The sequence below is a fragment of the Anas platyrhynchos genome, chromosome 3, assembly GCF_047663525.1.
Source record: "Anas platyrhynchos isolate ZD024472 breed Pekin duck chromosome 3, IASCAAS_PekinDuck_T2T, whole genome shotgun sequence".
Classification (NCBI taxonomy): Eukaryota; Metazoa; Chordata; class Aves; order Anseriformes; family Anatidae; genus Anas; species Anas platyrhynchos.
The window spans coordinates 11,022,168-11,134,686 of record NC_092589.1 but is presented as its reverse complement, the minus strand read 5'-3'; the positions used below and the strand labels follow the sequence as shown (position 1 = coordinate 11,134,686).

General features: G+C 37.8%; 4 protein-coding genes across 22 annotated transcripts; 1 reads left to right on the top strand and 3 right to left on the bottom strand.

Annotated features, from left to right (window-relative positions):
• Window positions 1-25,402: 25,402 nt before the first annotated feature.
• On the bottom strand, window positions 25,403-30,379 carry MKKS (MKKS centrosomal shuttling protein). Its single transcript, XM_072035290.1, has 4 exons — window positions 29,389-30,379; window positions 28,730-28,905; window positions 27,915-28,025; window positions 25,403-27,465 (listed from the first exon to the last, which is right to left on the bottom strand). Exons 1-4 carry the CDS (start codon window positions 30,377-30,379, stop codon window positions 27,028-27,030), a joined length of 1,716 nt encoding a protein of 571 aa, XP_071891391.1. The 3' UTR covers window positions 25,403-27,027.
• LOC140002084 (uncharacterized) lies at window positions 30,007-31,954 on the bottom strand. Its single transcript, XM_072035297.1, has 2 exons — window positions 31,742-31,954; window positions 30,007-30,821 (listed from the first exon to the last, which is right to left on the bottom strand). Exon 1 carries the CDS (start codon window positions 31,952-31,954, stop codon window positions 31,763-31,765), a length of 192 nt encoding a protein of 63 aa, XP_071891398.1. The 3' UTR covers window positions 30,007-30,821; window positions 31,742-31,762.
• Window positions 30,462-30,767, bottom strand: LOC140002085 (uncharacterized). The gene has a single exon (XM_072035298.1). The coding sequence runs from the start codon at window positions 30,765-30,767 to the stop codon at window positions 30,615-30,617; it is 153 nt and encodes a 50-aa protein (XP_071891399.1). The 3' UTR covers window positions 30,462-30,614.
• A 570-nt stretch (window positions 31,955-32,524) lies between the features above and the next one.
• Window positions 32,525-109,900, top strand: SLX4IP (SLX4 interacting protein). 19 transcript variants are annotated; one of them, XM_072035295.1, is made up of 13 exons: window positions 32,529-32,934; window positions 33,860-33,901; window positions 34,004-34,038; window positions 38,455-38,512; window positions 70,054-70,087; window positions 70,527-70,616; window positions 72,026-72,053; window positions 74,154-74,277; window positions 84,704-84,760; window positions 91,134-91,211; window positions 93,840-93,928; window positions 106,459-106,568; window positions 108,087-109,900. In XM_072035295.1, the coding sequence occupies exons 6-13, from the start codon at window positions 70,552-70,554 to the stop codon at window positions 108,904-108,906; spliced, it is 1,371 nt and encodes a 456-aa protein (XP_071891396.1). In that variant the 5' UTR covers window positions 32,529-32,934; window positions 33,860-33,901; window positions 34,004-34,038; window positions 38,455-38,512; window positions 70,054-70,087; window positions 70,527-70,551; the 3' UTR covers window positions 108,907-109,900. The 19 variants fall into 19 exon arrangements, with proteins under 19 accessions (XP_038032647.2, XP_038032644.2, XP_038032648.2 ...); XM_027453371.3 differs by lacking the exon at window positions 70,054-70,087 and adding an exon at window positions 43,668-44,009 and having other exon boundaries at window positions 33,860-34,038; XM_027453370.3 differs by lacking the exon at window positions 70,054-70,087 and having other exon boundaries at window positions 32,531-32,934.
• Window positions 109,901-112,519: the final 2,619 nt, after the last annotated feature.

The window sequence follows — 112,519 nt, the reverse complement described above, 5'->3', positions numbered from 1 at the left end:
CCCTGCTGAGAAGTTAGGGCACTCTGATGGTTTGATGGGGCGGGAGGTTATATTTATTTTAGCTATTTATTTTTCAAAGCACTTACCAAACAATGTTGGATCCTCTGTGTAAGAGGATTCAGAGAGATTATGTTTGTGTTGTAAAATACTAAGCATTTTTATTTGTTTAGTTTTGAGCAGTACTTCATAATTAAAAAAGTAACGATGGCAAGATGAGGGAAATAAAAAGAAATTAAGTGGGACCACTCTGATTTGCAGCCACCGGGGCTGTATGCTGAGATCACTGCTGCCTGTGCCAACGCTGCATATAATGGGGTGAATGGTTTACCCTTCTAGGGGCCAAGGAGTCAGTAGCATATGGAGGGTGTGCACATTTTTGCTTGGTAGGCTCCACAGCTGCTTGCTGAAAATGAAAAGTAGCAACAAGGGCATAAGGGTTGCTGCTGCCTTGGTATAAACAATGAAATAAATGTTGTGGGAATCTTTCATGGGAGAGTCCCAGCCTCAAACTGCCTTTTCCTTCCCCTGGACCAGCCTCCAGCTCCCTCCACACTGCTTCTGCTCTGGCCTCCAGCGCATCCTGCACCTTTGTCCCACCGCTTGTTTCTCCTGTCCCTTTCTCCCCGGCTTCTGTCAGCTCTGCTCCCTCCCTCCTATACCACCCAGCACCTATCCTATTGCTTTTTCCTTCTTTTTTTTTCAGCTGTGCTCAATTAGCCTTCCTTCAGCCTTCTCCCTCATTTCACTTGCTTCATGTCCATCCACTTGCATGTTTGTCACCCTGGGCTTTCAAGTCAAGCTGTCTCTTCCATGATCTCAGCAGGAGGAGCACCAAAGGAACAAGCAGCCTCTTGCTTTCCACTCCACAGCTGAGCACCACACCACTCCACCACCACTCAGAGGGACACCTGTAAGAAAGTCTTGCTCAGCCCTGTCAGTCCCAGCAGGCAGCATGCAAGTTGCCAGGAAATTTTTTTGGATAGTCTATCCAAAAGGATGCAGAAAGTGTCTGCAGGTCGATGCAAGCGAAGATGCTGGGACAGCTGCGGACAGAAGGCAAAGCACAGACACACAAGTGCAGGCAGATATTACACGGGAAGGCAACAGCTGAGGCTGCTAAATGTTGTGTCTGTGGCCCACAGTCCTAGTGGATACCAGTGCTCCTCTGTGAGACAGCTGGGTGAGCTTTTTTAACACAGGCAGAACAACTCCTCCACTTGCCCAAATTTCATAAATCAAAAAATAATTTTATTTTAAGCTGAAGCTTTCAAAACTGTGTTTTTAAAAGGCAGGCAGAGGAAGTAGGTTTTCCTCATCCCACCTGGGACAGATCCCCAGTGCTGGGGTATTTCATCCAAAATCCATAACAGCTCAAGCTGGCGTAAGAAGGTTAAAATGAAACAGTATAGCAGAAATGATTTAGCTAACTTCACTATAGGAAGTCCTAAGCTAATTTGCTAAGTGTTAGCTTAAATATAGGCAGCTGGAAGTTCCACTTACAGCACAGTAGGTTTTCCATCTAAATACTGATCAAAAGTTCATTAAAAGGAATAAAATAGTTCTTATCCACATTAGTGGGGGGTTGATTGGAGCTCCAAAGCATAAATATGCATAAATCCCATTGTACTAAAGGTTTTCTTGGGTAACAAAACCAACAGTATACAAGCGTGAGCAAAATACCTTTAAGTAAACATACCTATTTTGACTTTACCGTATAGTACTCCCAGGCTTGACAATATTAACAATAAGCCCAGCTGATGACAGCATTTTACAAACTGTTTTTTGCTATGTGTAGGACCCCTGAAAGCCTAGGTGGCCCTTCAAACAGCTGGGTGACAATATAAACCCCATGAAAACATATGCTTAAAAGTTTGTTTGGAGAAAACAGCATCTATAATTCTGATATTCAGCCTTAAGCCCTTACCTTAAAACATATTTTCAGTGCCCACTGCACATTTTGGTTTCTTAGATTAAATTAGAGCATGAGGAGAAACTAAGCAGAAACAGAAGATTTAATGAACTGCTGCTCCTCCCAGGCTATCCTTACAGCCTTACCCTCAGAGGCCAGCCCATATTCACTGACATGCTGGGTCTTGAGGTGAAAAAGAGAAAGCCTATTTAACCCCTCCCCCCGCCCCCCAAACATGCAAGAGAAGCACTGGTCAGACAGCAGGAGGACAGGAAAGCGCTGGAAGCCTTAGGAAGCTGCAGAGGATGAGAATCAAAGCTGAAAGCAGACACACTAAAACATGCTGAGAAGCAGAGCTGCTGCGGTGGGTGGGAAGATGCAGCAAGAGCTGGAGCAGCAGCCTTGCAGTGCTGCCCTTCTCCGAGGTGATCCGACTGAAAGACAGACCACTGCACACACACAGTTACCTGCATGAGTGAAAACTGGACTAAGAGATGAGGGGCTCGGTTGAAACCAAGTTGGAAAGCTGTGGAAACCTATAGACTAAATATATTACTGTATTATGAAATTAATCTAGAATAGTTCTTGTTATGCTTAGTAGCAAAAGTTAAATCAGAAAAAGCAATCTGGGGAAGAGAGAAAAGTTACCAAAGCATTAGGGTAACAATCAGAATTTAAAATACTTCTATTTAGAGGCAATCAGAAGATGGGGCGCAAACAGCCCTAATTCAGGTGAAGACAGGAGCAATGCGCTGCAGGAAAGGGTCTGGCTTGTTACTCACTAGATGCCAGCCAGATGTTCTCCTCTGCACCAACAGCACTGGTGTCACAGCAGCACCTCGAGGGACGCAAAGTCCCTTTGGTGCACGCAGCCCAACCCTGCCCCAACAAGCCAACAGCCTAAGCAGACAAGGAAGGCCAACGTGGTTACAGAAAGGGAATTGTATCTTGGTTGAGTTTGGCTGGCAAATTTGTTGACAGTGCCAAAGTCTGAGTGAGCACAGTTCATTTTTCCATGGCTATCTAGAGAGTCTGCAATGGTCTAAGTCATTTTACACTAATCAAAACCCACCTACTATTCAGTCCAAAACATCCAGCGTGCTTCTGCAGAGCTTTAAAAGTGAAAATGGCTGCTGAGATTTAACTTATATTTTTTATTTTTATTTTTAGTATTACTCCTTTAACCATTGCCATGCACTGACTTTGATTTTCATCCCTTATTTGACAGTACAAAACAACTAAGCATATTAGTAGTCATTTTGATTTCCAGTCTGACAAAATAGTAAGGAGAACTTGTGAAATGATGAGTGGAGTTGCAGCCACCACTGATGTCTTTAAGCTTTATCTTTAGCCTTTGTATTTTATGCCTTGGTGGACCCTGTTCAGTCCTCCCTGGAAATGCTCTGGTCAATAATTCTTGCTTAATACAAACTTCTGAAGCTCTGAATAACATGAAAGGTAGAAAATACTTTAACAATTTCAAAACAATTTCTGGAAAGCCTTTGAAATGCAGAAAAATCTTTTGAATGGAGACAAATTGTAAGATGAGGGCGACAGGGCTAGAGATTTTACAGTTTCTATGAAAACCTGACAGCTAACTAAGCAGAACACTTGTTCTGCTTTATTTCCCGTCTCCTGACAGCAACTGCTAGCTACGTGCTCAGTCCTGAGCCAGTGCAGCAAACTGGCCAGTTTCATTGTTGAGTCTGAAATTGGATTCCTCAATCCTATTTTATTTAAATGGGAACTAATTAGGACACGTGACTTCAGTCAATGAAGTGACATTGGCCACTAAAATTAACCTGGAAAATAAAACGGTGCAGGCCCGTAACAGCTCTGTAACACATGCATCATCTCCTCAAACAAAGGTACTCAGAACTATTGTCACTATTCCATGAATACTCCGCAGGATTAAAAATTAATTGTAAGTATTACACAACGCTGTGATACAGTCAGCTTTTTATGAAGTTAGTGATTCACAAACCACCCAAATCAACGAATCATAGAAGTTGGAGGAATTAAATCTGATGGAAATATACAAGTCAATGGCTGCATGATACACGTGGACACTGACTTACTGCCAGTGAGTCACAGGAACAAAAAAAGTTAACAACTGAGGCAATAAATTAAAAAAAAAAAAAGCAGAAAGCAAGCTGAGGAAGGGAAGGCTCTCAGCAGCCCTGGCCATCCTTTCACAAAGCAGTGGCTGGCAGAACTTCAGAGAACACAACAGCCCCAAATGCCTTGGGCTCTGCCCATCTCTTACAGAATGTCCCTATAGATATTTTTTGCCCCTCATCCATGGTACTTTCTAACATCTCATGCTATTTACTTGAGTGACCTGCCACATTAGACCTATTTTTACACTAAAGAAATTAAGTTTCGTATTTTTTTCCTCCTAAACAGTGTTTTCCAAGGAATAATTTCCATTTTTCGATTATAAATCACCATGTTGTTTAGGCAAGCTAAAAGAAAGTCTAGTGGTTTCAAAACTTGACCATACTATCTCTGGTTCTTGTCTTGTCTGAGCTGGGTTTCAGTTCTGATGTGGGATATAACACAGTGTTAATGCAAGCACGTGTTAATAGGGAGCACTGTCAGACAAGGAGGGTTATCCTGGGAGTAACTGGGGAGTAAAAAACAAAATTAGAAAGTGCACAAAATACCCGGACAGCAACTTCCATGGAACAAAATGGCAGAATTTCTGGACCAAGTATTTCTTTTTTTTTTTTTTCCCTTCAAATTTTATCTTTGTTTCTAGGTTATGTGTGAAAAATCTGGTTATTTTCCCCTTTTAAATTAAAATATTTGGATTTTTTGGCATTAAAAAGTCTCTTTTGTCAAAGTGCCCCTGCATTTTTCAACCACCTCTGCCTCTTTCAAGAAATGCCTGACACCTGCAAAGGTATATACCAAGGCATCTGATTTTCACAGCTGAAAGTAACTTTGGCAGAAAGGTTATTTTGCAGCTCCAAGGGTAAAGAAAATAATGCTGTCAAGACAAACTACAGCTGTTTAAATCATTCCTCTGTGAAGCAATGGCTTCCCACAGGGAGAACTCCCAGAAGTGTATTTTTACATCTGCAAATGCCTTAGCTGCTCTTCTGCCCAGCACAGCATGGAGAAAACTGAGAAGATGAAGTCATGCTTCCTCTGCTTGGGGTTTGGTTGTCTGTTGTTGCTGTTATTTGAGCAAATACTTGAGAAAGGGACAAAGCATTTCCCCTAAATCAGCACGGCTGTACAAGTGACAGAGCTTGAAACACAGCACACACGCTGTGGCTGTCAGAGGAGCTCTGATGTTGATATCCACATGCTACAGCACGTCACAACCACGTAAATGCAAGGAGAAAAATTGAGAAAACACTAATATTCCATCTAGCTTTGCTCTGAGGGACTTGGATGCCTAGATAGGGGACACCTCCAGGAGATCGCTGGTGCTCTGTGCCAAATACTAGTTAAAAATGCACCAAATTTAACCCGGAGTTACTCCTGACTGCAGACAGTGTACGGTGATGATTGTCTTTGTTCCAGCAACAGATTTACCTGGGCAAGTTGGGCAGCGGATGTGTTTTCTTGCCAGTAGGCACGCTGTGGAAATGCAGTCTGTACAATGGGTGGATCACCACCTTGCCATCCCTCCCAAGGTGCACACCCAGAGCTGTGGCACTGCTTTATACCAGGCTGTGCTCTCTGGCCTCTGGAGACAAAGTTGTGCCATCATCTCCATTAGAGCAGTCACAGAATAAAATAAGGTCTAAACATCTATATTAGCCAAAATGAGAAAGTCAAAAAAAAGCCTTTTTTTTTTTTTTTTTCCAGATAGGGCCAAGATATACAGAGCCTTTATCAGTAAAGTAGGGCTGTATTAATAGGTATATAGGAAAAAAATTCACTGAGAAATGAGTTAAGGTTAAATGAAAAGAAAAACCATCGTTGAGTCTGCTGTTATTTTCAATGATCCTCAGGTCACTCATGGAAACAAACCAGGTCTCTGGATAGGCGATGGATTTGGCCATGCAGGATGCAAGGACACACCGCAGACCACAATCTGCTCTCTCCCAGAGGTGTGCTTGTCAGTATTGCTTTTAAAAGTCACTGATGCAGACCGGAGGCCATGCCTGTCCTGGCACATCAGCTCTTTGTTTTCAGTGCTGGCTCTCCCAGACACTGCATCTCCTTCTGTTGCTGTAGCTTCTGATGACAGAGGTCTGAGGAGCAAGAACAGCAAGCAACACAGCCCACGGCTTTGTGCTGCAGCCCTGACACGGAGGGCTCTGGTCATCGGGGATGATTGGAGACTGGTGGCCTTGCACACCCCGGCTGACCTCCTCTGAGCACCACATGCCATATGAAGGACCGCTAGCCATCAAGGGCTGAGCTGCAAAGGCTGAAGCAAGATTCGTTAATGCAGCTCTTCAGGGAAGTGCTGGATTAGCCTGGATTAGCAGCTGACATCGCAGTTGCACATAATGAATTATGTAAAATGGTCCTGTTCATGTAAAGCAGATGTACGACCACATGACTTCAGCTGCAGGCAGTCAGGAATAAAATAGAGTGGATTCAGCTAGGGGGAGGGGAAAAAGGGATTTTGTATACCTCCCAGCATGCACTGTTTCATATTGCTTATTGCAGTGACGTCTGAAAGCAACAGTACAGCGATTTCAGCATGGGAGGCAAGAGAGTTCATCACTTACATTTAGGGGAAATCATTTTCCTTTGCCTCTCTGTTTGGAATTACGTGACTCAGGAAGCAGCATACAAGCCTCCAGGAACAGCAATCACCTGTAGCCACTCTTGAAAAGGTACTGAGGATGCAGTCTCATCATTTCTCATTGAAACAAAAATGCTTTCACCTAATAAGATTAGTCTATACATTTCGATAACATGCTTGCCTTCAGAGTTATGTCTTCTATTAACTTAAAGGAACACAACTGCCAATTAAACAACCAGCACAGAGACATTCATTGGCCAGCAAGAATAAATATGGGAGAGTGAACTATTGGGAAGAAGGAAAGACAGGACAGTTAATGTTTTCAAAACAAACATGCATATGCATGAGATTAATTTAGATTGAAATGTGGTCAATAACCCCACATTACACATGGAAAACATAGCAAATGCAACTCCTCGACTCCAATGACACCAGACATTTCTTACCATGGGCAATCTTCACACAAGCAAGTGCTAACCGATGCAAAAATACATGAGGAATAATTTCTCCACAGTGACTAAATAAGGCAGCTAGAAAGAACTGTCAGTGGAGGTAAAATCATGTGATTGAAGTATTGCTTGAGAGAACAGCCCTTCCCCTCTGTTTTGCTAGGCTGATGAGTCAGAGCTCCCCAGTTACTGACCACTGTCAGAGTTTCCTTTTCTGCGCAGCCTCACAAGGGTTTCTCCAACCCACAGCCACCAGTTTCTCTAAAGCTTATGCTGTGGGTCTGCCACTGGGTGGGCTTAAGTTGAGATGCAGAACTGAAAATACCTTAGCATCACTGACGCATGGTATGATGTCAAGAATCACAGAATCACCTAGGTTGGAAGAGCCCTCCAAGATCACCGAGTCCAACCTCTGACCTAGCACTAACCTGTCCTCCACTAAACCATATCCCTGAGCTCTACATCTAAACATCTTTTAAAGACCTCCAGGGATGGTGACTCCACCACTTCTGTGGGCAGCCCATCCCAATGCCTCACAACCCTCTCAGTAAAGAAATTCTTCCTAATATCTGACCTAAACCTCCCCTGGCACAACTTTAGCCTGTTCCCCCTCGTCCTGTCACCAGGCACCTAGGAGAACAGACCAACCCCCATCTCGCTACAGCCTCCTTTAAGGTACTTATAGAGAGCAATAAGGTCGCCCCTGAGCCTCCTCTTCTCCAGGCTGAACAAGCCCAGCTCCCTCAGCTGCTCCTTGTAGGACTTGTTCTCCAGACCGCTCACCAGCTTCGTTGCCTTTAAGGGATGAATGTCAAAGGAGAGGAGACAGACGCCTGCCTTCTTCTGCGCCATCCAGCAGCAGGAAATGTCAAGTCACAGAAGGGTCTGGGTTGAAAGGGACCTTAAAGCCCACCCAGTTCCACCCCCCTGCCATGGGCAGAGACCCCTCCCACCAGCCCAGGCTGCCCAAAGCCCCATCCAGCCTGGCCTTGGGCACTCCCAGGGACGGGGCATCCGGGGATGGCAATTCTGCTCTGCATTTCCCAGACGTGAGCAGCAGGGCTTTAGGGGAATGCACTAAATGGTTCTGGCCCTTCAGGAGACAGATGTCCCTGTGAAAAGGGATGCACGCCCTCCACTGGGAAATTAATCTCCTGATCACACAAGAATCATTTATTTCTCTTCCTGCTTCCAGCACTTACACTCAGCGACTGGGTGAGATATTCAGACTAAGACTTCACTGCCAGCCATACACACTCATTACTCTTCTGCTCCCTCATATACAATTTGCTACTAATGCTAGCCATTTAGACAAGATTACTTTGCCAAAGTAGCTGAGGCTGGTGGGAGGAATACAGGAATAAAAAATCTTTGGTGCTTGCTTTGTCAGTCTGCTCTGCACGCCAGTGAGATATCAGTGGAGAATCCAAGAGAAGCTTTAGAGATTTCATCCCAGCCTGGCTGACTTCGACTTGATCACGCGTACCTTGCAATATGTTTGTACACATTATCTAGCACAGCCCTACAACTGCAGCATAATGTGGCAGAAAGGAGCCAATGGGTAGCTGGCATCACTGTGGCAGTATTTTATGTGGTCAAGAGGCTGGCTGAATGGCAGCAATCCTGTATCACTATGTCATATCTGTGATGCTTTGGGCATGTGTGAAGCACTATGACAAACAGAAATGAATCAAACAGAAAAGAGAATGCTCAGCAGTTTGACAAAGCCTTTTTACCTGTCTCTTAGAACAAACTCTTGCAAGAAGCTTCACTAAGAGTTCTTTCCCCTCCTTCAAAACCACAAGTTTTGGATGCTTATTTTTGCCTTTTAAATTGACCGTTTTCACAAGAATGTATTTTATCTTTTCAAAGTAACTATCATCCTCTGCATGTGCATGGAAGAGGAAATAGAGAGTGTTATAAATGCTGCTCAATTCAGAGTCTAGATATTAGTCTGAAAAAAATAATGGTACTTTGATTGAGAAAAGATTTATGAACAAGCAAATGTAATGGCACGGAAGTTGCCCAGAAGTGTGTGCTGCAGTATTTTATATTGCAGCACTCTGAGCTGCCTGGGAGATCTGTACATTTGGGGGATTTTCATTGAAATTCAGCACAGTACATTGCAGGAAGGGAAGCCTGCCAATGATTTTATTTTTAAGATGCAGCAGCTACATGACCCATTTATGCCTTCAATAACAAGAAACTTCTCCCTCAATAGAAAAAGAGAAAAAGCAGTGCAGGTTTCAGTACCTGCCCTGTGTTTTGATTTCTACCATTGCCACACAGATGATGTGGAAAAGCAGCAAGGATTGACAGGCGACAGCTACAGAGATCTGCCTGTTTTCCTGCTTCATCTTTCAATTTTTAATCTCCTCATGTCCAGAAAAAAAAAAAAAAAAAGTGAAAGACTGAGTCAACCCACTTCTTAAATTGCCAAATAAATTAGCATGTGGCTATCACTTGATGAGGCCCTGACAAAAATGAAGATCTTTTCTGACAGCATCAGCAAAACGAGAATTTATCATCCTCTCCAAAATGGCAGTGTCCTCTGCCACCCCGTACCTCTCAGCTGACGCTTTGGCTGCACAGCAGTCAGCTGGTCCTCTCACTGCCGAGATGGCCGCGGTCTCCGGAGTCCTTTACTTATGTAACACTACAGTGGAAGGGAACAGACTGTTCCTTAGGTTTCCTGTGGCTCACTCTTCCAGGAAAAGCTGCACTCCCTGCCCACTGGAAAGAATAAAGGTTGCTTGCCCAGTTCCTCAAGCCGGGTTGGATGTTGCAAAGTCAGAAAACGAGACCTGGGGAAAGCGAGAGGGGTGGCAAGAAGGAAAAGCACACAGACGGCAGCTATGGAGCTAACAAACGACCAGCTGTGCCATGGGCAAGTATGTCTCACTGTGCACGTCAGTGGGAAAGGAAATGTGCTCCTTACACATCTCTGGGACAAAATACCTGTATGGGGCAGGCTGACTCATCGTGACTCCCCGCTGGAGTCCTCCAGCATGTACACTAATCTAACCCACATTTGTACTGCCAGTATCAGCCACGTCAAGCCTTGCAGCCCCCTCCACCCCCACCCACCCTTTATAAGATAGATCAAAAGATTGTCTTTATAGTTGTGGTCTCTACCTGCTTGGAAACTCTCTGATTCAGATTTTCAAGCTTCTCTGCAGATAGTATAGTTTTCATTTTATTAAAAAGATAAAAAAAAAAAAAGAAAAAAAAAAAGAAGGGGGACTCCAAGTGCTTGTATGTGCAAGAAGAAGCCAAGCTCACAAGAATTTCTATGTAAACTGCAGGCATGCCTACATCTACTGCCTCAATACAGAAGCCTCAAGAGTTAAGTTTTGTGTCTGCCAACATAAATCACTGTAACTGATTATTTAACACTGCAGTAGAGAAGCATTCTGGTGTTCCTAGACAGAGTGGACGCTTGCACTGTGATTTACAAGGAATTAACCAGACAGTAAGGCTCCTACTGCCTAAGGGTGGAACTGTTGTGGCTGTTTATGCATGCTCTAAAACCCCAGGGGACACTCAAGATCAGTAAACAGTCACGAATGCAAGAGTACCATGGCAGAAATTAAGGTTACAGATTACCCCAAACTAGCAATCTGGGACAGATTTCTTGCTGTATCCCATCTGCCTTTGTCTCGTTGCACACACAAGAACCTCACTGGATTTTTATTAGCTGCAGAAACATGTGAAGGAAGAGCTGGGTCTTATTTACAGTCCAAATTGTCAAAAATATCACAGTTTTGAGTAAATGAAAGGAGTATTTATTTGATTTTCCCCCGTACTTCTGCAAAGCTGATTTAGACTCATTTGAGATTAACACTTCATGATGGCCTCTCTCTAAAGCTCTAAGCAAAAACCCCACTAATTTACATACATGCATATACACAAAACATTAAAGCAAAAATTAGTCATCCATTGCAGTGGATGACTTCCCAGGAATGCATCTTGCTGACACTGTGAACAACCGACAGAACTACTGTAAAAAGGAAATAAGGCTGAAGAGAAGCAGTGACCTGAAATGAAGGGAACCCTTTTTATTACTGAGAGAATCTGAATCAGTTCTTGTTATTCCTGTGACATTAATTTGGCTCTTTACCATAAGTTCCTATTATCAAAGCTACCAGCCTTCTTTGACCTCAGAATAAGGCAACTACTGCTTTTTTTTTTTCTTTTGACTCCAAAAAGGAATTTTCTTAAAGAATTTCACTTCATTTCCCAGCACAAGTATAGTACCTCAACCAAACTCCCAAATCTTTCAAATTTCCTGATACAGATCTCAGTGACACTGTGCCCACCCTCTATCCCAGCTCTCACTTTCTAGAGTCACCAGTGTGAGAAGTTGTTTACAGCCCCAGATGTTGCTGTGTATAAAATGAAAGCCATCTGCATGCTATTTCCCTTTCTATCAGACCTTCTACCGTGTTTGCTACTGCGACAGTTCATCAGAGACCTTCCTGGGAGCAACAATATACACGTACAATGGGCATCTGAGAATCCACAGAGACTGAACATCACTTGAAGCAATTCCCCGAAAAGATCAAGGGACATAAAGATCAGTGCACCAAGGCTGGGACTAATAATAGCCAATCCACTACTGGGATGAAGTGAATCAGATCTTCACAGAGCTCTATTTTTTTTAATCTTTGTCTACTGCTGAGCATCTTTCATAAAGTCAGAACAACTTATGGAGGAAAAAGAGGACACAGTCTTTGGATTTGACATAGGAATTACCAAAACCACAAAATATAGAAAAAGTAGCTTTGTTGCTTTAGAGAAGGAACCGTAGGATTTCAAAATACGTGCCTAAATTCACAAGGTCACTGAAAAAGAGGAGCACTTTGGAAATTTTAATCATGCTTGTCTTTATTGTGCTGGTGGAGCAGGAGGCATGATGCCACCAGAGGACTGCAACCCAGACACAGTTAAGAAAATTTTGGGATTGTTCTCCAGAATCTGTTGTAGCTACCAACAAATCTCATACAACCTTTGTGTAAAGGCTTTTTGCTTTTCAGTAAAGATAGCAGTCATCAGTTCTGCATATTATCTGATAATAAACCATGAAGCTATATGTAATCTACAGTTCAAAGTTTTTACGGTTTTTGAAGTGCTATCTTAAACACTCACATCCACTGCACAAAAATATTTTCTTAGATACAGTGGGGAAAAAAATCTTATTATTTGAAAAGTTTAATCTGGATAGAAAGCAGAAGCAGCATAGATAACCAGTTTTAAGAAACAAAGATTCAAGAATACTCAACAGCCATTTCCCCAGTAAATCATCGGTCAAAAATAGTAGAAATTTATTCCATGATTGTCTGCGAGTTTGTATTCCTGGGGATGCAAGCCAAGAAATTTTAGGGTCTCTGTGCACAGAACACAGCAGCCAGAACACAGAATCCCTGGACCAAGCACACCAAGAAGTCACAAAACAAAGGCAATTCTATGTCCTGAAATCTCTGGCTATTCCTTTTATTCCTTTTAATTCTGTTTCCCACAAATTTCTTCATTGACTTTTAAACAGGATTATGCCAGAATTTTTCATTAATTTTGAATGTACCTATGAAAACTTTTTTTTCCCCTCAAAAAACCCTTCTAATTTTTGTATGTTAACATAAGGCAGACACTTAATATTCACCCTTACTGAGTAACCTTTAATTTAATGAGGCCCTGTCAAACGTGTCTAAATACTCAAATTACAGAGCACCAGCTCTTTGCCTCCAAAAAAACTGTAGTAATGCTATTTTCATCATATCCTTGGGTGATCAAGACATGTTTCATTGCATTTCAGCCTAAAACACCAACTGAAAAGGGAAGATATCACAAAGCACTAGTCTCAAATGGATTCAATCAAGTTCCTGCAGTGAAACAAGTTTAGTTAATGATTACTTTACTCCTATCTCTATTGCCCCTCACATTAAACATCAATTTGCACTACTACAACAGAAAAAAGGGTTTCTGGTATTTTATTTTACTTTGTCTTCTCCATGTGCAAAACCGATATTTTCAGGAGAAGTCCTCTTCAGTAACAAAACTGCATTTCATTGCTGAGGATTCTTTCCTTTACCAAGCAGATTATAAACCATAGCATCAAATTCTGAAAGCTGGCTGAATAGTTCACCTCTATCAATTTTGCCTTGCAAAAGTCCTTGCAAGATTCCCATATTCAATTAACCAAGCAAGTAGAATGAGATATTTAGGTAAAAGGTGAAGACTTTTTTTTTTTGTGTGTGGTAAAAAAATCCTGCTGATGCAATACCCTGATACTGATGACACCTAACTGCTGAACCACCTACAAAGATGAGACACATTGGAACCACTGGAAAACTAGAAGTCCACACAGAAAACATGCAAGAAAGTGGAGAGTAAGGGTGCTTGTATTTTTTCAGGGGAGATTATCTGCTGTCTGGGCCAGCCAGCTGTAAGAGAACTGAGAAAAAGCAGGCAGGGGAGAGTCTGTCAGCAAGCACAGAGGCTGGGAATGCAGAGGGATTCTTCTGCAGGAGACCAAGCAGTGCAGAAAGCAGAGCCAAATGTAAGCTCCCAAGTCAGCACCAATGTAGCCCCATCTCGTTTGAAGGCTGTGCTAAGCGACCCACTTAGCAGCCTCCACCTCCCAGCATGTGGTCAGCTCAGGCCAAGCCTGTGCAGCGCTTCCCCAGCTCGCCTGACTCTGAGCTCACACCGAGCCGCCAAAATATATGAAGGCCAAGAGGACTGCCTGGCTGTGAATTGACGAAAATACAATGACCAGCGTAGCCCTAGGCCAGCCACAGGAGTGCAGAAGCACTCCTGCTGTTGAGTCACGGCAGCACGGAGTAGGTGCGAAGGAGCTTGAGAACCGCAGACCTACCACAGGATGACAATTTTCAGTGATGCCTGGCGATTTTCCCCATGAAAAGTCTGCACACGATTAGTGTAAAGACCTGAATGCTGTCTTTTCTTTGCGAAGAAGACGCCTGGCACCCTTTGGGGCTGCAGTCCCTAAAGTATGGCTTGTACTAAGTACGCGAACTTACGTGTCAAGCCACAGCAACAAGCACCTGCTGAAGTCACCCCGGACATTTTCAAATAGGAAATGAGCCATTTAAGAATAGAGAACAAATCATGGGTTACATAAGGAGGATTTCCCTGAGCCATGACAATGCCATGTAGTAAGATGCTCCTCAATGCATGCTATATGGCAACACCCCAAAACTATGTTTATCCTTCGCATGATAGAAGCATTGTACACCCATGTGGCTCGGTCTTCTGAATGTCACGACATTCCTGGCTGTGCAATTCAAATAAGTACCAACAGGCAAGTGTGCAAAAAAAAGTAGTTTCTCATTTTTTTTCCAAGTGCACAGGCTGCACCCTTTGCTGCTGGAAATTATTCCCATCAGCCAAAATTAGAACAGACCAACAGGTGAATCCAGCAAATATATCAGATAATGAAGTAACCGGGTCAGGACATTTTCAGACACAATTCACTATGTCTTTGCTTGGATAAAGAAAGGAAAGTTAAAACTTCATCTTAAAAATAGAAATCCTGAGACACAGCCAGACAGAGGGAAAACTGATGTTTTGGAAGATGCTTCATTCAGGTTAGCTGCTGAAATCCTCCTTTTATAGCACAGCACTGCTTGAGTGCCAGTCACCACCGATCTGCATTAAGAAGCAGAGGGCTAAATGCTGCAGTGCAGCAACACAAGCAGACAGGCAGGCCAGACCTCTGCGGGTTTTGACCTCTGTGCTCCTACTGCTCCCACTCACTAGCCAGAACCAGAAACAAAACATTTAGGGAATACAAGTTCATGTTATGCCATGGGTGCCAGCTATTTCACCTCCCAGTTTCGTGAACCACCTTAAGCAACACTGCAGTGTTTCACTGGTGTACAGGGGGTAGAAGAAGAACACTGCTAAGGCCTGAGCTGCTCTGACAATGCTGTGTCCAACACCAAGACAAGTGTAAACTGTACACTTGCAGCCCAACTCGATCATCATCCCATATTTCACATGCATTTAGTGTAAACTAAACCAAAGGATTAGCAGTAAGGTTTGTCTGCCTCACCAGAGCAGCCTGAGAGCAGTCCCATGACAGTGCTGCAGCAAGCCAGAGTAACCGATGACTTTGCCTTTTCATAGCAACCCATTTGTATTATTATTTTGCTAAAATGGTCTTGGAAGGATTGGACATGTGCCATTTTCTGTCCTTCACTTACTGCCATCTGCAGCTGACAAAAGTGTTAAAGTATACAAAGAGCAGACGGAAGAAAAGATGCAGAAGCAGAGAAGCAGAGTCTTATCTTTGATTTGCATAGCTATGCCAAACAAATTCAGCAAAAGGCACAGATTTTATCTGAGGTTGTTTCCCTAGTCTAACAACTTGCCAAAAACCTACTGGAAGAGCAGACTCTCTAGTCCATGGTATTAAGGGCATCTCAAAGGTTTCAGCCTTTAATGCAACATGAACTTCAGTATTAATTTGTTATGCAGGTGTAGGAGAACTGTGGTATCAAGCAGCAAAATCCCAAATGTCCACATCAAACAATCCCCTACTTTTTAATTTACTAGAATGTAAAACAGAAAACCTCGGGCCCTCTATAGATAAGACATTAATTTAGGACTCATGGGACAAAAGATCAAATCCCATCTCTTCCCACCTAGGGAGTGACCTACAGCATCTTAACCTGGGCTTCCTCTTTGCATCTGTAAGAAGCTGCATCTCTTTTTTTTTTTTTTTTTTTTTTTAGACAGGTCTTTAAAAAGTGACTCTGAATAAGGACATACCTAAAGAAATGCCATTTAGGCATAACTGAGAAGTAGTTCTAACAGTGTCTATTAGAAGTGCAATCAATGCAGCCCAGCCATGAAGCCCTTAAACTGCTGATTGCTGAAAGCTAAGAGAACAGTTCAGGTGACTTCTTGCTACCCCAAGTACCTGTAGGCCACCATAAAGAATAAAGATAACTGTCAACATGGACTTGTATCTCATCTTCAGTCCCTTTTGAGGACAAGGACCATCTCTCCTTTGTCTGGTCCTTGCTTTCTGCCTTCTTTACTCAAATAGCATCAAGGAACTGATCAAAATCTCAGTGTACTGGTGGGGAAGTGACAGACTTTTCCACACTGCCAAGACAACCAACAGACAAAAGCCTCCTTTACAATCATGAAATGACCCAAATTTTGAATGTTTACCTTTAAAAAGTAAAAGGAATAAAATCAGTTTTACAGATTTTCTTACCATACAAGTCACTGTAATTACCCCCATTAAATAAAAGCAACCCCCCCCCTTTTTGACTATCAGAACATCTGACAATCAAAAGTAGACATGCCAGTGTTTTTCAGTTCAGAAGGCCTCCTGGATCTTAGCAACTCAAGCTGCTGTAAGCTAGCCTGGCTCCACAGCATGACATCATCCTCCCCAGCATGATGTTTAAGGCTAGAAGAAACCAGTAAGAGCACATAAGAGCCCTCGGAACAGTTCCTGCACCTACCTGCAGGCTGAAGCTGACCGTCCCCTTGGAAGAAAACCCCCTCTTCGCATAAAATCTCCGAGTTCCCCCATCAAAGTCCACACACAGCGCACAGCCTGCCCTACTGACAATAGCCAGAACCACACAGAAATATGACTGTCTTCAAATTCATCACATGAAAAACATTCTGTTAAGATAATTTCTAAAACTCGATTTATTATCAGCCTGCTCCTGAGGAGTCTGCCGGGAAGAGGCTGAAGCAGAGAGTTTTGCCTTCTGAATGACCCCTTATCGCTAAAAGTTCTTATCTAAGTGACTTATCTGCAACAAAGATAAATATCATTTTCAGCTCAGCTTCTACTGACAGATTCCTGGGTAGTACAAATTCCTTTTTCCTATTATAGCTATAAAGAAAATACGTCTTTGATAGGAATTTAGACTAATTCTTGATGAAACGTTGCTGAATGAAAGTGACAAGCGCAGCGTATGCAGTTTGGCGATCTCTACCAAATAAAGTTGAAGCTTACTGTATTAGATAAGCAATGTAGTGATTTTCTGTTAAGGTTTTCTCTCCACTAAATGCACAGGGAAAGCCCATCGTGTACTTGCTATACAAGCTATTTTATGTTTTTATTACCTGGAAATATCAATCCAATTCCCTATTCAGGGAGCCCTTCTACACAATTATGATAAAATTGAGTGCTTTTTTCTCCTCCATGTACAGAAATAATCTTTTGGCCTGTGGCTCCAAATCCACTCAGTCCTCTGCATTTCTTGGCTGTTTCTAAAATTGTATTCATTACAGCTATGGAATTGATTTTGTGCCTTACAATTACTTCTGGGTTTGCCACTCACCATGCCTAGCCATCATTTAGACAGGCAAATATTCTCCATCTGGAGACAGAAATATAAATACAGGAAAGAAAGGAAGACTTGCAGTTAGCAAAGCGACAGTAAGCCAGTGATGAAATGAAGGCAAAACTCTGCAAGCCAGGCAGCCTTGCCACAAGGTCTCACAGCAGAACAAAGAAGTATCTGACTTCCAGAGCAGGTTTGCACATTTATTTTGAATCCTTTAATACCATCTGCCTGGCATCGTGCAACAACTGCTACATTCGACCAAATCATCACAGCAAATAAAGAGGCAAATACTGCTATTTCCTAATAATACAAGTATTCCGTCTAAAGTTGGAAGGCACATTCAAGAGAGGCTAGTCTTAACCTGCTTTAAGAGTTTAAGAGTATCTGCAACAGCCTTCCCCATGCAAAGCTTCAGGCAAAATGTCTGTCAGCAAAATGTAAACTCATCTCTGCTTCATCTCAGAGGTGGAACTACTCCTAGCAAAGCCTGATGAAATGTTAAGCCTTGGTTTCTGTTCAGTTCACAGGGGGGCTTTGCTCAAAATATGCCATTCAGAGTCAATTATGTCCCCGAAATTTTCAGGTTCTGCTCACAGCACTTTAAGGAACAGTAAAGAACCATTCAATGAATTTTCCTCCAAAAAGTATCAAATTGCCCCAAAGTCATTTCTTTACAATCACTTCTTTTTTTTTTTTTTTTTTTTTCAACTGGGAAGTATGTCTCTTGAATCACTTAATGTTGCTGGGGGTTTAAAAAATAAAACAGAAAAGGGAAAAGAATAAGTTCTTTCCTCCTCCTCCCTCCCAAAATAATAACGAGATTCAAAAAAATGTGGGTTTATGGGTGGGTAGGAAAAATCAATTACGTAAAATATCAAAACCTAGTAGCAGAATTCAGATTCTGCATTTACTGGAGCTGAGGACATGCATGCTTGCAAAGCTTTTAAAACAGCAGAACTTTAACTAATATCTAAAAAAAATAACAATTGAGGACTGAACATTTTTTACAAAAAAAAGTGTAATATTTTGTAAATGCAAAGAAGTGTAAAAATATAAAATGTGAAAAAATGTAAAAATTGTAAATTTTTTAATTTTTTTTTGTGATGCCAAAGATATCTACAATTCTTAAGCTTTTGCCTCTAACAACACATGATCATTAAGTGCAATTTTATTAAAATAGAATGACATGGAGCTATATTGTTATTTTTATTTTTAAAAATCACAGTTATTTTCCTAAAAAGTACATTTTAATACTGTAAAAGTTTTTTTTTAAACTTTTTTTTTTTTTTTTTTTTTTTTTTTTTTACTTTTTTTTGTTTGTTTGTTTAAGAACAACTCAGGAACTAGATTTAATAGGTGTAATCCTGGATGTCTTTCTCCCCAAAAGTAAGAGTTTTAAGCAATGAAAATTCACCTATAAAACAAATATCTTGCTTTCTACTCCAGTGTCTTTATAACCCATAGCAAAGTAGGTTTTAGATCCCTACCAGTGTGCATAACCAAATCAAAATAAAGAAGTCACGCACTGAAAACCATACTCCCAGAATTACATTCAGAACTTGCAGTAACTGCTCTGGAATTTGTGGATGCTTATGATTCTCTGTGAGGCAGGAATTTAGTTTTGGCCACCTTGCTATGACAATTTTGGCCTATCTTTTGTAGCACAAGCTTCATATAAAGTCATACAAGATGTGTACACTAAAATCAGCACCATTCCAAGAAACATAAGACTGATTCTGGGCTCCCATACAAAGGAATATATGATAAAGTTAGCTGAACTAAAACCAAACAAGAACAGGTGTATAAATAGCTCAAACTATTTGCTATAGTTTGCTTAAAATGTTAACTTCATCATGAACATAAGAAACCTAATGACAGTCCTAAAAAACTGTTTAGAACAATTCAGCCATACAACTGTATCTTTTTCCTCAGTTAACACCATTGTCTTAAAACATAAGCCATACATTAGAGAAAGGTATGTGTTACTACTCAGTGCCCAGATCTCTTTATAAATTGGTTCCACACCATGCCAATATACACAGATCCAAATGGAGACAATCCAGACACTGCGTGTCTCTTTAGTACATAAAACAGCAATCCATGGTTAACCTCAGAAACTCTGTAATGCATGGTACCTATTTCTTAACATACACTTTATTAAATATAAACAGTAATGTTGTGTGTAAGTATTCTTGTGCAGGAGGAAATTCTTCTCTGGCCCACATACAGAAAGACTGGAGTGACATCTGCTGTTTTGCGTGCAGTTTTAGGAATGAGGTTTTTCATTTAGCAGCCATTTTGATTAGGCAGATGCAATGGATCTTCACAACTCCTAAAAACAGGATGCAAATGCACTCATTTTGGTTCCTCTCAAAAAGCTGCTAGTCCATTGAATGCTGATATAATGAAGTCCTTGAAGAGATTTTACATTCAGAACGACATCAAATGCATACAGCTTTTCTTATTTGACCCTACAGTATTTCAACACTCAAAGGAAGATTTTACACAGCAATTTTCATTATTAAAAATCTAAACTAATTTATCCACTGTTTTACTTTAGACGTGAATATGTTATTTGGAGACCCTCGCTGTACCACTAAAGTGCATGGGATTACTCAACATGGGGTTTGGCTATTCCACTTTCACAGCATTTTGTATTATGTACTTCTAATTACTGACACACACAAAATAGTTTATTTTCAAAGAAAAGAGACAGCAGGGACATCTTTCTCTGTCTTAGTTATTGCCTGATTAATCATGTTTCAGCTGAACGCAACTTTCAATTAGAAATGTTCCCAGCTGGGGAACAAAAGCACATGTGACTGGCCAGACCAAACGTTTCTTCAGTGCTTGTATACAAAACTGAAAAAAGCATGGTTTATGGTCAAATTCATGCCTACATGTAAAGCATCATGATGGGACAGATCAATACCTGATTTAATAAACACATCTAGGCCAAATATAAAGACTGGAAATAACTGCAGCATTGCTCACAGAAATGCATGATGTTGAAGTAACACAAGGAGGGGCAGTTCCAGGACACTGTCTAGGAGCAGGATTTTAAACACCTGAAAATAATTTAGTTATAATTTAAATATAATTTTCTCATCCCAGCTGAACCCCAACAAGGATGAAAAACAGGAGGCCATGGTTATGGCACAAAAAACAAGTGAAGAATTTATCTCACCTTTGTTTGTTACATTGTTTGCTTAAAATGGAAGTAATGAGACAGAAAGCAGAAAGAGAAATAAGGCTGGCATAGACAGACGCCCACACGACACATAGCACTAGTTAGTAGGCAAAAAAATATATAAAAAACTCACTTTTCTGAGTCACCTCCTGGATTGCAACGCTCACTGCTCTGCTGTGAGTTATCCCTTCACTGCAGTAACAGCAGAGCTGTGGATCCTCCCGTTTTATCTTGTATGCTCTTGGATCTATGGACCACACTTAAACAGGCTCTCATGGGTGGCTTTCCCATCAAAACAACGTCCAGGGATCTCCACATGAAGTGGATCTTGGTCCATTCCCAGCTCACAGGAGCCGGTGGGATTCCCCTCCTCGGGGATGTTCCCTGCTTCCAGCAGGCTCCTTGTTCAGGGAGCTCCTCAGCACGCTTCCAGTCCTCCTTTCAACACAGGCAGCTCCCAGTGCCCTGTCACATCTGCCCTAGGCAGCAGTCATCAGGAAACATGTCTCTGTGTTCTCCAAACCCTGCAAAAATTGATTTATTTTTTTTTTTTTGCTCCTTGCTGTCTTTTTAGGGGTCAGCCCTGTCATCTAGTCCATCTCCAGGACCAGCCCGCGTGCCTCATGACACGCTCGCTGCACAATTTGCTAACATCGCCTTTCTTTTTTCCACACAAATTTCTTTAAAGTCGACAATTTGTCCACGTTCTCCAATAACGTGCAAGGAAAGGCTCACAGAACGGCAGTTTATGAGGTATTTCAGAAGGGCTGCAGCAGGGGAGCTGCGGGGCCTCTGTGAGGGAGCCGGGGCTGCCCCACGCCGCTTCCAGAAGGTTCCAGCGGGCCCGGGGCAGGGCTCAGCCCCTCAGCAGGGTCTCTGGGGAGGCAGGGGGAAGAAAGGGCAGCGTGGTGCTGGGCAGCATAGGGTGAGGGGAAAAGGGTGAGGAACCGCCCTGAGGGGAGAGGAGGAGGAGGCTGGTCTTGCCCCAGGAGCTGTTCCACCTTATTTTCCCACTCTATCCTGTCAGGAGATGGGTGAGAGGGCAGCTGGCTGGGCAGCAGACCAGGGCCTCCCCACAGAGGTTTGCCTTCAAAAGCGCACAAAATCCCATCAAATGCAGTCTTTAGAGTCCCTCTTTTTACCTTACAGGGCATTTAATGTGACCAAACCCTCACATTTCATACATAATAGGTGGTAGTATGCAGTTGATACGAGCCCCCAGGTCCAGCTGAACCACCTGCACGAGACCTGCTCCTCCTCAGTGCTAGTCCTGGAAACCCACACCTGTGCTGCATGTCTCCTGCCTCCACCTCCGGCCCTATCCCACCTCCGCAGATCCACATGCACACTAGTAAAGAGTAATAAATTAGAATATAATGCTAATTTTGCTCCCGCCTCTCAAAGTCATCGAGTCTTTCAAGAGCTGGAACTACGATAGTCCCTACAATTCCCTGAAAATCCCTCCGTCAGAGCCCTCGAGTATGCTATTTATCAGCAGAGGATCCTACTTAGCCTCACACAGAAGTGATGACTCAGAGCCAAGCTGAGTCACAGCTACGGACTGTGAAACTAATTTCTCCCCAACCATCTATTTTCTTTACCCACTACTAGATGAGACTAACAGTATCATAAGCCTGAAGGGAAAAGATACCACAGATGGTTTTTAAAGATGAAAAAAAGGTGGTCTAGCTTCTCTACTTGTAAAAGAATTAACAGTTAATATAAACTAAGAAAGCTACCGATAAGGAATAGCTGTTGATATCGCGGGATGCTGCCAAACAAATGCTTGGTGAACACTTATTAGTCATAATAGTAGGAAGCCATTTGCTGGGTACCTGGAGAGAACTGATGTTGTCAGATCAGAAAACAAAGCACCAGCAATCTGCAGAAGCCAGACTATACACAGCTGTGGCCTTCAGGACGCATGATGAAAGCTTGAATAAAAGCTTCTCATGAGTGAGTAAATTTGAAAGTTCAACTTTGTAAAGATGCTCATAGTAAGGTAAAAATAAAAGTCTGCAGGAGGAATGCCTACAAGACATTTCTATATATATATAAATTATATATATAAATATATATATATTTAATAGAAAACTAGGTCAAAACTAATGGAAGTCAGTACAGTTAATGACATAATGCACAGCTCAATGCTGGAACCTATTCTGCCATAATTTTATTAGTTTCTTGACTAAAGATACGTGGATCTACTTACATATACCGTGACAACATTTCTGCTTCCAGCATAAAGAATAAATCTGTATATATAGATCTTTTGAGCTTATACTAATTTATACAGGACAAAGTAAACAGACAAAAAGCAAAGATATTTCTTAACTGAGAATTTAAGAATACAGTCATACTGGCCAGAAACTTATTTATCAGTACTGTGCAACTTGCCTTTGCTGGAAAAAATTATATTAACATTTGCAAATAAAAAGTACTAAACACCTTGAAAAAATCATTATAAAATGGCTAGCAACTGCATTCTCAAAAAGCCTGTCTACACAGATTATAAGCGTGTTGGATGCAGTCTCTTTGCAATAAAAGGACTATTTCTGCATCTTCAGAATGGTAGTAAATGCAAATCCAGTTAAAAAAAAAAGTTCTTGCTATGACATTGACTTGTGGATATTGACTTTTCTGAGATTGAACAGTGTAGTACTTACATGACTCACTTCACGTGGCACTGCTGAAAATGTAACAAATACTACATTTTGCTATTCCGAGCAGCAAACTAAGAGCACTAGTAAAATTTAAAAAGTTCAGTTTTGGAGCAAGAAAAACAGTTTGCACATATTCTGCTGTGCTTGTGACAGTCCAAGCAGTATTTTTCTTACAAAGTTGGGCAACAATAGATACTCTTCCTTTATAGGTAAAGATAAAAAGCGGTAATGGTTAATTAGCCAGAAATGCCTAAACACTTCTGAAATATCCGTGTTGTGCTATTGGTAGAGGAAGGTTAAGTTTTCTGAACTCATAAATTTATTTTTATCCCATCTTCAAGGATCTACACGACTTAGTATCACATGAAGATCTAGTCTAAAACAAGTGTAGAGCCTATATTCTTTTAGTAAGGATCTACGTTTGCTTTGAAAAACCTGTTTTTTTGTTCCTCTTAATCAAATAGTTCCTTACATTTTTACTTAAAACTCTTCACCCACAAGTCTCCACGCCTTAAAAAGCATCATCTCTGATTCCATTTTACAGATAGGAAAATCAACAGGAAAAAAAATGAGATAAGGACCAGTAACTACTCTAAAAATTTGCGAATAGTAGCAGAATCAGTGAAGTACAGGTTTTCTATATTCTTAACCAAAGTAAAAATGTCAATGTTTAATGGTATCTACTTGAAATAGGATGCAGTAATAGAAATACTAAAGATCCATAAATTACTCAGCATTTCAGGTCTTACTCACTTTGAAGTTTTCAATACCAAACAAACTGAAATACCGAATTGAGAAGCAACTACATTAAACTGGTATCTTAAACATGCTGACCTGAGTGGTTATATCATCAGCACTTTTAGCTCGTGCTAGGCCATGAGCAGTAGCACAGCTGAGAAGGCTGAAGATGAATGTACCTCCTTGCGCATTATCAGCAGAATTATTAAAATTAAAAACCTCAGAGCACTCTGCAGAAGTCAACAGAAAAAATAAATGAGGTCACAATCAGAAAACACTAGCCTTCTAATAATACCTGTATAAATGCTAATTTCTCCCACTGAACAAACTGTAAATTCCAAGGAGAGCAGGAATAAAACTGTAGTGTCTTCTCAAAAGACATTAAACTGGTGATATTACATTTTGTCAACCCCAAAACATGGTGGGAGAGTTAGGAAATGCCATTTTTGCATCTACGTTTCATCAAGAAACATTGGAGTTCAGCAAAGTTAATTTTATGCTGCTCTTGGTTTGAGAATCAAATTTCAATTTACTTAAATTTTAAACAATATCTGAAGTTGTATTCCTTGTATATTACCTGTTAAAAGTAGGCTAACCAACCTTCTGAAGGTACACAAAGAATCTAGCACAACTGAGAACTGAGCATGCAATGCCCATAAAAAACAGCACCAGGTACTTACTTGTTTGTCACATAGGGAGAAAAAAATTTTATTAAGACTATATTAATATATAAAACATTCTTTGGTTCAGGTATAAATGAATTTTTATCTAGTCATCAAAAATAAAATTTAACTTAAGATTTTCACTATGAAGTTTACACTTTCTTATGCTTTTATTAAAGTATTTTAGCCAATGACGTACCACATTTTAGGTTTTCCTAGTGCTTTCACAGTTTTCTAACGTGCTTTCTAAATTGATGCAGAATAGAATCATAGCTAACAACTGTCTGATAGGGGCTCTGAACTTATCTTCAGATACCAAGGCAAAAGGATACCAGGAACTACTTCTACTTAAATATTTTAATTTTCACTTCTCAGCTGCAGTCAGCATTTTGCAGTACATAACAAGGTGCTGTTAAAGTAAAATACTCTAATTCAATACTGAGATAGACACTCAACTGGATAAAGCAACAACAAGATTCTTCTGTGCTTTCAGGCATAGATCATCATTTACCTTCATTATTTGTAATTTTTCTGTATTTTTCATAGCATATTAGAGAATTGAGATATGGATATCCCTTGTAACATTCTTCCACACATTTCCAGGTGCCTTATAAGTGTCTTATAGCACTGAAACAATCCTTTCAGGACATAAAAAGATACAGAAATTTAAATAACATTTTTTCCCAGTGATAAAGTGATTCATGTTCCTAGAAATAAAAAGGACTTTGTACAAGAGGTCTGGAAATACCTGTATTTAATTACACCTTTCAAAACTGACTTACACAAGACAATTTCACTGTTTGTACTCAGTACATACATTAAAAACTTAGGAGATGAGGAAACATAAGCAGACTATGTAACTCTGTTTTCAGGAAAAGCATGTCATGTATAATTTGCCCCTTGCGATGGAAAACGAGGGAGGAGAAAGGGACCAAAAAAAATGAATTTAAGAAACTATAACACCTCTTTTGATCTTGCATGCACGCTGAAAATGGGAAAGTTTCAATCATTCAGTCTAAGCCTTATTTAAAGATCAAAACATGTCTGTGCAGCTTAAATCCTTAGTTCATTAAAAAAAAAAAAAACCTATATGCAAAGAGTTAAGTGAATGGTAACTGGGACATTCTTGCATCTTTACTTATATAATAGAAACATTTATAAGCTTTCCTGTATTCCAGAGAAGGCAATCATGGTCCACTGTACAAAAAAAAAAAGCTTCCCCACCCCCAAGTCAGTTAGTCTGCCATTTCTTTTTAAATTTTCCATTACCTGCTACCTTAAGATCTTCAGGTTGATTTTTAACTCGCTAAATAAATTATATATGAATTGAAAATCTTCCAGCAATTTAGAAACAAAGTACAGGAAAAGGTAATAGAACTTCAGAGCAGAATTTGACAGTAAGTTGCTCAAGGTATTCGCTAAGGAAACCCTTCTCTTTTTATTTAGAATATTAAAAATTCTAGTGATAATGTCTTGCTGCAGTACAAAAATCTATATAAAGCTTTTGCTGAGACTACATAAATTCTAATCCATAACATGTTTTCCTCAGCAAGTAAATCCATTTTCCCCATTCCTTTGAAGAGGCCATAGAGTTTACAGAAACATCCAACACTGCATAATACAGGAGGAACATCAGACAGCCTCCTTCAATTCAGCATTTTATTTACTGAAGCAGAACATTCAAATCTCCTAGAAGGACACGAGAAACACAATTTTTGAAGTGTAGTTCGCTCTTTTGAATATACCAATTTGAATACTTGTAAGTCATGTTGCTGTGACTCGCTGAATATTTGGCTTATCATTTCGCAATTTCTACCATGTTAAACATTTGAAAATGCTGTATGTCAGTAGCTTAACAATCAGAAGAGTATTTAATAGCTGACAGACTTAATTTCTGTCTATTGTCCATACTCTAACCACTTCTAAGTACCGTAACATGTTGTATATTACTCTGCTTTCAATTATAATTACTTTGTAGACCCTAATAGTGACTTCCCAATACCCAAGACGGGCCTCCAGGAAAGCGGGAGAGGGACTCTTTGTCAGGGAGTGTAGTGATAGGACAAGGGCGAATGGCTTTAAACTAAAAAAGGGTAGATTTACATTAGACATTAAGAAGGCCTTTACTATGAAGGTGGAGAGGCACTGCAACAGGTAGCTGAGAAAGTTGTGGGTGCCCCATCCCCAGCAGTGTTCAAGGCCAGGCTGGATGGGGCTTTGGGCAACCTGCTCTAGTGGGAGGTGTCCCCGCCCGTGGCAGTGAGCTGGAATTAGATGGACTTTAAAGTTCCCTTCCAACCCAAACCATTCGGTGATTCTATGATTAAGTATCTCACTGTGCAACACAATTCATGTCACAGAGCTAATTTTGATCTTCAATTATGCATTTGAGATCCAAAATCAGATTGGCTGTCTCCACAGCTACTTGTAGGCCACTGTACTTTGCAGCAAAACAGTCCAGTGTCAGCAAGTCAGCAGCCTTTATTGAAGGCTCTTCTGGGCAGCTCTGTAGAGTTGGAGAGCCAAAATGGGGTCGCAAAAGCCTCCAGTTGAGATTCTGAGTATTACTGTTAATTCCGCAGCCACATTTTGAGAGTAAATCTGACCAATTAGAGACAGAGGGAAAACCTGACGGGACAAGCCAACAGTGTCCATAAACCGTGTCTGTGAGAATTTCATCATCATGACTCAGAGAGCAAGCTACAGACTCCAGGGAGCAGCAAAAAGCATCAGCAATCAACTGGTATTGTGTCTGAGAATAATCTGCATCTTTAAAGCTGCTAGTGGACAGACTACAAGTCTAAAAAAAAAACAAAAGCAAGAAAAAATTAGAACAGTTTTACAGAAATAGCTTTAGTCAAACATTTGAAGTGCTGTTATTTTTAAAGATGGTTCAGCCTTAACAGAAAAACTGTTAGATTTTTCTGATAGAAAAAAATTCTAGAGATGTCAAAGCTGAGTTATGCAGATTATCATTCAATAAAAAACCCTCAATTTTTATTTTAACACTTAAACACTATTATAGATACCTAAAGAAACACTAGCAGATACAAATACAGTATTAAATTCTGAAAAAGATGCCCCTAGCAGAGGGCTTCAAAAACACCTTTGTTTTGAGGTTATACAGAAGTGCAACATTAACCTAAAAATGACAAGTGCAAACTGTAACAATAATTCTATTAAAAGTTTTGCTTCCTACGTATATTAACCAGCTTAAAAAAAAAAAAAAAAAACTCGTCTTAAACATACCTTGTATCTTATATATGAAGCCAAATGACTTTCTGTACAGCCACCTCCTAACAAAGCCAAGGGTTCCTTAATTGTTAACTGTAACACATGCTCTGCAGTTTCACATGCACGCTGAAAACCATATGAATTTTTTGTTACACATACCATAATATATAAGATTTCACACACACACTTAAAACAAACAAAAGAAAAAAAAAAACACCTACTGGAATAAAGATTTTTAGTAATTCCTGGGAGAGACTTCATAAATTTGAATGGTGTGAATATAAACTTGGCACGTCACTTCCAAAACCATGTTTAATAACTGAAGAATAGTCTTTGTCTACGCTCCATATGGAAGAACAGAAAAAATGCTGTATTTTATTCCTTTTTGCAAAGCTGATTTACAAAGTCAACCAATATCACCACCATTTTTAGAGTAACTACTCAATGAAGAACTATGCCTGACTAGCCTTGCAGGCATTGCTGGTGACTTTTGATGGGCAACTTTTTTTGTGCTCCTATTAACCAAGGATGAGAATGAAAACATTTACCTAGCACTGGCTTTAAGAACAGGTGAAAAATTTCTCTCTGAAGAACTTCCAGCATTAAAATAGAGGTGTTAAAGGAACAGAAGCACTCCAAAGATTTTGAAAGTCTGTAAACAATAGAATTTCTAAATCACTTTTTTGGAGCTATTTCCTTAAATCTAACTAAGTTTCACTTGGGAACCAAATATTTTTTAAACTCACTGTATTTATGTTTTCCTTTACTCTTTCTTTTTTCCACTAAAAGCATGATTTTTTTCAAGAAATATTTCAAGAAAACGTGCCCACCTTCAGTTCATCCCACGTCGTTTCATTTCTGTTACAGAGTACCAAGCTGCAGACAACTGTGTCATTAGGAATTAGATGGACAAAATGTTTTGAGCCAAAACTCTTAGTGCACACATCCTTCAAACTTCCATAACAACTGGGAGAAAACGAATGTATGGAAGCTATAGACTTGGAACCTGCCCAATTAAGAAAAGTAGAGAACAGCATGTATGAACGTCCTCAGAACAGATGCCTGTTGCGTTTCATAAAGCATGAACATTTTTTGCCCCTCTTGGCTTTTTAAATTACATTCTTCAATATCTAACATTTGTGACCACAGAAGAAATTACAAGCAGAAACCAGCACATTTTCACAGTGCAAGATTTAGTTTTACTTTAAGGTAATAGGTAACCTTATGACTCTCATTAGAAAGGAGTTTGAAAATAATCTACATCTGCTAGAATGGTTGCTAGAATTAGATACTCCTCAAGGAGCAACCAGTGATCATCTGGGTAGTATGTCATCATTACAGCTAGCCAGTCACTTAAAATTGCTTTCAGACAAGGAAGGAGCACCTTCTGGTTTGAAACACTTGCTCTGCTGCTAAGCAATGACAGTAGGTTTCCACTTCAAGACTAACATCGAGGGTAACAACTTAGTGCAGAAAACTTGCTCGTTACCTGTCATTTGACTCAGGGGTTCCATCACAGATAGCCCAGCTCTGTCCACAACCATGACTTGGTTCTCTTTCAGATACTGTTTCAACGACGGGTGGATAACTTTCTGGCACACTACAAGGCCCACCTCATCATTAACCAGCTGCTTTCCTACATTAAGCAACTGATTCAGCTCTGACGTTTCTAGAGAAATTCCATGATGGACTGTTATCATTCCTTCTTCAGGGTTGAAGAGGTCTCCTGACATGGACACACAGAAAAGCGCTATCTTGATAGTGTCAGAAGAAATTCTTTTGACAGAAGGTAGTTTTGCAAATTGAATTTCTGGTGTTTCTATCAGTAGTCCAGGAAGAACTGTAGAATCCAGAACTCTTCTACCTTTCACAGGTACTGTTACACACTTTCCTAAAACAGCCTTAGTTTCAACATGACACGGAATAGTAAACATGAAAGCCTTTACTATCAGCATGGTGAGATGATCAACTTCTGTTGCATTAAGCATGCAAGCGGGTTTGCTTGTTAATACGCTGCGTACCAAACAAAGAAGAGTCTTGAGATTGCTAAAATCCACAGATACTCGGCAACCACAGGCCTCAGATTTGAGGTAGTCAGTACACAAACTCAAAAGATCTTTGCTTATTTTAATTACAGTGCAAGATGGAACATGTAGGCTTCTAAAGTTTTCAATCAAGCTACAGCAAAGAATAGCAGTAAATAAGCCACAGTCACTGAAGCGGGCTACGTGGTTCTGTACAGAGGCTGTTAAAACCTTTAACACAGGATGGCTGACAGAAAGACGGCCAAGTATGGCTGAAGATTGTGAAGTTACACATACATAGCCTCCCACACCGTTGTGGAGTTGCTTAAGTCTACCAGCAGGACCATAGCAAGATTTTAATATCCTATTTAACAGAGACAGTGACTGGCTAACTGTATCTTTAGTTAAAGGGTCGCTAATAAATAATGAAGGCTTTTTAGCTTCAAGACGAGACATTTTCAAATTAACATTTTTGTTTTTACTTGGATCTAGAATTCACAGCACTTTAAACTCAAAATTTAATTCACAGTACATTAAATTCAAATTACTACATTTTATTCTTTGTAGCCAACGATTACTATTTCCAATGTGCAACAGTATGATAAGTACATTTGGTTATCTGCTCAGGATCCATCTCTTAAAATGAGGCTCAAATTATGAAATTATATATAAATGACAACAATAAGCTATTTCATTCAAAACGATCATCTTTTTTAGTTTCCGAATGTGATCGAACAGATTTTTTTGCAACAAAGTTTACAAGCATGGTTCCAAAATGGACACCTATAAATGCCAGTCCTGCCACAAGTAGAAGATTCTTTCTACTCCAGCTAGCTTTCCTCATCTCTTCTTCTGGCAACACTCACAGGTGAAAAAAAATCTTCAAAGCTATTTATATCTACAACAAAAAACAGAAAGGCATTAGCATAATCTTCTGACAATATCACATAGCTTGAACTTCTACTTTTTGCCACGCAACATCATGTAAGGACAAATACCAATCTATAATGCTATTTGAGAATACACATTATTACACGCGAGCATGCAGTACAGAAACTACATTTTTGTTATTATCTTCAATTCTGACCTCCAGATTGATACTGTTTTACTTATAGGTCAATAAATAGCAGGCTACTATAAACTGTACTGGAGTGTATGAAAGTATCATAGAGTATCACATGGTATTGTATCAGCATCGTAGCGATGTTAAGCTGTTTTTACACAAGAAAAAAAGAACTGAAATACTCAGCATTGCTTCCCAAGCAACTACTTCAGAAACAAAAGCTCTTAATGTTGAGCCAAGTTTTAAGAAGCCTCTGAAAGACATCTTGCATACATTTTTTTTTTTAGCTCTTAAACACTTCAGAAATTAAATATGTATTTGTTTACGTTTATACACAATCTCTAAAGTATTTAGACTTCTCTCATACTTAACCATTCTTTTGTATTATAATCAGCATTGCTATAAAGGACACAATATATTACTCTATGTAAAGTCACAATTATTTCTGAGCAGCTTCGAACCTGAAAAGATGCTGTTATAGATCACGTCAGTCACAGGAATTTGACTATTGCCTTTAAAAGTGATGGGGCTGGTTTCTCAAATAAATTTAAGTCCCGTAGTAGCATAACTCAATTCATCTTATTACACAGGATTTAACAGCAGTTTGCAAGTATACACGATGCAATTTTGGGGTGCATGTAACTACCAGGTTAACTCAGCTGCAAAAGAATAAAAACTCTGGAAGACCACATCTGTTAGAAAACTCATTTGACTCATCTCCTGCCTCAACACAGATAACTAACTAGGAAACTTACCTACAACAGATAGCACTACAGCTATTTTTCTTTATTTTTGTTATCTTTCTGCATCACATATGCCACAATCGCAGGTTCTGGCACAAAGTCCTCTGTCTTCACTTGGAAGATGGGGCTGGACTTGATGTGAAACCACCCCCAGTGCACCAGCCCAAGGCCGGTTCCCATAACAATCAGGACTTTGTAGCTCTTCCAGAAGGTTTTAAGGCCCATTGTAAAGTGGCATCTACCTAGGTAAAGACAGTTTATTTTAAAGATATTCCACAAATCCTGTCTCTTCTAACAGCACGGAACAGATACGCCTGAATGCTCATAACTTTAATTACAGCGCAGCACACGACTAAAACGAAACGACACAAGAAAGCCTTATTTTGTGACCTTCAGGAAAAAAAAAATAAAAAAAGCTTTAAAAAACACCTCATTCAGACATCTTGAAACGTTAACTGGTGTTTCTGCTTCCAGTTTCAGCACGCTAAAGTTTAATAAAGCTCTGTCAATTTGTTATATTGACCTAATTACACACGCTACCGCTTCAAACAGCGAATATCTGAAGAGAAAGCTAACCTCAAAGCAGTTTTAAAACGCGCTATCCCCCCAGCTAATAAAAATAAGAGTGCCCGCCGCAGCGCAGCCCGGCGGCCCTCCACTCCCCTCAGCCCCTTCCCAGCACCTCAGGCTCCCGGGGCCGCGCGTCTGTGCCCCCACCGGCCGGCAACGGCGCCCTCCTCCTCGCCTGCCATTGGCCAGCCCCTCACCACGTGACTAGCCTTCCCCCGAGCCCCATCCGGCCGCTGCCCCCCCCAGGCGCCATTTTGCGTTCGGGCAACGCTGGGCGGGCGGTGGCTTCACCTGGCGGCCATTTTGGATAGGGGAGAAGAAGCTCGCGGGCGGCGGCCATCTTGCTTGGGGGCAGAGGAGCCGTTAAAACCGTTAGGGGCCGGCGGCGGGGTGCCCGCACGGCTCGGCACCGTTGTCCTGCCGGTTACCCCTTTTCTTAGTTGTTCTCCAAAAATCAAGATGCCGGGCGGTGGTTTGAGGAGGAGCGGCGGCCGGCTGTCCCCCCGCGTGTCCCTGAGGCGCCGCCCCGTGAAGCATCGCCCCGGCTTTTAAAAAAAAACACCTCAGCTTTGCCCCGCTCCGGCTGCAGCCGCTCTGCATCACTGCTTCGCTCACCTGGCTGAGCCCTCGTGCAGGTAGACGCTGGTATCCTCACCACAACACGTTCACGAAATCTTCCTTGCCTCAGTTTCCTGGCTGCTCCTCCAAACACCGCGGCTGGTGTCTTCTGCGCTGTCCTGTGCTCACGCTGCTCTGCTTGCCCTGCACGCCTGCTGTCACTTTCACTCTGTCATGTCGCTATCTTCTATCGTGCTTGTCTTTTTATTATGATTATTTTGCTTGTGCAGAACTGTGGAGCTTATAATTGCAGCCAAAAGTGCAGGTTTTTAAAAATCGTTTTTAAATTGAGACAAATTTAAGTTTTAATCTCTACACAGAAAGGAGTGTGACGCTTCATAAAAAATAAATAAATAAAATCGAGTAGCTGGTGCTTCACTCAGCTATGCAAAAGCGTAACAACCAGCACCTGCCTGTAATTGGACGCTCTCACGTTTCTTTCATTTCCCTTAAATCACAACACTTGTTTAGTGAAAGTGTAACACTATTGCAATGTATTGTTGCGCTCTGAAAGTGCACTGGCTATTTGTGAAGGCAAATGTTTAGATAACAATGGGCTAAAATAAACTTTTTGGAAGAGCATTTTCCAATGCTTAAGTGGAAAAAAGGCTGCGGTGAGCCTGAAATTCCTGAGACAACAAAACCTAAAGATGCTGCAGTGTTCCTCCACGTGTAGAAATGCTTTACTAAATATGTGTATTGCTTAGGGTCACCACTCAATGACCTGAGGTGTAGGATCGGAGCTCAGAAACTGACTAAAAAGAGCCTTGAGTATGCACTGGACAGCACTCACCGTCTGATATCCAAGCTCTGGAGAGTTCAGAATATATATATATATATATATATATATCATGAAGGTTAATTTTGATTCTTTCATAAAAAAAACAGTTATTATTGACTACTCTTAGAGAGGTCCTCAATTAGTGTTTTTGTCTTTTTCAGGTACCTGCTTCTCCCCACGCGTGGTAAAGGCACCCAAAGATGGTCAGTGTGAACAGTTTGCAGCTGTTGTGTTAGAAGCTGCTGTATTTTCAAATGGGCATGTGTGGCAGGAATTTTCAGTTCCTTATCTCTACTGAATTCCAGGTTGCTTCAGCATTGGCAGTCCCTTCTTTGCTAAGGTAAGATGCTGTGCATCAGCTGACTGAAAATACTTTAGCTTGCTTTCTGGGAAGCCCTGTTTCCTCAGTTTTCCTGGGTGTCTACCAATCCACTTAACCTCAAATTTCAGAAAGAAAGATATTCTGCTACGTCACTTTTGAAATATGCCTCGCTCTTGTTACCAGGAACCTATATGTTTAATTCTAGGGCTTTTTTTTTTTTTTTCACTTTTCAGGCTGTCCATTAAAAATTTAGGTGTTAAAATACTACCAACAGTATATGAAAACTTGTTGGCTTTGTTTTTAAGACTATAATTTCTGAGAGTAGCTTTTTTGTCTTATGGTTGTCTTCATGTTTCCTTATGCATAGTTTCATTTTCAGGCTTGCATTAGTTTGTGAAAAATCTGATATTCCATTAAACAGATTTTGTTGCCAAATAGCAGTAGATCTTGATCTCGTGTTTTGCAACATGGAAAATAATAATGTATTTTGAGGAGCATTGGCATCTTTTCTTGTAGAACTGACTCTTTTTTTTCCCCCTGATTTCTGAATATTAGTGTTTTGGTTTTGTTTCTTCTATTGCTTTGTAAATTAGTTTTGGAAACGGTTTCTTTCTTGTAATGGTCCTTGTCACAGTAGCATTGTTGATGGGTGGCAAATTCTTACGTAAAAGAGGGGGCTGATGCCAGGTGATATAATTTAGGTGATTTAAATTTAATAATTTAGGTGATAAGCACCCATCTCTAATTTGTTTTCAAGCAAGACATGAACATTTGGGGAGGAGATGATACTCTGGCATATTATGTTTCAACTCTTCTTCGTATCATTGCTACTATAAAGATTAATGATAAAACACCAGTCAAGATATAGTTCTTGAGTTCACAAACCTACAGCACCATTGTGAAATTTGTGCCGCATGCAGCTCAGAAATGATGTACCACCTAGGTAGATTAGGGAATGTACCTTGTGTTCTATCATTATTAGCCTTTGGGTTGCCATAACCCAAGGCATAGTTAATTCCATGTCAATGTTAGGTTTGCTAATATTATCTTTGCTGTTGTAGGAGCTCTTTGTTGATAGCGTGCTCCACAGCAAATTGTAATTCTAAATTTCCTAATTTAAGATTGTGGTTCTTGAGGTTTGGATAAGAAACTATCTATATCAATTATCACTTTTCTGTTTTTGGTATTTTTTGCCTACTGTTTTTCTATTTCTTTTCTTTTTGATTGGGGAAACAAGGTGGAGGGATTGTTAACAACTCTATAGATACACACCTGTCACTAAAATAAAAAAAAAAAAAGAAATCAGAGATGCTGCTTCAAATTTGGACACCAGATTTTTTTATTATTATTATTTTATTTTTTCACAGAGAAGCTGATAAGCTGTAAATGTCCAGGTTTTGTGCTGTTCGGAAAGGGCTGTGACGTATCTTATTACCTGCTTTTCATTTTTCTGTGTGGGGGGTAGTCCTTCCTTGGAACTTCCTAGAACTTCCTTGGAGTTCTTGAACACCAAGAGTATAATGTTGTATACCATTAGAAGACATTGAGAAACACCTATGTTTTTTGCTCTGGAGGATGCCATTTCCTAGTAGCTTCAATCTGTCCTAGTTCTAGCAGCTGCTGTTTCAAGAATTACTAGATTTTATCTCCTGCTAAGATTCTTACAATAGTTCTGTTACATTTACTTCCAAAGTGAAGTAACATCTTACTACCTGACTGAATTGAAAAATATGATATTGTAAGTGATCAAGGGCACTGTTCTCTATGCTGTTTCTGAAACTTGCTCTCGGTAATATTGACAGAATTTACTTGATAAGGTAGTAAAGATTTTAGGGCTGTTTTGTGCAAGGGAGGATGATAGTCTTGCGTTTCATGGCGTGGTATTCCAGGTTCTGTCTGTGTGAGCATTATTTGAAAATTCACCGTGCTCTTTATTACTTGCTATTTAGTAATACTGTGGAGCTGATGAGTTGCAGTAGATACAATTCCTCTAACTTTGAGCTTTTGCAGAACATAGTAAAAATGTCTTATTAGCTATATTGAAGTTTATTTTCAGTAGTTACTTGTGGAATGGCTCTTAGTTCAAACTCATTCTTAAACTGGTTGTTACTGTAACTGAGTTATTTCTTACTGTTTATGATGCATTTACTATTTCTGTTTCTTACTGCTTGGATATTGACATGATGTATAAACAAATTATTGAAGTCACTGGAAGTTTTCATTGAGCCAGTATATGGAATTGAACCTTGCAGCTTTAGCTTTTTCATGTAATTGTTCTGAGATGTCAGGTCTCAGCATTTGGATATTTGGAATGAAAGCACTGCAGAGAAGTGATTATCTATTTCAAAATTACTGTGGTTGGATCTTAAGATCAAAATTATCTGTGCTATGCTATGTTGTTCTTAAGTTGGTCTTTATATTGTTTTGCCTTTTTTAAAGCTAAATAAGGATAGTGTCTGCATTTTTAAATATGTAAGTGTAGTGCCTGACAGAGAAAGATATCACCAACCTGACTTGTGTCCTGAAGTTTTGACAGCTCTGTCGCAATGTTTTACAGTAACTGGAACTAGACAGTGGGAAGTGGGTACATATTCATGCATTCTTGCTCTTTTTCTGTACTATCTCTTAAAAAAAGATCAGATTCCTCTAGCATGTTAAGAGACTACTCCTTTAGGAAACTTTAGAATGTAAAAGTCAGCTCTGTTCTCAGTGTAATTTCTGTTGCAGTTTGTTTATTGCAGGTGCCAGATACAGACACTTGCTTTTTTTTTTTTCTTGATTTTGAAGCTTGAGCTGTCTTACTGGTTCTTATTTTCCTCCAATACAGATATACTCTCGTTCACTTGGTTTTCTGTCCAATCCCCATCTCTCTCTTGTCTGATACCTTTGGTCCTATCCTACGTGAAAAAGAATATATCTTAATTTTTTATTCTCTGGTGTTTGTAGCTATTAATTTGGTACCATTGGGCTTATCCCATGTCTGTTCTGAATTCCAGCATTGTGGGGCTAGCTGGAAAGGCTTTCACCGATTTCACATAATTTGCTGCCTTCTGACAAGTGAATGTTTAGCTCCCGTTTATGTGGGAGTGGTGAACTTCTCCAGTATTTTCAGTGTAGTGACCGTAATGTTGTCAGGTAGGAAAAAGGCAGTTAAAAAAATGAAATGAATTTGACAGGTGACAAGAGCTGTGACTTGCAAGTCTGCTTGAAGGCTGTAGTCATTTGAGTGAGTTACAGTGTTCTTCTAAGGAAAAAAAAAGTCTTAGTGATTAACTAGAGCTTTCCTTTTGTACCCAAGGGAGGATAGTGGGTTTAACTTCCAACATGAATTAACACTTCCTAAGTTATTTGCAATGGCCCTAGTCAGGGTCAAGATCTGTGCAGATACTTTCAAAAAATCCTGTTTGGGATAAGCAAGAGGATGCCTGAAATTCACTTTACATTTGTGCAGCCAGAATAATGCTCAGGTCGCATTGCTTTATGCATGTAATGAAAAGTTTAAAATTTTAAATGAATGTACAAACATGCATAGTAAACCACAAGCCATAACTTCTTTAATCCAAAAACAAAACCCCAAACAAACAAACAAAATAAAATAAAAGTGTGCTCTGTTCTTCCACTGGTTTAAACTCGGAAACCCCTGAGTACCAGAACTTTACACAGCAAATAGGTGTCTCAATTCTGAAATTTGCTTTCTGCAGTTTGGCCTTGCTGAACTCCTGTTAAATATAATATGTCGTCGTGCTCTTGAGAGAGATGTTATTCCTATAGGAGCATTGGCGTATGCAGCCTGTCATGGGCTCCCTAGCTACACTGGAGTGGAGTATCCACAAGATAGGAGGGGATGAACTTCACTTAGACTCTGACAAGTGCTGGTATTATTTCATGTATTAAGGTTTTGGATTTGCTATTTTTCCCCCTTGAAAACAAGTCCTTTTTTTCAACTGTGTGTGTGTGTTTCTTCTCTCTCTTATTATTTCTTTGAGCTATGCAAATGGATTTTATGTGAAGGTATTTTTCTGGAAGAGAAGTTAGACCAGGGGGCCAGCGGTTGAGACAGTAGTAAAGGAACATTCCGAGTTTACTATGCTGCTGTCTGAAAGGTTGTTTAGGATAATTAACGTCATTTTGTCTCTACCTTGGTACTGGTCTGAAAAATAGTTCTAATTTTGTATTTCAGGTGTTTGTTGCTTAGTGTCCAAATGGTAATAAAGTTCTTTAAAGAAACTGAGACAAGCAGTGAAGTAATTCTCCTGTAAAGAAGAGTTTTCCTTGGGTTTCTTAAAGCAGAGAATATAGTACGAAGAGCAGCAATAATGGGGAAAAAGAGTAATAGATTTAAAAACATTCCCTGTTGAATAATATCCTCTCTTTTCTGGTATAGAGATATGAGTTTTTCCTAGTGCTGATCATTTTTAATTGTTATTTTTATAGGACCAGTTTACATTGAACAGTCATAACAGTCATGGCATCCAACAAATTTGTCATTAAGGTAAGTGGGATGTTATAGCTTTCACTTAACAAGAAAAGGAAAAGATACTTCGTGATACTGCTTAGAATGTTTGTATGGTGTTTTAAAAAGCTGATGATGAAGAGGTGCATCCTTCAGGCCTATGGTCGTGGTAGCATATTTTGTATCAATGTTTCTACCTTTGGAAGCAAATTTCTTGGATTGCTGGCACAGTGCGTCTGAGGTCAGCTGAATATTAGAGTCATGTAACTAAAAGTGATTAGTTGTGTAGCTGGAAACTGCGTGAATTCTTGATAAAACAGTATTTGCTACCAGACTTAAAATTTAGCATTGATTCTTCTTGTACTGTAGGCTTGCAATATTATTTGTATAATTCCCAGATAATCTAGGAATTCGTGGTTTAAGGGCTGTATTTTTCTTAAACGTTTTTTATCACATTTGACTCTTCGTTTTCATCTTTTCTTGCCTCTCTTTCCATTCTCAGGGATTAGTTATTTTATATCTGGCAAAATGCTGTTATGGTTTTATTTGCAAACAATCAAATTTAGTTATACATCTGAAGTATGACGCTTCTCAAAACATTCTGTAATAACTATGCTAAAAGAATTACAAAGTGCTATAACTGTATCAGTTTATTAATAGCTAAACTAATTGCTTAGTAAAAATTGTGAAGCCTTCTCTTTTGGACCATCTTTCTTACTTCTGTTTGCACATGTACATCTGGGGTAGTGCATTTCTGAATGGTTAGAGCAGTTTTCTTAACAGAAGAGACTTTTTTTTTTTTTTTTTGGATTACAGCTACAAATATCTTCCTGGCTGATCTGGCTGTGGAAGCTGTTGAATCTTTTTTTTTTTTTTTTTTTTTTTTGTGGGTAACAAGCAGACAAATTTTAAAATTATATATATATATTTGCTATGGAGTACAGTCTGTTCTTTTCTGTGGAGAAGTTACCTTATTTAGTGGGACACTTACTTAAATCTTTTTAATGTTTTAATGTGTTTGTAAACCTTAAATTGATATTATCATGTCTTTTTTTTTTTCCGTGTTCTCCTTTATTGACATACTGTTCAGTACTTCTCAATTAGGGTAGGAGTTAGGAGGAGTATCTTTGATTTTGAGCTCATTTTATTTGATATGCTGACTTCATATGCTGCTGGTGTATTGACAGGAGAACAAAAGGAGCTGGGGGTAAAGCTATTGTTTTTCTCAGCTGCTATCTCTTGATATCATTAATAGTAATGCAAGTGGTATGAGTTGAAGTATCTTTGCTAGATAAAAAGGCCTAAGATGATTGGTTGCTGACCTGCGTTATTACAGTTTGCTGATTCAGCATAGGCACTTCAGTGTTACTCAGTATGTACCCTGGTAATCACTAAGTACTTTAATATCACCACCTGAGCAGATGGATTCATTTCACATTGAGCTTGAATTTGTAGGTAAGCAATATGATAGGTACAGCTTTTGAGATACAACTTAATTTTCTTCCCACTAACCTTTAAGAAATGAAGATTAATTTTTGCATGCACAGAATGTTGAAAATTAACTCATATTGACTTTACATTGCATATTTGATACATTTTATTCAAGGCAAATATGTAAAAAGCTAATGGGAATTCATTTTGGGCAGAGAGATGCATATCATTGTATTTTAGACCAGGGATCTTGTGTGTGAATTTTTGCTTTTTTATATTCATTGGTTGTACAATATATCCTTTTTAAAAGAATAAATCCATTTTTAAAGATAACCCAATTTTCACATGATTTTATTTTTTCAAAAAAGGTCCCTGTGCAGAAGACACTTCCAATGAAGGGCAGAACATGTTACCACTCCTCTCCACAGGGAGAGTATGGAACATAGTTATGTTTTTATTTTTAGGTTCCTGGTGTTTGAAATCGATGGGGATATTTTATGGAATCTGAAAGTCTGTTTCATGTATGCCGTGTCTTCTCTGTTCTCTATTTTAGATTTTTACGTTTTATAAGTATCCGTACATTAATCTTTTTGGTAAGAGACTGAAATGTGCAGCTTATTTGTCTTTTGAGTCTTGGCTAACTCGAACATAATTTAGGAGGAAAACACCTGTCATGTTTTTAATGGCTTTGCTTCTTAAAGTACAAGTTAAATCAGGATCTCAGTACCTCCAGTGTAATGGTCAGATGTTTCCAGTAGAGGGAGGGTTTGGCTTATTTTTGAAAGGTGTTCCTAAGCCTGCTTTTATGGGCAATTAAAAGCGAATGGAATAAAATAATTGATGCTGTAAAATTGCTTTAAACCTTAATACAAAAACAGTCCTAAACACACATTCTTTTCTTGCCAAATGGCTGGATGCCATAGTGCTGTGATGTGCAATAGATAATATTTTATACAGGTTAATTTCATCAGCCATTTTCAATTTTAAGTAATATTGATACTTCATAAAGCACTATATGGTAAAATACTCCTAAATATGTAAAATCAGACATATGAATTAAATTAAGCTTTTTATGTTGCTAAAGTATTTTACTGCTGTTCTGAGAAATAAATCTTAACTTTAATTGGTGAGGCTTAAAGCAAAATCATGAACTCTATACAGACTTGAAAAATAATATCACTAGGGCCTTGTTTAAAACTTTGGACAAACTAGAAAGAATTACTCTTCTGAAATTATGTAAATTGAGTTTATCCATGTGAAACTGCAAATCTAAATACAGAAAATTTTATAGCTGTAATAGAAAAATTTCATTTACTGTTTTCTGCAGTTTGTTCATTTGCCAAACACTGAAGACTTTTCAAGTTGTTACTACACTTCAATAGCTCAATGCAAAAGGAAGCTTATTTTACTTTGGCATTTCCTACTTTCAGAAGTTAAGAGCCTCTGTTCTATCTCAGAGTTGCAGGCCTTTGCTAGCATATATCTTAGATTTAATATAATTATAGTTTGTGTTCCCTCTGGTCATCCAGCACATTCTGCAATTGATTTTTCCGTAGTGTTCCTTGTTATCAGTTGAAATTATTGTATGCTGGGAGTGTATATGAAACCCCACTTGGTCCTTCCTACTTAAATATTTTTTTTTTCTTTGTATTGTGAGCTCCTTTGAAGCAGCAAGCATTTTTCTTTCTTTCTTGAGAGTAAAGCTAGAGGTATCGAATGGGACTGGATAGGAAAATAAAAGCATGACTGGAATGTAGTCAATCTTCCCCTTTGTTTTGCTTCTTTATGTATCTGTTACTTAATTATCCATAATATAATGAAATCATTTCTATGTTGCTTTATAAGAAAACACATCATAACATTTGTCTGTGGAATATCTTAAAGTGCCCCATGAAAGAAAGTGTGCGTACAAATTATGTTGATTGTAGGCTGTAAGGGGTAGGCAAAGAGAAATGGAAAGATACATTCTGTTTTTAGGGTCTTTAGCACAGAACTGCTCATGGTACTGTTTTGTTTGGTCTGGAATAAGAAAATGAATTATTTAATTCAGAGGGGCCATTATGACTTCATTTTTTGTTTTTTCCATGCATCTGTTAATAGATGTCTAATGCTAAAGCTTCTTACTGTATCTCTGCTCTTTCCAGTGTGCTTTAATTTTCTTGCTACCAGCTGAAATATTATACAATGACGGTGTGTTGACAAAGATTTCTGTATCACGTATGCCTTTCATTCTGATTCTTAGATGACATTGAAGTGGTCAAGCAGAATAAGGCTCATATTTCTGTGTAGTGTGTCCAGTGAATTAGCTGATTGATATTTCTGTAAATATTGATCAAATCAAATATCTGTAAGTTAAAAATGCCCCCTGTGAGAAGGAGGGGCATATTTGCTTCCTCTTGAAAATTATTGGGGGGGGGGGGGGGGGGGGGAAACAGATTTTTTTTATCTAATTCTCTAATTCTATAGTCTGTTTCCCTCTAATGAATAATGGAGAATAGTAAAAGTGTTTTACTGCTATATTAAGTTCATAGATACATGAAAGCAGTGCTTTTGAGTGGAGAATAAGAATCAAGAATACTGCTTGTGTTTAAATACTTTTTTCATCTGTTGTGACTGTTCAAAGTTACTAGACTGGTACTAGGGATTTTTTTACATAAATAGTTTTGAAAAGTGTAACAATGTTTTCTAGTTCAAGTTGTGCTTTTTCGAGAGCACTCAGTTGAAATAAGTAACACATGCGGTATCTCTGTCCTTTTCCATGTTGCAAAGCTTAGAAACGTGTGTGAAATTGTTGTAGTTGGAATACTTGCAAACGTTTTAGTAAAAATATGCTAAGATTCAATTTTCTAAGAATAAACAGAATTTGCAAAAGTATTTTGAATCTTAGAAGTATGGTAGCAGAGGCCTCACAACTGATTAAACGTTGTTGAATTTTGCATTTGATGTGTATTGTGCGTTCTTATGCTTCCTTTATGGATCTTTACAATTTCAGGAATAGCTAAGTTAACCATTTAGTGGTGGTTTTCTAGGAATGTAGTTCTCCTAAAGTGATATTGCTTAGAACAATTATAAATACAAGTAGGTGGAATTAAGTATACTTCTGTGATGTTTGTGTTAATTTCTACATGCATGCATAAAATATGACACTTGTCTTAAAGAAGATACTAAGGAACCTGTGGGTAAATGCGAATTAAATTGGGAATTATTAAGCAACAATAGAGGATGGAGAAACATCTATTTTGTTTTCTTTCTTACTGTGCATTTCAGTCCCAGTTTTATGGGACTAGATATGGAATGACCACGGTGATGAGTAAATAAGTTCCAGAAGAAAGAAAAGAGAAAGTTGGGAGGTAGAAGGGGGAGGAAAATTGAATGCATGTTCTAATTCTAAGCCTCCTGGAGTCAATGGAAGTTTCCTGACTGACCTCGGAGGATTAATTTTCAAGCTTAAGGAAGTGATGAGCGGACGGAGAACTGAGACATTGAAGTGTTAGCAGAAAGGAAAAGGAATGGGAAGCCAGAGGAATAAACATCAGTAGGGGAAACACTGCTTTCACAGGGATCATTTTGAATGAGGAGTAAAAGGATGGTTCAGCTTCTATTACTCTTTTGGCTTTGGAAATAAATTAATCTGATTAGTATAAAAGTACTAGTTGTGCCAGAAATTGAGAATTTGGCTAATTGTGAATGCTATGCTACTGTGATGTATCATTCTAAACATACATCATACCAGGTGATCTGATTTTTTTTTTCTTTCTTTTAGGCATAGTAAATTTGAAGATGTTATCTCCATGACAGTTGACTTATTTCTGACCCAATTGGCCTTATTTCTGACCACCACCAACATATTTTTCACTTCTACTGTTCTGCTTGTCTGCTTGGTGGTACTGCCAGCATGACCCCTTAGTCCAGCAATGAAGGAAGAAGGAATGGGGAACTTAGAACCAAACTTAATGTCTCTCAGTCCAGCAAAACTTCAGGACTTAGCAGGAGTTACTGCATGGGGCTGGTGATTGTCTTTATGTCCTGGGATAGGCTTCTGCTTGTGTTGCAGGTGAAATTCTTCAGTTTCTTCCAGTGAGTTCAGATGGGGTTAGACTGGAAGGTAAGGGGATCTCTGTTTCACACAATACCTTTATGCAGTAGTGAGTAATGTCATGTCCAAACAGTTTGATTGTAGTGATGCGGTTTTTGCTGTTGGTGTTAGAATCATAAAATTGAAATTGAAAGATTCTGCATGGTTTCACATGGCCTCCCTCCTGGGTAATGTCAATAGATTCTGATGTGTGGATGTTATGTGGGTATTTGGGTTTTGAGTGTTCTGACTGGACTATGAAATAAAATGAAGAAGAGAGGCTGACAACACATTTGAATTATTTCCTTATGTTTCATCCATGTAGTTCAGTACTTCCTTAAATGGAACTTATTTTTAAAAGCAAAATTATTGCTTGGTTTCAATTCCCAGCTAAAAGCTTAGTTTCTGAACATTTTATATACTGCAATAGTTACCATTGAACTATGACTTTGCAGTATTTTTCTTGACTCAGTAGCCAAACTTTTCCTTAAATAATGGTACCACAGGATGTGGCACCCTATTTCAGTATTCTGCTGCAGTCATTGCTAAGCATGAGCACTGACGATGCTTGACTATTGTGAAAACCCTTTAAACTGCTGATAAAATGATGACTCACGGTCACCTGATGAAAACAGATTCATTACCATGACTCCAGAAACTTTAGATCCCATGTAAGTGTTTCACTTCCCACACTAGTTCTTCTAAAAGGGATGATGATGCGGTTATTTTCTAACAGTTGACAGCTGCTCATTTAAGCTGTGACAATGTGGTTGGCAAAAACTATAAATTCCAGACATTTTTTTTAAACAATTTAAGGAACTAAAATCCGTATGAGCTGTGAAGAAATCACCAACATTATCAGCAGCGTTACTTGGAGTGTTTTCTAATCAAATTATACGTCTTAGATTTCATTTACCACTGCTAAATTAAGTTCGTATTATGGTGGATCTGACCCAAGCCTCAAAGTCTGTGGGCTTTAGATCAGAGCCTTTAGGAGTATACTGGCAGCACACTGTATCTTAACTAAGGACATAACTACTTTAACTTATCAACAATCTTCACTTTAATTTATCCATCTTTTTTTAAGCTCAGTCTGTTTGTCTGTAATGTTGATGTCAAAAGAAGTAGGCTGGAAAAATAGTGAAACAGACAAAATAAAATCTAAATCAGTATTATTTTCATTAGGAAAAGAGTAAAAAGCCAACCTAACAAACTGTTTTGACAGTTTGTGATTACTCAAGCATTGTGAAAAGATAAAGCAAAAAAAAAAAAAGTGAAAAACATGAAATGAAAGTTTATGATTCTGTTACAAAGTAGACAAAGGTAAGACTTAATTGCTGGAATTTAATAGTGCTCGACAAGTAATTGAATGTGGGGTAGCATGGCATGGCTAATTCATTTGTAAATGATCAGGAGTTCCACTAGTGACTTTTATCTTAAACTAGTTTTCTTCTTTTGACTGGAAACATTTTTATTTTTAAGTGCTATGAGCTACCATACTTAAGGAAATAAAAGTATCAAGTGATTTCAAATTTATGTGATTAAAACTTGTGCTAAAATGGATAATGGTCAGTTTGTGTATGGGACCAATACAAAAATGTTTGTTTTTAAACAGATACTAAGTAAAATTCATGATTTAAAAGTTGACATGTAGGATCCTATGGTATTGTAGTTACATCTCCATTTCTGTTCTTTTTTTTTTTCTTCTGTTGTCTCATTTCAAACTTAGGTGGTGGACATGATCTATCTGTTTGGTGCTAAAATCTGGTACCCATCTAATTTGAAAATAATTATCAGATCAGAACTGAATATTCAGTTCAGATATTAAGGAAAATACTAGAAACAATATAACTTTCTAATATGTTGTAATATCAGTCGTACAAATGCTGTTAAGAAGTCACATAGGGGACAATCATGGCTTTTTCTTTTTAGTCCCTGAAAACTCTCTTCTCCATTTTTATTACCACAGATAAAATGGTAATGAAGAGCAAACATTTGCAGATTTAATAATGACAGTTAAAAATAATGACAGAAATGCATTTGAAAAACTGTATAATATGGTGTGAAGTGGTATCTTAATCAACAGACAAGAACTCTTACTGCAGAAGTTCTGCAGTTTGTCTGTATTAGAGCCCTTGTATATTTTTATCCCTAGGTTTTTTTTAATAGGATAGAATCTGTCAACTTTTGCATTTGTGTGATTTTACTTGGGCAAATCAAGAGAGAATAAATGCCTTCATATAATAAATAAAAATCCCAGTAGCTGTATAGGTGCATTTAGTCATGGAAATAAATGTTTAATGAAGGTAGCTTTTGGAAGCTTACTCCGTCTGCTGTACCTTTGCATATCAAACTAATCTGTTTTGTTTCCTCGCTTCCTAGAACACAATATTTTTAACAGGGCCTCCGTGAACACAAACTCTGCTTACTACGAAAGTGTCTGTAGTTGAGAAATTTTCCCTTGCGGAAGTGGGAAGAGAACAGTTTGTAGTTCAGATCACGTGCAGATAATTTGAAACCAAAAACTTAACTGCAGTGACTTGAGTGCTTTAAGATCATCTTTTCCTGTTGCTGTGTACACTTTGCTAGGGAAGTATGGTCCTTTTATGAAACCTTAAGGCCAAGTGCTGTCTGTCTTGTTTTGTACTTTCTTGTCTTTGCCTCATCTTTCTTTGAGGCCTCTGCTATTTCAGCTATCTGTACTTTTTACAGACAGATCCTCTTGCTTGAAATCCTGAGTCTACAACCTTCAGCTTTTACCTAGATTTTTTTTCCTTTTACTATGTAACTTGCCATGTATGTCTGAAAGAGCATTCAAGTGGGGAATCACTGTTCAAATGCTGTATCAAATATTCTTTGAAGTATAGGTAGTTGTTAGTATGAGGGGGAGTGAGGAAGAGATCAGAGGAGGGGAAGATTGACATAATATCACTGATTTCCACACGAGAAACAGACAGAACATTTTGATGTGACCACAGAACATTTTCTTGGCATTTTAATGTTGCCTCTGACAGGAGTTTGAGGGTGTCTGTGGAAGTGTGTTCAGAACTCTATCATCACTTTGCTCTGAAAACCTGTGCAGTAACAAAACTAAGCTAAACTCAAACCCAAGTGCAAGGTCCTCTTTGGAAGGCCCTGCTTAGTTTCCAGGAAGTAGTGAGGTGTCTGGCATATCTGACATCACTCAGCTGATGAAACAATAGTTTATATAAGATGCAGTTAAATCCCACCTTTCAAGTTCAAGCCAATATTCTCCTAGTTTAAACTCAGAGAATCATCTTTGTTCATTGAATATACCAGTGATTTAATAGCACTCATAATTAACCAAATATACGTGATTGTGGTTTATCCTGCTTTGTATCATACAGATTAAGATTGATAGAAGCATATAGCTCTGAACATAAAATATTTGCTGAACTAAAGAGTTGGGAAAGGGCTAAGTCTTGGGCCATTAAGGATGTTCTGTTCAATGCCAAGATCTGAGGATTTGACAGTTAGTAGGGTCATGCAGTGTATAACTTTCCCTTCTTTATTTTTACATTCCTATAGTAGAAATAAAATAAGAAGGTGAGTAATATAAGTAGCACTACCACAGTGCATTGCCTTGCAATAATATGGTAATCTCCAGTAATGGAAAGGAAGCTTATAAAGAGATTCAGTACTGGCCATAAGTCTTTGGCTCTTACTTTGCTGGGTATTAAATTGTCATGTAGTTGCAATTTGTATCTCAGATTTTACAAACAATTTAGATGGTAGGAGTAAGTCTGGTAAGTCTAAAGTTGAATATGAAGCCCACAATTAAAAAGCTCTTGCCTCCAGTAAGTGTCTAGTAGCAATTGTACTGTAATATGAAATAGACTCAACAGCTGTGATTGGTGGTTAAAATATTTCTTAATACTTATAATCAATAAATACATTAATAGATATCCAGAGAGATGGTAGTACTGAGGATGAGAAGGAGTTTTTCTCTAATGGACTGTTGCTAATGTAAAGTTCAATTTTTCTTTTACTCCAAAAGCTTTTGAACGTTAGCAGGAATTAAGTAGTTCTGGTAGTCTGGTTCTGCCTTATTTAGCACAGTTTGCGCTGAGCCCAGGTCTAGCTGTTACAAGTTTATCCAAGTTGTTTTGGATATTAAATGAAAATTATAATTTGACAGTTATCATTTAAAAAAAAAAAAAAAAAAAAAAAACACAAAATTTGTTTTTGGGCTAGTCTCCAAAATGGTTTTGTGGCTTAGCAGCTGGACTATATGCTGGCAAGCTCTTGGACTGTGGGCATTGTTAGGAAGCTCAGGAAGGCAGTAAGGCATTTGTGAAGTTTGACTTTCAGATTGGGTGTCCTGACCATTTTCAGGCCAGGACAAAACAGAATGAACTGGGAAGGTTGATGCATTACTGTAAATATATTATCTTCACATTGGAATAATGTGTGTGGGTTTTAAGTATTTGGATAAATAAAATTTCTAAAAGAAAAAGAAGTAACAATTGTGGTGGAGGCAGCTCACAAGAGTGTATCATTTGGCAATAGGTTGGAAACCACCCCCCACCCCCAAATGTTTTCCTTTGTTTCCCTTGTCACTAAATTTCCTCAGGCAATAGATCTTGTTTTGGAGCTGTGATACTGTAAATGAGGTACATATGGAAGGAGTCTAGAACATAACAACAGAGACACTTTGGCTATACCCAAATAGCATTGTAAGTCTATGTATTCGTCAGGTTGTCATAGCAACAGAAAATCGTGTCTCCATTTGTAGCTAGGGATAAGTCTCAACTACAAAACTGCAGAAAACTTTCTCAGTTGAGAATATGGATTCAGACAGTTTGCTGATGGGATGGATTGGGGCTGTATTCTGTTGGTTTTACTGTGCAAGGAGAGACAACATATAAAATTGCAACATGAACTTCAGCTTTTTATTATTAAGAGCTGAGAAACTGAGAACTTCAGCATCATCACTAGCTGTGGGCTCTGTTGTATGGAGCTTCCTGGAACTGTGCCTGAACAGTAGTAAAGAGTTGTGCCTACTGCTCAGACAGTATAGAGGCTCCTGGGATAGTTTAAACTTTTGTCCTCCTTCTTAGTCTTCTCTGTAAGAACTGTCTGTCCCTTCACACCAGTCTTCTGCTATGTAGATACTAGTGTTTTGAAATCAATGCTAAAGATAGTTTTAGAATTGGCAATGTAATGCTATGTAAGGGGGTAAGCTGTATGAACATCAATTTTATAGCAATGCCCAAATCAAAATCTTTACTGCTGCTGACTGTTGTCATACAGGTACTTTATTTTTGAAATACTTAATTTTTCTTTAGATTCCAACACTATTCTAGGGTGCTCAGATATTAGGCCAGTTTTGTTTAAAATGTAGTGTCATTTAAACATAATGCTCTTCATTATCTTACTAATGTGGTGAAAAACAGCAAGTTTGTTTTCCCTGTTTTTTGTTGGGATTATTTGTTTTATGGCAATTCCATTGTGGACTGTACAATGAAGTCTCCCATTTACTTGAGATGAGGACTTTTTTTCCATGATGTGAAGAGACCCTCTGAAAATTCTTTTCTGAGAGATCATTCTCAGCAGTGAAGATCTGCTGTGGTTTTACTTTCATGTTTGCAACATTGCTGTAGAGAGACTATTTTAAGTCTTCCCCTGGTTCTGCTAGAAAGTAAAATGAAAAGGGTCAGGACTGTGGAACAGCATGCAGAAGGTCAGTACCTAGTGGGGAGAGCAACTTTGAGATAAGCTTTCACTTGTTTAGCTGTTTTTGAAGATCAGGGGGTATGTTTAACTTCTTGAATTGTAGATAATCTGCAGGTTATAAGCATGAAAATGCAATAAGGTATCATTAGTATTAAAAGGAACAGATTGCATATAAACAAGTAATGGGATTGTGACAGTTATGCTGCTAGCTAAATGGAAAGAGAATCTGTCACGGAGTACTTGGGTATGCTGGAGTTTCCCTCTGTGATTTCCACAGGAAGCATCTGCAGTCTGATTTTATACAGAATAAATTCCCAGTTAGGTCTGTCTTTGTTGCTTGCAGCTGTCTTGAGCCAATCCATTAATGTTTCTGGACTAGAGCAGAAGCTGAATGTTTACAAGTTATTCCATGATGAAGAAATGAGTATCATAAAGCTTTATTTAGCTCATGGAATTGTTAAAGAGCCCAGTCATGGTGAGATACAGTTCTTGCATTCCTTCTTTGATGCAAGATAAAGTTTATAGTGAGGGAAAAAGTGTGTAAACTGTTTTCATTCATGCTTTTCCAGTGCCTTTAAGGCATTGCTTTATTTTTTATTTTTTCCCTCTTTACTTTGGTCATTCTGAGTGTGTAAGAAATACTTCTGTATTCAAATAACGACGGGTAACAGCGCGATGAAACGGGAGAGAAAATTTGCAGGCTTTTGATGCCTCATTGCCGGCGGGAAGAAAACACCCATGGCAAGCCGGGGCCATGCAGCGACGGGGTCCAGAGGCAGGCGAGCAGCCGCCGCCGGGGCGCAGCGCTTCAGCACCACGCGGCCGCGGACAGCGCCTGCGGCGGGCCCGGGCGGGCGGAGGCACCGCGGCAGAGGCTGGGAAGAGGGCACCTGGGGAGGGGAGGCCTCCTTCGGGCACCTCGGAAAGAACCCTTTCAAGGATCATTCGCTCCTTGCCGAGTGAATTAGTCTTCGTAGGTGTGGTGGTTTTTTATTTATTTATTTGGTTTGTTGTTTTTTGTTTTTTTTTTGTTTTTTTTTTTTCCTGCTAACTTAATTTCTCGCATTTAGGAGCCATGCTGTTAAAGTCCTAGGGTAAGATGTTTCATAAATGCTTCCGGAGCACAAGCACAACCTCATTGAGACATGAGTGTCCAATTTTTAAATTTATGATTTTTTTCTCATCAATTTTTAACCCAATAATTTTAGAGAATAAACTATTTTGAAGAAAATATCTTTTTTTAGTACACATTAAAAATATCAGTGGGGTATAAACAAATGGAAACCTTAATAGACAAATTTTCCTTCCCTCTTTACTTTTCTATATACACAAATGAACATTTAATAAAAATAAAGGCAGATTGAAACAGGTTTCTGGTTACTTATCCTTTTAACCTTTTTATACCCACATTCTTGATGCAATCTTGTATGTTCACTCTGTCTTTTTTATGTTTTTTCTCCAATGAGTTTTTAGAAATTTCAGCTGTTCAGTGGGGTTCATAAATACATGCTGGAAAGATTATGATCTCTGCTTTTTATTGTTGATCGTGGCAGGAGAAAACTTCAACTAGTGTGGAAACTATTGATAATCCCTGTATTGAATGATTGAAGAAAATGTATTATTCATGTTGTGTACCTGCTTTTCAAAATTGTAGGTATCTTATGCTTCATTGCAACATTTAGGATTGGAAGATGGGACAGTTTCATACACGTGACCTATGCCATTTTTTAAATGTTTATATAAGTGTATGACTGGTAAACCTACTAGTTGGTCCCTATGTGTTGCACATAGCTTGCATCTTCTATACCCGGATGGACTCACAGTGCTCTCCTTAGTAAACTGAGAGCAGAAAATCTCTGTTTTATTTAAAGAGAATAATAATAATAATAAAAATACCAGTTGTTGCAGAAGACTTTTTAGTGGTTTCCAAGTAAGGCAACAGCAAATTAGATACTTAAGACTTTCTTGTAATGTAGCTGTGATATAATATTTAAACCTGTAATGAAAAAATATATCCTATATGGTAAGAGGATACAAGCAAAGTTACCATAGTTTCAGAATGTGTTGTTTTTTAATGACTGTATTTGTTATTTTTAATTTCCTGATTTCTTTTCCACGATTCTTTCCCTTTCTAAACAATGTAAAGGGAAGAAAAATTAGCTTCCTTTTGTGATATATAAGTATTCTGTTTACTTTTGAAAAACCTTTGTTTAAATTTAATATTTTTTTTAAAGGGGGGGTAAACATGTGGATATGTGTATGTTTTAACGCTCATTTTGAGACACTTTAATCTCAACACTTCTAATATTGGCAGTCTGGCATTCATTGTAACTATAATAGGTTATTTCATGCTGCTTCTCTTTATATTCATGGTTATGATACTGAAATGTTAAGACCACACACAGACAGCAAAGTCTCTAGCCACTTACGCATGTAAACAGTCTGGCTTTTTACAAAGTGGAAAAATATTTCTTGTGCACCATTTTAACATGATCAGCATGTTAAGGCTCAAACTGCAACTGTGTCAACATTTCTTTGGCTGTAACCATTAATTCTGTAGCCTCTTGATAATATGTAAAATGTGAAACTGGTTTGTTTACTACTGGGACTTGTCAGCAATTACTGTCTGCATTTAGCTTAGTACTTTCAAATAGATAATAGATCAAAGAATTATTTTGCATCATTGTTCTGGTTTTAGAAAAACAAAGGTTTTCTTGGTTTTAGTTTTCAGCTGGCTTTGGGCTCTTTAGAGAGATGTTTGAGCCATAAATTTCATAAATATTTTTCTTATGTACGTTGGTAGGCAAAGGCACAATGTATTGAACAAGATTCTGTATCTACCGTTTTATATGAAATTGTCAGAGAGAGGAGACAGGAATGTAGATCTCTTTCACGTCACAGTTATCTGAAGACCCAGCATGACTTTACCCCAGCTAGGATTTTTTCTTTTATTTATTTTTGTATTTGATGTAAGTTTTCAGCATTCTTACCATTATGAACTGCAAGTGTAGTGGTCACACATTTAATATTAATGCCCATATCATCTTAATCACAAAAAATCGTGAAGACTACGAACTAATAGACTGTTCTTCATTTCTTTATAGTATGAACCTGATAAGGTTAAGGATATCTGTAAAAGATGTTATATATACGTATAAATATAATTTCTAGACATAGCATATTTTCTTGGGTTTAAGCATCCAACTAGATTTGCAAATGTTGTGCAAAGTATCTGTTTAGTACAGCAATGGGAACACAAACTTTTTCTCCAGACTCAGTAGATCTTCTAGCTGTATGTTATGGCATAGTAAAGGCCTTTGAAAAACTGCTCTTAACTGTTTTTTTCCACCCAAGTTGAACTGATAACATGCTTGGCCTCGTCAACAGATGCACATAATGCATTTAGTTTATATATGTTATGTATACTAATACCTATGTTTTTTTTAAAAGTTAATTTTTTACTTATTGCTCCCTGCAAATGGTTTGGGGAAGAAAAAAAGTACCTACCAGCTATGTATTATTGTATTTTTTATGATACCAAACCACAAGCGTTAGGAAGTGACAAATTGCAGGTTGAGTTTTGTGATGAACCCTTTGCCACTACTTTGAAAAACATGCTCTCCAAGTTATACACATCTGGAAAAAAATTAGTTTACATTTGTTGGTAGAAAAGCTTTCAATACCTAGTTCAGAAATTCCTCTGAGAAAAAAATCTCAGTAGAGGACCCTGAATCTCAGTATTGCCCCCTGTATTACTGCAGACAATCCTGAATAAAGATGGAATCTGATTTGAAAGCAAAGAGGAGAAACTCTAGGGCACTAAGGGATGTGGCTTAGTGGCGAGACTTGCTAGGTCATGTTGATGGTTGGACTTGACAGTCTTGAAGGTCTTTTCCAACCTACGTGGTTCTGTGATTCTACATGGTGGGGTGGCTTATTTAAGGGAGCAGGAACAAGGAGGAGAATGATGTACATGATCAGTGGAGCAGAGATGTGTAGCTAGAGTCAAACTGAAAGCTGAATAATAAAAGGTGTAATGGCAGAGTAACAGATCTCCTGGTCGCCCTTTCTTTTTCCAAAGTATGGAGGAGGGGGAGTAAAACAGGAATGAGTATAGTAGTTTGATCATGAGCTAAGGATTAGGAGTAATAAGGGAGATCCAAACTGATGGAAAGTCTTGAGTGACGGGATTTTTTGGGGGTGGGGGTGAAGGGGGGCACAAGATTGCATTTGCCAACTGGGAATAGGGATGAGATTAGGAAAGTCTAGATGTTAGAAAGCATCGCTTTTGGGAGATGATGGTGGAAGTCATCTGCTTTATACATGTAGTATGTGCTCTACTTTGCACCATAGAAGGAAAACTTGAGGTTCCTGGAGTCAGTCAAAATATGTTTTATCCTTCTCTAGTGCTAATCTAAAGTAAGGATAATGTTTTAAGGTAGGTTAATTGTATTGATTCAGTTGGCAGAGACTTCTGTGGTGCTTCCCATTCTGCTAATTTCCCTGTGGGAGTCAACATGTCACCATATGGTAGGTTTTACTTAATCAGTTTTCTGCCTGTCCTTACCAAGGTTGTAGAGAGAAACTGTTAAATGTAACTCATTTACCTGCAGTTATTGGTCTTTTTGGTTGTTTCTCTGTAGCATATTGTGATTGTGTTTTAAATATATCACTGACTCGCTGTAAGCATTTTTCTTACAAAGAGATGAATAATATCTGTGTAAGGCAGTTTGAGCTGCAAAAGGTAAAGTTCACTTCACGGTGGTGTTCTTAGAGGAGTAAGTCTTTAAAGGTGTACTTAACTAGAATATAGGTAAATTGTCCTAGGAGTCCATTTTCCAAGACTTTATTAGAAAGGTCAGGCCTGTTCTCGAATGTCATCTTCTAGCTATTGCTATTCTTAATCAGTTAATGGAGGATGAAATAAATCCCCATCCCTCAGCCCCACAAAAAAAAAAGTAAAAGCCTCTTATAACACAGGAAGTCTGTAAGAATAGATTTAAAAAAAAAAATCTCATCTACATTTATATCAGGCCTAATATTTTATCTAAAAGTGTGTACACCTCCCTTGATGTCTTTTAAATACTTGTGTGTTTGTCCAAATGTTTCAAAAGATGCTCAGCTGATGAAATTGCAGGGATATTTGAAAGTTATCATTTTTCATTTAAATTTTCTGAAGCATTTTTTATGAAATTGTTTTATGAGAAGCTATTTACCAAATACTACCAATGACTATTTTTTTTTTGCTAGTCATGCATATTCAGCCATTCATCATTAGTGTATGGGTTCAAGAAGATGTAACTTTTGCTAAGCTCAGGATGACTGTTACCTATTAATTTTTTAGATCTATTACTTCCGAACATCTTCAGCCTAATAAAGGAAGGTTGAAGGCTGTATTGAAAAACTTTAAAGCCTGCAAGATTTGGAGCATATAGCAGTTTTATCATGTGGTAATCGTTAATATTAATGAATGTAAATGTTTCCACACCCTGGTCTCTAGTGTTCTCTTTGATGTTAATTACTTTGCAGTAGATCGCATAAATCCAGTCTTTGTGTCTGACAAGTAAGGGAATATGTCCTCTTAAATTAACTATGTCCCTTAGCAACATAGTAGGCCTTATTAGTTGATTAGTAACACACTTTTTTTTTTTGCTGTGTCTTCTACAAATATTTGTCCTTCTGTGTTTTTCTTAAAACTCTGAATTTGTTAATAAATTCAAGCAAAAATATATATACATACATGGGTATATTTCAGACACGTTAAAGTGGTATTTTTTTCTTCTTCTTACTAATGTGACACAGATAAAATGGACAGTATGTTCATTTGTTCCTGTCTCTGTTGTTCTCCATGATCCTGACATCCAGGAACTGTAATCTATCCTGAGCTGTCATCTGTTTTTTCATTCCTTTTAACAAAGACAGGCTAGCACACTATCCCCTTTTTAATTAAAAAAAAAAAAAAAAAAGCTATTGCTTTCTAAATAGTAATTTCCTTTAAATGTTTTTTTTTTTTTCCTGTTGAAATATAAGGAAAAACACACACACAAACACGTGTGTGTGTGTGTGTATATATATATATATATATATATAGTGTTTTTTTTTACTTTGCAAAAGTGTCCTCTTTCCTTTGTTGGCTCATTAAATAGATGCAGACGTATAGGAACTGAAAACTCAGCCGTAACAGTCTAGCTTTGCAGATATTGTTGAAGACCCTTAGTTGTCATGGTATTACCCACTGTTATTTTCCATAGGTGATAACTGGACCAAGTGCAAAGGTTCATCTTTGCCTTTTCCTCCTGTGATTTTCACTCTTGGAATTGTGCAATGGCTATAGCTCTTTTAACACTGAAGGTGTTATTATATTAATTGCATCAATCTTCATGTATTTCAGTATATTTCTGACTGCTGAGGCATCACCTAAGCTCTATCAGAAATATTTTGCAGAATATTAAAAGGACTTTCCATCTTGCCAACCTGTCTTTTTGAACTTTATGGGTTTCTAATAAGATGGGTGCAGGTGAATATTGTTAAGGAAGAAAAGAAACTTTCAGACCTGTAACATGATCTATCTGTTGGAAGAATGTTTCATGGATCTCTTTATCTCTGCCCACAGAGGGCAAAACCTTTACAAAGGAAGCTACTGTTGCACTGCTTTTCTTCCAAAGGGGAAGTGTGTTCCCCCCAAAATGACCCTGAAATTCATGGCTGAATGTCTTGAGGAAAACGCAAATGGATTTATTCCATTGAAGCTGATTGCAAACCTTTCAAATGTTGGAGCTGCGTATTTATTTTTTTTTTGAAACTTTTGTTCATCTTATTCAGAAATGTGAAACCTGTAAAGGATCTACTTGTTTTTACAGATCAACAAGTTTAAGATCCTAAAGGATGGATTTTGTTCTTGAGTACAGCAAGTCATCTCTAAGTTTCTGTAAGCCTTTTTTACACCTATGCATAAATGTTATGATGGCAGAATTTGATGCTGTCTTGTTTTGCTTTGTTTTTAAAGTCTATTCATTTTTATTGCTGGTACTATTGTTGGTATGATTTGCTTCTGTAGCTGAGATCAATTTTGCATGACAGTCATTAAAAAAAATTACATATAGGAAACTCTGTTAAAAGTAATGGTGAAAACAAGTTGATTAAATATAACACACTGCTGTAAAAACAGTAGTCTTTAAAAAAAAACAACAAAAATCACGGCTTCTGTTTATGCCGTATTGATCTGTGGTCCTGCTCTTTATGTAGGAGTAAAAGCGCTATTGGCAGATATGGTTAATGTATGTAGATTCTTGGCAGATTTTATTCTAAAACCTCCAAAGCTTTCTTGTAATACTAAGCTGTAAAGAATAGCTGCTTGAAATATCCTTCATATCCCATGCATACTGAGTGCAAGTGCTTTTTAAAAATCCCTGCAAAATAATATTTTTTTTTTTAAAAAAAAGTCTTGCAATGTTAAAGCTTCAGTGGAAAAAAAATCTGACAAGTTACATTTCTTATATACTTTTGTGCTTCCTCTGAAAGAAAAACTTTCCCAAATGGTCAAAGCAGCGTACTGAATGTGACCAGTAATTTCATGTAAGCACTTAAGTTCATAGCCCCCATCAGAATTCCTTGCTTGGGTATCGGATTCTTTGCAAAGGTATTTTCATTTCTGGCCACTATCTTTACGCTATTAAATGAATGTAAGTTGAGGGTGAGTTTATCTGCAAGGTCATAGTGAAACTTAAAACTTGATGTACAAAGTATACTTACCAAGGTTGGAACTAGAAGTAAACTGACAAAGAAAAGTATATGGCCATGCTGATAGTTATAAATTAAGTGTCAAGGTTTCAAATCTGGGAAAGTATCATTAGAATTTATAAAGTTCTAGCTAAATAGTCCATTCTCCTCACTTCAGACATCTGTTATTGGTTATTGTTTGAGTGACCACCGTGTACATTATACAAAAAGGAATGTGTTTTTTGTAAGATCTCTGCTAATGTGGTAGATAAAATCCCAGCGTTTGATAGCAGTGCCAAAGGGCAAAGAGGTGCTGAACAATATTCCTCATCTTTACCATAACTTTCCTTCCTGGAAAAACAGGCTTTGACAGTGGGAAAATGAAGACAGAGATAAGGAGAGGCGGAAAGAAGCTTGGGAACTGAGAATGATATAGACCAGAACTGTGCTTCAGTGAGCAGGGGAAAAAAAAAGTTTTTTCTTACACTGATGGCACAAAAATATTTTTTGTTGTTGTTGATTACAAATCTGAGTTATACATCCTTGATATGGTAATAAATTAAAAGGACTTGCAAGTTAAGAAACAGTTGTCTTTCTTGGCATGTAATGTAGGCTGGCCCTGGTTTTCACTTCTCTGTCAACTGATCATTGTTTAAAGAAACATGCACTGTTCTTATTAAAGCAGAATGCTATGTTGCTCTTGATTTTTAAGGTCTTTAAGTTTTGAGAACGTTTTTCAGAGAGGCAAAATTGGAACTGATGAAAACAATGCCTCTTGCAGGATATGAAGCAGCTGGCAGTGGTAGCTATCTTGTTTTTACTGTTTGTGGGCATTAAATTGCAATGCAGCAGGTAGCAATGCTTGTTGCTTGTAAATCATGTTTGTTTTACCCTTACAGAGCTAAGCAGATAGGTGCATGTTATGGACAATTAGTTGCACTGAGGATATAAGTCAGTCAGTTTTATTTTACAGTTTTAATAAGTTGCTGGATTGACGTAGCCATGGCAGTTAACCAAGATTTAGTTCAGTTGACATCTTAGGTACTCTTTATTAGCATATCTTAATTTACTGAGCTGCCTTCTTCTGTAAGTTTTTCTATAGCCTCCATCCATTTAGAAGATGCATTAAGGAGGGAGGTATTGTGACCTTGGTAGGCATGAAGAAAGTCTTAAATGAAGAATTTAAAGTAATGGGAAATACCATGAAGCATTAGAAGACCTATGGCACGTCTTTATAATGTGCTTAATAATAGAGCAAAGCGAAAAATAATCGGTTATATGTAGAAATATGTATCTTTAACTAGAAAGTGATTAAAATAAAAAAGGGACCATTTTATGTGAGAATATTGTCTTAGAGACAGGAGATTTTTTTTTTCCAGTTGTTTCGTTTAACTGTAGGGGGAATCTGGGAGCTGAGTGAAGCAGAATCAGTATGAGAGAGGAGAAAGAGAGAGGGAATCGTGCACAGCAGGAGAGAGTACTAAGACATTTGTAGAGTTTTGCTATTTACTAAGATGTCATTAAAAGCTGAAATTTTTGAAGCAGAGACATTTACTTTTGAAAATTCAGCTGTAAAAGAATCCATGGGTTTTAATATAGTTTAGCAGATCTCATTCTTTAGTTGAACTTCCTCAGTTCCATGTTTTAGGCAATGCCTCATATGATAGGACTAGTAAATCTCTTAGAACAATGACTAACCCTTACAGTACACAGATTAGCATAAGCCCCATTAAGGTAGAATTAATGAATATGTATTTTTGTGTAGTACATTGGGGAAAAAAAATCGAAACACAGTTCGTAGAGTAAAGTCATGCATCACAGCCTACTGGCTTCTTTACAGGATCCAGTGAATGTAATGAACAGGGAAATCTGGTTGCTGTAACCCACTTATTTTCCCTGAATATGGTTGGCAAGGTGCTTCACTGAAGTTGCTAAAAGTGAGCTAAAAAAGGTGGTCCTTAAATAGATTACCTGGCTAGCAGATAAAGGGAGAAGGAGCCGAACAGGGAACTCTGGGGCAGATGCTGTTTGTAGATCATCTGAAAAGGGAGCTGAATAGCAAAGACTTGCAATGAAGTGTTTGGAAAAAAAAATCTCAGTATTTAGTGGCTGTACTATAAAATGACAGATGAATAAGTAAAGATGATGTCTTGGGGTGAGGGAGAACAATTTTGCACATGGATGCTGGGTCCTGAACAACTTATCACCACACGGGAGTGAGTTCTTAAAGCTTATAATTTCTGAAATCATCAGCTTAATTCACTGCAGTGTTTTAAAACACGAAGTAAGTTTTTGGAATTATTAGGAACAGAATGAAGGAAATGTAAGTTATACCATCACCGAGCTGTGGTGCAAACTGAGGGCATGTCTACTTATACACTGTGTATGTTTATAGCTCTCCTTAGTGAAACTAAGAATTCCTAAGAGGTGTGGAACTTCTTCAATATAAGGAACAATTTATTACACTTCAGCCTGGAAGAGAGACAGCTGGAGGTGAGAATAATAGTGGTCTGTTAAGTTATGATGGCACCATGCATGGCGTTGTGTTCTAATTTAACAACTGAGGGCGTTAAATGAAACCATGGTAATTTTGAAATGAGCTAGGAGATATGGTTCCTTATGCATGTGAGATTGGTTTGTGGGACTATGTGCCCAAGAATGTTGTGGATGCAAAAAATTGAGTTTTACAAACTAGTTTGATAGATTCTGGGAGAAAACAATCACTGAGGACTTCTAAATACAAATACAGGCTGAAGAACCCTGCAACCTCATGTTACTGAGCATCTAATACATCTACTGAGGAAAGCGTTATTATTTGCTTATTTCTTTTATATCTGTAGACATATGCTAGCCACTGTCAAACACAGGATATGGTTCACTGTGGACCTCTGGATTGACCCAGTATAACTTTTTATATATTTAAAATATACGTTTTGCTACATAAAATCAACACTATTTATCATTTTAAGTGATTTTAATGTTTTCCTTCTGTGTTAGGATTGCTGCTAATTAACACTGGAACTTGACTTTTATAAACAGAATTGTGGGAAATATTTCCCACATATTTCCAATTAGTAACATAATCCATGGGACATTTGAAAAAAAATGCTTTGAAATTTAAAACTTCAACTTTTAAAAAATGCGTTTCTAAATATCCTTTTTAAAAATGCATTTCCAGATACTGGTTGATATCCTAGGTACTGATAGCATTTTTAATATTACTAAGTTATGTCCTTTTTCTTTTTTGAAGCTACATATTTTTTTAAGCTCAACAAAATAGAGAAGTTTTGAGACTAAATCAGTCTTCCTCCTCTCCCCCCCTCCAAAAAAAAAAAAAAAAAGACTTGTCTGAAATCCTGGGAGCATGTTGTTTCTATTATACTTCATAATAGGTGAAAATGAGCAATGTGTTACCCAGATTCTCTGTACATTGTATTAAAATCAGTGTTTTCTCTTGTGTGTTCATTACCTAATTGACCACATGTGAATGAAATACCTATCAATGCGTTTAGTGTAAAAAAGAATTACAGAAACTGACAAAAACAGTTATAGATTATGCTATGCTCCTGGAAAGTACTGCGTTTCTTTATTTCTGTGTTTATTCAGTGTTTGTTTTCTTATTAAAAACATTCACACAGAGTTTAGATAATCTTTCCCCTAGTGGAGGAGACTCAAGTAGATTAACGAGTTTTTACAGACTTTTCAAAAAGTGGTAGGCACTCCTCCCAGCCCCAGCCGGAGAAACTGAGTTGTAGAAAGATAATTTTCAGGAGTCTTTGTTGTTGTTGTTTCAAATTCTTGATGTGCCTGTTAGGTGCATGTAAATACCCATGAATATATGTGTATCGCTAATGCAGTGCACACCTGCCTTCAGGTGATGCGTTACTGAGCCCCTCCTGAAGGCCTAATGGCAGAGCACAGATGTACTTTGTCAGCTGCATCTGATTTAAGCTAAGACATAGTCACCTGCCACCTGCTTTTCATTGCTCTGCTCTCCTACCTGAGGTTGACACTTGGGTGTGCGAGGATCGATGTGTGAATAGACATTCCCTATTTGTTTCTATCAAAAGGTTCTGATTTAACTTAACCCTTTAAAACAGGTGTTGTATCAGAAGCAGTTTAGTTAGGGGTCAGCTGTGCTCATTCTGTCCCGAAATAGTAACTTAGGGCAGAAGCAAGGTGGAAGAAGCATGGGCAAGGAGGGGACAAATTGGGAAATGAGCCTGGTGACAGCATGTCTGACAGGAATCTGGGGACCTTCCACCGCTCATTCTTACTCATCAGTAACTCTTCAGTGTTCAATTATGGTAACGTTTTCGATGTTTTTATAAACCAGGCATTGCTACTTTTCTTTTTTCGTCATTTTTGGTTTTATTTATGCATGAAGTCTATTTATTATATGGTATATTCAGTGGCAGATGAAAGCCTTTTTTACTGGAACGCTCAGGAAAGAAAAATACATATTCCTTTGCTTCATAGCTGGTAATTTCTTGCAGTTTTTGCTGTTCTGTTTCCATTTAGAGATACTGTGTATCCTCCATCCATTTGATTCTGCTTTTTCAGGGTAAGAGGTAGTGTCCCTTGTTTACTGTATGTTTGCAGATAGTGTTGATTATTTTGTTGACCTTTCCTATATTTCATGGTGACTAAATATGCTACCACTTGATTTAAGGGTTTTGTCCAAAGGAGGTGTCTTTTGTAATGTGCCATTTTCAGAAGTGAATCACTTCTTATTTGTTACATTATTTCTGGAAAAGCTTTCATGCAGTTCTGAAACTTTCTTGGCTTAGTTTTATTTGAAAGACAAATTATTTTAAAATGCAGTTAAAAAAAAATAAAAAAAAAATTATGCACTTGGAAAATGTAATATTTCAACTACTTAAGCAAATTTAACAACATGAAGAAATCCTTTTAATTTGGCTTGCTAGTCCTTTTTGCAAATAAAAAATACTTTGGCTTTATGTATTTGTCTTAAAGCCTGAGCATGTGTAATCAATGTATCTTTAATCTGGTAAGTTATTTTGGCATCAGGATTTAACATCTGCAAATATTTTATATTGAAACATGGACTGCAGATGTTTGGTTTTCTGTTGCCTCCTGCTTCCCCCTCAAGTAGTTGCCTGCTGCGGTAGGTAACATCTTCATAAGAGGGAGGGAAGGAAGTAAGTTTTAGTGCAGGTGAGACCTTGTCTCTTAGTATAAAAAGGAATCAGAGGCTTTGTGAAATAGTTGCAAAGTTAGGGAACGTGGAATGATTTCCTGCTTGGGTCCTGCCCTCGCTTCCCTGTTCTGTTTTTATGAGAAGGAAGTCAGCCCATCCCTGCAGCTGTTGTACAATGTGCTCGAGAAATATCTTACGGGATGCATCATGTGCTTGGGAGCTGCTGCTCCCTTCATCTTAGTAACGTGTGTGCTACCTTCCCAAACAAACATTGGACTTTTGCTCTTTTATCTCCTGTTCACTTTACAAGAATTATGTAAGTAGTGTTTTACATGGTACCCAGTGTCTGGATTGATCTCGCACAGTTTACATCAAAAGATATTTGAGATGGTGTCTTTTTACTTTAATTTTTATTGTACTTAATTTTCTTGTCATGACTAGAATATGCAGAAACATGAAATCAGCTGGCAAATTACTAAGCTCCTTAGCCATCCTGCATGGCATATACTTAACAAATGCATTAGTAGCTTGCCAATACATATGTGAAAATCTTTTGTTATACTTCAAAGCTTGGCTTGTTATTATTAAAATACAGCATGTAAAGTGTATATTTAGAAAAGCTGTGAAAAATATTTAACAAGTTAAATGTCTGAAACAGGCACTTAGGTATTTTTAATTGCTGGCTGTAATTTCTCTAGAAAATTATACGGTCACTGTACCGTTCACAATTTCTAGGTTAGTCACCCTCCTGTTTCTTAGCAGGCTTCTAATAAGCAAACCCTTTAATATGTTGTGAAACTCCAATCATTCTAGTTATTTTAACCAATCACTAGACCTGTGTTGGTTAGAAATAGCTAATTTGAAATTCAATTTAGTTACTATGTTGAAGTGTGGTAGAAGTTGGTAATGAACTACATGTATCTATGATCTACAGTGCTGAAATCAGAGGAAACAATGGTCGTTGTGTTACGTCAATGCTTAATATGATGATACCTTCTACTGTTTTATCTGATCATCAATACAAAGTGAATGAATTCAACTATGCAGAGCTCTTCGTATAGGGTACTTGCTAGATTCTTTATCTTTTCCTGAGTAAGAACCTAAATCCTGGCATTGACTTTGTAGAACCACAAAGGATGTGCCAAATTCTAGTTCGGTACTGCAGTGACACAGCCATTCTCATCGTGAGTTGCTTTCATAACACCAAACTTGTGTAGTCAATAATACCTTAGGGTGAGAGCTGGTAAGGTAGCTCTCACCTTATCTGCACTCGCTTACCAAAGATCAACTGATACACAGTGATGTGCTATCCTGTGTCACCCTATTGATTTGTCCAAGCCCCATACAAAATCCTTAATATTTACAGATAAAAAATAATTTCACGTAGATTAACTGTGAACTTGTTCAGCTATCCAGTTACCAAGGGGTCCCATGCCCCCCTCCCAGTAAAGCAGTGTCAGAAATGCAGGTTGCTGCAGAGACAAGTACTTTGTCGTGGCCTGCTAGCTATGATTCTAAAGATGCCGGAGTATTTATAATACTATTTCACGACAAAAGGGTGAAAGCAGCTTGTTGGAATCTCAAATTATCTTTCTATTATCTTGAACAAATACTATGCTGCTATTTCTGTTTTTCTGGATCAGTTCTGCCACAGGCAGGGACATGGTATATATTCTTTCAAAACAATGTTGAGATTGCGCTGTTACTTGGAGACTTTGCCCTGAGGAAAAACTCACTTTTTGCAATTGTTTGAGCTCCAGCTACATGACTCCTTTCAATATGTGGGCTACAAAACCTCCTACAGAATTGGGACCAGACCAGCATAGATTGACAACCTAAATTAACCTTAATTCTCTCATGCAATTTAGGCCCCTTTTTCAACATTGTACCTGATAGAGCAGTTCTCCAATAATGACTGCTTAGCCTGACTTCGGATAATGAACTGAAGGGCTCTGTTTGCACTGAAATGTTTTTGCATTGCTTTAATATATATATATATATATATGCAAATGCTGTTGTTTTACCATTGCAAATACTTAGGGTGTTCTTGAAGGAGTTGTGCTGATTTACTCTTCTGATTTGGGTTGATCTCTCATAATTATGTGCTTTAACAACAATATGTTAGTCCTTAATTTGAAAATCACCATTATAATATACAACTCTATTATAATACACAGCTCCATCGGATTTGAAACTACTTAGATTTCTTTATGCTTTTCTAGCAGGCCACTGCTCCCAAAAGCTTGATTTAAAGGCTTGTTCTCTGCTTACACCTCCATGGTGGCATGGGAACCCCTACACGTGGTCTCAGTACTCCTATTATAGCTCGTTGATTGAGTTTTCAGGTGCTTGTTTTTCCTTCACTAAAACACCAGCAGATTGAATCTTTGAGGATAGATCTTCAAGTTAGAAGAATGCACTGAAATGCACGGTCATTGCTGTTGATTTGTTTTTTCGCTTTTTGGTGCAGAGTGATCCCACAGATTTTGAAAGCAAGGGATGAAGGAGATGTATGTGTTAGCTGGTCACCAGAATCCATCTTTAATCAATCTTTGTCAAAACTTTTTAAAACTCTTGGAAATATGGTCCCATTTGAGATTTACAAAGAGCAGTCTGGTTGTTTGCTGGACAGTCAGGAGACTGCAGTTAGCACACAGCCCAAGTGCCATAAAGTTTTCTGATTCACAGCAGAGCACACTCTGTGGGCACAGGTTTCTAGTTGCTCTTTTAGTTGTGCAGGTCTTCCATCTCTTCCCCTTTTTGTGATCCAGGATCCTGTTCTGCAAGCAGTACAAGCAGCTGTGGATCCCCCTAGAATATAGCGAATAGAGCGGCTTTGAGCACATTTTGGGTTAGAACTCTTCTCAGAAGCATGAAGTATTTCCTAAAAACAACCAAAAAACAACCTCACAAGCTTTGCAAAATTTCCAGAACCAATAGATCATTATTTAGAAAAGAGAAAAGATCAAAAGCAGATGAATATTTACTTAATGGTTTCATTTATTAATTCTCAATCATTCCAAAGAATGGCCTTGCAATTTCTGATGTCAGGTGTCCCCAGATCTCCTCTGTTCCCATACAGGTGTCAGCAGCAGTGATGGCATACACAGCTGTCCTAAGCCATGTGTTTGTGCAGGTTGAGGCATTTGCTTGGAAAGTATATCCTATGCTTTGGGAAACTCTTTATATTGGTTTGAATCATAGTACCCCATTGATATACTTACAAAATTAATTCATCTTCCATTTATATAATGACAAATACAAAAACATGCCTGTGCTGTACTCTCACTTACTTAAATGATTTTTGTCTGTTGCTCTTGTTCCAGAAGAGAAAAAGTGTCAAAATACTGAAAATCATTTTCGGTGATGTGTAAACAAAAGTAAAACTTGTCACTTCCTTTGGAGTCAGAAAAGTAAAGGAGGAAAACAACTTTTTCTTCTAAGAAAAAATGGAAAAGGTGAAAATACCATCCATATATTGCCGTGATATATTTGGCAGAGACCAGTACAATACTTAATTATACTTAACACAGTAGATTTTAGAACTGATGTAATTGAACTTGAAACATTTGATTCTAGAAAGAATTTGGAAAGAATGGAATACATTAAGAATATTCTTCTGGTTATTATAAGAGAAGATTATAATCTCAAGCTTTTTACCATTTATTTTCACAATATCTCTTAGCCATGCTTTTGCCACCTAGAGACTGTTGATAGGCTCTGTCTGTGATGTCCTTGGTAGCCATTTCCAGCCTTGCGATGTGTTTTGGTGGTCATCAGGGTCTAGTCTAATTATTTTTTAAACTACTGACGTAATCTGAATATGAAATAAAATTATCTCTGTATCCAGATACCTCAACTTTCTGGGAAGTTAAAAAGATGAGGAAGACTCCCTGTATGCTTAGCCTGGAGAATTCGAAGTTTTACTGCGTAGGGCATGCTTCTCTACAAGTGGAACTGAGAAATGCGCTTCAAAATCGTTATTAATTAAAATTGATAATAAACAAAGCAAGGCTTTTAGGGAATGATACTGTCTTGCTCTAGACCAATTAATGTAACAAATTCCTTGAGCTTCTGGGACTACAAAAACCACTCTGATGTGAAGCAGAGGCACAAAGCACAGGCTAACTGCTAGCCTTAGGCTGATGGTGTCACCTATGTTTGCAGCTGTCCTGGAAAGGGGAAGCATGTGTGACAGTTGCAGCCAGGCTCCCTCCCTCTCGCTCCCAAAGGCTAGCCAAAGACCGTATGTTTGCTTTTTAACCAGGCGTCAATTAATCCTGACCTCTGGCCCACATCTGTAAAATAATTACAGAAATGGGAAATGCTAATGTGTCTTGGGAGGCTGGCTCTCTGTTCCTGTCTGGACTAATACGATAGAGTACATTTGGAATGATGTAGCTGAGCATAAAATCAGCATGCATCCCAAATATTTTGTTTATAATGACTGTTTTTAGATTATTAAAACAATCCAATTTCAAGAAATAAGAGCCCTGATGTAGGGAGCAGTCTTACTGTGAAGATGAGCGTGGCAATGAGTATCTGCTTGGGTTTATCTACTTGTAATCCATCTAATATCTGATTATCCCAGGCCATGGTTTTAACAGGTTATGAGAAGATGGCTTTCCTTGACAGAGTTACCACTTTGCATTGGTATTCATTCAGTTTACATTACGTGCCTGGTTATCTTTTCCATTTGCAGAATCTATGAAGTGTTTGATGTATTTGTATAAACAGTTTGATTCCAGAAAATATGTTCTAAATTAAATGCCATTGCTGTGCAACAGTACACTGACAACATTCTGAGACAATTTAAAACCCTATGTTTAATAACAATGAATGATATTAGACTGTTATGGTGAGTACATTAACATCAGCAAAATCAGCTTGTGAAAATGAAGAGTCTTGAATTCCAGAATTATAGAGGATATCAAATTGACACATCTGTTTCTGTCTTTAATTTTACAGTAAAATGTTATTCTAGTGATTCTTGACATAAGTGTATCTCAAAAAATCAGGTGTTCAGGCCTCAGTTTTGAGAACTGCATCTCAAAATCATTTCCACTACAAATTTTGAGATACGTTGAAAATATAATTAAAAAAAATGTTTTTATTTAATTTTTAGTTTGCCTTTGAGTTTACATGACATAAGGGTAGTGAGTTGCTTCTTGCAGCCACAATGACTGGAAATGCTGCATTTTCTCCAAAATAAAAGCTAGTATTTTCAGGGAATTATGTCTTCAGAGTAAAAATAAAAATTGCTTAGAAAGTTTTATAAGAACACCAGATCTATTAACGTAAACACTGTACATCTTTCTTCCCATTTTCTCCATTCTCCAGTTATTTTGTATTGAAATTTAAACTGTACAGGGAACTCTTCCTTTTTGCTGGAGCAGCCAAAACTGTATTGAGCTGCTTGTAAATATCATCTGTAAAGCTGTATCACATGGAGAAGTGTTGAGTATAAATAAAGGTGTAGGGTACAAAGTGCTTTGTATAAAGTCAGCGTGCAAAGGCGTCTGCATAGGAGCTTTGTATCATATTCAGGGCTTAGGAGAAATAGCAGTTAACAAGACCCGGCAAGATCTGTGCTTATACTTTTACTCCCCTTACTCCTTTTTGGCTGGGGCAGTTATGATTCCTTGTGTCTAAAGCTCCTCTACCTGAGTGGGGAAACAGTTGGGTTTTTGATGTTGACATAGTTCCAGATATGGTGTCCACAAGAAGAGTACTCCAAAACTCCAAGGGATAGAAGTCTTCCATTAAGAAAACTCATCTATTCCAAAATTTACACACTACTCTCGCATATTTGGTTTTCTTTGAAGTATTACAAATGTTTGGTCAGTTTCTAATGTTTTAAGATAACTTGGAACTGTTTCAGCATATTGTTTGAAATATGATTATTTTCTGTTTTCAAGTAGTTTCAAGATTGGCAAATGAAACAAATATTGCGATTCAAAGGAAAAATGACAAACATTCTCACTGAAAACGTGTCTTTGCTGGCATGTGTATGCGTATATATCTACATACATCAGTATCTGTATCTATTGGGTAAATAAAATTTCTGCAGTCAATACCAAATCATGTAAGTTAACATCTAGCATTAGATAACGGAATTTTTCTTGATGTATCAAGTACTTGTTTGTTGGAGTAAGTTCCAAACCATGAATATCGTACTGCCCTTCTCTTCCTATAATATGCAGTAGCTGTTAACTTTGATGTTCAGTAGTCAACTCAAAAGTTTGCTGGAGCTGACTAATGATTCACCAGAGATTTTTGAGAGAGATTTTGCCATCAATTTAAAGCTGGGAGAGGTCTGCTATTGCAGCCATCTGGTAATTCTTGGGTCTCTGGAGAAAAGAGAAGCCTTTTGATAAAACAGATCAAAGCATTCTGGTCTTTCAGTGCCTGATACCTATAAGTAACTTAGAACTGATTTCAAAATGCCAGCCTCATTTGCTAAACTCTTGCATTCTAGTTATGACACAATATTGATCAAGCATTATATTTTTAAAAATATTTGAATAATTATTTACATTATTCTGTTCATAGATAATTAAGTGAATTTAGTTACCTAAGTGTTTTGTAATCTCAGAAATATCTAATTTACTGGCTGTGCTGTCATGATTAGTAAGGATCATGCTTCAATCCTGTTGCTTTTTGTCTGTACTAACCACACAGGTAAGGAGACTCCCAAAGGCTGTTCTTTTGCTATACCACCAGCCCAAGATGTACACGTGCCTTTCGGATTGTAGGTCATGTTCAACTGTCCTGTAAGAATAAGTACCACATTATTTCTAGAAATAGTTGTGTTAGCACTTGGAGTTCTAGCACGGTCTATGCAGATGTTTGGCAGTGTAGAGCAAATACAGAGACTTAGGACAGGAATGAATGCCGCGACCTCCCTTTGAAATGAGACCGGTCTCACTCTGGATTGTACATACACATTTGAGACTTGTCTGGTATCTGGATGCTGTTTCTATTCCATGAGACATTCCAGATGTGCAGTTGCCATGACCACATATGTCCGGTCTTCTCAAAGACAGTTTGTTGCAGCACGACAGTGGCACAAGCAGCCAAAAGAGAATGGTGATGTTGGCTCTTACCTTGCAAGTTGTTTACTTCAAGGACGAATGAGATTTGGTGCTGTAGTACAGTAGAAGAAAGGGAATGCTTTTGCTTACAACGTACTGTACTTCTGCATGTGAAATGAAGCATTATTCTTTTGGTAGGGTACAGTAGGTCTAAGGAGATGTGTTTGCACCCGATACACTGACAACCGGAAATAATTAAGTCTTGTATGTTGCTGTCCTCAATTAAGGCCTATTAAGGAATTTTAGAAATAATTAACATGACTTGGGTATAGCCTGCATCATCCTAGCAATTTCATATCACAGTAATTAACAAGTTAGTCTTGTTATCATTTAACCATTCAAAGTATTGGCTAAATGACAGATGCCAATGAATATTCTTCAAACATGCTGTTCCTTTTATTAGGTAACTTGGAAAGAGGAAAAGACTTCTAAAGAGGGTGAGGTTTTAAAGAATTACTGATTTTATGATAGCTAATATAGTACTAAATTATCAGAAAATATAATGATGGGGATGTGGTGAGGAAATAATTTATTTTTCATGTGGTAAATTTTGCCTGAACTCAGATTTTGAAGTGGCCTATAGGTTGAAGAAAGTTCAGTGTGCTTGTGCTTGCTCTTATTGTTTAAATGTTTTAGTTAACTACCCATGGTATGTGTCTGGCACCATTATTTCTCATTAAATCCACAGACAATGATGGTAAATTTTTGATTCTGTATTTTATAACCTTCCATGAGCTTTTATATGATGCCTGCTGTATTGCTGAATCAGATGCATATGCTTACCTGATTGTTTACTTCCTTCTCTGCTTGATATTTGCTTCCTAGCAGCTACAGTTGAACCTTTTTTTTTCTCTTTTTTTTTTTTTTCTCCTCCAGTGTGGGAACTTTGCTGTTTTGGTGGATGTTCATATTTTGCCTCAAGGCTCCAGTAAAGACACCAGCTGGTTTTCAGATCACGAGAAAGAGGTACAATAAATATCAAGTCTACTTCAAAGGCATGTGGTTGCAGGGAAAAACTTGGATCACATAGAACTGTTCAGACTTTTTCAGTGTTATGTTGAGAATATTGCTAGTTATACCTAACTGTGAACGGTTGCTGTGGGACCCCTAAGTGTGCTTTTTGGGTCACTAATGACCACTTTCTATTTACCTTTTAATTTTTAAACTCTGTGTGTGTGTGCGCATGTGGTTTTGATTTTTCTGTCTTAAATAACTTCATTTTTAAAAACATACCTTTCATGGTGTGTTTCTCTTTTGTAAACTATCCTGAGTGATGAAAAATGGATTTTGACAGGTATCGTTTCTGCAGGGCTTGTTAGTGAAATATCTGTTAATTGCTTTGCCTCATTTTGAGAAGTGTTTTTTTTTATTTAGAGAGCAAGTGCTTGAGGTTTTTTTTTTTTTTATTTAGAGAGCAAGTGCAAGAAAATACAATGAATATGCATGATAAAGTGCTGTAGAACCACTGTGTCTTCTTAAAAGAGATTGCCAATCTTTATTTTTAAATGTATTGTTTAAAAATCCAGAAAGCAGCTGAAATCTTGGAAAATCAGAGCATCAGTGACCAGCAAAATTAGGAGTGTAGCTTTCATCAGACTCTGTGATTTCTGTTAGAATCTTGTGATGAGTTCCTGGCTGGAGTTTTCCCCTATTTCAGGCTGTGTGGGAACTTGAGAAGTTCCCTATTGAAAATGAATGCAAGGCATGTTTCAAATGCCTGTGGACTTTCCCGCAAGTCTCTGTTACGGTAATTTTCAGCAGATAGCTTTCCTAATAATAGCATAATTAACTTGTCACTACAGAACATCCCTGTATGTCTTAAAGTAATGTGTTCAAATAAAAATAAAAGAAACAATAAATTAGTATCCCAAGGGAGTGAAAGCAGAATACTTAATGGTATGTGGTCTGTCTGATTTGTGCTTTAATAACCAGAAAAAGAAGAAAATAGGGGAAATCTTTTATATTTCTTTCTTTTGACTACATTAATACTCATTACTGCTTCTATTTATAACCAGTTTTACTATCTTGGTTATGACTTTTATGTGTTTTCAAAACGTATTCTGTATGATTGCCAAAACAAAAGATATGAATTTCAGGAAATTAGGTCATGATTGATTTAATAAAGAGGCATGACAGGGCAGCATTCATTACATTTCTGCGACTGCATATTTTGAGCAAAGTATGAAGGCTGCATATTTTCAGCAACCAAGAGGTGTGATTCCAATAGCTTCACAGTTTGCTCACTGAAAGTCTTATATTGAGTGTTTGTTAGACTGGGAAGGAAAAGGTCAGATTATGTCTATATAGGCTTTTTTTTGTTTTTGAGATCTTTCAAATTCTCATGTCAATGTTTATTTTTATTTTTTAATTTCCAGACTTTGGAAACAACAAAGCCCACTAAAGGTAGTACAGCCTGGTTTGGCTGCCTGTCTGATGAACTGTGGGGAAAACGAGGCAAACTGTGCCTCTTAGGCCCCCTGTAACACAAACACGACTTCTGACGGCTGCCCTTTACGGGATACGGGGCTGGGTGGAAGGATGTAACTTGGGTGCTGCAGAAAAGGGCTGGGCATGCCTCTGCCAGCCCTGTGATTTGGGCTGGAGGGAGGGAGCGGTGCTGGCCTCTCATGCCAGCTCCTGCTGGAGCAGGACTTGAGTAGAGCAGCCTGGGAACTGCGGGAGGGCCTGTATGCGCGAGGGTGGTGTAAGAAGACGTGGTGCACGCTGTCTGGCTGGGCGTTCCACAGACCACAGCCTGCACGCTGCTGTCACGCATGGTGTTTGTGGAGTCACTCTGGGACTGCCAAGTGCAAACACTGCTGGGTGCAAATCGATAATCTGAGGTGCTTGCAGAGCTTTTCTGTCTCTCTGTTCTCCTGCCCTTTCTAATTTCCCTGCCCTTTATGTCCTCCTTCTTTTCCTGTGGAATATCAGTCAAAGTTTTAGCTTTGTACTTCAAGAAACGTTTCTTTTTTTTAGACAGATTTCCCTTCACATCACTGCTATGATCTCTCCATATGCATGCAGAAGGTCTAAGTCACGAGTTCTTTTTAGCGGTGGAAAATAACCAAGAGAGGATTGTCTTGAAAACTGCTCCTGTTTATACTTCTTAAAATATAAGTCAATGTAGTTCCTTGTGGAGAGCCATTTAAGTAATATTTCCAGAAGCATAACTAGAATAAATGTTTTTCATGTAAATTAAGGAAGCGCATGCTCATCTTTTTGTTGCAGAAGGAACCAAATACAAACTATTTCCGCTGCTTTCTAGACTTTTTCATTCTGACCTGAATGCATAGTCCTGCTTAAGGAATGTGTAATGAGATCGCTTTAATGAGTTAAACAGAAGAATAAGTAGATACTGTATTTTATAATTGTATTTTTCAAGCAGAAAGGAAAAAGTATTTCAAACTGTAAGGAGAAAATACTGTTTGTGGTTGACCAATATATGAATGTTGCTTTCATTTAGAGCAGTATGTTAAAAATGCTGTTGCTCTGCATACTTTCTAGATTAATCAAAAATAAATTTCAAGCCAACATATTTTATTTTAGATGGTACTAATATAATTTTGTCTGTTTTCCAAACACTATAAAAAGGTAAAATATCTTTGTATGCCACAAAGTACAATTTCTTTGAGCACGTAGTTGCACACAAATAAAAATGAGAACACTGAAGAAAAAGGCTCAACTGTGTGGATGTCTAAATCTGTTTTTTTTGTTGTTGTTGTTGTTTTTTCCTAGTATTTGAGAGAGTAATTTTTTGCTTTTATTTCAAGGTGTGGTTTTTTTTTTTTCTATGGTTTTTCTGGGTGAAGAGTAACTTGGGTGAAAGATTTCTTCTTTCTGAGTTGTATATGTTTTTTTGTTTTCCTTTGCTGAAGGAAGCATGAAAGATATGAATGATTGTGGTTAGGAAGAGAAAAATCAAAATGTATTGGAGAAATTACATTACTGTGACCAAGTTAGCTCTAGGTCTTTCCTTCCAAATTTACACTGAATTGAACTGAAATATCTGTTGTGGTTTATAAGGATTCTCACAGTCTATGCTAACAATTGGTGGCAGTATTTTTAGTAATATTTTTCTTAGATTTCTAATGTTATCATACACTTATGTATTTTTTCCTACTTCACATGCAAGTGAATTTAATTTGCTGTTCAAAAATGAATATTATTTTACCGTCATAATGTATTTCATCTGCCTAGTAAGAACATTAACAGCTTTCTATAAATAATTGACATTGTATCATGTGCTCTTATCTGAATAAAAATGTATTTCCTCTCTTATTATTCAGAATATATAGCAAGATTGTTTGATTATTTTTTTTTCTTTCATTCCAATGCATTTCCTTAATTATCTGCTTCTCAACTCTATTTAATACCTCAGTATCTGACTGCAGATAATGTTTTTAGGTTTTGTATTTGAGTGATTTCATACTGATTTCTGTTATGTGTCTGTGGGCATTTTTGGAAGCTTAGATGTGACTAGGCAAATGGTTACTCTTTCAGGAGGTCTGCACGCTCCTGGAAGAGGTTGTTGCTTCAAGGGTCAAGCACTACCTGGAAGCGCCTAAACAACGTGGTCAGTGGAAATCAATGGAACATGCATCATCTGCTCCTTTGTTTATTACAGGTAAAATCAGTGATATATTTTATAGTAAAATACGGTGGAAACTGTTGTTCATTATTTTTTTCATGAAAAACTTGCAATCAGGAAATATAATAAAGCCAAAATATCTTTTTTTGGGGGGTGTAAAGTAACTTCGACTATGTTAAAACTCAGTAGGTTTTAATTTTTCTATACATCATTTAAAAAATAACATACCACTTGTACTATTAGTATGAAGGGCTGTCATTAAGCAGAATAAATGGTATAATCCTGGGTCTTGTAAAACTAATGGAAATCTGTTTTGTGAAGTTGGGCATTTACTTGAACACTTCTTATTTTAGAAATAATATTTTTCCTTCTCTTTCCTCTTGCAATATATTAGTTCATAAAAAGTTGCTATGATGTGATAAACGGCATTTGTCAATTTATCTGTGTTCCTGCAGATTTATGTGACCTTGGAATGCTTTGGAGGGAATGATTACTGTGCAGGAAAAAAAAAAACAACAAACAGTTGTAAGAACATTCACCCAACTGCAAGAATGTTGTTGGATTTGTGTGTGTAAGGGTGGTGAGACTAAAACATGCAATTTCAGTACATACATTTCACATCTAAAAATAGTGATTACTCTAACTTGTGTTCTTATGTTAGGACCTAATGCCTTGCCAGTGTTTGTTTTATGTTATTTTGCTAGCTGTTTTTGTCATTGTGGTGGGTTTTACAGATGATAGGCTTACCTAGTGTTACACCTCAAAATCAATCTTTTTTTTAAACACTTCTTAGGAAATAATGACTTTTGTTTATTACCAGTCTGGAGCATATTATAAACTTGTGACAGTAAAGAGTCCCTGTGTGTTTTTAGTTCCAAATGAACAAATAGAATTTTCTTATAGTGAAAGCAGGCCATTACAAAGGGTGAGATCGGAAGTTCTGAGAAGATTTTTTGAGGTTTTCTGTATTTTCTTTTACTGAGTGATATTTCATTGTTTATTTTTTAAGTTTCCTGTCTCAGTAAAAAGTATGTTTTCAAAAACAATGATTTTGTAAGATAAAACTGCCAGACAGGCTGATTGTTTTTATATATGCAGACATATGCACTAATTTGAGGGAGTTCTTGAGATTTTAAGGTTCTGTATTTTCTTGTATAGCACGAACTTTTCAGTCAAAATACTTGTATACTGTCCCACAGTTGTGAACTGATCTTCTGCCTGATTCTTTTCCTTATTTCCTGAAAATGAAGAGCTTAAGGTCATCAGTAATATCTGTGACAGTTTTAGATTAAAGAATATTTACTTTGGATGAGGCAGAATTACTGTTCCCTGAGTTTTCTGCAGTTAATCTTGCCATCATTAATTAACGCTAAAAAAAAAAAAAAAGGAAAAATAAAGAAAGAAAACAGTCTGTGATAACGAACATTCATGTTGAACTTAATTTCCAAATCTCTTTCCTCTTCCCTCAGCCTGCTTTGCTCAGGGCTGTAATTTGTAAGAAAGGCGTGCTTTGTTCACGTCCAAGAATCAAGTTTATTCACGTTACATTCAAGTCTATTCTTACCTGAGAAGGAAATAACAGAATAGTAGGTGGGTGTTCACCAGAGCAACAGGGACCTACCTCTGAGGGTCTGACCCTTTTAGGTGAGCCATGTTTAACTCTGTCAGTTATCATCACTCAAATGTGGCTTCAGAAACTCTGGTCTGTTACCTTCCTCTCTAGGTTCACAGTTTCTGTTTGTGGGGTACAAAGATATATTTTTGTTTTTTTTTCCCAAACAGAGGAAGTGCAAGATAGCCGGCCAATATTCATCTTGACAGTGTTTTGTAGTATGCAAAGAAATGTTCAAGCTCGATATGTGGCTAATTACATATGCGTTCTGTAGCTGCTGCTGGTGAAATAAATGTTGAAGCTTGCAGTTACTGTTGTATTTGGAGGTTTTAAAAAGTGTTTGAGTTCTTCAAACTGAACGGTTTTCTTTTGTTCCAAGTCATGCAAGCCTGGGTGTAGAGATTCACTGCTGCGGCAAGGAAGGGGGGATGTGTGGCAAGCACTAAGATGTGTATTAGTTGGTTATTTACTGCTTCAAGTATCACAGCTGAGCACCCCACTCTTGTTTGAACTTGCATTGTTTCAGATCAATTTTAAATAGTTTGTTCTCCACGTTGCAGGATGTATTCAAAAGTTATTAGAACCAGAATTGTTAGACCAATATTAAGCCTGAAAGCTTACTATCAAAGCATGTTATATTATGATTTTCCTCAGAAATAGAAACCAAGCTACCTTACTTGGATTAGCAGATCTGGTTCTGCTTTCTAGATCTGTAGAGCAGACTGTTAAATTGGCTACCGTTAATATTTTGAGATTTTTTTCAGCTACCACAATTTCTTTTAAATATTAATATTTTATTATGTTTAATGTTAAAATTATTTAATACCACCTTTCAGTTTGGTGGCACAGAATGTAAATATCCGTGCGTGTTACTTGTTAATTTACATTTCTTTTTCGTTTAAGTTACACCCACACAGCAGTATGTGGTGGGTCGCATACCATCCCATTAGGAAATCTGTGGGTGTTACACATAGGAGAAGAAAGAAAGAAAGAATGGAAAAATGAGAGAAAGTAGCCAAGACAAGCAAGTTCTTCCTATTCTTTCTTCTGTCTGAACAATTTCCCCACCCCTCCCAAATGGCCAGTATGAACAATTTGCCAAAGTAAGCTTTAATTTAGTCTTTGGACATAGGCTTTGGTATAAACTCTCAGTTTCCTGTGTTTAATTGATGTCCAAACGTGTTTGATTTTGATTTCTTTTATTTTTTAAGAGAAACTTTAGATGAGGTAGGTTTATGAAGATTTAACTTTGCCTGCATCCAATCTGCATGGACAAAATCGGGCATTGACCACGTGGTTTGCTTGCACTATTTTCAATGAACATAAGTCAACCAATAATAATAATAGGCCCTGTATTAGTGAATTTTGAAAAAAGCATCTATTTCACTTTACAATTGTATAAGCTTTAAAATTAGAACTGTTGTTTATGTGTGTATATGTATGCCGTACGTTTTCAGTTCACAGCAATTGCGCTGCTCAGTAATGCATGGTTGTTTCTAGTGATGGTGCCAAGCATCTTAGTGTGTCGTGATGCTTACTTAAATACAGAAAGGCTGTAGTCCTAAACAGCCTAAAAGCAAAGCCTGGTTTTTCATGTTCCACAGAAAGTAGTTCTTTCTGAATAAGAGCAATAAGAATTAAATAATTGCTGCTCAAAAAGAGATCCAAGTAGAGATGGTAAATATAGGAGCATGACAAAGGCAGGACTGTGAAAATTAAGGAAGAAGGCAAAGTTTACACGTGCACAGAGTAAATATAAAGGAAGATGTGTAAAGCAAATATGGCTGGTAGAAATCTCTACCTTAGAAATGGGAGGAAGGAAGAAGATATCTTGTACAGACCTCCTCCTTCCCCCTATTCAGGGAGAAGGCTCACTATGTTTACCCTACAAGTCATTTTCAGATTTTTTCTCATTCCTTCTCTAGCATCCTTCTTGTTTTTCTTGGCTTGATTGTGGAACATTTTTGCTCTGATTTCAGATCTTTTTATTGTAGTCTATTCTGCAGTGAAAATAATTAGACAGCATGCTGTCACATGGCACAGAGAGATCACAGATTGATTTTATCTGCATTTTTTTTGTATTATTGTGTTTTTATAAGAAAATTGGGCTAACTGTGATCGTGTTTTCCGTCTCTGTCTGTTCGCCTGTCCATCTTTTTCCTCCAATTACTTTCCCTAAATGTGATTGAACTTTACAAACTGGTAAGAATCTTAGACGTTACATTTATCAGCCATTAACATCCGATAAGCTTACTGAAATGACAAACTGAAAGAAGTGAAAGTGCTATTATGAATAGTTCAGCCTTACAAAGATCCAGAGTCAAAGTTCACAGCTTATTAAATATTTAAAAAATGGATAAGGCTCCATTTCATAAGAAAATGCATTTCATTTGTCCTGTTGCTCATGAAACTGTTTCTTTGGCTCCTGTAAACTAACAAAAATATACAATAAATCATGATGGTTCCAAACTGTTCTGACCTCGCATTTTCCTTACGAGTGTTCACTGTCACTATACAATATGAAACGTAGAAGATGTTCATAGGGTATATTCCATGTTACAGTCTTGTAGCATCACAAATGATTTAAAGTATTCCCACCCTCCTAGCTGTTAACTCTTATTCTTCTGTTGTGAAATATTCTTTCATTTGTTTTTAACAAGACTTTTTTTCGTCTGTCTTCCTTAAAGAGCAACTCCACAAAAACTTGATGGGTGTAACTGCAGGGAGAATAAGCTTTGTCAGAAAAGCTACCACTGGGACCGTGGAGGACAGAAATCTTTTGAATGAACTTTGATGTTTGCAGTTGCACATTTTGATTTCTCTCTCTCAAAAGAATTATACTGCAGCTTCTTTACAATGGAGTAATTTATGATTTGTGGCCCAGTCCTGCAGATCTTTGTGAACTTTAAACTTCCATTCATCCCTCTGCGACAACAGAGGCTCATAGCTCCCTGCAGTATGCAGCAACTTATGCAATAACTTAGGCAAAATGTTTTGATTAGTATTTTGTACTTAATATTTCCTGTATTTGCTTTAGTGTTTTTTATTTTTTTTATTTTTTTGAGCCAGCTAATGGGGGAGTAAAGGCATCTGTTTTTTCACTGGAATGTGTCTTCTTCTAGAAGACAAAATTACATATCTGAATTTTCTGTTGTCACAGGGAAGAGAGGATATGTAGCGAGAACACAAAAATATACTGATGTCCTGTTTAGGTATTTTCTCTTTAGTGATTTTTCTCTTATCTTAGTTTTCAATGCAAAAGATTTGAGAAGAGCTCTGAGAAAGGCAATGGAGATGATTCCAGATAAGAAATGCAGTATAGGGAACATGGAAAGAACAGGTTGGTGTGCTAGGACTCCATCCAGCCCAGAAAGATAATAACTAGGGAGGACACAACAGGCCTACAGAATCACTTGTACTCTCCTCCTCTTCCAGTTTGGGAAAAAATGGGCATAAAATGAAGTTAGTTGAAGTCAAAGTAGCTAGCAGAACTGTGAAAACTCTTCACCGAAGGATAATGGGGATGATAAAAGCTTGTGTTGAGCCCATGAGCTTTGACAAGAACATGAGAGAGGAATCCAGGAAGGGTACGGAGTTCACAGAAATTTCCTTTGGCTCAGTAAAGTTTTGAGCTGAGAGTACTTGGAGGCCAGGAGAGTATTGGGGGAAATATTACGTGCAGTTTGCTCTTGTGTTTGGTTCCCATTGCATGCACTTCTCGTGATGTTTAAATGCAAGGCGTTAAGCTATATGGACTTTTGATCTTATCCAGTATGGCCTTTCTTATCAAACATCTTTGGAAAAAGCCTGCACTGTAAACAGAAAACTTACTAGTACATTGGAGGGGGTTGGTGTGCTTCAAAGACTGTCAGAGGAAGTTGTGGCTTTCTAGACTGAAGGATCTACATTTGTCTTTTTCCTGATACTGAACTGATATTTGCAGACTTGAGCAATTGCTTTTGCAATTGCTATCACTGTCTTACATGGAACATTTGCAAGTGCAACACTAGACAGGTTGAATTCTTTCTGCTTATTTTACTTATTCCCTGGGAGCATCTCCCTAGTGAAGTTATGGTCACAGATAGGACATAAAATAGCATTTTATTTATTTTAAAGATATCCTATAATAAAGTGTTTTACATGCTTAATATTGAAAACAAATATATTATTTTCTTAAAACAATAGGAGAGTTGTTTAAGTTAGTGTATTTTTGTGAAAATTTGGCTTTAGTTTTGAAAACAGCTTTTACCTCAGACCTTTAATTTATACCTGCTTAATTCATTGTTTTTCTCTTACTTGCATCTTGATTCTTTTTCTTGTGTTTCCATACTTTTTTATTCATATTACAAAAATGACTTTCTGTGCATGTGCACAAAGACTGTGGTTGCATGCACAAACGCGATAGCTACTATCTTTCTGTCCATATCAAACATACAGGTCTTTCTGTACCATCCAGCTAGATCTGCATTGTAATTTTGCTGTTACAACCTCCGTTTATGCAAACACATGTATATATTTATACACACCTAAATTTCATTTTTTGGAGTTTTAGTTGTATAGCTAGACATAGAGTCAGTACCCATTAATTGTGTCTTTACAAAGTGGAATTATGTCTCCCCTTTAGTTTATCAGCACTGTGTAGAAGCTAATAGTCAATTTGCCTATCCAAAACATGCAGCATAGAATTAATTGTATCTAACTTTGTACATCTATAATGTAAACACCTACATCTGGTCTGGTGGTTTAAACTCTCTTCACAACTAATGGAAGTAGTTGGGCTCTTGTCAAGCACAATTCATCTGATACATATATTTACAGTAAATTGTCAGGTGATGTGAATCATGTTCCAGAAGAGCTTGTTTCTGTCAGTTAAAAATGGAGCGCAAAATGCTAGTCTGTAGATGTTGCAAATTAGGCAAGATGAACCTTACTTAAAATTTCTGCTTTACTTGGTTGCTACTCACTTGAGAGTATCAAAGTGATTCTCAACTAAGCCAGGGAATTACATAGTTACCTTTCAAAGGTAACTTAGCATCCAGTGTTTTTGGAATCCACATGGGGGGATTTTGAAAATTGGTCCCTAAGCACTTGCCATTTCTTTGCTGCTTGATTCTTCTTTGCAACATCTGTTCCTTTTCAAAGTATTTTATTCTTTGCTTTGTATAGGTTTTAAAGCTTCTATCGTCACCTGGAAGCAGGAATTCAGAGGATAGGATGTCAGCGTTCAGCTTCTTTAGACGTGTTTAAACACTAGGCATGGTAGGAATAGATTTTAAAATGATCAATGTAGAATTTTCTGAGGAATAAATTTGACTTTATTTTCTATCCTTTATGAACATGAAAAATTGGATTTCTCCTAGCAGCATTTCATAGGTCCTGTGGTCTGCATTTAATTGATGCTCAGATGCCATGTTTCAGAATGTTTAAAAATATTGGAGAATACATTATTTGGTCAGTACAAGAAATCTGATTTTCCTTTGCTGTCTCATCTTTAAAATCTATCTGTAGGATTGCTAGGAGCCTGTGCTGCCTGGAACATTGCACAGATGAAGTTCAAATGTCATCATCTTCTAGTGAGGGCAATGTGGCAATAATAAGTTCATTCTCCTGAAGTGGTTGCAAGTATCTGATCCTGGTCATATTTTTGTTTGGCTAAGTTTTATTGTAGTATGAGTAAGTTTGTAGGATTTTCATCCCTCCCACACACACACATTTGGATACGTAAGAGTGCACCTGTGCGTAGTGGGTTCTGTTGTTTAGATGTATACCAGGCTTACCTATTATGCATTTTCAAAAACATATATGCTGCATGTCTTTACCTTCCTATTGTGATAGTTTTCTGTGCACAGACGGCGGTGACCATGTTTTGGATGTCTGTTAAATAGTGAAAATCTGTGCTACTGGGGCATAGATTCAATTTTGTAGACATAAGTGGAATTGCTGAGATTTGCAGAGCTGTTTTAGCAAGCATGTATTTGCAACATCAGGACCGTTTACAGCATCTTAGGTTTGAAGGTTTCTCTCTCATAACTAACTGCATGGGAAGGAAGAATAGCTTGATTCTTTATTTAAAAAAACAATAAAATACAATTATGAAATTGTAAATAATGAAAGTGTATGAAAAAGGAAATATTTCTAAGGGCAGAAGAAAGACTCTTTTAAAAATGACCTAGGTGTGATAGTTTCTTCTGCCTTTTTAAAATTAGTTCAACTGTATGTGAAATGAGACGGAAAAAATAACTACTTGATTTTTATATTGAGATGACATCAGGTTCCTTTAATTAAAAAAAAGGGAAGGGGGAAAAAAAAAGTAGGTACTTTCTATTGATTCTTTCTAAAGAGAGCAATACTATTTTGCTTGCTATGTAAGCAAGAAAGAGTAGAATTTGAATTAAAACCTAAAAGAAATATGATTTCCTTAGAAATGTTTGGAGGAATTTACTTAATTGCAACCAGAAGTTTGACCTGGAAGTGTAACGTTTTGACCTTTTCGCTGTCTGGTTTCCTAAATGTGTTGTTTTGCTCTCTTTAAACTGTGAGAAAATCTGTTTTACACATCTTTAACCCTTGCACTCCCTGCAAGTCTGAGTCCCCAAACAATAACCAGCAGTCCAACAAAAACAGAAATGGACACTGCATCTTAAGAAAAGAAAATCATTATAGATACGTTTTGAACTTTGTCCTTTGTAGTTTCGTTATAGCTGGAAGTAATTGTGGGTGTAATTTGATGGTTAAATATGAACATGAGCTTCTCTTCAACTTTCCTTATTACCATATTACACAACAATACTCTCCTTTATGTCTTTTTGTTCTTAAAGTTCGTTATCATATGACAAAGAGAAAATACAGCTTCTTAAATTGCAAACATTCTTGGTGGGTTTATTTGTATTTGGAAAATTTTTAGAAGGCTTCTCAGAAACCCATCCAGGTAGAGACAGAAGTCCAATTCCTGGAAAAAAAGTCATGCATGCTCTTCTTATGTAAATAATTCAGTAAGAGCAGTGGTGTGTATTTGATTCTATAGGTTTAGCCCTCATCAGTCAAGGTGCTAGATAAATTGTTTATTGTACACACTGAATTATTTCCATGGACTACAAAGGCACAAGTGACATAACGTAAACAAAACTACACTGACCCAGCTTTGCAGGACCTGGGCCTTAATTTATTAAAAACACATATGGAAGTAAATTAAAATTCAGTAGTGCAGCAATTAGTAACGACTCTTAATTGAGAAGGGGAAAAAAAAAAAAAGAGTGCAATCTTGAATATGCATTTTGGACGTGGTAAGTGGATTTGAGATATTCTAATGCGCAGTAAAGAATGTTTCTCCCTGGATAACCATTCTACATTGCAATATTCTGTATATGTATCTGTGGAAAACAAAGTTTTTTAAGTGACAAAGCTTGCTTTAGAGACAAAACAGAAGGCAACAGTCCTGTATTTGTTTATAAGCGTCTTTCTGATACTCTTTAATTAAAATATTTGGTTTTCTCATGTGTGTGTATGTGTCATAGGGTATGGGCAATGTTTGTCTGTTCTTTTTTGTTGTATTTCCATGGCACCTGATAGGCTCATGTTCTTCGGTCATTTTGCATTTGCTGTTGAATACTGAGAAAGAGGATGCCCTATTCACCTTTGGACACTTAGTATCTGGTGAGCTGCTGCCAGTGACTACAAGAGATTGAGCTGCACAATTCAGGTGGTCACTTATAATGTTGTCCTCTTGAGTAAGCTTAATTGAGCAGCTGGCTACAAAGCTTTTTGAGGTCAGGTGCCAGCTTCTTGCACCACAACTGGCACCTGCTTCACTGCCAGAGCTGAGTGGCACTGATCAGATGATCACAATCTTTGGTCAGGCTTGGTCCTTTTGGTGGTATCCTATTTGCATTGGAGTGAATTTTGAGGATTATTTTGAAGTAGAGCCTTTTAGCAGCTGGCTTAATTATGGTCCACTTGTTAACATTTAAAAAAAAATAAAATACAGAAGGCTTCATTGTATTGGCTTTCCACATATTTGCCATGCTCCAGAATTTCCTTCTATTCTGAGATGTTAAAAACCTAAACAATCAGTTGTGTGAACAGAGAAAAACCTGTGAACCCCTGGCACAACATGCTTTGTTCAGACAACTCTGAAATGTATGCTGGTTCAAGTTCACAGGCATTTCTTCCAGCTTACTTGCTTTTGGAGTGTCCTGGAGATGGTAGGGTAGAAGAAGAGAGGGGTCATGACCACCAACATCTACCTCTTAGATCCACTGGGATGTCCTAATAGGAGTTTTTAGAGAAATAATAATAAAAAGAAGATAATGTTGTTTCCTGCTGTGTATCAGGATCAGCTTTGCAGAAACCACCTTTCCACAATTTGTGCCATCTTTTTAAAGTTCTGCAGAAGATACCTGCTACTGGCTTTTCTTTCCCTCATGCCCTCCCACCATGCCTCCAGAGGCAGACTGGCTTGCTTTTTTTCACCAGACCCACAGGTTTTGTAGCAGTGTGATACAACATACATTTCTCCACATGTTCCAAACTTGTTCCTGACATTTTTAGTGACCCTTGCCTAAAGACCTTGTTATTGGTAGAAGATGAAAGTCTTTGTCAGCTGTGGGAGCTATAGGGTTAAAACCTTTTCCTCTTGGGGAAGAAGGTTTTGCAGAAGTTATTTCCTATTACTGGGGGAGGAAAGGGGAAAGAGCCTGGAGACTTGTGAAAGGTTTGCTTGCCTTTGAGTCTTTTAACATCATAGCATTGGCACCTACAATAATGTTGTTCTAATGAACAATAAGGGGAACCAGTCATGTTTGTTAAATTCTGAAAGGCTCATACAGTTTTTTTTTTTCTTTGTTTTTCTAGACATGATTTTGTTTCGTAGAGATTCCTGGCATTCAGAAAACAAAATCCTCCTTTCAGGTATTTCATAGCATCAAAAATTTTCTTGAAGCTCATGGATATCTTCAAGGACAGAGTCAGGCTGAAAGGACATATTTTTAAAACGTGATTCATGCTTTCAAAGGCCGCCCTGTGCATTCCCTTGCACCCCGTAAGTCAAACTTGTCACCATCACTGAGGCTGTTTCATTTTAGCTAGAAGCTACCTTCTACAGGCAGGCTTACTTTTATCACTGCTAGGAATTCAGTGATATAAGTACGTGACACTGCTTGATTTGGATACAGCTGTGTCTGGCTAGTGTAGGGGAGATGCTCAGCATGGTGCTGAATGTGCGGTATGTGCAAATGTGACATCAGACAGTTTTTAACTAAGCTTCTCCTTCACGACAATACAGCTGCTTTGAAAAGACTTGAGATTCTCCTCTGCTGACTTGTCACAGCATTTACCGGGGGACTTGCTTTTCAATTCTCCTTGCCTTTTGGCTGGCACTGACAGATGTCTTACTCCTCCTCAGTTGTCAGGCTTATTCCAGTGGTTAAAGAGCTCCAGGCACGTGGTTTCCCCCAGAATACTGTTTATATGCTCAGAACATTGAGGATTCATAAACAGCTTTCGGTTCATGTGTTGAAGTCTGTCATGTGCAATAAATAATACGGTCATTAAGTTTGAGATCAACTAAAGGGTGAAATCACATCTTGTCTCCTATTAGAAAACAATTGTCTGTGGTAATGGTACACTGACCTTCAAATACATGGCTCTACTTTATCTGCTCGAATGCATTAGCAGGTGGTGCTTGGTATTATTGCTGTTACATTATGAATGGCTTGTGAGAAAGCTGCTCTCCAGGATTGGATCAGTCTGCCTTTCCACCTCAAGTTTTAGTGAGGGGAAGGCATGTTTTTCCTTCAGAGCTGGCATGTTCTGAGGGTCTCCATCAGATGCATTTCTCACCTTGCAGCTGGATGGTCTGACACTTGTTTCCTTTTCAGTTCTCTCCAAAATACCCATGACAAGCAGGCCAAAAAACACCTTATACTGGGTCCAGTTTGCTCAGTAGAGCTCCAAAGTTAGAGTGAATTCCTCCCTTTCCCCGCTAGAGGAGAGCCTTACAACCCTGCTCTTGGGTTTCATCAGTCCAGTTTGGCTGCTAATGGCTCATGGGCTGAAGCTTTTAGATACTGTGCCATGTCCAAATATCTGTGTTCCAATAGCAAAAAGGATTCTGCTAGGCATATCTCTTCCTGTCATGATGGGATTAATTTGAAGCTTTCTTTACTTCATCTAGCAGGGGCCCTATTTCCTGATAGGAGCCAAATCTTGCTCCCGGATCCTCGATGAGATAGATCTTCTACCTGTTTGTGTCAACAAATAGCCTGTTTTCAGAAGATTTAGTGACTAGAAGAATAGTGCTAATACTGACAAAATCATGAAAGGGAAAGTAAGGAGGAAAAAAAAACACAAAACGAAACAGTTTTTGCCTGTACTTTGTTAAAACTGGCTGTAAGGCACCCTGGAAAATACAGAAGAAAACTAAGTCATTGAATTTATTTGCAGATATGAGTTATCAAGGTCAGACCCTGCATACTTGCAACACAAGTGAGCAATTGGTAGAACCATAAGAGAGGAGTGCTTTGTTTTTGTGCATGGCGAATAGTGCCTGCAGTGCTGCATTAATGTCTCTTAGCTTACCCTCGCTCTTCCTGACATGCACATGTGCACACACGTACGTGTGTATATGGTCAGTACTGTACCCAGGCTTTTCTTTTAGGCCACATTTATTGTATATAAATCTAAAGGCCAAAATGTATTTTTTCTTAATTATTAAAAATGGGAAAAGGGCTTTTTGATATTTTTATTATTATTATTATTATTATTATTATTATTACATGTTTTCCTGTGTACTTCTTGTAATTATCACTTGAAATAATGAAAATTTAAAAAATAATTGAAAAATTTTTAAACTGAAGGGAGAATGTATGGAAAGAGTGGCTGACATCCTCAGCTGTGTAAGTTGGTCTGGACCCATTGGTTATCTACTGTATAAAAATTTGCATCAGATGAAGATCAGTTATGCTTGGCTGTTACATATGAAGCTGATACTTTGTGTGTGTGTGATCTGAGGTAGTGCCCTGGAAATCCCATACCCATTCAGAACACCAGAAAAGACTCAGGAAGTCTTGGTGGCTTTTTGTGGTGTTCCCTGCCATTCTGCTGCCCCTAGCTTACCCCAGACTTAGGCTTAAATTTACATGCAACATTTGGTTTTGAATCTCATCTAAATTAGAAATAGTGACCTGTGGCAGATGGTGTGAGGAACTGAATTTCTTCTGGGAGAGAAAACATGCAGAATCAACACTAGGTTTAGAATAAAAGTGTTTTTTTTCTAAGTTTATAAACGATCAGGAATTTGGATTTGGTGGTGAATAATTTTAAAAGGAGAAATATGACCGCTAAAAAGTGGTGTAATAATATGTCTGTAGATCACTTTGAAGATGAAAAGCTCTATATACTGTAAACATTATTACTCGAATAGCTTCATTTGCATGGAATAATTAATCTAGCATAGGCAAAATGTAGATTTTTTTTTATGTACAATACAATATTTCAGAAAGCCCTAATGCACCTATTTATTTTCAAGTCGTAACCAAAGAAATTCATCTTTTTTTAACATTTGTTGCAAGGATCTGTGATCTTACTTTATGAACAGAGGCAGTCCTAGACGAGGATAATCTGTTAGAAACATGAAATGCCTAGGCTAGGAGAAAAAATTGTTTTATTTATTTATTGTTATTTGTGTTTAATGCTGGTGTAAAACCCCTGTGCAATGAGAAATTGGTGCCTCTTGGATATGGAAGCTTTTGGGGGGCAATCACACTCCTCAGGCCTGAGCTGTGGCTTTGGCAAAGGCTTGCCCCAAGTTGGTTGCAGAGCTGTGCAGGTGCCCGATTCCGCTGGGAGGTGAACACCTGCCAGGCTGCTCGAGATAACTCAGCAGCTTAGAGGCATTTTCCCAGGCTCCAGATGAGCAGGCTCGAATAGCCGTGGGAGAGGGCTTCCCGCTGCTGGACGCTGTACCACAGCCGCCTCTTGGCAGCCCGCTGGAAGCTCAAGGCAGCTTGGCTCTTACTCCTTCGGCAAACAAGCGGTGCTGGATAGTTTTACAGCACAGAGTCAGTGTCTGATACTTCCTCTCAGTGTCTTGGGACTCTGAATAATAACAGGCAGGGCAAATTACCATTCCCCTAAAAGGCAGCACTCACTGGTGCATGTTACAGCTGAGAGTGAGCTGTGGCTGTTCTACAATTACTTTTATTCAGTCACATCTGGGAGCTCTGGAGTTGTAGTTTGGTTTAGCTTGTTTGTTTGTTTGTTTTTTGAAACTGGGATCTGATGTTTTAGGTGCACAGTTTAGAAGAAAAAAAAAAAAACCTACAGACCAGTAACAAAATTTATATTTCTACTTCTCTGTTGGTAATTTACAAAATGGAGCTATGTCTGCATTGTATGATGAAGAGGAACCTGAAGGCTAGGCTGAGTAGATTTACTGATCCCAAGATCTGTGAAATTTCTCTTACTGGCTGCAAAAGTCTTTTGTAGCTTGAGGGTAAACCTTCTACAGTGCACTTAAAATGAGTTAATGCTGGATTATTTGGTACATCTCACTTGGTCCCTCCTTACAGACAGCGTGACGAGCAGCTTTTGGTGCTCGCACAGTATACGCTGGCTTTCTTTCCTGGAGCATAATTCACGGCTTGCCCTGAATCAACATCAGCATATGCTAGTATATAAACAGAGTTGGTGGTGAACAAGTCTGAAGCTGAGAGCAGATTGAGACTCATGCTGAATAACTGTAGAAAGTTTATTTAAAAAAAAAAAAAAAAAAAGAAAAAACAGACACCTGCAAGGTGCATGAGGTTGTGAGATAAGGTGCCCTTGTGGGGCTTATGTTTTAGCTGCTTCTTCCTTGAAGCAGAGTGCTTAATTGGATAATAGATTTCTCTTGCAGGAAGCAGAAAGACGGTATCACGGTTTTTATAGTTCTGCAATAATCCTGACAATTTTAATACTGGGAAGTTTATGAACTCGGGCTGACTTTATGGGTTGGATTAGATGTCGCATACAAGAGGTTTCGAAACATTTGATAAGTGTAGCTGAAGGATAGTTTCAAAATATAGGTATTTTGAATGCAATGCATCTTAAACTTTTTTTCTACTATTAGCAATAAGTACTAGCAAATCACCTGTTTTGGCTTTTTCAGCAAAGTCAAGCAGCAGATAGTCGTGGAAACAAAAATTCTTCTTTAGTGTTAGTCCCTCCAGGCAGAGCATATTAGCTTGGGTGCCAGCTCCCCATGAGGGCTCTACAATACTGTCAGACCTGAGCTGACACTGCAAAAACAGTGTGAAGCTCTCTGCATCTCTTATGCATATGTTTTGATAGATTGGAGGTAGGTGTTCTGCTCCAGGGAACAGTAACTGGCTGAATCAAGGGCCTTGAAGAAGAATTTTAAACTTTGTTAGGCCATTAGTCAATCAAATATGATTAAGTGCATAACTTCTCAGAATACCAGGATAGCAAGACAAATACACAGATGTATGTGTCACCCGATTCTCAAAAGAATTTCATAAATGAGGTATTGTGCTCTTCTCTGAGTAAAAGCAAAAAATTCATGCTTTTTTCATTTCTATTCTTTCTCAAGAAAAGTATTTTTTTTCAGGTACACGGAGGTGGAAAGACTTCCATTCCTGGTTTTGGAAATTTGTTTGGAGAGTTGTACTTCTGGGAATGTTACTTTTTTTGGCATGATAGAGATCACAGTGGAAATGCTATCACCACACTGATAACTTATTTATGTGAAGAGCAAATTCCTTGATTTGGCTAATCCTACCAATGTTAAAGAATTATGGATGCCAAACTGGAAATTGCTAAAAGTAATTTTCTTTAATTGTGTTCATAAATATACAGTTAATAAAGGTGGTGGATTACATCCAATTTTTTCTTTAGCACTCATCGTTTTCAAAGGATAGTTTAACTTGTCGAATCTTGACTTGATCTTTAAAGGGAAGTCAAATTTTCAGATACTTTCAGTATCTTCCTGAGGGGAAGGAAAAAAAGGTGGCTGATAAATTTCAAAGGGATTATGATCAATACCTATAGTTCTTAACGAGGACTGATGCTGAGCAGCACTGCATGGTGAGCTCCGGGAGATTTGGAGTACAAGTAGGAGAGCTACAGACCGTGCAGGAGAGGACATGCATATTTTATTTTGTATTTAGGAATACGATGTGCTTTAGCACTTGCTCCAGGGATTGGGAAAGGAGCACATGGGCTTCTCTTACATCCTGTTAAATGTTTGGAGAGAACAGCAGTAGCACTTGATTTTTGAACTTACGTGGTAATTGCATCTAGGGTAGCTGACTGTCTTGGAAAGAGCACTATTATAAGTATTTCAGAACCACCAGAGTCAGGGGAAATGTCATTAATTGCCTTTTGCAAATTAATTTTACTGAGGTGTAAGGAGAGACTACAGAGGAGACAGAGGAGGAGGAGTCACAGGTTCTCACTTCTTTCAATTTCAGTGGGAGTTAAGTTGCTAAATACCTTTATGAATCAAGTCCTGATTTACCCAGGGTCATTTGGGAATTAAAGTAGAACAAAAGTAAAAGCTGATTTCCTTAGCTCTAGTCTTGGAGTCTCTTTGCTGTAATATAATCCTTTCTGTCCTTTTCTTATGCTCCTGGTGCACAAGGATTTCTGTCATTCTCAGGAATGGAAACTGAAGAAACCTCTGTGTCCATTACAGGTATCGCTGGGGCAGCCAGGCTAGCTTTGTGTGCTTGTGGATATTGAGGAGGCTAAATGTATGCATTTCTCGCTTAATTCAATGCAAGTGGAGATGATTAGGCCTCTTGTGGATTTTTATAGCCGGCATTTTTTGTATCAGCTTTGAGCATGTCGTCTTCCTCCAGAAAGTAGTTAAAATAAAAGTAGTTAAATAAAAGGTTGCCCGTAGTTTTTGTGTAGAATATGAATGAAAACGTAGCAGTAACTAGGAGTCTAGCCTTGTGGACTAATGACTGAGGCAGTAGCTTATTAAGTGGATAGCAACTGTGATCAGTTAATTGACTTAACTATGTTTCTGGTTGTGTACCAGAACTTGAAGTTTAGTAGGTTGTTTAGATTTTTTCTTCCTCCTGTTCCAGGTATGAATTTCTTGAGATTTCAATATGAGTAGTTTTTTCTTTTTTAAATATTTCTTTAAAGATATGTTTTCCTGAGCTGCAGCTTCTTTCTCTCAACCAATCTTATCTTTTTAGATGTGCAACACTTTGAGACCAAAATATCTGATGTACCTTTACACTTATTATTATTATCTCTTTGTTTTATGTTGCAGCCAACAGTTTTCACATTACTGCCTATTTTATGAAGAGATGGGTTAATCTCCGTTGTGCTGTAGGGAAACATTATCGTGGTAAGAAATCATTTTCTAATAATATTACTTAAAATTCTGTTCAAAATGGAGGGCAAAAAAAGGGATGCAAACTAATAGTTGTTAAATTTTGGTCTGCTTAATCAAGATCTGTTTGGGAGCTTGACTTTTTTTCTCAAGGGGATGTTTGCTGAAAAATGAGAAGAGTTTCCTACCATATGATGGATTTTTTTTTAACTTAATTTTAAATTTTTGTATACCTTGCCCCCAGGGTAATCAGCTAAGCCACACCAAATTCTGAAAGTTGATGACACTCAGCATTTTACTGAGTCTCTGCAGGGTGAATCAACCAGAGGTTGCAGTATGAATCACTTCATTATTGCTTGAGTGTCTTGTGACATCAACTGTGTAGTACAAGTGCATGCAAGAAAAAGCTTTCATTCGGCTCAGTGCTATAAAACCTTAACTTAGGTGATGTCATTGGACCAGATCTTTTTTCAAGTCTTCTCAAGCCAAGATGCTCTGTAAGGAAATGATATCAATCCTGTCCTGCCAACAGCAATAAAGAGGAGCTGTAATGATCACTGCCCTTTGTGTTGAGCTTTTCATATTAAAAAATAATAATAATAATAAAAATTCTTCATGTTCCTTTAAAAATATTGACTACTTGAATAGTATTTTAAGGTATTTCCTATTTTTATAGGAATTCATTGGATTCGTCAGTGTTTAAATCTCTTCAAATACCAACTGTTTTTAATCCATTGCAGTGTTATTTTAAATGTTTCATCAAACTTGTTCCCCCTGTCTCCTGGAACAATAGATTGTGCACTAGTGCCTCAGCACGGCATTGTTTTCTGTATATTAAATTCCAGCCTTTTTAAAGTGTCAATCAAATATCATTGTGCCTAAAGATACTTTCATTTTGTTAATCAGCAAGTGAGATTGTCATAAAGTATGACAATAAAAGTTGCTAACTGGAATGAACTTGCTGTAGTAGTGCTGCTAAAAAGAAAGGCTTTGATTCCGCAGTCAAATTTTTTTTCTACACAAAGTTTCTAGCAAGAGAGAAACTTCATTTTGCTGGGTTTCACTGCCAATAACTACCAGAAGAATAGCCTCACAAAATAATTCGATACCTGTGTCTCATTTCAGTAAGATACATCTGTAGTTTCACAGACAAAAAATGGACATTTGGCCTAACAGAAAAAGAATCTTGCATACTGTAAATGGTGTGTCAGTATCCAAAGTCAGCTTTACAAAGTGATGATTATTGGAACCATGCACAGCAAATTCAGTCCTTGCAATAGCTGTCCAGCTTTTCTTTTGCATCTCATTTGGAAGCGGTCTGTGTCAGTTTGAAAGCCATCGTACAAGAACTTTGGGGGTGGCTTCTCACGTCTTGAGGATACAAGCAGAGAAACAGCAGTCTGGTCATAAGGCACAGGATGAATATTTCCTTGGAAACAGTTTTGCCTATAGAGCCAGTATTTCTGAAAGGCTCATCATACTCTTTATCCAGTTACAGTAGCTTAACAAGTAGTTTTGCCAACAAACATGCATCTGAGGTCTCTGTGTACACTTCTTCAACCAAAGGCAAGTACAAGATAGTCAGTTTTAACACCCCCATCTTTCATAGTAATTACTCTAGCAAAGCCAATGCTGGCAAGCACTTGGAATGGTTAGTTGGATACTATTGGACACGTGCTGGTGGTGAAGGAGCACTGCCTTCTAGAGAAGCAGTTGACCACATAAATGACCCACACTGGTGAATTATGTACATCCTGAGTGTACTCCATTTATTATGTGGAGATACTTTACAAAAATCTCTGAGGTCAACCTCCTGGGTATCTTTCTGCATGCTGTGTCTTCCTGTCCCAGAAAATACGGTGTTGTGTTTTGTTTTGGAAGTACAGCAAACTTTAAAATCTAGTAATTGTCTTAAGAAAGAAAGGGAGAAAAAGTTCAGGTGAAAATATGAAGGTGTTGATCTGGAAATTACCAGATATGTCAAATAAAGTATCCAGCTTTCCTCTTTGCATATCATTTCCAGGGGTTGAATAAAGCTATGCTTGGTCTGTTTTAATCTGAGAACCCTTCCATTTTCAATCCTCTGTTACTAGCAACTTGGGTGTGTTCACAACAAACCATGTGATCTTGAGTAAAATACGTAATTCAGTAACAGTTAACTAATTTATTTAGTGACTTCAAAATCACTATAGTCAGTGTTGGAAACACTTGGTCTTACGCTGATTTTTTGTATCAAGTGCTGATTGAATATGTTGTGCTGTACTGCAAACACAATTTGTAGCTTTTGCTATGAAAAGACTAATCACCAGAATAGCACAAAATAAATAATTGTGAAGTGTTTTTTTCTCTTGGTTCTGTCTAGTATAGTTGTTCAGAGGTGTGGTTGGACTAATTTGCAGCAGTGACTGTTCTCTTGGGAATTAAACTGACGTATTGATTTTATTTTATTTTTAAGGATTAAAAAAGCAAAAAAATAATAAAAAATCAGTGATGTGATCTTGAAAATAAACAAGCAAGCAGTGGAGGGCATGAAGTGAGTTATTGCGCCATTTACACCATCTTTTCTTTACAAAAATAAAATGCATGCATGTCAGAATACGAGTTTAATTTTTACAATCTTCTTTTTAATTCTTTTTTGCATAGAGCTACGTGTGTTTCCAGACAAATTTGTAGTTTGTGTCAGTAAACTTGAATTTAATCCAAATGCTTGGACATGTGAAGAGGGTGCATTGGTATGTACAAAACTGTTCTATAATTTTTCTGGTTTGTTTTACAGTGGTAAGATGAATGTTTATATGTAGTTGTAATTATTTGCGTATTTGTGAATGTTATCTTGGAACCAAAATCTCCTATTAACAATTGGTCCAGAGTATTCAAAAAGACATTCTGAAGTAATTGTCTGAAGCAGACGAGAATGGGGATTTCTGGAAGCTCAGCATTTTCTGAGTTGCATAAGGCACCTTGTTTTACAGATCTCTTTTTTTTCCTTTGTATTTTGTCCTTGTAATACTTTACTTTCCAAAATTATAATGGGTCAGTTTCAAGTGTCAGTGGCTTTCTTGTATGTTTTCCTAGCACTTGTTCTGCAAAACAATTCATATGGATCAGTGCTAGCCCTGTTGGGAAAAAAAAAAATCCCCAAGCATTTATGGAGAAAAAGGCACTGGTGTATAGTTAAATACCATAAACTATTCTGCTTAAATATTTCATCTTGAAGGCTTTATCAGGGTCAAAAGCTTATGAATTTTATGCTGCAGTTAACTGCTGATTGTCTCAGGAGTGTTCACATTGACCCAGGTGGCCTGCTATATGGCAGGCAGCCTGTTCTGTGCTCACAATAAGTCAGAATTATATGCTGAGTTCTATGTATGTTTTATTAGTTGCTGTTAGGTATGTTAAAATATACTTGACACCTTAAAAAAAAAAAAAAATCTAAACCTTGTACTTAGTATTTTTTTTCATATCAAGCAGATTTGTATTTGTTATACTAAATGCATATTATCTTGATTCTTAAACCGGTAAATATCATTAAAAGATGAAGGAACAAGGAAATGTTTTTCTCTTTCACGGAAAAAAATATAACTTTAGAAGGATTTTGCTGTTTTGGAAAGTTATTACTTTTCAGGATCATCTTGAAAAACTATTTAGATGCTTTAAGTAGAAAATCCTGTCTTAGTGTTTTGAGTAAGAAATAATTATTTCTTTCTTGTTTAAGTAGCTCTTATGAGATATCAAGTTCTCTCCTTTAGTATGTGTATTTTGTTTTGTTTTTCTTTCCATAAAATAACAGATTAAAGCTTTTTTTTTTTTTTTAGTTTATTTCACATGACTGTGTAGTAAGAAGGTAAATGAAAAATAAAATATGGACTTCAGCTTGACTATTTGAAAAATCCATCTTATCTATGGAAACTCCTAGTTGTTTAAAAAGGGATTTCAAGCATTTTTGTGTTTAAAAACAACAACCAGTAAAGAACAAACAAAAATCTCTGTTGTGGGATCATACCCTAAACAATAATAAAGCCTTGGGAGTTTGCTGTATTTACAGATGCAAGAGGCGCACACAACTGGCTGGCACGGTCAGTGCGGTGTATTGGTAGCAGAGAATAAGATAAAGCTATCCCTAAGCCATTATCGCTGATTTGAAGAACTAACAAAAAGGGAACACGCTCCCAGCAAATGTTTTTGAGAATCATCCTGACTCTCGTCATACTAACTTAAAGGACCCACTGCAGACTGTTTTGTTGACCCAATACTTCTACAGCATGTTAATACCAGGTTTGTCCTAAACTACAGTTCAGTGCTTTGCCAAACTGGGAGGGTGTTTGGTTGCCACTGAGGGATAATTTCAGGTTTTTGTCAATCCAGAAGCAAAGACTAAGGATCTGCACTGCGTGTGTGCTTTTCCCTATGCAATTTAGCCCTGAGTGTGCTTGAACTCCAAAGTAGACTGCAAAAGACCACCCAGAAGACCTTTCTGTTGATAGACTCCAGTGTATTCTGTCATGGGCTAAAAATGAGGCATATGTTTTGTTTTCCTCTGTCTGTTGTTTGGGTTTGAATCATTTCATAATGTTGTATTCTAGTTCTTTTAAATGTTTAATCAGCTTACACCCTTGGTTTGAGGGTCTATCTGTGTTTTATAAAAGCAGTTGACTCTGTGTTAATGGAGACTTTGTCACATTTCAGTGTTGCTTATTGTCATTGCGATTGACTTAGTCAAGGCTTAACAATTTTCATTTTTGTTTTACAACTACTTTTATGAAGTTTTATGGTTTGGGTCAAACATTCTTTCCTGAGCTCTGTCAAGACAAGTCAGGCTCGATGCCTTCCTTTCCAATTACTTTAAACCAGTTTTATGTCAGCCTGATATGTATTTCTTTCACTTATTGCAACTCTTTTTTCATCTATCTTCAGCACTTTGGCCTTCGTCTTTTCACTGTCTTTTAAGCTATTTTGTTTCTCCTGGAATAGAGAGTGATTGAATCAAGACTGTCAGGAGTTGTAGCCAGATTAAAAAAAAAAAATAAAAAAATCTTATATCCCACATCTTTGGAAAGTTCATAATTAGATTGGTTTTGAGATATTCACAAGCACAAACCTTAGCATCAATTGCTGAGAAAAGCAATTTGAAGCCTTCTGCAATGCCTCCTGTAACACCAAGAAAAAGGTGGCTTAGGCAGTCTCTGTCAAATTAGCTAAAGCAGTTTAAGTTAATTGAAGATTTGAGAGCACTTCTAAGGAGTACAGTTGAAATAAAATAAAGAAAATCTATTGATATTTAATTTTCTATTTTCTAAAATCTGTTTAGAAATGGGTGTTCCTGTGGCCATATCTAAGAAACAGGCTGCAGGCAGTAGTTATCATTTTGGAAGAAGGGAAATCTTGTTTAAAGAAACAGAGCAAGTTATTGAAAATACATAAGCAAATTGGAAGTCTTAAGGAAAAGATGGAAGAATAGCTGGGCTGATTAATGCTAAGCATAAACGTAAAGCCATTGTTTCCTGTTTTGCAAAACTATGTTTGTAATCTTGAATAGTTTTATCTTGAAAAAGAAGACAGCTTTGGGAACATGGCAAAAGAGGAAACCCAAGGAAGTAAAAGAGCTCTAGAGAGATTAGTCATTTCTGTAAAAATGACGACGTTTTCATGTTTATTATGTAGAGAGCTAAAATGGAAAATTGGAAATAGGTTATCTGAAGAAACAGTGGAAATGGGTGGAAGGCTTATGGAGGCTTGTGAGCATTTAAAAATGTGCTAACAATGGTGTATTCATTGATAACCACATCAGCTTTATACTGGAATCTATGAGAGGAAGCAGTTGTAGGGAAAGCATGAAGGAGGTTAAGCTAATGACGGAAATTTGAAATTATTATTCATATAAAATCAGAAAAAGTGGATAGTAGGGGATCCTGGTTTGACTAAAAAGATCTCAGTTTCCACTGAGCCTTGTTAAGTTGCAAAGAAAATTATAGAAAATTTAAAACTGTTTTCCAAACAGAATGTTCCTCTTAAAAACAAAACAAAGTAAAACAAAAAATAGGTACAGTAGAAGAAGAAAAATGCTAAAGGTATGCCCTGTGCTTTTTAAATAAAAACAACCCATTTCATCATCTTCATGCATGTCTGATTTTATGAACTGTCATTGTGACATACTTTATGCATGTTACAGAATTTTCTTTTATTGAAACTACTATTACGAGAGTTTAGGGGACATAATTTTCGTGAATTTTGATTATGCTGGGAAAAGGCTTTTGGTCCTTTCGTGAAAACATGTACTCTTAGCTGTAATTAACATGAAACTTAGTATTAGAGCATGCACTGCTGCAACAGTGTGACTGTTGGAACATAGAATGAAAAGGAAACCCATTTTTTCAGGCAGGAGCAATTTGCAATTTAGTAAGACGATTTTATGTGAAATCTATCTTAATACTTTTATTATTAAGTGATATCAGATTGAGTAGGGGAAGAAGGAAATGCTGTGAAATACAGTCATGCAAATTGCAGTGTATAAAGTGCTAATCTTGGCATGAAACTGCGTGTGTATCTATGACACCAGAGTTAAACTGTTGTAGTGATGGGTTACGACCAACAAGTCAGTCCATATTCCCTCCAGTTCCAGCTACATATCCCTTTCCTTTCTGGTTATAGTGGACCAACCAAATGATTCTTTAGTAGAGGATGAATTAGTTCTTTGAGTTGATATAGCAGAATATGACATATTTGTGAAGTCTCTGTTTTGTTTTTTTTTCTTTTAATTGGAGAATTAGTTTTCCATCGCACCTGTTTACTGAACCAATTCGTCCTATAACCACAGAGTTGCTGATGACAACACAAAAAGTGAGACGAAGAGAGCAAGATCACCCCTTTAGGTAGCAGCTGATAGCTACCTTTGTTTGCAAGTAACATCCAAAACGCATGTAATATTAACCTTTGTTGTAATATTTGCTGTGTTCTTCAGTTTCATTAGCTTGTTTTAAATTTCATAAAATCAAGTTTTCATTTGTTTTCATATAACATTTATTTAGTTATTAGAGGAAATGTATATAGAGGAAAATATCGTTACACTGTAGTTTGGTAGTTGTATGAAGGGCATTTGCTTCTTTTAAAAGGCAGAGAAGGGAAAATGCAAACTAACAAACAATATCTGCATACCACATAGTGGAACAGCTAAAGATTTGCTTTTCTCTGATTTTCCGCTTTTGATACTTCCAGATTTTGTCGTCTTTTTGTTCTCATCCTTCATATTCAGCTTGAGCTGATGCTGAAACATGCAGTCCCTTCTGCTTTCTCTTCCTTTCTCTGAGCCCTGCATTCTTGTGCTTAGCATCTGTCAGTATTGGCATGTGTGGAGAGCTGGAGTAGTTCACTGATTCCTCTGAAAACAAATTTTGTTTCTTTTTTTTTTTTTTGGTGGTTGTTTGTTTTTTGCATGGTTAGCTTTCAGCTGGATAGCTTTGGTGGCCAGGCTCTCACCGTGCGGCTGCATAAACGCTGCTGTTGAACCATGTGTTGGGCAGGGATGAAACTTCCCTTTCAATGTCAGTGTAGCTTTAAATTATCTTATATCGTAAGACTGCTCTTTCAGATAATTTACGTCACAAAGTAATGATACTAACATTTTTTACTCAATCATAAAGAAGAAAGCTACGGCAGTTTGAAAATATTCCCTTTTTCCCAGCTGTCTGCCTTTTCTCCTTGGAGATTAACACTCCTATAACAGAGTTTGCCAAAAGGTCCGTGTGCTTGCACCTCATCTTGCCACGTATCAGTCCTAGGGATTCATGCAAACCAAACTTTGCTGGGCTTTAAGCTAACGCTGTGAACTGGGAGCAGGAGCAGCTGGGCGTGCGTGTGTGCGCTCCCTTCTGCCAGCCCTGCTGTGGGGGCAGGAAACTCCTGTGAAAGGGGAGGGAGGATACCTGAGGGTGGCAGAGCTGGAGGTTGCCTCAGTGAGATTTGTCTGAGCTTGTCTTGGTTTCTTCGTATAGCTTACAAACTGACTGATTTATTTTTTGCATGGCGAAAATATAATAGCTATCAGCTGTTTAATATTCCAGAGAAGCGGACAAATGATGAAATGAAATTTGACACAGTTATTTCAATTAGTCAAGAAGACTTTGGAGAATTTCAGAAAACGCTCACAGAGATGAGTAAAGGGCATTGGGACTGTAAATGAAAATCATCTGTCGATAAATGCAAAGTACTTTACTGAAAAGAGCAATTACAGTGTTCATGCATGCTGCTGAGTTGAATAAACTAAGATCTCTGGAAAAAGGCCAAGATACTGCTACGTGGAACTGACTTAAAAATCTTTGTTCAATAGCATTATTTATCTGAAATGGAGGCAGAATTTGAATGTATATAAGAAATTAAATAAAAAATAATACTTGAATTGTCTTAATGCCGGTAAGCAAGTTGAATACCTACCTCTTCATTAGGATATTATGTACCTCAGTGCAAAATACAGATGAAGGGTAGTAGTAGTACAGAGGGTCCTATAGCTTGAGCATAAATGATTAAGCACATAAAATGATTTCCATATGAAGCAATCTTCAAAAAGGAGGGACAAATTGAGTAATCTTTTACTGATTTTAGTAGTTGCTTCTTATAAGAGTAATCCAGTTGATTTAAATGTAACTACTTAACAGTGCTCACAAGAGCTCATTTGTCAAAGCCTTGTGGTTATTTAAGATATTATCATCTGTCATCATCCTTTCACCTCCCTCATTTTGCTCTCCCCTCATGCTCTTGCTGTCCCAATTTATCCTGGTGGTTAATGCGGATTTGAGCTCAGATTCTAGGCTTTTCATTGAATTATGTTCTTTGCTCCTGGCAAACTTTGAGAGGATGGGCACCTCCAACAAAGGTGCAGTGTGGAAAGCTGGCATTGATAATGTTTAAAGCTACAGTGAGCTAAAGGTTTTATTTAGTCACTGTGCATCTATGAGAATTTAATATTTCCTGGCACATTTCCTGGCCACTGATTTCCTGGCATATTTCCTATGCCCCATCCACCTGAGTGACCCCAGTCCCTGCTCTGGTCACCTGCAACAACTGAACTTCCCTCTGTGGAGACATTTATAAGGGTTTAAAACGTTAAAAATTGGAAAGTTGTTTCCTCATTTTCACTTTTCTTTAAACATGTAACAGCTGACTGGCTTTGAGGCCTTGGTGAGTCTGTCGTATTTGCATGAGATCGACCTGTAGGTTTAGAAATTATCTGGAAGGACCAGACCGCAGTGTGAGCTCAGAAATCTTGGGGGCTTGGGGGGACTGAGTGTTTTGTTCTGGAAACCAAGCTAAAACATCAGCTACATTGTTGAACAGTAATTCTTCCCTAGGCTGTGTGGTTCTGCCTATGTTACATATTTTGCTTGTATATAGCCAACAAGATCAAGAATATGTGATTCTTTCCAAGGTATCCTACGGTTCTTAAATGCTATTTTAATTGTATAAAGAGAACAGTTGTTTGGGAAAAAAAAAAAAAAGGTGTATTCTGTGTAGATTTTTTGTAAAGAGCCTTACTTTTCCAAATACTCATGTGATGATTACCAGTAGATTCCTTCTCTCATGGTTTCGTATGTTGCGGGATGGGTTTGAGCTCCATATAAAATTGCTGTTGTCTTATTTTATTAAAAAGGTCTTTAAAGTATGTGTTATATATAACATATACATGTTTTGTATGTGTTTGTTGTAATGAATAGAGGCAGAAACCTTAAAATTGATTACAAAGGTTGGCTTAAGATGCATGTTTTTAAAACATTGTTTTTCTTAAAAAAAAAAAAAAAAAAAGCTTTTTTTTTTTAGTGTCCTTACAAGAGGTTATTTTCTTTGAAAAGCTATTGTCTTTTCCTCCTTCTTATCAGTGGACATTCTCTCAGAAGATAGAATCTGAGTCTTCTACCATCAGTGTATAAAATCAGAATGATTAATAGCTCAATTACTTAACATTAATTTTAACACTTTTTGCCTTCAAGCAAATACACACAGAGTGTATCACGTGCTTCTGAGTATGTAAATAAATCATTTGTTTCGGGAGCACCTTCCGTGCCTTTAGAAAAAGCTTTATGAATGTTCTTTCTACCTGTACTACACATGTCAAGTTTTAAACAGCTGCCCCTGTAACTTTGATTTTTTTAATATAGTATCACAGTTTTTTTATGCCATTTGCAGCTTATTTTTATTTATTTTTATTGCAGGAATTTTTCTATTATTTTCCATTATTCAGCAAATGTTCAAATGTAAACCTAGAGGAATTTCCCAAATTCAGAACAGTTTGGGATTTCTGCTATACCCAAAATATCATTACCCATCCCCTCCCCCCCCCCAAAAAAAAAAAAAAAAAAAAAAAAGAAAAAAGACTACTTGAACAGCAAGAAGGAATTTTCCTCATAGGAGACACTTGCTCTAAACCATGCCTTTGGAGTGTGGGGAATTGCTAGGAGTGATGTATCAAGTGAGAAACTCGGGTTCAGATCTTGTCCTTTGGACACTGGGCCAAATCTTGGACTAAACAGTGCAGACCATAGGGACTCTTGATGAGCAAAAGCTTTGTAGTTGAGAACCTGCAGACTGGAATCAAAATGTATGTTGGTAGTAGGTAATGCAGATGGCTGATCAGGGTATTAGATTTTGCGTTCTGTGCTATGCTATTAGCAGGTTACACACTGGAGAGATGCCATTTTCTCTAGTTTCAACTTTTTCAGAAGAATGTATTTCAAAACCATCAGCATTCCTTAAAAGTACCTGCTTCAGATGGTGAATGGGTACACCCTTGTACAGTGTGGAAAGTCATCCTTGCTGTTTTTTCGTGCACCTTTCTGACACACAGAACAGGACAGCCAGTTTTAAAATGTAGAGCAATATTCTGCAAGTCCAGTCAAGGAACAGTATTTCAGGTTGAGAATGCTATTCCCATCTGTACTTGGGAAATGACTGGGAATGTTTTACAGTGGGGTAGGCGTTCATAAGTAGCATCTGTAGGACAGATCAGTTGCTACGTTGGAAACACTGAAAAATTTGTCATGGAGTCGTGAAATGAGACGTAATCGGAAGATTTTTCTTCAGACAGGATAGGGCACAAGACTAGACCCAAAGTCCTGCCCTCGTCTGTTTTCTATTAGATTATAGTACCTGTTCATTCTTCACTGACAAGCCTCCCCACCTGCTTAAGTCGCCCCTTTCTATTTACCAGCGTGCAGGGAGTCCTGTATGACCTCTCTGATCTGATGGTCATCTGTTATAACCATTTAGAAACCTAAAGATTAGCCTATATGATTGAGCTCATGATGCTGCTCAAGTGACATTAAGAAATATCATACAAATGCAAGCTCACATAAAGCTCCCAAGAATAAGCATTTGTTTCATTTCTTTTACTGATTCTAATTTTATTCAATTATGTGTGACTGGGATAATACTTTATATCCTTGCTTCATTAGCACTGTTATATTCAGCCTGACATTAGGTGCTGTCTCACTGCATGTGCTGTATGGGGCCTCAGTGGGGACGGCTATATGGCGCTTTGATACTAAATATGATTTATTGGACCTATTGATGTTTTCTATTAAGTTTGTTTGATGAGCAAGTTGAGCCACATTGATAAGTGCAGCTCGGGAACAATGTGGTTTGTTTCTTTTAACCAGACATGAAATGTAATTATCCCATAGTGTTACTTGATTGGTACACAAGCATGTGCCACCGTTAGTGTAATAGGAAATAACTGGAAAATATGAACCCCAACCAGAGGAGGGAAGGGGGCGGCATTGTTCAGTCTGAAAATTTTTCTTTCAGCCCAACATCCTAAACCCTCGACTGAAAAAATATTTGTATGAGCAGTATTACCAGGCTGACTTGTGAAAAGGCCAAAGCTTTTATTCTTCAGGATAGTGAGTTGTGAGGATTCTTGACAAGTGCGCATCCATAGATTGTTACTTTGCAGGTGTTTACTGCTGTATTGTGAGACTGGGTTGTCCTGGTGAGAGCTGCAGTTGGTAGTCACCCCACTTTGTGATGTTTCTGAGAGTTTCTTTTTGATTTTGAGTTAGAGCAGGTATATAGGTAGTAAAAGAATGGATTTTCAATTTGACAAGCTTTAAAGTGAGTATATCCTGTGCCTAGCAGTCATGTTTCTGTGCGGGTCTTAGCAGAGAATTCTTTTTTTCCAGGCATCCCTTTGGATAAGGGTCTTCAGAGTAGGTTCTGTGAGGTCAATGTTATGAACAGGTAGGCTAGGAAGTCTTTGTAAGCTTAATTTCTGCAGGCCCTTCTTTGCTGACTTTTAGTGACAAAAAGGAGCGAGCTTACCCTAGGATTTTAAGAGCACAGATTTCTAATAGAACTTGGCAGTTCAAGGGCTAAAGAAGCATTTTAATCTTTTGTGCCCACCCAGTCTCTATACAAATGTAAATATGTCTGTCTTTAACAATTTGCCAAGAAATGTGGTTTTAATTTGTTCGCAGCAATCCCACTCCCTGCAGCTCTTTCAGAGTCAAGTCACAAGTCTGGCGGTGCTTTAACGTTTTTCTCTGTCATGGTGTCATTGTTTATATGATGTCTGCTTCTGCTGTCCTCCTTTTTATGCCTGGAATATTTTTCTTTAATTATTTCACTGCCTAAAAGGAATTTGGGATTACTAGACAGGATGAGAGCAGATTAGCTTTTTTTTTCTTTCTTTAACAAGTTCTGGAGTTCCCATAGGAAATAAATCGTATTCCCAAAACAGGCACGGTTTTTTATTTTTTTTAATTAACTAAAATTATTAAGTCTAATAAAGAAAATAAAGGAAGTATCACCAGTAATGGCTGAGTGTCTTAGTAGTATATGGAGTGCCCATTGTTGTTATTTATGACTCTCTTTGCATTCTATTGTGGACTTACTCCAGCCTTAGGGAGTTTACATCACTCCTAATAGCAAAAGGCTCTCTGGTTCCCACAGAGTCTTTCAAAGACTGACTCATATGCCTTATGTTAATTGTTCAGCTCTCAAAATACAGCTCTTACAGGGTGTGGTTCCAAGGGGAAAATCTACTGTACTTAGAGGGCATGTTCAGAAGTGTTTCACATATAAATCATTTTGATTTTTTATTTTTTAATGCCTTAACCCTTTTCTGTCACTACATTCTGCGATAAATTATTGGAAAACAAAACAAAAGCTTGACGATAGTGTAGTGAGGGAATGTGTTTGCCCTTCACCTCTGGCCCACTAACTTCCACTCTGACTCAGCTCAGAAGCGAAATGGCTTTGTTGTCTTTGCTCCTCTCCTGGGTCTGCTCATCACACACTGCAATGACTGCACATTCCAGGCAATGACCATTCCCTGCTCACATGGTGATCCAAGTTAGAACTGAGTTACTGCCTACCTGCAGTAGTAAGGATGTGTGGATAGGAACTGTCCACAACCCTTCTTTCTGTGTCGGCACAGGGGATTTTGTACAAAGTGCTGCTTTCCACCCATTGTTTACCACATCTAGAAGAATCATCTCTGTGGACTGGTGATCCTATCGCAGTCTGCCTCCCTGAGGTCTTCAGCTGAGGGCTGAAGCAGATGTAATGTAATTAGCTTCCCCAGTTACCATAAATCACAACGAGGGAAGTTCAAATGCTTCTGTGTGTACTTCTTTGGCTAAGTAAGAGTGCTCTCCGACTGCTGCGGTACAGAATTATTGTGCAAGAAGCTTCAGTCTGAGCAGCAAATGTTACTGGAAATCAGAATAGTTTCTACAGACCTTAGAGTCTATGCCTTCCAAAATTAACAAAGCTCATTAGTATCTTGATATTCCCTTTTTTAATAGCTTACAAAATACAAAGATGTTTTAAGTCAAGGGGCATCCATGTCTCTAGCAAGAATAGAAGCAGCAATTTATCCTTGAGATTAAACTAGTTAGGCTTGATTTTTGAGGTTGAAATCACATTGCGTGTATGTCCCATGTGTTTTGTGCCTACTGTAAGCACACGTGTTGCAGCATCAGAGCACAGAACTTCATGTGTCTGTTAATACACACAAAAAGATTTGCACAATTTGCCTCTGAAATGAAGGCTCAAAACAGCTGTAGTTTTTTAAACAGTCAAAATGGCCCTTTTTCTTTGCCTGATTACCCTCTTTCTGCTTACAAAACAGGAAGCTGATTGCACTGACTTATTCTTCTGGAGTAGAGGTGGGATTTACCCTCCTCGTCTATAAAACTTAAAATAAAATGGGCAGGGCTTAATCCTGTGTAAGTGACAGGTTTCTGAGCGGTGTTCCAGGCAGCAGTCATGTACATGCTTTGGCCTCGTGCCTCTGCTGTCCCTCTGTGCTTCGGTTCTTTCATACTGCCTGGCTCTACTGCACTAGGTTCACAGTGAGACGGCATAAAGAAGCAGTCCCTGTGTTTGATGAGCCCCAGTCAGAAGTTGCATTATTCAGCCTGATGAAGAAATGTTATCAAAGAAAAGGAGATACACAAAGCCTCTTCTCTTCTTGACTTTGCCACTTTTTTTTCCTCCTCTCCCTAGCCTCAGAGATGATACTTTTTTGAAGCATGTGGTTGTTAATAGTGAAGTCAGCAAATGGCCCTTCCCTCATTGAGATTGTTTCATTGTGAAAGGAAATGCTCACAGCTTGAAGAGAGAGCATTTTCCTTCCCTCCCTCTCGCCTCAATTTCATATTATATAAAACTATGGTACTGCTGTTAGCTGAGACCAGAAAGAATTCCCCTGTTGTCCTGTAGTAGCCAACCACTACAAGCTGTGAGCGTTTGAATGTTAGTATTAAAAGTTTTAACCCTTGCCTTCTTAAATGAGTAAGTAATACTCTGTATATTTTCTGTAAGTATGGAAAATTATGGGAATTCTTCTGAGAATAAGTGTATAGACCACTGCGCCAGTCAGTCTCTTCAGAAAAAAAACTGACAAACATGCTCCTGTCTGCAACAGAGATTCCTGGCATTTGTCACAGTTTGAGCCACAAAGATGTCAAATATTTGCCAACAGTTTCCTCAGATGGTTTGGAAAGCTACATCCTTTACATTGCAGTCTTGTTTGTTTGCGGTATATTTTAGCATATGAAGTATGTTCGCTGGGAGTCTGAAAAGGGAGTGAACTGACTAGACTCCCAAATATTAAAAGATTAAAAATAATTCTGTACTTAGCCATTTCTTTTAGACTGCTTGGATCAAAATAATAAAGAACATCTGTACGTCTTAGTATTAGAAATGGAGCTTAATGTTGAATAATCGTTGCTTGATGTGTCATGTTTTAAACCTGTGTTTTCTTTTGGAGCAGAAAGAAGAAGTTTCCAGTGGGACATCTGAATATTTTACTGCATCTGCTGAGAACAGAAAGCTTAAGATTAGTCTGAATGAGCAGATAAAGCAAGACATCTTGAAAGAAATGTATGTCGCTATTGTTTCTAAGCTGTTACATCTATAATCTGATAAAATTTGGGTGAATAGAGTCCAGCCTATGGAATAAAATGTCAAATAGTATGAACTCCTCTGTAAAATATTATTTGAGATTGTTAAGAGACTACTCCTCTAGTCTGAATAAGCACATAAAATGATCTTTGTTATTTTGTACAGCATGAAAAAAGCTATTACAACCCACATAGATATCTCACATAGCGTGCGGCAGAACCAAAACAGGGTGTTTTTTTCTTGAAAGCAGCTCTGAGCCAAAATAAATAAGTGATGTTTGAATCTGGTGAAAAACACTTGCAAATATATTTTTTGTTCGTTTTGAGAGTCTGCAGCATACCACAATATTAGTCTGAATCTTTGGACACAGCTGAAGAGTGCCATGTAGATGTGGTATAGTGGATGGGGAGAGTGTGTGGGTCAGCTGAATGTTTTGCTGGTCCTCTGCTGTACCAGGATGCCATTGGTACTTGCACAAACTGCCAGTAGTTCCAAATGTTTAGTACATCAACTGTGGAATCAAGGAATTGCTGTGACCCCTGTCAACTTTTATTTTAACCTATGTTGTTTCATCTGTGATGTCTTTAGAAGGGAGATTAGATTTGGAGTTATGCTAGCTCTACCTATTTTGTAAGAGTTCCTTTTCCATAAAGTTAAATATGTAGAGTGGGGAACTGCTTGGTGTCAGTGGACCAGCAGAAAGCAGCCCCAGCATCGGAGGATCTATAGCAATATCTTTAGACTTGAAATCTTACATAGGCAGCTTCAGTACTTGTGCATAAAGTTCATCGCACAGCCTATGTGAAGTGTAGATTTGGAGGTAACACTGCTGAGGAGTGTTTACATATTGACACTCCATCGTGTCCCTTGTGATTCACTTTTCGTGTATAATTCCTTTCAGAATATCATCTGTGTGCATTACCTAAGTCCTTCCCAGATGAGCAGGCTTGATATTAGATGAGTAGTGGTTAACTTTAAAGTAATGCTTTGAAATGTCCTGGGAAAAATTCCAGAGGAACGTTTCTAAACTAGAGATTAGAAATACACAGACGCACACACTGCCTCTCCCCCTTGCCCCCCTCTATTCTTTAGATATACATTACGCATATGAATATATGGGAATGGTTTGAAATCATTTGGGCACTTATGAAATACAATTTTATCTAGCCAGCTTGGGAAGGAATTCAATATACTTCTGCAGAGTTGACCTTTAACATTTGTAATGAATCCAGTTCTGCCTCTTGGAATAGAATGTGAACTCCTTCATGGCTTAGTCATTAATAAGTAGGGTTCCCCTAGTGCAGTGGAAAATCAGATGGATAACACTTGATATTATCCACACTAGACAAACATTGCTGCTTGTCAAGATGATATAGAGGGATTTTTTCCATGTTCAGAAAGAGGGTTGCCCTAGTGGTCTTTCAGAGTTTGTAAGAAGGGCAAATTGAGGCAGTAGAGATTCCTTTTTATTAAAAACAAAATCCCTTTATATTGCAGTGTGAAAAGGACAAAGAAAAGGAAAAGTAGCATGAGCAAACCCCAAACCAGCAAAGACTCCAAGAAAGTGGATCTTGGCTCATTGGACTCACAGACAGAGAACAGAAAGAATGACTGTCAAACTTCCACCAGTCCTCAATCTGAAGTGAAATGTAGGAGTACAGGACAACTAAAGGATTGCATAAATACAGCTGAGAGCAACTTGGAGCTTCCTATTTTAGAGATGGAAAATAATGTTAATCAGAGACAGCCAGAGGATACTAGCAGCCAGCGAAAACCTCACTCTGTGGAGCGGTTGAAGTCAAGACTTCTAAGCAAGAACCCTCCTTGTAGCTATGAGTCAGCACTGCTAGATCCAAAACAAAATCAAAAAGTGACCAAAACACAGGCTCAACAAGGGAGTTGTGGTTCAGAAGAAAAGTTAGACCATTTCAAAAAAGCATCCTCTGAAGAGGCTACTTTAATTCCTAGCAATACCGAAATGACTAAGTGCAATGATGGTTGTTCAGGTCTGTTCTTGGAGGAGAAGACCCCACTTAATTCCAGAGTGTTTTCTAAACAAGACTTAACAAAGACTGTGTCTGATGAAGAGTCACTTACTTTGGGAAAAAACCTCTCCCAGCCTCCTCCTGTGGGGCACAACATAGCGCAGACAAACCAAAATGAGCCAGGCACAACCACCAAAGAATTACCTGCCATGTCTTCGTCATCTTGTTTAGAACTGCAGCCTGTGCCTGTGGAGAAGCCTACCCAAAAAAGGAAAAAAGAGGGTGAAGATGGTCTCAGGAAGTTAAAACTACGAAGGCTTAAGAAGTCATAAAACCTGAGATATTACCTCGATGGTATGGATGGACAGCCAGATTTGTGTTTGGAAAGCGTATATAAAAAGCAATTCAAAATAATGAAAAATAATCTCTAAATGTCCAAATTAGATAAACTTTTAAAGAAAAAATAGTTAACTAAACATCATAGCTGTTTGGTACTGTAATTAAGATAATTCTGTTATGTCTCTTGACATTAGACCCATAAATACTGTACAAATCAGATGTAATATTTACAAAAGGAAGAATCTCCTATAAAATATTTACTAAGCAGAATTTCAGATCTCTGCGTGTTTTGGTACTATTAAAAAGTCCTGACAGCTGATGACAGAAAAAGTTACAATCACTTTTGTAATCTGTTAACAGTTGCAGTTATCCATTTTTTTTGATGTTTCTAAACACACGGTTTATTTTAGTAAAAATCAATCCTTTTTCTGCATTAGGAAGTTTGTGGTTTATTCATGTGATCTTTACAACAGTAAGGCAAATTGAGGTTATTTCAAATAAATCTTTAACCAGATTTTAATACTGCTGATAATTTAAGGACCACTTTTCAGTGGGCTTTCCAAATAACTATAGTTTGTGCTTGGGCAGTTCTGACAGGAATGTGTGTTTCTAAAGTGAGCTGTGGATACGAGTGATCGTGCATTCGCTATTTGGAAAAATTAAGATTATTTATTTTTATGTGCGTAGTCACCTGGATTTGCAAACATTGCTGTTGGGGAAAGTTCATACATAAACATGCATGCACTTCTTTATGCACTCAGATTTCACAATCAAGCCTTGCGCGTATGCAAGGACAACAGTCTGTGCTTTTCAGGTGTTAGCGATCTGAGTTATTTTTTAGTTTAAGATACAGGTAATTTTTAATTGTACAGTGCTTTTTAATAATGCTTTTGTAAGTTGTATGCTAATGTGCTAAGGAACTGTAACTTCTTCTTTCATGTTTATATTTTTAAATGGCTAAAATAAAATTACAAGCAATTTCCTTTTGATCATTCTCTCAAAATCAATTTGAGCACAGACGTTTTATGTGAAGCAAATTTTGCAGAAATCTTACAGACATACACTTAATGGTGTGAGTAGCTTTATTTAGATTAATTGGAAGATTCACATCCATAAGCGTTGGAGTTGGTGCGTAGTACACGTTAGAGAGCTAGCAAGTCGGCAGTTGACAGCAAAACACTGTCAATTGAACAGCATCTTTTCTGCTGTAAAAAAAAAATCTGCTTTTGCTGTAAATGAAAAAGATTCTGCATGCCTGCTAGAAGACACTTTCTCTTTTGTCTTTCAGCCTGTTTGCATGATGTTTCTCATAATGCTTTGCAGTAAGGTTGCTAATGCTTACCCATACCCGTCTTCAGGCTCTGCAAAAAGGTCTTCCTAGTGACAAGCGCAGTGAATGCTCCAAACAAATCTGGGTTTGGAAGAAGAATAGCTTGAGGTATGTTTACTCTTGTCTTTTCTATGGGCTCAAGATACTTTGCTAGTAAGGGAGTGAAAAGCACATTTTTAAAGGACTTAAAAGAGGTATAAGGAAATTTAATAAATTTTCAGAAAAATAAAAATAAGTAAAACAGTCATTTGATACTTTATATTAAAGTGTATGTTTTCTGGACAGTTTCTTGAAGTCCTTACAGTGCATAGCCTAATAAAAAATAATGCAAGCATATATTCTAGTTATTCATATATATTTCCATTATTTTTACCTTGCTTTTCACCTGGATCCTTTTGACTTTTCCATGACGTTCTTGGTTGTAACAGAAACCTACAGGAGAGGTTTAGATGATTATGTGAGAACAGACACATGTTGAGCTCACGAAATTGCTTGTTGCTTCTTTTCATTTTATTCTGCTTAGCAAAAAGACTCTATGCTTGCTTTTCCAAACTGGCAAACACACTGATTGTTCCTGTGACAATTGCTGACAGACTCAAGCAAGTATGCCCCAGATTAGTACTCCTAACAGTTTGGGATTTTGAAGCTTCTATTCCTCTTGCCCTTCTGCTCTCCAAAAGAATTTAATTCCAGTATTAGAAAAGAGAGCTCTACCACATATAGCTTGTATTATGGGATACCATTGCTATTATTATTAGGTCAGCCTTATAATTACAAATTAGTTTCAATTGTAACTGAGCAACATATGCAGCCTTACAAATGGATGTCATCATATGTTTATGGGGAGCTTGGGTAGACAAAATCATTATCTTTTATGTAGCTGAGAGCATTTGATTTTGCATTTAGGATATTTTGTTATGGTATTTACAATGCTGTTTTACATAGCCTTACTGATAGCACGAAACCATTTTCCTTTTCAAACAATGATGTTGTAACAATAAGAAATGTAGGGCTGGAATGTTTAGAGGGTTAGAGCCTACGGATTATACAAATGGACTTTTCAAAAGTACATGGTTGTATCAATTGTAATTACTGGCTTGTTAGGATCCTAGGCTCTTTTGAAAGACCCACTGCTTTCTAAATGTGTATTTTGAGCTTAATTTGAAAAGTTGTCTCTTGAATCCTTTCAGAAATGCAGTTATTTAGGGAAAAATCATTCTTGTTTCTATAGACTATGGATGATGTTGCTGGTCAAAATTGTTCTTTCTTTTTCTCCATATGGCAGCACTGCTATAAAAGTTTCCCGTTTGTAAGTCTTATGGATATTTTATGTGATTCTGATAACTGATCTGTGTTCACCATATGCCTCTGTTATCTTTCTGTTTTAACCCCAAGGTTCTTCTCCTCAGTCTTGTTTTTTTTTTTTTTTTTTTTTTTCCTTTATCTACAATCCACCTGCATCCAGATCACTGACAGGTGTGTGGTCTGGCATCCTCTGGAACCACAGACCTGATTTCCAAGTCAGGCTTAGGAACAAAAGGGAAAAAAAAAAAAAAAAAAAAGCTGGAAAGTGAGCCCGAGCAATGTAAAATTAGCAGTTTGCAAGTCTTGGCCCAGGCTTGCTATTACAAATTTGCTTCAGAGCTGCATTAGCATACCCTTCTATTAGAAGTTTTAAATATGTAAGGCTCTATTCTGTTCTGAAACTTCATCGAAGTGCAGAAACATTTTTTTTTAATATTTTTTTTTGGGGGGGGGGGGGAGGTTGTTGTGTGTTGTATGTTTTCTCATTTTTGGAACTTCTTTGAACTCCTCTGCAATATGTGTAGATCTGAGGAATTGACTGGCTAAAGCTCACAATGCAAGGTTCACACTGAAAGATACAAATTTATCTATTTGTCTTTGAAAAGAGATAACTGTATTTTCCAAAACAGACAGCTTTTTTTTTTTTTTTTTTTTTTTTTTTTTTTGACTTGTCTGGTTAGTTTGGTCTGTGCTAGTTGCTGATAGTGAAACAGTCCTTTCCTAGCCAAACACTTTCTAATGTGTGCAGACTATCATTTGTATTATTTGTTACATTGAGGTAGTTAAATTATTTGCTTAGTGAACTTCTGTGTTTAAACACACATCAAAAGCTACACCAGCCTTTTATTTATTTATTAAAAGGAAGCAGTTGTTGTAAAATCTCCCTTGACCAGTGCTGATCTGTAGGAAAACGGTAACTATCACTAGAATTATTCTGAATAATAATAAACTTTGTGCTAGGTCTGATACTG

Coding starts and splice junctions, on each gene's coding strand:
- LOC140002085 (XM_072035298.1), bottom strand. CDS start 30,767: ATGAGGAAAGCTAGCTGGAGTAGAAAGAATCTTCTACTTGTGGCAGGA.
- LOC140002084 (XM_072035297.1), bottom strand. CDS start 31,954: ATGGGCCTTAAAACCTTCTGGAAGAGCTACAAAGTCCTGATTGTTATG.
- MKKS (XM_072035290.1), bottom strand. CDS start 30,379: ATGTCTCGTCTTGAAGCTAAAAAGCCTTCATTATTTATTAGCGACCCT. Junction 28,026..28,729: donor CGACGTGGGATGAACTGAAG/GTGGGCACGTTT, acceptor TATGGTTTTCAG/CGTGCATGTGAAACTGCAGA. Junction 27,466..27,914: donor CTTCATATATAAGATACAAG/GTATGTTTAAGA, acceptor TTTTTTTTTTAG/ACTTGTAGTCTGTCCACTAG.
- SLX4IP (XM_072035291.1), top strand. CDS start 33,507: ATGCTTAAGTGGAAAAAAGGCTGCG. Junction 74,278..84,703: donor TGCTCCTTTGTTTATTACAG/GTAAAATCAGTG, acceptor TTGTTTTTCTAG/ACATGATTTTGTTTCGTAGA. Junction 91,212..93,839: donor TGTAGGGAAACATTATCGTG/GTAAGAAATCAT, acceptor TTTTTTGCATAG/AGCTACGTGTGTTTCCAGAC.